At 34.9% G+C, this 144,179-nt stretch overlaps 1 protein-coding gene across 1 annotated transcript; it reads left to right on the forward strand.

Annotated features, from left to right (window-relative positions):
- The first annotated feature begins 1,012 nt into the window (after positions 1-1,012).
- LOC128989447 (uncharacterized protein K02A2.6-like) lies at positions 1,013-4,168 on the forward strand. Its single transcript, XM_054411340.1, has one exon. It carries the CDS (start codon positions 1,013-1,015, stop codon positions 4,166-4,168), a length of 3,156 nt encoding a protein of 1,051 aa, XP_054267315.1.
- The last annotated feature ends 140,011 nt before the right edge of the window (positions 4,169-144,179 follow it).

Genomic DNA, 144,179 nt, shown 5'->3' on the forward strand with positions numbered 1-144,179 from the left:
ATTGAAGTATATTTTCGATTCTGAAGTGTGATTTACTGTAAGTTATTTAATTTCTATGAGTAAATATGTCTTCCAAACAAGTAATTGGTAAGATAACAGAATTTAATGAAGAACTTGAAAGTTTTGAAAACCATTCTGAACGCTTGGATCATTTCTTCCAAATCAACAGTATCAAGCCTGAAAATAAGGTTTCTTTTTTTATTTCTATTATGGGTCCTACCCTTTATACAACTCTGAAAGATCTTATTCACCCAGTTAAGATAGGTGATGCAACAGCTACTTTTGATTTTATAATTAAGGCTTTGAAAGCTCACTTTGTGCCTAAGGTTAATACAACATATGAACGCTTTATTTTCAACAAAGCTTCTCAAAGAGAGGGGGAGAGTATATCTGAATACTCTGTTAGGCTTAAAAAGCTAGTTTCAACTTGCAACTTTGGAGATTTTCTGGATGAGGCTCTGCGAGATAGATTTTTATGTGGACTAAAATCATCTCAAATCCAAAGCAAACTTCTTGCCGAGGGTACTAAATTAGATTTTCCCAAAGCACTTGAGCTTTCTCTACTCATTGAAAATGCAGACAAAAATGTCAGGTCACTACATCCTGATTCTCATATAGGCCTTTGTGCTGAAGTAAACTTTGTCAAGAAATCAAACAAGATAGGCCTACGTAATTCACATCCAAGACCTCAAATGTCTAAAGACTCTTACAATCCAAAATGTTTCCGCTGTGGGAATCCCATGATCCCAAGAATTGTCATTTCATTGATGTAACCTGTTTTTATTGTAATAAAAAAGGGCATCTAGCTAGTGTATGCAAATCTAAAGGTAATAATAGGCAGAGGCCTAAGTTCAAATCACATGGTAAGGTAAACCTATGTGAGTCTGATAGTGCAGATGAAGAATTGTCCCAAGATCAGGGTCATGCATTGTATACCGTAGCCTATGCTGGTAATGACGGTAAAATAAATAGTTTTACTACTCAAATGATTTTGAATGACGTTCCAGTTGAAATGGTCATCGACACTGGTGCAGTGGTGACCGTAATGCCTGATTCTGTGTTTTATAAAAAATTTCAGGATAATTTGCCAATATTGGAATCTTCTGGTATTAAATTAAAAACCTATACTGGTGAAAAAATCAACGTTGTTGGTGAGTTTAAGGTTAACGTCACAACTGAACAAGGAGATCTACAGCTACCTGTGGTCGTTGTGAAAAATACGGGACCGCAACAGCCTACGCTCATGGGGCGTAATTGGATTGAGAAGATCAAATTGGACTGGAGTGGTGTGAAGCCTACACGCAGTGAAGACTTGACGGTGCACCAGCTTGGAAATGGTGAGTCCGTTCCAAATATTATTTCAGATTTTAAGAAGAGATATTCCGATGTTTTTGATGAATCAATCGGGGAAATTAAAAATATTTCTGTGGACATTGTTTTGAAAGAGGATGTCAAGCCTGTGTTTTGTAAAGCACGAAACGTGCCTTATGCACTCAGATCTGCAGTCGAGAATGAACTCGAAACCTTGCAGAAAAATGGGGTAATTTATCCTGTGCTACAATCGTTATGGGCAACACCTATAGTAGTTGTTCCAAAGCCGAACAACAAAGTAAGGCTTTGTGGGGATTTCAAGGTCACTCTAAATCCAAATATTAGGACGGACCACTATCCTCTTCCGAACCCCGAAGATATTTTTTCCAGTATAGCAGGTGCTAAGTTGTTCACTAAACTAGATTTGTCCGCTGCGTACAATCAACTTAGAATAAATAAACCTTCACAGGAATTACTGACAATTACCACACACAAGGGATTGTTTCGCTTTGCTCGCCTCCCGTTTGGTATCACGAGTGCAGGTGCACTTTTTCAACTAACAATGGACAAAATCCTACAAGGATTAGGGAATACCAAGGCGTATTTAGACGACATTTTGATCTACTCCCAAAATGTCAAGGAAATGACTCAAAGAGTCGATGCGGTTTTGCATCGTCTCCATGAATATGGCGTGAAAATTAACTCAAATAAAAGTGAGTTCTTCAAGGATCGTATCACGTTCCTAGGGCATTGCCTAGACCAACAAGGCATCCACCAAAGCAAGGCACTTACGGATGCAATCGTAAATGCACCTAAACCTGAAAATGTATCGCAACTAAAATCATACCTAGGTCTGCTCAACTACTACGGAAAATTCCTGCCTAATCTGTCCACTCTGTTACAACCTCTCTATAAACTGCTTCAAAATGATGTAAAATGGGAATGGTGTGATAAGTGCCAAAATGCTTTTGAAAATAGTAAAAAACTCTTACTTAAGAACAATGTACTCATGCCGTATGATCCTAAACTAGATATTGTCGTAACTTGTGACAGTTCGAGCTATGGAGTAGGATGTGTTTTAGCTCATCAATTACCAGATGGTAGGGAGCGCCCAATCGCTTTTGCGAGTCGCACTCTGACTAAGTGCGAGATCAAGTACAGCCAAATTGAGAAAGAGGCGCTCGCGCTCTTATTTGCTGTGAAGAAATTTCATAATTTTTTGTATGGACGCAGATTCACCTTAGTGACCGACCATCGACCACTAATCTTTCTTTTGGGTCCAACCAAAGCAGTACCAACCTTAGCTGCGGCCAGAGTTCAAAGGTGGGCCTTAACGCTCTCTGCGTATGACTACACCATCCGTTACAAAAGGGGAGTTGAAATATCCAATGCTGATTGCCTCTCACGCCTTCCGTGTGACAGCAGCACTAACAATGACTTAGGCCTAGAGGAAGGTGAAGTAAATTTTTTCAGCAATGTAGACCAGCTGCCTGTGACTCATAGGGAGATTGGATTGGCTACCAAGTTCGACCCAACACTATCAAGAGTCATGGAATACACAACTAATGGATGGCCTAATCATACAGAAGATCCGGCTCTGAAACCTTACATGGACAAAACCTTACAACTGTCTACTGAGAAAGACTGCCTTTTATGGGGGAGTAAGGTGGTGATTCCACCAACACATCGGAAGGAGGTTCTTTTAATGCTTCATGCTGAACACCCGGGAGAATCCAAGATGAAGGCACTTGCAAGAAGCTACGTCTGGTGGCCAAAAATCGACCAGGAAATAGAGGAAATGGTGAAAGAATGTAAGATTTGCCAAGTTACAAGAAAGTCAGCAACCGTAGCACCACTTCAACCGTGGTCCTGGCCGAAGCATAATTGGCAGAGGATTCACCTTGACTTTGCTCAGTATGAAGGCAAAGATTTTTTGTTGATAGTGGACAGTCACTCAAAATGGATCGAGGTATTCTTTATGTCATCGACAACCTCTAACAAGACAATCGAAAAACTACGTCATTGTTTCGCAGCCTATGGTTTACCTTGTACCGTGGTCACCGACGGAGGCCCTCAGTTCACATCAGCTGAGTTCAAGGAGTTTTTGAGGTCCAATGGGGTACACCATGTGTTTTCGCCTCCATACCATCCACCATCGAACGGATTGGCGGAAAGAGCTGTCCAGACGGTCAAAGATGCCTTTTTGAAACAAATGCTTCACGACTCGGCCCATAAGACAAATCGAACCTTGCAACATCGCATAGATTCATTCCTGTTTTCTTATCGGAACACTCCACATTCTACAACTGGAGTCACACCATCCGAAGCCTTTTTCAAATTTAAGCCAAGGACACATCTCAGCCTTTTAAAACCGCATCTGGCTAACGACATGAACTTAAAGCAAGATAAAATTGTAAGATCTGCTAATGCTCATAGAGGCAAACCACGCTCATTCAATGTTGACGATCATGTGTTAGTTCGAACCGTCCGAAATGAAAATATAAATTGGCACTCTGGTGTGATTACTAAAGTCATTAGCCCAATGACATATTTGGTTAGAGTTGATGGTAAAACCAGATTTGTTCATGTTGACCACCTGCGTACGGACGACACCAAAGAAGAACAACCAGATGATGACGACATAATTGTAAGTTTTCCAAGGGAAATCTTTCAACCGAGTCCAGACAGAAAAAAACCATCAGAAATAGAAACACCACAAATGAAACATAAATCACCAGTCAAGACTCCAGTTACGTCTCCCAAGAAAACAAACATAAACCCGGACAAGACTTATGACACTGAGGCTGTGCGTCGATCGCAGAGGGTTCGACGCTTACCTCACAGATTTAACTTGTAAATAAACATGAAGAGACCCCCCCACCTTGTATATATAAGAAGAAAGTTTTTTTAAGGGGGGAGGGATTGTTAAAAATGAAAAAGGAATATTTATTTTATTTAAATTAGCCTATAAGGAAATCCAGAAGAAATATATTTAGTTAGTATTTGCAAGAGGCAACATGATTTGGCGGAAGCAAAGTCTTACATTAGTCATTACAATAGAACAATAGAGTCCAGTGACCGATAAGAATCCCCACTACCCTTGACCACGCAGAAATCGTCAGTCTACAGTAGATGACAGGTACGTCTAGATGTCGTTTCCGCCTGTTCATTTTTCCAGTATAATTCCATTATATTTTAGTGCGGCCATAAGCCTAGTTTTCGTATTAAATATATGTTTAACTATTTCTCAAAGTATAACAGGTAGATTAGACGTCAAGTATTGATACCAGCCTCAGGTACTTGGTGGGTTGATTGTAATTTAACAAGATAATGTTTGGTGTATCACTGATGGTAGACTAGCTGCTGGCAGTCAGTAACTACACAAAGTATGAGTAACAAGGGGTAGATTAGACGTCGAGTATTCATACCAGCCTCAGATACTTGGTGGGTTGATTGTAACTTAACAAGATAATGTTTGGTGTATCACTGATGGTAAACTAGCTGCTGGCAGTCTGTAACTACACAAAGTATGAGTGACAAGGGGTAGATTATAGTCAAGTATTTATACCAGCCTCATATACTTGGTAAGTTGACTGTTACTTTACACGATAATGTTTGGTGTATGTTTGGTGTTTGATGGTAAACTAGCTGCTGGCAGTCAGTAACTACACAAAGTATGAGTGACAAGGGGTAGATTAGACGTCAAGTATTGATACCAACCTCAGGTACTTAGTGGGTTAATTGTACCTTAAAAAGATAACGTTTAGTATATCTAAATTAAACATTTTGTACTAGCCTAAAGCTTTTAATTAGTAAATTCAACTCCCCACATTGTAAACTATTATTGTGAATCCCTTCCTTTTTTACTATCAATTCTTGTACTTTTATTTAATAATATTACGTTTCTGTATTGTAAATACGGAGTTTCCATTGTAGGCTTAAGTTAAGAATGATAACAAGGTAAAACTATTTTGTCTATATTACAATTCCGGTGCTACTACAATAATGTTTACGTTATCTTGTGTTATTTCTGGATTAAAAGCTTCATTTAAGACTCTGTTATCCTGGAATATATCTGATTGGAGGAGACCTGTTCACCATATTTTTATTGAATAAGTAAGATCAGATTTCTACACTAAATATAAAAATAATCTCAGACTTTTACAAATGTAGTGTGTAAATTAAGTATTGAATACAAATCTATATTTTTAAAATCAAAGTAGATAGAAATATTCTGTCTGTGGCAATAATGTTTATAAAAGATTCCGCAATTGTTTACATCAAAAATATTTTTTAACCCCCTAACAGGGTAGGTGGTAAGGGGTGACTTATTTTTTCAAATTGCAACCCCTATTGAGTGACCACTCATTTTGAAGGGTTTGTCAAAAGAAACACAATGACGCAAATCCGAGGTGGATATCTCACCCCTAGCCAAAATTACCCTAGTATTCCAAAATGGGAGCTTTTTCATATTTCAATAAAATTTTTGAATACTCGCCACTTTGGCTAGGGATAAAATATCATTTTCAGGTTTGAGTCATTATTTTTCTTTTGACAAACCCTTCAAAATAAGGGGTCACTCAATAGGGGTTGTTATTAAAACATAAGACAACCCCAACCCCTACCCTGTTAAAGGGGTTAGAATACCGTTGATGTAAAAATTGCAGAACTTATCTTAACAATTAATTCTAAAAACAGAATATGTCTATCTATTTCTGTAAATACAGATTTGTTACCATATTTTTTGTGAATTTGGTGCTTTTACACATACAGTAGGCCTACAGTAAATCAAATTTTGAAACACCTGCCATTTTGCCTAGGGGTGAGATATCCACCTTGGGTTTACGTCATTGTGTTTCTTTTGACAAATCCTTATAAATGAGGGGTCACTCAATAGGGGTTGCTGTTTGAAAAAAATAAGTCACCCCCTACCCCCTACCCTGTTATGGAGGTTAAAAATGTTTTTTATCCAAAAATTACGGAATCTTGGTTAACAATCAACGCCACGAACAGAATATTTCTATCTATTTCGGTTCAAAAAATACAGATTTGTTTCAAGACTTAATTTACACACTGTATAAAAGCTGTTTACTACTGAGAGATCGAGGCTCCGCCAAGTTGTGTAACTCGATCAATGTTACAGACTTAGATATTGCATAGCTTCTTGGTTTGATTGCATTACAATGCTATTATAGTATATTGTAATACAGGAAGTTAAAATATAAGTACTTATACAGTGCGAACTACTTTAATAGTATTACAGAATACAGGACCATACGGTACTTATAATTTCATTATAGGAAACTAATAAATAACCAGAACAACGAATATGATTTTTTTTTATCATTAAAATATAAGTTGCACATAACTGACTAAATGTGATTTTTTTAGTCATCCAGTTGATGTTTTTTAGTCTAAAAAAATCACATACAATCAATTCAGCAGACAAATAATGAATTTGATTTAAATTTTTAATTTTATTTGATAATTTTATTTTTACCATACCATGAGTGTGTTTCCATTTTGCGTATCATACACACGTGAAAGGTTTAATTTCCTACATAATTTCCTAAACAAAACAAATTAGGTAATACATCTGAAGTGAAGTCGCATACATAAAATAATAAACTTTACCATTAGCCCATTAAGACTGACAATGGTTTGACTCAAATAACTACTGTAATTAAGGCTTGACCAGATGACGACAGCTGCAATGTTTTTGAAGGGATTTAAACCAGTTATCACTCATAACATTTCCAAACGTACGATCGATGTCTTCTCCCTATGGACCAAAAAATAATCAAATGCTGTTTTGAAAATGTACCATTCCCTTCATTTTTTATTCTAATGTAATTTCACTGTATACGAAATCCTTGGTGATGGAACTCTTTAATTTCGACTGAATAATATTATAACAGGTAATTTCTTTGTAAAATCTATTATTTTGTTAGTACTCGTGAGGTACTATGATTTTAGAAACAGAAAACTCTCTTATAATTTAACACATGACAATTTCGACGATTGTTTGTGTTAAACAAGTCTATGTCACTAATTTATTTGTAATATAAGTTACCAGAATGTAATATAATCACTATATTTTACTACTATAATTATTTTGTTGACCTGTAAAACACGATATTAATACGGTTTTAGATGTTTTCTAATGAGAACTAAAAACTAAAAGACTTTGTTCGTACCTTTATCTGGAAACGGACTTATGTTTAACACTACATTGGTACCGCAATAGTATACTACTTGAGATCAGCCAATTGTTTACAATTGAAAATTCTAGTTTATAGAGCTTTTAAGCCCTCTCCGTTATGAAACAAATACCTAATGTACGTTTACTACACCGATATAAACTCAAAATAGTTATTGTAAAGACCACTTTGAGCACACACCATTGTTGGTAAGTGGTATAAATATTATTTACCCCTTTGAGAGAGCAATTTCCTACTGAAGCGGTAATGAACAAAAAGATAAACAACTGAAACAACCTCCACGCTTCGCAGGAGATTTATTTAATTAAATCCAAAGATTTACAATCATCTCTCCTGTGGGTATAAATGATATTACAACTGAAAATCCTCTTGTTAACTGTTAATATTTCTATTTGTAGCAATTAAACAAGCATTGGATGTAACGCATTTAAATAAAAAAGATGAATGAATACAATTTCATTAGTATCCTCGACATATTACTAAAATCTTACAATTCATTAGACGTTATTGACTAGTCAGGATTTGATGATGCAAATTAGAAAAAAACCCAACTTTAACTGATTTGACGTTTTATCATGTAACTGTGTTGAAAACCACGATGGCCAAAGGACGATGACTACCACGTGCACCAAACTCATGAGATGGAGTGGTTAGACTCAGAGGTTCTATGAGACTGCCACCACTTTTTACCATTGTAATTTGATCATTTATATCACCGTGGCTAGACATTATTGGACAAATTATATTTTTCCTATGTATTGTGTTGAATTTTTATTTGGTTTTAACATTTAAATTTAAACAATGGATGATTGTTATGGATGATTAAACTAAAAACGAATTTTAACACCTTGCACATATTCCATTAAATGTCTTCATTCTATAAACTACAGTACTAAGACCGCTTTTCTTAACTACATTAAAATTCTAATATTTAAATTGCTCGTTTCTGTCAATAACTATCAAGCTGTAATCTGTCAAACTGATGAAAGACGTATCACCTTCACCCAAGCCGTTCCATTAGTGCATTTTGCCACCCACTCTTCTGCAAATAAAACGCTCTGTTCTGTAATGGTTTGCAGTAAAGTACATATATCAATTCTCATAAATTCTTAAAAATTCTTCTCAAATTTTTTAATTTTGCTCTCCAGAACTCTCTACACCAGTGACGTATTTAATAAATCAGTTCATAACTAATGGTAAGTTTCCACAATTATTAAATACCCCCACCACAGCAAACCTGCCGACTAAGCGAATTTCCATTTGTCTGAATTGATTTTCAGTTAAATATATTTTAATAACATTAGGTTTAACGAGTACCTAGGTTTGCTGCTACAAGGAAACTAATAAAGTGTGTTTTTGAGTAAAATATTGATAGCTTAGTACAAAATAAATAAATTTGCCAAGTTTGATCAAAATATATCCATAAACAAGCAAACTACAACATTTGACAATATTCTCCATAAGAATAACATGGGAATTTTAAATTTACAATTTTTTTAATTTTCTCCGTTACTAATAATCGAACAAAAATACTTTTATAAACTAAATTATTTTTTTTTTAAGCTCTTTAAAAAGGTCTAAAGAGAAATTGGGAAATTTTGTGTTTTGAGGGTCAAAAGTGAGAAAAACTAATTTTTACCCCATAAAACCCCCCGTAAAGCCCCGTTCCCATGGTCCGATCGTGCTGGTTCGCGAACTCATTCAAGTTTATCCCGCTTTACACCTTTAAACCAAATTTCATCAAAATCGGACAAAAATTACTCAAGTTATCGCGTTCACGGACGTATATATATATATATAAGTCTATATATATATATATATATAAGTCTATATATATATATATATAAGTCTATATATATATATATATATATACATATATAAAAATTTGAACGAATGGTGTTTTTGGTCTCTGGGGACATCAAAATGAAAAAGTAAATCGGTCCCGGGTCTAGGTCTTACCGTGCCACCTACGGTAATAGCTACTTCCCTATAGGGAAATTCGCTAATAAAAACTTCCAAAGTTACAATTTTTAAAGCTGACGAATCTCAAAACACAAGCAATTACAGACCAATATCTATCATCTCTTCAATCGGTAAAATGTTTGAAAAAATAATACTGAATATACTTTTATAATTTCTCAAAAGAAATAACATATTATCAAACAATAAATTTGAATTTCAAAAGAAAAAATCAACTACAAACGGTATATTTAAAGTAATTAAATATATTACCTTTCAACTTGATGGAAATAATAATGTAATGACACTATTTTTTGGATAAAAAAGCCTTCGATATGGTACTGTATGTTATAAAAGCTTTTTACTAAATTAACCAATATATGAATAAGAGGAATTGCACTACAATCTTACCTTAGTAACAAGGAACAGTCAGTCCAAATTCAATTTATTGATAATAACAATTCTGTAAAATATTATAGTTCAAAAAAACTTGAAACAAAATCAGGTGTCCCACAAGGCTCTGCACTAGGTCCAATTTTATTAACATAAATACCACGTTCATTTTATTTACCTAAATAAATAATAATTAAATAAATAATAAATAATCATTAATTTTATTTATATAAATTATGTGACATGTTTATTATTCAAGAAAATGATCTGAAGTGATATTATTTGTTGATGACACAACCTTATTGGCATGATATCATTCCTTTAATGAAAAGACCTTTTACGATGTGTTTATACAGTTATTATCGTATGAGTTATAAACCAAGACAATATAATATATTGCATCACTAGGGCTTAAAGTGACTCTTTTTGACCCGAGATCAAGTTCTACAATCGAGGCGAAACCAAGGTCGGAAAATGAGTGAGGGTTAAAAAGTCATTTTTTGCCCGTGTGGTGAACTATTTTTATCATCATTATGCATCAATAATTAACAAAAACAAGGCTATAAAACAAAATAATGTAAAGATAACCTCTCAAAACCTCTTCCAGTTTCAATTCTATTAGTGCAAATAAGCAGCTGTTTAGTAAGTGGTGAAAATATTACGATTGTGTTAATACCATCGACATTTCGAGTGATCGACAACAATAGGCTAAAACATTCTTTAATAAACTAATCGATAAATTTCGATCAATACGATTGCCTCAATTGAAATTTATAACAAACTGTTTACAACAGCTGATTTTTACTCCCTGGAGATTAACAAATTATCTTTAAACCCACAAAGCATGCATTAAAAACTACTGCTTTTGCTGCAGTATGAAACAGAGTATTTATTTATTAAAATTTAAATATTAAATAAGTATTATAATTTTAAATCCTTAGCTAAATTTAATTATTATTTTACCATTCATAAACCACGGCTGGAAACTCCAAAACTGAATTATTAATATCTTTAGGCATTTAAGCTTATAAAAATCCAGTCAATGTAGGTGAACCTCAGAGCGTTCAATGTTTTAGGTCGTAAACCAACCCAAGCTCAGTGAAGATTTATTCATCGGTTGTTTGTGTACAGCGACTCTGTGTCAGTGTAACAGTGAGGGGGTTTTAGATCAATTGTACTGCAGCATTTATGGTTATTTACTTAGAAGGACACACAACATACACTCAATGTAGTGCAGTTTGGTTCTTAAGACGAGGAAACACTAGTTGATTTGCGTATATTACCCGGTGCAACCACTTGGGCTCTGTAGCGTTGAATCAATGAAGTATTGAAGTATGCGCATTTTTATAGACGAAAAATGCTTTACATTTGTTTGCAATGCTTAAGGACAATCGTTGGAAGGTAAATGTATTAAAATTCAAAATAAGCCTGAATGTTGCCTTCGATGATGAATAGTAAATGTATTTTATGTATTTTCAACGGGCCTTGGGGCTAGACGGTGAAAAGTTCAACATTCTGGAAGTATCAAGCGATACAAATATTTTCGTAATGTTTGAATTTTTATCATCGTTTATTACTTTGGTATTTTTTTTATTTTAGCCTTTTTCAACAATTTATGTATCTATAACCATACACTTAGTACTAGAAGGATTTTCTCTGTACCATTCCTTTTACGTCCGTCCGATTTTTACCATCGAATTTTTTATTTAACGCTTATGAAACGAATGGATGAATGGCAACTAAAAAGCAATTTTCTTTAGGGCTTCATACTCCTAACATTAAATTTATTTCAAAAGCTTGCTTTCGGATATCCAGTGATGCTGACCATCTTTCTATATAACGGTAGTAAATGTGAATTGTAATTTAACACATATTACTTCAGTTGAATGTTTATGAAAAATTTGATTTAAATAAGCTGCAATAATGGAAACTTTTTCTGAATGAGGTAGGGAAATAAATGGTTATCAACGGTGTAGGTTATTACAACAAATTTAATTTATTGTAAATTATAAGTTTTATTCGTTTAATGGCTGTCTCGAACAAGCAGGTCCTTTAAAAGTTAAAAGAGTATTGAATATAGGTTTTCTCTCAAAAAAGTTTTTAAATTATTATTAAAAGTCACAATTTGACGCACGGGTCGCATCGTACAAAATATTTCATTCTATTACAATCTCCTTTTACAGTCAAGCGATGATGAAGTAGGCTGTGGAACAATCATACAGCTATCACACTTTACAAATGAGTGGGCAACCGCCCCTAGCTATAGAAACTGATATTGACCTCACACCATCCAATCTGTTACAAATCCCTAATACAGTCTTGATTCTATCAAACACTTAAATTGTGTTATATATTCTCAGATTAAACTGTATACAGAGTGAGACAATGAAGTTGCTTCAGTGTATAAACAGAGCAAATTCAATACTATATACCGCATACATATAAATAGCATATAAAACACAGATTATCTTATGAAATCCTAACTTGATGGAGTCATTTTCACATTTCTTGAAAACAACGTTCTTGTCCTAATAACATGGACAAGTCACTTGGAAATCCCATGTAACATTTGTTCCAGTGTTTATTCAGAAATTGTTTGTATTTCCTGGGAAATTCTTAGCTTCACTTCAAACAAATCACTACAGTGACTTTGTAAAACCTTAAACTGTACGTAGCTTACGGGGAGAACCTTCAAAGAAAGAAAAGAGACAAAGAAAAGCTACCAAAAATGAAGTCCATTCGGCAAACCTCTATGGACTTCGAGTGACTGCGACTTTCAAACTCCTCCCACATTTGCTGGTGTACGAAGAGTTTTGCTACTTTGCCGATTAGTTTTTGCGATTAAGCTGATATTCTAAATAATGTTATCCGTTACCCTATCGTTTAACAGCACCCTTATATCACTGATGAAGTGCGGTCCATACAACCTCTGATTGTATGCAAAAGAATCTTTATTCTCAAGCTAGGTTTCCACTCTTAAATCACAGTGTTAATGACCTTATAGCACCATTTTTTTCAAGATGACACAGTTTAATTGATGGTATAAGCGCAGCTTTTTATTCCTTGTTGTATTACTTTATTGTGACAGACTAATCTTATGATTTGACTATGTATCCGATGCGTTAAAAAATGTACAACTGAACCACTTAATAATTCTTTATTACCTTTCTTCTTATGAGTTAAAATCCAAGCTCTACTAAAAAATGAGACTTATACATTGACTCTCCCCTTATTAGTTTACCCTAATCAGTAGTCTTAAATCACTTACGTACATTTACCCCCAAAATTAGTTAGATTTAGCAACCTGGAATAATTCTAGATCACGAGATATTAGTTGAACGTATCGAATCAGTACCATATAAAATCTTGAAACTATATAGAGGATTTCCCAATAGGATGGAGTCCAGCTGTATATATTTTTTAAATCCTGGATCACGTACAGTTACCCCCAAAATTAGTTAGGTTTAGCAACCTCGAATAGTTGTAGATCACATTTAACGAGATTAGTTGAACGTATAAAATCAAAAAAACAAAAAAAAAACGAAAAAATCTTAAAATCTTGAAGAATCTTGAAAATCTTGAATCTTTGATCGTATATAAAATCTTGAAACTATATAGAAGATTTCCCAATAGGACGGAATCCAGCTGTATATATTTTTAATAGTCTGGATAAAACTTATCTCACAAAATATGTGTGTGACGACATTGTGTTTCTTACATTATAACCCTAGATAAGGGCGGCCATAGCTATCAGGTCCTCTGCTTCCGGCGTTCTACGACCATCTTCTTTTGTAAAACATTACCTTTAAGTAAACAAAGAAGTTATACTGTATTTATAAAACAAATATAATATAAACTGTGGTTTTAAACAGTTTCACACCACACTATACAAAGTTTTGACGAACTTCCCAAGCAAGGATTTAGTCCAGAAAACAACTGTTTGCCGTCAGCTTAATCAAATGGGGTTTCATTAAGTACTACTGTATTGTAATGAGTGTTACCGGACACCAATCAGCTGATTATACACTGTATTTGGCAATGAGTGAGAGTGGTTAATTTTTAAATAAAAACATGATCTCTTTTAGAGGTTATGACTCAGTAGTAATATATAATGATTTTTTACGGATTTAGTAGTATGGCGTAAAATATCGTACGTCACTCGTCCATCAGTAACTATCTATTTTCAGGACTAGTACCGTAATATACTATTTCGTCTTACTGCAGCAAAAACAGCCTGCGGGGCTTAAGTAGCATTTTTACTCTTTAGGGAGTGAAAATCAGCTGTTGTAAACAGTTGTAAATTTCGATCGTGACAATCGTATCGATCGAAATTCATTAGGGAAAGTTTTAGCCTATTGTTGTCGATCGCTCGACATATCGATCAGGGATCATACAATGTTCAACCGTAATAGACGAACTGATTGAATCATACTAAACAGCTGATTATTTACATTACCAGAATTGAAAACAAGTTGGAAGTCGTTTTGAGAGGTCATCTTTAGATAAATTTTTATTCGTTTTCCAGCTTAGTATGTTATAATAATGATGCAATATGACGAAAAATATAGTTCACCACATGGGCAAAAAGTGCCTTTTCAACCCTCGCTCATTTTCTTACCTCGGTTTCGCCTCGATCGTAAAACTTGACCTCGGGTCAAAAAAGTAAGTTTAGGTAGGTTCACCTAGTGATGAAATACCATTTCATCAACCACATGTGTAGGACCTATTAGTAAAAATGTGTAAAACACAGATCGTTTATACTCTTAAATGCTTTATTTAAAACCTTGATTTCCAAGGTTATACTTTGATGGTTAGTAGGTAAAAAAAAAAATCCTAGTGAATTAAATTATTTCTTTTCTTAGATAAAATATATAGCAACTACAAAGTAACAAAATATCACATGGTCTTTTAGGCCTAAGCGTTATTAGTGTCCTTGCTGCGAAAATTAGTTTTAATAAAATATAATATTTTTCCTGTCATAACAGTTTTGATTGCTAACATCTGAGGTATAATATATATTCCGTTACATTCTAAAACAAAGTATGGAAAGTAGCTTTAAGAACTGGGACAACGGATACGAAGATATATTACATGACCTTCCGCTGCGTAGACTACTCTATAATGTAACAATTATACGGCAGTATTTATTTAGATAAAAGTAAATATATTATTAATATATTTTTAATTGAGCTGTCCTGTCCTACAACAGGTGAAAATAACAGAGTATGCCAACAACTAATCCATCTAGTTAGTAGTAGTAGTTGTTAATGATGGATTGCCCAAGAATATAGTAATATAATATATATATTATATATAATATAAAAGTTAATATAGAATAATAATAATAATCAGAATGAATTCTACTTACATTAAACATTATTTCCTGAGATGGTGTTAGAACCCATTTGTAGAATGAGTCAAACCACGATGCACCAACTATGACAGATCATCTCTAAATGCAGACTTGTGTTTTGAGCTGAGGAGGCAATACGGCAATACATTTCATTCTCAAGGGTAGTACACATCAAGCAGGTGGCAGGTTTTAAAACATCAAACAGTACTAAGACAACCCACCCTTGTATAAATATTACTTTGCTAGTGGTTGGTGTATAAAAATACAGTTATTTTAGGATAGCATTTAAACATTGGAATATATATTTGTATTTTTAAAACCAGGTAAATTGGCAAATCCACACGAACGATGATAGTTACGTTAAGTTGATACATATAACTGTGGTTGTTACGTAGATAACTAACAGTTGAATGGTATTTATTGTTTAGTAATTTAAATTTCTGAGTAATATAACAGTAGGATTCCCCAAACACACAGAGCGTCTCAGACTGATAAAGTAAGACTAGACTTGCCACGACCATCAATATTCTCCTATGTCTGATCTGGTCTGATCTAGAACGTTGATGTTTTCACTTTTCAGACTTACCACCTGCACTATGCAGTTACAATGACTAACTTTGGGATTAAAGTGGGATTTATATATAGTGGCGAAGAAAATTAGTACAGAGTGACAACAGGAAAAGACAAACAACGCCAGCTTACGAAATGAAAACAGAAAGGATATCCCCAGTTACACATTTTTCCAGCCGACGTGACTGATAAATATTTTATCTTATCTCAACTGCGAATGGTAATTAACAGGTAATTTTCCTCGGGGATTCGCTCCCTCACGTTTAATTTATTTCTAGTCCATTTTCAAAGATCCAGTTATGCTGACCACCTTTCTTTATAATGGCTTGGATTGTGAATTGTCATTTAACAGCTATTTCCCACTTTTGAGCACACGCCATTGTTGGTAAGTGGTATAAATGTTATTTACCACTTTGAGAGAGCAATTTCCCACTGAAGCGGTAATGAACAAAAAGATAAACAACTGAAACAACCTCCACGCTTCGCAGGAGATTTATTTAATTACATCCAAAGATTTACAATCATCTCTCCTGTGGGTATGAATGATATTACAACTGAAAATCCTCTTGTTTGCTGTACATTTCGTCTACTTTATGAAACAATTATATATGAACCAGATGTAATGAAGAGGTAATTGAAGTAATTAAATCGAAATAAAAAATATTGATGCCTCGATGTTAGCATTGCTCCAGCATCGGCAATTTTTGATATAATGACTTAACAACATTTTCGTGAAGATAAACCAAACGAGAATGTTCCTTATATTTTTGTTCAGTAGACGTCTTCAAATCCCCAACTTTAACATAAAAACCAACATATTCACACACAATATATATTTATGTTACATGCCGTTCACCAAATGGCGTATTAGAAACTGATTCTGTCAATTTTTTTTTAAACTTTTACCACTTGTATTTAAATACTATATCTGATATCTTGACAGATGATTATTGTATAATACATTGGATTGGGTTATTGAATTGAGATTTTGATTAAGACAATATATCGGTCAGATATGATTGTTTTGCAAATACAGTACTCCATTGGCGATAATTCCCGGAAATGCTATATGGGATATAAAGATGAATTTCCTATTTATTAACTACTTAACCTATTTATACTTAAAAACCACAACTTGGTTATAGCTCAAATTTATAATTAAATGCTATATCGTATCAGTCTATCAAGCTGTAACCTGTCAAACTGTTGAAAGACGTATCACTTTCACCTTAGCAAAACTTTTCATTATGAATGTTGTCACTTACGAAATTATCACCCTTCAACAAGTAAAACATTCTGATCCATGATGTAATGCATTAAAGTAAACAAAATTGAATATTTTGTATTTACCTTGGAAAGGTTTAAGGAAAGTGTGGGAAAACCTGCAACAACATTTTGGCGCTCACTTCCTCTGTGTTGCTATATACTTACTAGACAAGGTTTTACTACTTGTATCGTTATTTTTCCAATCGATCATCTTCGATTCACGTTTTATTTCTGTTCTTTTGCTGATAATGTTTTTGCAAAGATATACTGACTCTATGAACGTGTGATTTCACAATTTTTTTTTGTTCTAAATCATGAAAAACTTGCATGAAACCGTGTTTTGCATTAACCTTGTGATGTTAATGTAGGAAAGTTTATGATTTCGTAATGGTCGTAAACAAATTGAGGCAGTGAAAATGTATTAAAGCGGCTATTAATTAATTGTTGGTGATACGGCGAGTTGTTGCCTGTGTAAAAACTCATGTGACTGTGTTTTAGATACGTTTGTCTGGCTAGAAGTTCTAAATTGTTTAGCTACTAGATCACAACTTCTACTTGTCGTAGACTTAATGCATCGAATCTTTTATAAATGGTCTTGTTATCAATGGTGTGTTTAATTGTTTTTGAAAGGGCTTTGCTCTTTGAAGATAATACTCATACAATAATCTTGAAATCCCAATAAAAAAATAGGCGATCATACTTTTAAATGGTTTAAATGAATAATTTAGCCCTATAAATAATACACATTTTGCACAGTGCTACCAATACAGTCGAGCGATGATGAAGTTTCAAGTTTCGTAGGCCGTGGAACAATCATGCAGCTATCAAACTTCATAAATGAGTGGACAACCGCCCCTAGCTATAGAAACTGATATTGATCTGGCAATATAATGTATCCAAACAGTCTGTTACAAGCCCCTAGTCTTGTAATCCTTCGGCTTCAAGCTTTGTACCAACAGTCGTACTATCAAAAGTAAAATGCATTGCTAAATTACAGACACGCAGAAAAAAACTATGTTTTGAACCAAGCTGATCTTATGTTGGCAATATGAATTCTTATTGGTATATTCACTTTTTATAGTAAAATATTTACATAAAATATATATATCGTTGGCTTATTTTTAAATATCTTTATTATCTGTTCATGGTAAAGAGAGCATTATAAACTGAAAAATGCATTTAAATATGAGGTAGAATTGCATAATCGTTGATTATACGCTAGGATTGCATAATGGTCGATTACGCTACAGGACCGGAAAGTAGTTTTTTACGGTACAAACATGATAATAACTAAGTGGAATTGTCAAGCACGAGTTTTCATATTACAGTAGTTATTCAAGGAGAGTCCTTAAACACCTCCGATGAGTCGTGTATGAGACTTTTCCGCACACTTTTACCAATAACCAATTTTCATTTAATTTAATTTTCATTTAAAATAAATACGTATGAAGAACCCAAACCCATGCGCATATTCACAAACTGTTTATTTTACACTATTTAGATGGAAAGTTAACCTTTTTTCTTAAAAGATGTAGTTTTTCATAATTTCTAATATTCATTGTGAAGGTGAGAAAGTACAATGTGTCTGTACAGAGCTACTCTAAACAGAAGTAAAACTTTAATCCCAGAAATATAAAAACCAAGATGACTTCAACCAACGAAAACAGTTGTAAATACTAACATTACAAACCCTTTAGCCTTTTGACTAATAATTAGCTTAAGTTTGCTAAAAACCCCTTTCCATAGGTATCAAGTCAAGACCAAGTCAAGATGTGATGTAACAACAATAACAGATTGTCCCAAGAGTACTCTTGTGTTCTAGGCTTAGTAGGAAGCAATACATTCTGTTCTCAAGAGGGCTGCACGTCAAACAGATTCATTTGGTAATATCCAACTTTACTTAGACAAACCGCACTGTTAACTATCTCTCTGTCAAGATATTTTTAAGCTTTGGACCCATCTAAAGGTCGATGGAAGAAGCCAAGTGATGAAGAATATATGACGCTTGGAAATTGTTAAATGGATTGAACTTATTTATAACTTCCAAACTGGACAAAACAAAACACACTGTTTGTGAAGATTGTTGTAAAAATAGACAAACGGGAGTTTTTAATTCGATTAATTTTTACTTTTAAATTATAATTTCAAACCGTAAAGGAATAAATTTTAAGGAGGGAAAGCGGTTGAAGATCGTTTATAAGAACGGAGAAAATACAAAACTTTACTTTTTACACTATAAGCTACTACGTACCTTAAGTTTTTTGTTTTTTTTTTACCAAGACGTTATACTTAGGGATTTCGGCATTATCACATTGATAAAATCCATTGGTGATTTGGCGGGATTTGAACCTGGGACCTCAGGAACCGAAGTGCTGCGCTTTAACCACTAGACCAGTTCGTTCCCCACCTTAGTTTCAGTAAGAATGGGATCAAGACCATTTAAAATATATAATACATACAATGGTTCAAAAGACTTCACGTTCGATTGAAGGGTGGGCTGTCAAAGATATTTGATTGACAGACGACACATAGATGAAGCTGATGTACACTGACAGAGCATTATATCTCTTTGCCATAAAGACAGGCTTCATGCCACAAGCTGGACCCAATCGACTAATGGAATGTCAAGTATACATATGCAATACGTTCACTGACTACCAATCTCTAGACATTGCTCTCTTGATTACGAATATAACTAATGCTTATGACTGTATAGAGAGAAACTACTGCTACAGTTTCAGATAAATATTAAATTGTGTGCTTTTGATATTGTTACCATTCTGTTTGAGCATTTTTGTTAAATTTCTATTTCCAATTATTCTAGCTTACCTCAACTTACTGCAATAGAAGTTGAGTCTGGTTAGGTTAGGATCATTTTCCTTTATGCTGCAGAAACGACAGCAGTTTTAAATGCATGCGTTTTGGGGTTAGAGTAGCATTTATATTTCGTACCTAGGGCCGAAAATGAGGTTTTGCCGGCTCGAGATAGTTTTAGAACTTAAAAAGGATCGAGAGCTGCAAAACCATTTCGGTCCGTAGCTGTTTTTCACCACACTATACCTTATTACTACTAATTCACCACAATAATAATGCACACTGATAGTCAACACAACTACAACTTTACGGTTATGTGAAATAAATTGGAGAAATCAGCAAAAGGTAATATTAAATAGTTGTTGGCAGCGGTGACAATAAAACAATTCTATTGCAATGCTATGGATACTGATTGTGTATTTAATATACACTCAAACATATATTTAATATACATTCAAGTAAGCGGGCAGCTGATTTTGCGGCCCTAGGGATTTAAAAACCTGCTCGGCCCCCAAATAACGATAACAGCTGGCATGGTCAGAAAAACGTAGCTTTCAGCCATCAATTAACGTATGTAAAACAGCTTAAAACATCATAGTGAGGTGAAAAGCATTTTTAGTCAATAGGGAGTAAAAATTAGTTGTCAACTCAGCTTTAAATTTTGATTGGAAACAAAATCCCATGTATCGAAAGTATGTATCGATTGTTTAATCGATTGTAGTTTGTTGTTGCCTTATTTTAAAAATGGTATAGACAAAAAGGTATTGTAAAAAGGTAGACATATCGATATACCTAAGGGTATATCGATGTCACTCTAACATCGAAAATGTTCACTAACACAATCGACTAACAAGACTACAAGATCGCGCCACTGATCCTATACTCATCCTTCACTCATATTTAGGTTAAAATATGCACATAGTAGCGTCACCATCTTAAATAATTTATATAATTGTAATAGACGAAAATATTGAATCACACCTGTTCGTTTCCATCAGCAAATTAAATTGAAAACAATTTAGAAGTAGTTTTGATGGATTATCTTTAGGTGAAATAGTTATTTGTGCAACTAGTGTGTGAAGTGGCACTTCCCTGTATATGAGAGAAATGTTTGCTCACGAGCCGCAGGTGAGTGTGGAAAGTTTCCTGAGTGTAGCAAAGGCACTTTGCACTCGCATTACACATTATATTTTTCCTACATTACTATAAAGCATTTCAAGCACTACACAACACGTTTTTAAGTTAGGTGAAATCCAAGCGTTGGATGAAATGGCAAACGATGGACCAGCTGATCGTAGTCTTAGTATCTTCAAGTGTTGCCAATTTATTTTCAAGCGTACACGTATTACGTGCCTAATAAAAGAACTATGTTTTGTGTTGTTTGCTTGGAATCCTGAAGTGCGGCAAAAAGATTTTGCTGCAAAAGTAAGTAAACGCACCAGTTAGCTACCTGGGGAGCAACTAAATTTATAATCAGTGTAAGAAAGACCACTTTGTCTGGTAACTGTACAAAAACTGTTTTGTAGCATAATTTCTTAAAATAATGGTGTAATATGGTGAAAAATATAGTTCATCATACGGACAAAAATAGTCCTTTCTACCCTCGCTCATTTTCAGACCTCAACTTCACCTCAATCATAAAACCTGAGCTCGGGTCAAATACAGTTACTTAAGGCCTTTTTGTCCTAGGACGCTAGGAGCGAGCCCGGAATTGTTTTCACATTACTTCAGGCTAGAACTAGGGTTTGCGGAATTATCACATGGATAAAATCCATTGGTGATTTGGCGGGATTTTAACCCGGGACCTCTGGAACCGAAGTCCCGCGCTTTAACCACTAGTCCAGCTCGCTCCTTCACTTTAGGCCATATTGATGAAATATACAATATACAGGGTGTCCATAAAAAACGTTTCAGGACTTTGGGAAATGAATCCCCATACTAAAAGGAAGAAAAAAGTTTATGGGAAGGTATGTCCGAAAATGCATATTAACCCAGATATCCGCCATTTTGTTTTTTATACAAAAATATTTTTATCTGTGAAGTTTTTTATTCGACGATTATGAAATTTGGTATACATGTTAACATACACAAGACCTATAATAGAAAAAATAATAAAGTTGTTCCGATTGTAAATTTCAAAATGGCGGCCGTTTTAATTTTTCTAACTTAAATAACTCAAAAACGGCTAATTCTACGAAAAAATGTCAAGAATACTTTTTTTTAGCATTTTTAATTCCCTATCAAACGAAACCAAGATCAAAAAGATCGAACAAATGATAACTGAAATATAACGTTTTTTGTGTCAAAATAAGGCAAAAATTAAGGGTTCCCCGACTAACTTTGCCTTATTTTTACACAAAAAACGTTATATTTCAGTTATCATTTGTCCGATCTTTTTGATCTTGGTTTCGTGTGATAGGGAATTAAAAATGCTAAAAAAAAGTATTCTTGACATTTTTTTGTAGAATTAGCCGTTTTTGAGTTATTTAAGTTAGAAAAATTAAAACGGCCGCCATTTTGAAATTTACAATCGGAACAACTTTATTATTTTTTCTATTATAGGTCTTGTGTATGTTAACATGTATACCAAATTTCATAATCGTCGAATAAAAAACTTCACAGATAAAAATATTTTTGTATAAAAAACAAAATGGCGGATATCTGGGTTAATATGCATTTTCGGACATACCTTCCCATAAACTTTTTTCTTCCTTTTAGTATGGGGATTCATTTCCCAAAGTCCTGAAACGTTTTTTATGGACACCCTGTATAATACCTCTTTATAACGGTATTATGCAACTGTCGTGCAGGCCATGGTTCAAATCTCGCTATGCACCGATTGCTTATAGCTATGTGATATTCGTCATTACCGAGCGCTCTGATTTAACAGTTGGTGGACCGTTCTAGAAATGATTATAGAAAATTTCTCTCAAACAAGGAAATATTATATACAACAACAGGTAATACTTTCCCCTCTTTAGTATTTAGTTACAGAAAATAAACATCGCAAACACATACACCCATATGCAACCCTCCGAGCTGCAAATGCATGCAAGTGGGGTAAATACATTATTACATTTAGGAAAATGAAAAACTTGTGTCGAGTCTTGAGGGAATTCAGTGATTCCTGAAACAAAAAGTTTGTTTTTGTTGAAAGTGTAATCTACGAAAACAAACATTGGGTTTTGTTCAAATCAAATCCACTTTGATTTTATAAGCTGTTTCGATAGGTATTGTTATCGTAAATTTACTAATCCCAGGTGTAAAGAGTTTACCCGATTTTACTAAGCTACCTTCCAAAAATACAATTCTCTAATGTTAATACAAAGTACCCAAGTTAATACAAGTACCCCAAACCACATGAAATATAGTCAAAACGGTATAATAATACAAGTATTATGACTCAGTATAAGTACTATTAAACTAATATGTACTTAATGAAAGATGTCTTACTATAGTTATTTTAGTATCCGTATAGTAGTAGTCTTTTAGTATCAGTAGTATTATTTTAGTAGTTATTTTAGTACTGTCGTGTATTCTGCCATTTTAAATTTTTAAATCAGCCTAGGTATCCTGCAAGTATATTTTTGTACTCAATTCATTATCCACAAACAAAATATCTTAATAGGTTATACCAGGTAAATAAAAGGATAACAAAATATTTAGCTATGAAAGTATTGCGTTTGCTTAAACAAGAGATATTTCAGTAGAAATATTATTTGTCGTCAGAAATGAAACTGTTGTAAATATTGAACTTAATTTGAAACGAAATCCACTTAGTGGCGTGAATACATTTTCTTGAAAATATTGTTTGCGAAAATAAATTATCTTTTTAAAAAAACTTGTGTAGTTAGACATTATTAAAAACGTCAATATCCAAAACTTGAAAATATCCTCCACAATATGTTCCAAATTGTACAGTAGTGCCTTATTATATTTCTTTATCTTTTCCTTATGTTTTTAATTGTATTTATTCAAATGTGTATTAAATATTTTCCTACTATTTTTTAGAGGCCTAATTGCGAAAAAAATTTTTGTTATTGATAGATAAAAATTAAATCTTCACTCATATTTTGACGAGCTTGCCAACATTCAAAATGATTTTGGACATTCACAATTTCGTAAGTAAGCCAACAATTTTAATCATACATTTAGTCTTTTCATTATTATATTTTAAATTATCTAATACATAAATTGTTGAATCAATAATCTATTTATATTTATTTATAGAATGAATAGATTTTTGATTCAAATAAGTAGTAATCTAAATATATTTAACCAGCCACTATAACCGTGCTTTGCAGCAGGGGGCCAGGTTTCGGTAGACACAATACTATATAATTTATTTTTGTAAAAAATTACAACCGACTTCAAACGCGCTCTAAAAAGAATGAAATAATTTCAATAAAGTAAACTTTTATATTAGGCAAACTCACGTATTTTAAGTCGGCGCGACTCTATGATGATTTTTGATACAAAATTGAAAGAGGGTGTCCATATTGCAGGTGACTATAACTAAAGGTGTTAATCTGCATGTCTTTTTCATAGTTATGCGTTAAGTGTTATTTTATTACCGTAATCAGAGATCGGCATTATAGTGGTATTAACGAGTATCTTTAAAAAGATTATAACGCATTTAAATGTTTCTAACTTGGAAAAGTAACGTTTTAATACTAAACTAGCTTCTTTTCCCTATCATAATATCAAACTAAATTATTTTCCTATTCATATAGAACATTTGTGTGTGTTATTTTCATAATGCATTTATTCAGAAGTAAACATAAAATAAAATAAAATATTTCCTTTAATATATAAACAAAACAGTTCAGTATGTTTTTTTATATATTTATGTTATCCAGCTACAATTTATTGATTTTCAAAATACACACACAATATTTAATTTCAATCATATTTGCGGTTTGAGCCGCGCCGACTTGAAATACGTGAGCTTGCCTAATACAAAAGTTTACTTTATTGAAATTATTCATTCTTTTTAGAGCGCGTTTGAAGTCGGTTGTATTTTTTTACAAAAATAAATTATTTTATGATTTTTAGTGACTGTATAATTTTTTATATATTAATTAGGCTACTTGAGGATTTTTTATAAGCAAAACTGTTTGACACAATCAAAAGTTCCACAGAACAATCATTATTTTAAGAGTCACCTGTTCAGGTTACATAATCAATGTTCTTATTCTTAAAATCAATGTAATATTCTTATTCTTATTCTTAATGGGTAAGAAAATAAACATTTTTAGATATTCCTTAAGAAAGAAAGAGTTGTCCATTACATTAGGCCTAATGAAAAACTAATTGTCTTTTCTAGATACATTGAAATGTCAGACATCATCGTTTCCTGCAATCGGTGTTCTTCTACATTATAAAAAGAAATACAGTAACGTCTCAAGCCTTTTGGAACAATATGAAAGTTACTCCTCAGCTACCAGCACTAAGAAAATCTCTCAAAAGTGGAAAATTGGTTGTTAACACGTATAGTACCTTTGGAAAATATTATATGAAAGATTGGTTCAGCTAAAAGTGGTGTAAGTCATGTAGGGGGTTTTGTTTGCTCAAGATATAGCCTAGTCGAAATTGCAAATCATCTTCCTCAAGGACTTTCCGAAGCAGGCATAATATTATTGATATGTTATAGTAACTGGGTAGAGAATATTATTAAACATTCCACATCTGCAAATGAAATATGTATATGAAAGAATGGTTCAGCTAAAAGTGGTGCAAGCCATGTAGGTGGTTTTGTTTGATCAAGATATAGCCTAGTCAAAATTGCAAATCATCTTCCTCTAGGACTTTCCGAAGCAGGCATAATAGTATTGATATGATATAGTAACTGGGTAGAGAATATCAATAAACATTCCACATCTGCAAATGCATGTTTAGTAATTAAAATATTTAACACTTTTAAGACAATTGACGATTAAGCACTGTCACACTTCTTAGGTCGTGTAAGGAATAATTGCATTTAATTTATATTCAGACCTGTTTTACGAATGCTTTGGTTTCCACAATACACCTTTATTTTCCAATATCATACAGCTATTCACTGAAACATATATGTTTTTGTAAGTCAGAATATTCAATACTAAAAACAGAATTACTGTATACACAAATCAGGATAAACGTTAAAATACATTTTTTATAGTAACCAAAACAAAATGCATTTTTCTCAATGTAATTCATTTAGGCTCCATGGCAAGAAATAGTTTATTGATCAATATGAAGCAACTGTTTCATGAAGAATTGTCTGTAGCTTCATTTAAATGGTTTCAACTAACAGCTGTAGGAATGTATTGCCTTCTCTGCACAAATGTAAACTAAATAAATGTTGATTTAAGGTTTTCAGAACTTTTCAACGAAACAAATATTATACTTAAACATAATATATAAGGTACCAAATAGAAACTCTCCTGGTTATTTTGGTGGTGGAACCACACTGATCGGTAAAAGAATCACAGAGAAATTGGTGAACATACATAGAAAAAAAAACATCGCCACAAACAAATTGAGAACCTCCTCCTTTTGTTGGTAGTGGGGAAGTCGGTTAGAAAATGGAAAATACCGTAAAGTATTATTATCTTAATTAAATCACATCTACCATTTAATTCAGAAACGGCATGCAACTATACCACTTTCTTGATAAAAATTTTATTTCTGTATGCTCATTGAACAATTATTTAGGCTACCTGGGATGATATACAGGGTGCGCCAAAATAACCTGACGATTTTTAACACTAAATAACTCAAGAACAAAATAAAATGTTATGTATTAAATAATGTTATATTGTTCACACTACTATGCCATTTTAATTTATGAAAAATTATATCACTTAGGTTGATGATCTTCTACGTAGTCGCAGGCTTTCCATCTTTTCTGCATATTCGTAGTCTCCTTCTTCAGTATCATCGTCTGAGGAATATAAGCAATCTCTTCCCGAATAATCTGCTTGAATTCGGGGATGGTTCTTGGTTTCGAAACAAACACTTTGAAACGAGTATTCCCACAGCCAAAAGCCAAACGAAGTTGTCTGGGGATAAGCTGACCACGGTACATCACCAAACCATGAGATCACTTTACCGGGAAACAGTTTACACAAAACTGTCATTGAATCATTTGCTGTGTGACAAGTTCCGCCGTCCTGTTGAAACCATGTGTTGGTCATGTCTAACCCTAACATTCGTAGTTGTGGAACCAAAACCCCCCTCAGCATTTCCACATAGAGTTCCGAGTTTACAGTGACGGTGTTTCCCCTTTCGTTCTTAAAAGCATATGGTCCGATGACTCCAAAGCGTGCCACACCACACCAGACATGTTACAACTCTCTTGTTTAGTTTTTCCTTGCTATTTTGTTCAAAAAACATGGCTACCTGGCAACCTAGAAGGCCAATTCTGAAAATATTTTTACAAACACGTTTTAAGGCCAGAAATAAATCATTTACAACGTCAGACCCGTTTTCGAGATCTTTGTGCAAGCTACATACATACATACAAACATACATACAAGCATATACAGTAAACATATTGCGCATATAAGAGTATAGGAATAGGATAGGATAATTTGTCAACGTCTTATTACCAATGTATGTACCGTAATATTATTACAGTTTTTAATATGTTTGAATCAGCTTCAGCTCCGTCAAATTGTGAAATCAAAATGCATTTGACATTTATACATTTCTACATTCCTAGATTACATTTTTTGGCATTGTAAGTTTGCTCCTTGTTACCATAGAGACTAATGAAGATTTACTTTTAAAAGCCTTACCAAAACTAAATAATCTTAGAATAAAATGTGACCTGTAATTCTCATACTAACCAAAACATTTACTATCCATCCTTTACTAACTTTATCGTTAGTTAAGGTACTAACACATACAATAACTAAATACTACAAGGAAACTAAGCCAACCCTCTGAACCTCACCGTGGTATCTCCTGGTAGTCTGCTGACTCTGTTGCATAATATATTTACACATCCGCCAACGCTTTTAGAAAACAAAATTCAACCAAATTACTTTGTTTGATAAGCGTGGATGCATTTTAAATGAAGGTAAAAGGGCTTTCTTGTCTATAAATAATACCTTGTAGGTTTTTACAACTAAAAATTAAAACCCAAATTGTAAACAGCAAAATTTATTCATTTCTATACACTTTATACAAAAGTTCTCCTAAGAGCTACACAGGTTGTAATTCGTATAATAATGATGACGTGAACTCTCGAAGGTGCGGATTGGCTAGCGTTGCTGATGTGGTCAGCTGAGCATCAGCAGCCATGACGTCATCAGCAGCATCAGCTGGGGCCAGCAGGCTGATAGCTGAGGAGAGGTCCCATGCTGCATCGCTGCCGGCGTCTCCCCTGACAAAAAAAACATTCGTATCTTGTCACTGAGTTTCAAGCTTTCCCTAAATCATATAGCTATATCATAGAAGCAAGCATAATTATAGTTCAATAAAATGTTTCCCTGTATCGTCCTTTTCTCACCCGTCCTACACGAATGTAGGATGGGTTAAAGCTAGATAGGGAACAATTGTAACAAAAAAAGTTAATTCCAATTTTATTTAAATTGCTATTTTTTTAATCTAATAATTTTCTTCAACCAACGTGACCTTTAAAAGATTAAAGGGTATTGGATTATTAGTTTTGCCTCAGAAACAAGCATTGACCCGTATTAAATTCGTGATTTGGACACGGGTCCCCTCGTTTAATTTATTAGCTTTTCAAGAAAAGATATTTGGTATTATAAGAGTAAATAACTTCCTACATTGTTTAAACTAAGATAACTTTTAAATACCCTTGCCGAACACCAGTAGTTTGAAATGACTTGGCTAAGTGGTCTACCTATTTTTGTTAATGAGGTGGAAAATGAACAAGATTAATAAATAAATACTGAATTCCCGTTTCTACTGTTTTCCAATGCAGAACCATCTTATTTAATATTAGTTTGCGATATTTAATTTGGGGTTTAGATTAAAACTTTCCCACTTCCACTGTGACTAATAACCAACTACCAAACTAAGAGGGATCGTTAATATCGTTCGAGTTTCAACCCATAGTCTCAGTAAATCCTAAAGCCACCTGAATTTCCAGTAGCTGCATTTACCTAAATTTCGTGCAAAAATGGCTTAAGACCAACTCTTTGCGGAACTGCATGTCATGCAACCGAAAATTAAATTTGAGATTCCCATACGGAGTTTGCATTTAAGTGGAACTAAAATACATAGCAGTGGAGCAAGGAAAATGGAAATTTATATTTTAATTGCTCCAAGTAAATATGTTTGAAAAGATATAAAAGCACATTATATGCGGTGATAAGGAGGCTCCTTACTTACCGTCAAGGACATGGACAGTTACGGAAGTTGTAGCCACATCAGACAGGGAACAGGAGTAGTTTCCGGTGTCACGTGGTGTAGCATGAGCCAGCAACAGTCTACTCCAGGCTCCGTCTTCGGTCACATCTGTCCGCACACTGAAAAAAAATAAATCTGACATTCAGTGACAATAAATAGTTAATAGATTCTATGATTGACAATAGGTTCTGACACTGCCGCGTAGTATTAGCGAATTTCCCATATAGGGAATAAGCTATTACCGTAGGTCTCATGGTAAGACCTAGACCCGGGACCGATTTTCTTTTTCGTTTTGACGTCCCCAGAGGCCAAAAACACCATCCGTTCAAATTCATATATATATATATTTATATATATATATATATATATATGTGTGTGTGTGTGTGTCCGTTAGCGCGATAACTCGAGCAAAATTGATCCGATTTTGATGAAATTTGGTACAAACGTGTAAACCTACATTTATTCGAACGAGTTCGCGAACCAGCATAATCTGACCATGGGATCAGGGGTTTATGGGGGGTTTTATGGGGTAAAAATGGGGTTTTCTCATTTTTGACCCTAAAAACTTAAAATTTCTAAATTTCTCTCTAGACCAATTTGAAGAGCTTAAAAAAACAAATAATTTGGTATATTGAAGTGTTTTTGAATGTTCATTGACTACGGAGAAAATTTAAAATTCCCATGTTATTCTTATGGAGAATAAATAAACTGTTCTAGTTTGCTTGAATATGGATATATTTTAATCAAATTTGGCAATTTGGTTTATTTCATACTAAGCTATCAATATTTCAATTGAAAAAAACACATCTCAACATCTTCCCTGTAGCAGCAAACCTAACTACTGTACTCACTAAAATTAATGTTATTTAAATAGGAAATAAATCTGAAAATTTATAGGGAATATTTTAGTAGAAATCAAGCCGGGTACATGGAAATTCGGTTAGTATGCAGGTTTGCTGTGACGGGGGTATCTTATATTAAGAGTGGTATCTGAATTTTTGGAAGTTCACCTAAAGAAAAACCTTTAACAACAATTGTGTATGTTTATTGCCCTGGTCAGTCTACACTTGAGTTGTATGGTGCTGCCTGTGTTGTATTACTCTATGGTGTGTAGGAAGTGTGAAGGACGAGGTACCCTGGTCAGTCTACACTTGAGTTGTATGGTACTACCTGTGTTCTATTACTCTATAGTATATCTACATTGTATGACTACAGACCTGATGCCCCCTCTAGTAGTGTCATAGTTGAGTATCTTGTCTCCGTGTCTCCAGTGTAGGAAGTGTGAAGGACGAGGTACCCTGGTCAGTCTACACTTGAGTTGTATGGTACTACCTGTGTTGTATTACTCTATGGTATATCTACATTGTATGTCTACAGACCTGATGCCCCCTCTAGTAGTGTCATAGTTGAGTATCTTGTCTCCGTGTCTCCAGTGTAGGAAGTGTGAAGGACGAGGTACCCTGGTCAGTCTACACTTGAGTTGTATGGTGCTGCCTGTGTTGTATTACTCTATGGTATATCTACATTGTATGTCTACAGACCTGATGCCCCCTCTAGTAGTGTCATAGTTGAGTATCTTGTCTCCGTGTCTCCAGTGTAGGAAGTGTGAAGGACGAGGTACCCTGGTCAGTCTACACTTGAGTTGTATGGTACTACCTGTGTTGTATTACTCTATGGTATATCTACATTGTATGTCTACAGACCTGATGCCCCCTCTAGTAGTGTCATAGTTGAGTATCTTGTCTCCGTGTCTCCAGTGTAGGAAGTGTGAAGGACGAGGTACCCTGGTCAGTCTACACTTGAGTTGTATGGTGCTGCCTGTGTTGTATTACTCTATGGTGTGTAGGAAGTGTGAAGGACGAGGTACCCTGGCCAGTCTACACTTGAGTTGTATGGTACTACCTGTGTTGTATTACTCTATGGTATATCTACATTGTATGTCTACAGACCTGATGCCCCCTCTAGTAGTGTCATAGTTGAGTATCTTGTCTCCATGTCTCCAGTGTAGGAAGTGTGAAGGACGAGGTACCCTGGTCAGTCTACACTTGAGTTGTATGGTACTACCTGTGTTGTATTACTCTATGGTATATCTACATTGTATGTCTACAGACCTGATGCCCCCTCTAGTAGTGTCATAGTTGAGTATCTTGTCTCCGTGTCTCCAGTGTAGGAAGTGTGAAGGACGAGGTACCCTGGTCAGTCTACACTTGAGTTGTATGGTGCTGCCTGTGTTGTATTACTCTATGGTGTGTAGGAAGTGTGAAGGACGAGGTACCCTGGTCAGTCTACACTTGAGTTGTATGGTGCTGCCTGTGTTGTATTACTCTATGGTATATCTACATTGTATGTCTACAGACCTGAAGCCACCTCTAGTAGTGTCATAGTTGAGTATCTTGTCTCCGTGTCTCCAGTGTAGGAAGTGTGAAGGACGAGGTACCCTGGTCAGTCTACACTTGAGTTGTATGGTACTACCTGTGTTGTATTACTCTATGGTATATCTACATTGTATGTCTACAGACCTGATGCCCCCTCTAGTAGTGTCATAGTTGAGTATCTTGTCTCCGTGTCTCCAGTGTAGGAAGTGTGAAGGACGAGGTACCCTGGTCAGTCTACACTTGAGTTGTATGGTGCTGCCTGTGTTGTATTACTCTATGGTGTGTAGGAAGTGTGAAGGACGAGGTACCCTGGCCAGTCTACACTTGAGTTGTATGGTACTACCTGTGTTGTATTACTCTATGGTATATCTACATTGTATGACTACAGACCTGATGCCCCCTCTAGTAGTGTCATAGTTGAGTATCTTGTCTCCGTGTCTCCAGTGTAGGAAGTGTGAAGGACGAGGTACCCTGGTCAGTCTACACTTGAGTTGTATGGTGCTGCCTGTGTTGTATTACTCTATGGTGTGTAGGAAGTGTGAAGGACGAGGTACCCTGGTCAGTCTACACTTGAGTTGTATGGTACTACCTGTGTTGTATTACTCTATGGTATATCTACATTGTATGACTACAGACCTGATGCCCCCTCTAGTAGTGTCATAGTTGAGTATCTTGTCTCCGTGTCTCCAGTGTAGGAAGTGTGAAGGACGAGGTACCCTGGTCAGTCTACACTTGCGTTGTATGGTACTACCTGTGTTGTATTACTCTATGGTGTGTAGGAAGTGTGAAGGACGAGGTACCCTGGCCAGTCTACACTTGAGTTGTATGGTACTACCTGTGTTGTATTACTCCATGGTATATCTACATTGTATGACTACAGACCTGATGCCCCCTCTAGTAGTGTCATAGTTGAGTATCTTGTCTCCGTGTCTCCAGTGTAGGAAGTGTGAAGGACGAGGTACCCTGGTCAGTCTACACTTGAGTTGTATGGTACTACCTGTGTTCTATTACTCTATAGTATATCTACATTGTATGACTACAGACCTGATGCCCCCTCTAGTAGTGTCATAGTTGAGTATCTTGTCTCCGTGTCTCCAGTGTAGGAAGTGTGAAGGACGAGGTACCCTGGTCAGTCTACACTTGAGTTGTATGGTACTACCTGTGTTCTATTACTCTATAGTATATCTACATTGTATGACTACAGACCTGATGCCCCCTCTAGTAGTGTCATAGTTGAGTATCTTGTCTCCGTGTCTCCAGTGTAGGAAGTGTGAAGGACGAGGTACCCTGGTCAGTCTACACTTGAGTTGTATGGTGCTGCCTGTGTTGTATTACTCTATGGTGTGTAGGAAGTGTGAAGGACGAGGTACCCTGGTCAGTCTACACTTGAGTTGTATGGTACTACCTGTGTTGTATTACTCTATAGTATATCTACATTGAATGACTACAGACCTGAAGCCACCTCTAGTAGTGTCATAGTTGAGTATCTTGTCTCCGTGTCTCCAGTGTAGGAAGTGTGAAGGACGAGGTACCCTGGTCAGTCTACACTTGAGTTGTATGGTACTACCTGTGTCGTATTACTCTGTGGTATATCTACAACGTATGACTACAGACCTGATGCCCCCTCTAGTAGTGTCATAGTTGAGTATCTTGTCTCCGTGTCTCCAGTGTAGGAAGTGTGAAGGACGAGGTACCCTGGTCAGTCTACACTTGAGTTGTATGGTGCTGCCTGTGTTGTATTACTCTATGGTATATCTACATTGTATGACTACAGACCTGATGCCCCCTCTAGTAGTGTCATAGTTGAGTATCTTGTCTCCGTGTCTCCAGTGTAGGAAGTGTGAAGGACGAGGTACCCTGGTCAGTCTACACTTGAGTTGTATGGTACTACCTGTGTTGTATTACTCTATAGTATATCTACATTGTATGACTACAGACCTGAAGCCACCTCTAGTAGTGTCATAGTTGAGTATCTTGTCTCCGTGTCTCCAGTGTAGGAAGTGTGAAGGACGAGGTACCCTGGTCAGTCTACACTTGAGTTGTATGGTACTACCTGTGTTGTATTACTCTATGGTATATCTACATTGTATGACTACAGACCAGATGCCCCCTCTAGTAGTGTCATAGTTGAGTATCTTGTCTCCGTGTCTCCAGTGTAGGAAGTGTGAAGGACGAGGTACCCTGGTCAGTCTACACTTGAGTTGTACGGTACTACCTGTGTTGTATTACTCTATGGTATATCTACATTGTATGTCTACAGACCTGATGCCCCCTCTAGTAGTGTCATAGTTGAGTATCTTGTCTCCGTGTCTCCAGTGTAGGAAGTGTAAAGGACGAGGTACCCTGATCAGTCTACACTTGAGTTGTATGGTGCTGCCTGTGTCGTATTACTCGATGGTATATCTACATTGTATGTGTACAGACCTGATGCCCCCTCTAGTAGTGTCATAGTTGAGTATCTTGTCTCCGTGTCTCCAGTGTAGGAAGTGTAAAGGACGAGGTACCCTGGTCAGTCTACACTTGAGTTGTATGGTACTACCTGTGTTGTATTACTCTATGGTATATCTACATTGTATGACTACAGACCTGATACCCCCTCTAGTAGTGTCATAGTTGAGTATCTTGTCTCCGTGTCTCCAGTGTAGGAAGTGTGAAGGACGAGGTACCCTGGTCAGTCTACACTTGAGTTGTATGGTACTACCTGTGTTGTATTACTCTATGGTATATCTACATTGTATGACTACAGACCTGATGCCCCCTCTAGTAGTGTCATAGTTGAGTATCTTGTCTCCGTGTCTCCAGTGTAGGAAGTGTGAAGGACGAGGTACCCTGGTCAGTCTACACTTGAGTTGTAAGGTACTACATGTGTTGTATTACTCTATGGTATATCTACATTGTAAGTCTACAGACCTGATGCCCCCTCTAGTAGTGTCATAGTTGAGTATCTTGTCTCCGTGTCTCCAGTGTAGGAAGTGTGAAGGACGAGGTACCCTGGTCAGTCCACACTTGAGTTGTAAGGTACTGCCTGTGTTGTATTACTCTATGGTATATCTACAACGTATGACTACAGACCAGATGCCCCCTCTAGTAGTGTCATAGTTGAGTATCTTGTCTCCGTGTCTCCAGTGTAGGAAGTGTGAAGGACGAGGTACCCTGGTCAGTCTACACTTGAGTTGTAAGGTACTGCCTGTGTTGTATTACTCTATGGTATATCTACAACGTATGACTACAGATCAGATGCCCCCTCTAGTAGTGTCATTGTTGAGTATCTTGTCTCCGTGTCTCCAGTGTAGGAAGTGTGAAGGACGAGGTACCCTGGTCAGTCTACACTTGAGTTGTATGGTGCTACCTGTGTTGTATTACCCTATGGTATATCTACAACGTATGACTACAGACCTGATGCCCCCTCTAGTAGTGTCATAGTTGAGTATCTTGTCTCCGTGTCTCCAGTGTAGGAAGTGTGAAGGACGAGGTACCCTGGTCAGTCTACACTTGAGTTGTATGGTGCTACCTGTGTTGTATTACTCTATGGTATATCTACAACGTATGACTACAGACCAGATGCCCCCTCTAGTAGTGTCATAGTTGAGTATCTTGTCTCCGTGTCTCCAGTGTAGGAAGTGTGAAGGACGAGGTACCCTGGTCAGTCTACACTTGAGTTGTATGGTGCTACCTGTGTTGTATTACTCTATGGTATATCTACAACGTATGACTACAGACCTGATGCCCCCTCTAGTAGTGTCATTGTTGAGTATCTTGTCTCCGTGTCTCCAGTGTAGGAAGTGTGAAAGACGAGGTACCCTGGTCAGTCTACACTTGAGTTGTATGGTACTACATGTGTTGTATTACTCTATGGTATATCTACAGACCTGATGCCCCCTCTAGTAGTGTCATAGTTGAGTATCTTGTCTCCGTGTCTCCAGTGTAGGAAGTGTGAAGGACGAGGTACCCTGGTTAGTCTACACTTGAGTTGTATGGTACTACCTGTGTTGTATTACTCTATGGTATATCTACATTGTATGTGTACAGACCTGATGCCCCCTCTAGTAGTGTCATAGTTGAGTATCTTGTCTCCGTGTCTCCAGTGTAGGAAGTGTGAAGGACGAGGTACCCTGGTCAGTCTACACTTGATTTGTATGGTGCTACCTGTGTTGTATTACTCTATGGTATATCTACATTGTATGTGTACAGACCTGATGCCCCCTCTAGTAGTGTCATAGTTGAGTATCTTGTCTCCGTGTCTCCAGTGTAGGAAGTGTGAAGGACGAGGTACCCTGGTCAGTCTACACTTGAGTTGTATGGTACTACATGTGTTGTATTACTCTATGGTATATCTACAGACCTGATGCCCCCTCTAGTAGTGTCATTGTTGAGTATCTTGTCTCCGTGTCTCCAGTGTAGGAAGTGTGAAGGACGAGGTACCCTGGTCAGTCTACACTTGAGTTGTATGGTACTACATGTGTTGTATTACTCTATGGTATATCTACAGACCTGATGACCCCTCTAGTAGTGTCATTGTTGAGTATCTTGTCTTCGTGTCTCCAGTGTAGGAAGTGTGAAGGATGAGGTACCCTGGTCAGTCTACACTTGAGTTGTATGGTGCTACCTGTGTTGTATTACTCTATGGTATATCTACAACGTATGACTACAGACCAGATGCCCCCTCTAGTAGTGTCATAGTTGAGTATCTTGTCTCCATGTCTCCAGTGTAGGAAGTGTGAAGGACGAGGTACCCTGGTCAGTCTACACTTGAGTTGTATGGTAATACCTGTGTTGTATTACTCTATGGTATATCTACAACGTATGACTACAGACCAGATGCCCCCTCTAGTAGTGTCATAGTTGAGTATCTTGTCTCCGTGTCTCCAGTGTAGGAAGTGTGAAGGACGAGGTACCCTGGTCAGTCTACACTTGAGTTGTATGGTGCTGCCTCTGTCGTATTACTCTATGGTATATCTACATTGTATGTCTACAGACCTGATGCCCCCTCTAGTAGTGTCATAGTTGAGTATCTTGTCTCCGTGTCTCCAGTGTAGGAAGTGTGAAGGACGAGGTACCCTGGTCAGTCTACACTTGAGTTGTATGGTGCTACCTGTGTTGTATTACTCTATGGTATATATACATTGTATGACTACAGACCTGATGCCCCCTCTAGTAGTGTCATAGTTGAGTATCTTGTCTCCGTGTCTCCAGTGTAGGAAGTGTGAAGGACGAGGTACCCTGGTCAGTCTACACTTGAGTTGTAAGGTACTACATGTGTTGTATTACTCTATGGTATATCTACAGACCTGATGCCCCCTCTAGTAGTGTCATTGTTGAGTATCTTGTCTCCGTGTCTCCAGTGTAGGAAGTGTGAAGGACGAGGTACCCTGGTCAGTCTACACTTGATTTGTAAGGTACTACATGTATTGTATTACTCTATGGTATATCTACAGACCTGATGCCCCCTCTAGTAGTGTCATTGTTGAGTATCTTGTCTCCGTGTCTCCAGTGTAGGAAGTGTGAAGGACGAGGTACCCTGGTCAGTCTACACTTGAGTTGTAAGGTACTACATGTGTTGTATTACTCTATGGTATATCTACAGACCTGATGCCCCCTCTAGTAGTGTCATTGTTGAGTATCTTGTCTCCGTGTCTCCAGTGTAGGAAGTGTGAAGGACGAGGTACCCTGGTCAGTCTAAACTTGAGTTGTAAGGTACTACATGTGTTGTATTACTCTATGGTATATCTACAGACCTGATGCCCCCTCTAGTAGTGTCATTGTTGAGTATCTTGTCTCCGTGTCTCCAGTGTAGGAAGTGTGAAGGACGAGGTACCCTGGTCAGTCTACACTTGAGTTGTAAGGTACTACATGTGTTGTATTACTCTATGGTATATCTACAGACCTGATGCCCCCTCTAGTAGTGTCATTGTTGAGTATCTTGTCTCCGTGTCTCCAGTGTAGGAAGTGTGAAGGACGAGGTACCCTGGTCAGTCTACACTTGAGTTGTATGGTGCTACCTGTGTTGTATTACTCTATGGTATATCTACATTGTATGACTACAGACCTGATGCCCCCTCTAGTAGTGTCATATAGTTGAGTATCTTGTCTCCGTGTCTCCAGTGTAGGAAGTGTGAAGGTACCCTGGTCAGTCTACACTTGAGTTGTATGGTGCTACCTGTGTTGTATCACTCTATGGTATATCTACAACGTATGACTACAGACCAGATGCCCCCTCTAGTAGTGTCATAGTTGAGTATCTTGTCTCCGTGTCTCCAGTGCAGGAAGTGTGAAGGACGAGGTACCCTGGTCAGTCTACACTTGAGTTGTATGGTGCTACCTGTGTTGTATTACTCTATGGTATATCTACATTGTATGACTACAGACCTGATGCCCCCTCTAGTAGTGTCATAGTTGAGTATCTTGTCTCCGTGTCTCCAGTGCAGGAAGTGTGAAGGACGAGGTACCCTGGTCAGTCTACACTTGAGTTGTATGGTGCTACCTGTGTTGTATTACTCTATGGTATATCTACATTGTATGACTACAGACCTGATGCCCCCTCTAGTAGTGTCATAGTTGAGTATCTTGTCTCCGTGTCTCCAGTGTAGGAAGTGTGAAGGATGAGGTACCCTGGTCAGTCTACACTTGAGTTGTATGGTACTACCTGTGTTGAATTACTCTATGGTATATCTACATTGTATGTGTACAGACCTGATGCCCCCTCTAGTAGTGTCATAGTTGAGTATCTTTTCTCCGTGTCTCCAGTGTAGGAAGTGTGAAGGACGAGGTACCCTGGTCAGTCTACACTTGAGTTGTATGGTACTACCTGTGTTGTATTACTCTATGGTATATCTACATTGTATGTGTACAGACCTGATGCCCCCTCTAGTAGTGTCATAGTTGAGTATCTTGTCTCCGTGTCTCCAGTGTAGGAAGTGTGAAGGACGAGGTACCCTGGTCAGTCTACACTTGAGTTGTATGGTGCTACCTGTGTTGTATTACTCTATGGTATATCTACAACGTATGACTACAGACCAGATGCCCCCTCTAGTAGTGTCATAGTTGAGTATCTTGTCTCCGTGTCTCCAGTGTAGGAAGTGTGAAGGACGAGGTACCCTGGTCAGTCTACACTTGAGTTGTAAGGTACTGCCTGTGTTGTATTACTCTATGGTATATCTACATTGTATGTGTACAGACCTGATGCCCCCTCTAGTAGTGTCATAGTTGAGTATCTTGTCTCCGTGTCTCCAGTGTAGGAAATGTGAAGGACGAGGTACCCTGGTCAGTCTACACTTGAGTTGTAAGGTACTACATGTGTTGTATTACTCTATGGTATATCTACATTGTAAGTCTACAGACCTGATGCCCCCTCTAGTAGTGTCATAGTTGAGTATCTTGTCTCCGTGTCTCCAGTGTAGGAAGTGTGAAGGACGAGGTACCCTGGTCAGTCCACACTTGAGTTGTAAGGTACTGCCTGTGTTGTATTACTCTATGGTATATCTACAACGTATGACTACAGACCAGATGCCCCCTCTAGTAGTGTCATAGTTGAGTATCTTGTCTCCGTGTCTCCAGTGTAGGAAGTGTGAAGGACGAGGTACCCTGGTCAGTCTACACTTGAGTTGTAAGGTACTGCCTGTGTTGTATTACTTTATGGTATATCTACAACGTATGACTACAGATCAGATGCCCCCTCTAGTAGTGTCATTGTTGAGTATCTTGTCTCCGTGTCTCCAGTGTAGGAAGTGTGAAGGACGAGGTACCCTGGTCAGTCTACACTTGAGTTGTATGGTGCTACCTGTGTTGTATTACCCTATGGTATATCTACAACGTATGACTACAGACCTGATGCCCCCTCTAGTAGTGTCATAGTTGAGTATCTTGTCTCCGTGTCTCCAGTGTAGGAAGTGTGAAGGACGAGGTACCCTGGTCAGTCTACACTTGAGTTGTATGGTGCTACCTGTGTTGTATTACTCTATGGTATATCTACAACGTATGACTACAGACCAGATGCCCCCTCTAGTAGTGTCATAGTTGAGTATCTTGTCTCCGTGTCTCCAGTGTAGGAAGTGTGAAGGACGAGGTACCCTGGTCAGTCTACACTTGAGTTGTATGGTGCTACCTGTGTTGTATTACTCTATGGTATATCTACAACGTATGACTACAGACCTGATGCCCCCTCTAGTAGTGTCATAGTTGAGTATCTTGTCTCCGTGTCTCCAGTGTAGGAAGTGTGAAGGACGAGGTACCCTGGTCAGTCTACACTTGAGTTGTATGGTACTACATGTGTTGTATTACTCTATGGTATATCTACAGACCTGATGCCCCCTCTAGTAGTGTCATAGTTGAGTATCTTGTCTCCGTGTCTCCAGTGTAGGAAGTGTGAAGGACGAGGTACCCTGGTTAGTCTACACTTGAGTTGTATGGTACTACCTGTGTTGTATTACTCTATGGTATATCTACATTGTATGTCTACAGACCTGATGCCCCCTCTAGTAGTGTCATAGTTGAGTATCTTGTCTCCGTGTCTCCAGTGTAGGAAGTGTGAAGGACGAGGTACCCTGGTCAGTCTACACTTGAGTTGTATGGTGCTACCTGTGTTGTATTACTCTATGGTATATCTACATTGTATGTGTACAGACCTGATGCCCCCTCTAGTAGTGTCATAGTTGAGTATCTTGTCTCCGTGTCTCCAGTGTAGGAAGTGTGAAGGACGAGGTACCCTGGTCAGTCTACACTTGAGTTGTATGGTACTACATGTGTTGTATTACTCTATGGTATATCTACAGACCTGATGCCCCCTCTAGTAGTGTCATTGTTGAGTATCTTGTCTCCGTGTCTCCAGTGTAGGAAGTGTGAAGGACGAGGTACCCTGGTCAGTCTACACTTGAGTTGTGTGGTACTACATGTGTTGTATTACTCTATGGTATATCTACAGACCTGATGACCCCTCTAGTAGTGTCATTGTTGAGTATCTTGTCTCCGTGTCTCCAGTGTAGGAAGTGTGAAGGATGAGGTACCCTGGTCAGTCTACACTTGAGTTGTATGGTGCTACCTGTGTTGTATTACTCTATGGTATATCTACAACGTATGACTACAGACCAGATGCCCCCTCTAGTAGTGTCATAGTTGAGTATCTTGTCTCCATGTCTCCAGTGTAGGAAGTGTGAAGGACGAGGTACCCTGGTCAGTCTACACTTGAGTTGTATGGTAATACCTGTGTTGTATTACTCTATGGTATATCTACAACGTATGACTACAGACCAGATGCCCCCTCTAGTAGTGTCATAGTTGAGTATCTTGTCTCCGTGTCTCCAGTGTAGGAAGTGTGAAGGACGAGGTACCCTGGTCAGTCTACACTTGAGTTGTATGGTGCTGCCTGTGTCGTATTACTCTATGGTATATCTACATTGTATGTCTACAGACCTGATGCCCCCTCTAGTAGTGTCATAGTTGAGTATCTTGTCTCCGTGTCTCCAGTGTAGGAAGTGTGAAGGACGAGGTACCCTGGTCAGTCTACACTTGAGTTGTATGGTGCTACCTGTGTTGTATTACTCTATGGTATATATACATTGTATGACTACAGACCTGATGCCCCCTCTAGTAGTGTCATAGTTGAGTATCTTGTCTCCGTGTCTCCAGTGTAGGAAGTGTGAAGGACGAGGTACCCTGGTCAGTCTACACTTGAGTTGTAAGGTACTACATGTGTTGTATTACTCTATGGTATATCTACAGACCTGATGCCCCCTCTAGTAGTGTCATTGTTGAGTATCTTGTCTCCGTGTCTCCAGTGTAGGAAGTGTGAAGGACGAGGTACCCTGGTCAGTCTACACTTGATTTGTAAGGTACTACATGTATTGTATTACTCTATGGTATATCTACAGACCTGATGCCCCCTCTAGTAGTGTCATTGTTGAGTATCTTGTCTCCGTGTCTCCAGTGTAGGAAGTGTGAAGGACGAGGTACCCTGGTCAGTCTACACTTGAGTTGTAAGGTACTACATGTGTTGTATTACTCTATGGTATATCTACAGACCTGATGCCCCCTCTAGTAGTGTCATTGTTGAGTATCTTGTCTCCGTGTCTCCAGTGTAGGAAGTGTGAAGGACGAGGTACCCTGGTCAGTCTAAACTTGAGTTGTAAGGTACTACATGTGTTGTATTACTCTATGGTATATCTACAGACCTGATGCCCCCTCTAGTAGTGTCATTGTTGAGTATCTTGTCTCCGTGTCTCCAGTGTAGGAAGTGTGAAGGACGAGGTACCCTGGTCAGTCTACACTTGAGTTGTAAGGTACTACATGTGTTGTATTACTCTATGGTATATCTACAGACCTGATGCCCCCTCTAGTAGTGTCATTGTTGAGTATCTTGTCTCCGTGTCTCCAGTGTAGGAAGTGTGAAGGACGAGGTACCCTGGTCAGTCTACACTTGAGTTGTATGGTGCTACCTGTGTTGTATTACTCTATGGTATATCTACATTGTATGACTACAGACCTGATGCCCCCTCTAGTAGTGTCATTTAGTTGAGTATCTTGTCTCCGTGTCTCCAGTGTAGGAAGTGTGAAGGTACCCTGGTCAGTCTACACTTGAGTTGTATGGTGCTACCTGTGTTGTATCACTCTATGGTATATCTACAACGTATGACTACAGACCAGATGCCCCCTCTAGTAGTGTCATAGTTGAGTATCTTGTCTCCGTGTCTCCAGTGCAGGAAGTGTGAAGGACGAGGTACCCTGGTCAGTCTACACTTGAGTTGTATGGTGCTACCTGTGTTGTATTACTCTATGGTATATCTACATTGTATGACTACAGACCTGATGCCCCCTCTAGTAGTGTCATAGTTGAGTATCTTGTCTCCGTGTCTCCAGTGCAGGAAGTGTGAAGGACGAGGTACCCTGGTCAGTCTACACTTGAGTTGTATGGTGCTACCTGTGTTGTATTACTCTATGGTATATCTACATTGTATGACTACAGACCTGATGCCCCCTCTAGTAGTGTCATAGTTGAGTATCTTGTCTCCGTGTCTCCAGTGTAGGAAGTGTGAATGACGAGGTACCCTGGTCAGTCTACACTTGAGTTGTATGGTACTACCTGTGTTGTATTACTCTATGGTATATCTACATTGTATGACTACAGACCTGATGCCCCCTCTAGTAGTGTCATAGTTGAGTATCTTGTCTCCGTGTCTCCAGTGTAGGAAGTGTGAAGGACGAGGTACCCTGGTCAGTCTACACTTGAGTTGTATGGTACTACCTGTGTTGTATTACTCTATGGTATATCTACATTGTATGACTACAGACCTGATGCCCCCTCTAGTAGTGTCATAGTTGAGTATCTTGTCACCGTGTCTCCAGTGTAGGAAGTGTGAAGGACGAGGTACCCTGGTCAGTCTACACTTAAGTTGTATGGTACTATCTGTGTCGTATTACTCTATGGTATATCTACATTGTATGACTACAGACCTGATGCCCCCTCTAGTAGTGTCATAGTTGAGTATCTTGTCTCCGTGTCTCCAGTGTAGGAAGTGTGAAGGACGAGGTACCCTGGTCAGTCTACACTTGAGTTGTATGGTGCTGCCTGTGTCGTATTACTCTATGGTATATCTACATTGTATGTCTACAGACCTGATGCCCCCTCTAGTAGTGTCATAGTTGAGTATCTTGTCTCCGTGTCTCCAGTGTAGGAAGTGTGAAGGACGAGGTACCCTGGTCAGTCTACACTTGAGTTGTATGGTGCTACCTGTGTTGTATTACTCTATGGTATATATACATTGTATGACTACAGACCTGATGCCCCCTCTAGTAGTGTCATAGTTGAGTATCTTGTCTCCGTGTCTCCAGTGTAGGAAGTGTGAAGGACGAGGTACCCTGGTCAGTCTACACTTGAGTTGTAAGGTACTACATGTGTTGTATTACTCTATGGTATATCTACAGACCTGATGCCCCCTCTAGTAGTGTCATTGTTGAGTATCTTGTCTCCGTGTCTCCAGTGTAGGAAGTGTGAAGGACGAGGTACCCTGGTCAGTCTACACTTGATTTGTAAGGTACTACATGTATTGTATTACTCTATGGTATATCTACAGACCTGATGCCCCCTCTAGTAGTGTCATTGTTGAGTATCTTGTCTCCGTGTCTCCAGTGTAGGAAGTGTGAAGGACGAGGTACCCTGGTCAGTCTACACTTGAGTTGTAAGGTACTACATGTGTTGTATTACTCTATGGTATATCTACAGACCTGATGCCCCCTCTAGTAGTGTCATTGTTGAGTATCTTGTCTCCGTGTCTCCAGTGTAGGAAGTGTGAAGGACGAGGTACCCTGGTCAGTCTAAACTTGAGTTGTAAGGTACTACATGTGTTGTATTACTCTATGGTATATCTACAGACCTGATGCCCCCTCTAGTAGTGTCATTGTTGAGTATCTTGTCTCCGTGTCTCCAGTGTAGGAAGTGTGAAGGACGAGGTACCCTGGTCAGTCTACACTTGAGTTGTAAGGTACTACATGTGTTGTATTACTCTATGGTATATCTACAGACCTGATGCCCCCTCTAGTAGTGTCATTGTTGAGTATCTTGTCTCCGTGTCTCCAGTGTAGGAAGTGTGAAGGACGAGGTACCCTGGTCAGTCTACACTTGAGTTGTATGGTGCTACCTGTGTTGTATTACTCTATGGTATATCTACATTGTATGACTACAGACCTGATGCCCCCTCTAGTAGTGTCATTTAGTTGAGTATCTTGTCTCCGTGTCTCCAGTGTAGGAAGTGTGAAGGTACCCTGGTCAGTCTACACTTGAGTTGTATGGTGCTACCTGTGTTGTATCACTCTATGGTATATCTACAACGTATGACTACAGACCAGATGCCCCCTCTAGTAGTGTCATAGTTGAGTATCTTGTCTCCGTGTCTCCAGTGCAGGAAGTGTGAAGGACGAGGTACCCTGGTCAGTCTACACTTGAGTTGTATGGTGCTACCTGTGTTGTATTACTCTATGGTATATCTACATTGTATGACTACAGACCTGATGCCCCCTCTAGTAGTGTCATAGTTGAGTATCTTGTCTCCGTGTCTCCAGTGCAGGAAGTGTGAAGGACGAGGTACCCTGGTCAGTCTACACTTGAGTTGTATGGTGCTACCTGTGTTGTATTACTCTATGGTATATCTACATTGTATGACTACAGACCTGATGCCCCCTCTAGTAGTGTCATAGTTGAGTATCTTGTCTCCGTGTCTCCAGTGTAGGAAGTGTGAATGACGAGGTACCCTGGTCAGTCTACACTTGAGTTGTATGGTACTACCTGTGTTGTATTACTCTATGGTATATCTACATTGTATGACTACAGACCTGATGCCCCCTCTAGTAGTGTCATAGTTGAGTATCTTGTCTCCGTGTCTCCAGTGTAGGAAGTGTGAAGGACGAGGTACCCTGGTCAGTCTACACTTGAGTTGTATGGTACTACCTGTGTTGTATTACTCTATGGTATATCTACATTGTATGACTACAGACCTGATGCCCCCTCTAGTAGTGTCATAGTTGAGTATCTTGTCACCGTGTCTCCAGTGTAGGAAGTGTGAAGGACGAGGTACCCTGGTCAGTCTACACTTAAGTTGTATGGTACTATCTGTGTCGTATTACTCTATGGTATATCTACATTGTATGACTACAGACCTGATGCCCCCTCTAGTAGTGTCATAGTTGAGTATCTTGTCTCCGTGTCTCCAGTGTAGGAAGTGTGAAGGACGAGGTACCCTGGTCAGTCTACACTTGAGTTGTATGGTACTACCTGTGTCGTATTACTCTATGGTATATCTACATTGTATGACTACAGACCTGATGCCCCCTCTAGTAGTGTCATAGTTGAGTATCTTGTCTCCGTGTCTCCAGTGTAGGAAGTGTGAAGGACGAGGTACCCTGGTCAGTCTACATTTGAGTTGTATGGTAATACCTGTGTTGTATTACTCTATGGTATATCTACATTGTATGACTACAGACCTGATGCCCCCTCTAGTAGTGTCATAGTTGAGTATCTTGTCTCCGTGTCTCCAGTGTAGGAAGTGTGAAGGACGAGGTACCCTGGTCAGTCTACATTTGAGTTGTATGGTACTACCTGTGTTGTATTACTCTATGGTATATCTACATTGTATGACTACAGACCTGATGCCCCCTCTAGTAGTGTCATAGTTGAGTATCTTGTCTCCATGTCTCCAGTGTAGGAAGTGTGAAGGACGAGGTACCCTGGTCAGTCTACATTTGAGTTGTATGGTACTACCTGTGTTGTATTACTCTATGGTATATCTACATTGTATGACTACAGACCTGATGCCCCCTCTAGTGGTGTCATAGTTGAGTATCTTGTCTCCGTGTCTCCAGTGTAGGAAGTGTGAAGGACGAGGTACCCTGGTCAGTCTACATTTGAGTTGTATGGTGCTACCTGTGTTGTATTACTCTATGGTATGTCTATATTGTATGACTACAGACCTGATGCCACCTCTAGTAGTGTCATAGTTGAGTATCTTGTCTCCGTGTCTCCAGTGTAGGAAGTGTGAAGGACGAGGTACCCTGGTCAGTCTACATTTGAGTTGTATGGTACTACCTGTGTTGTATTACTCTATGGTATATCTACATTGTATGACTACAGACCTGATGCCCCCTCTAGTAGTGTCATAGTTGAGTATCTTGTCTCCGTGTCTCCAGTGTAGGAAGTGTGAAGGACGAGGTACCCTGGTCAGTCTACACTTGAGTTGTGTGGTACTACCTGCGTTGTATTACTCTATGGTATGTCTATATTGTATGACTACAGACCTGATGCCCCCTCTAGTAGTGTCATAGTTGAGTATCTTGTCTCCGTGTCTCCAGTGTAGGAAGTGTGAAGTACGAGGTACCCTGGTCAGTCTACACTTGAGTTGTATGGTACTACCTGTGTTGTATTACTCTATGGTATATCTACATTGTATGACTACAGACCTGATGCCCCCTCTAGTAGTGTCATAGTTGAGTATCTTGTCTCCGTGTCTCCAGTGTAGGAAGTGTGAAGTACGAGGTACCCTGGTCAGTCTACACTTGAGTTGTATGGTACTACCTGTGTTGTATTACTCTATGGTATATCTACATTGTATGACTACAGACCTGATGCCCCCTCTAGTAGTGTCATAGTTGAGTATCTTGTCTCCGTGTCTCCAGTGTAGGAAGTGTGAAGGACGAGGTACCCTGGTCAGTCTACACTTGAGTTGTATGGTACTACCTGTGTTGTATTACTCTATGGTATATCTACATTGTATGACTACAGACCTGATGCCCCCTCTAGTAGTGTCATAGTTGAGTATCTTGTCTCCGTGTCTCCAGTGTAGGAAGTGTGAAGGAAGAGGTACCCTGGTCAGTCTACATTTGAGTTGTATGGTACTACCTGTGTTGTATTACTCTATGGTATATCTACATTGTATGACTACAGACCTGATGCCCCCTCTAGTGGTGTCATAGTTGAGTATCTTAACTCCGTGTCTCCAGTGTAGGAAGTGTGAAGGACGAGGTACTCTGGTCAGTCTACATTTGAGTTGTATGGTACTACCTGTGTTGTATTACTCTATAGTATATCTACATTGTATGACTACAGACCTGATGCCCCCTCTAGTAGTGTCATAGTTGAGTATCTTGTCTCCGTGTCTCCAGTGTAGGAAGTGTGAAGGACGAGGTACCCTGGTCAGTCTACATTTGAGTTGTATGGTACTACCTGTGTTGTATTACTCTATGGTATATCTACATTGTATGACTACAGACCTGATGCCCCCTCTAGTAGTGTCATAGTTGAGTATCTTGTCTCCGTGTCTCCAGTGTAGGAAGTGTGAAGGACGAGGTACCCTGGTCAGTCTACATTTGAGTTGTATGGTACTACCTGTGTTGTATTACTCTATGGTATATCTACATTGTATGACTACAGACCTGATGCCCCCTCTAGTAGTGTCATAGTTGAGTATCTTGTCTACGTGTCTCCAGTGTAGGAAGTGTGAAGGACGAGGTACCCTGGTCAGTCTACATTTGAGTTGTATGGTACTACCTGTGTTGTATTACTCTATGGTATATCTACATTGTATGACTACAGACCTGATGCCCCCTCTAGTAGTGTCATAGTTGAGTATCTTGTCTCCGTGTCTCCAGTGTAGGAAGTGTGAAGGACGAGGTACCCTGGTCAGTCTACATTTGAGTTGTATGGTACTACCTGTGTTGTATTACTCTATGGTATATCTACATTGTATGACTACAGACCTGATGCCCCCTCTAGTGGTGTCATAGTTGAGTATCTTAACTCCGTGTCTCCAGTGTAGGAAGTGTGAAGGACGAGGTAATCTGGTCAGTCTACATTTGAGTTGTATGGTACTACCTGTGTTGTATTACTCTATGGTATATCTACATTGTATGACTACAGACCTGATGCCCCCTCTAGTAGTGTCATAGTTGAGTATCTTGTCTCCGTGTCTCCAGTGTAGGAAGTGTGAAGGACGAGGTACCCTGGTCAGTCTACATTTGAGTTGTATGGTACTACCTGTGTTGTATTACTCTATGGTATATCTACATTGTATGACTACAGACCTGATGCCCCCTCTAGTAGTGTCATAGTTGAGTATCTTGTCTCCGTGTCTCCAGTGTAGGAAGTGTGAAGGACGAGGTACCCTGGTCAGTCTACATTTGAGTTGTATGGTACTACCTGTGTTGTATTACTCTATGGTATATCTACATTGTATGACTACAGACCTGATGCCCCCTCTAGTAGTGTCATAGTTGAGTATCTTGTCTCCGTGTCTCCAGTGTAGGAAGTGTGAAGGACGAGGTACCCTGGTCAGTCTACACTTGAGTTGTTTGGTACTACCTGTGTTGTATTACTCTATAGTATATCTACATTGTATGACTACAGACCTGATGCCTCCTCTAGTAGTGTCATAGTTGAGTATCTTGTCTCCGTGTCTCCAGTGTAGGAAGTGTGAAGGACGAGGTACCCTGGTCAGTCTACACTTGAGTTGTTTGGTACTACCTGTGTTGTATTACTCTATAGTATATCTACATTGTATGACTACAGACCTGATGCCACCTCTAGTAGTGTCATAGTTGAGTATCTTGTCTCCGTGTCTCCAGTGTAGGAAGTGTGAAGGACGAGGTACCCTGGTCAGTCTACACTTGAGTTGTATGGTACTACCTGTGTTGTATTACTCTATGGTATATCTACATTGTATGACTACAGACCTGATGCCCCCTCTAGTAGTGTCATAGTTGAGTATCTTGTCTCCGTGTCTCCAGTGTAGGAAGTGTGAAGGACGAGGTACCCTGGTCAGTCTACACTTGAGTTGTATGGTGCTGCCTGCGTTGTAGAATTTGTCTCTTATTGGAACGTCCCTCTCGTCTGTGATGTCCAATTCTGGAACTATAACAGGGATGATACAGACGAAAGCCATAGTATGTATTAAGAGTCAAGGGGTAGAATCCTAATTTGCCTTTTACATCACTCCTTTTTCGACGTGGTTAATCAAAGAGTCTGCCTGAATTATTCCAATTAATCTGTGCAATTTTGTTACTTTAAGAAGGCGCAAATGTTAATAGGTAGCAATATTCAGAACTTTTTTAAGATGGGAATCACTGGGAACTGGCCAACCTCAAACGGCTTTATTAGAGGTGTATACTCTATCTAAATTGTGAAAAATGGGAAACTAAAATTATTATTTTTATTTCTTCACATATTACAATCCTACTTCCTACTTATTCTTGCTAGTATTTGCAGCATTTAGTATATATGATGTATAAAAAGGCTATAGGTTGATTCTGGATAGAACTAGGAAGATGAAGAAACTCAGGTATGCAGTGATTAATGTCAAATTTTAATTATTATTTCTTATTAATGCCAACTGTAAACATAATACCAATTTAACCTATAACTATTTTAATCAGTAGGTACTACATGAATTACATAGGACTTTCAATCATAGTAACATGTTAATTAAATACTAGTGTGTGGTCTAATTAATTTATATTCAACTCCATAAATTTACTCTAACTCCAAAATTAATTTAAACGTTTTTTTATGGAAGGTTTTCAGGGACCATAAAGATACAGTTCAAAACCCAGTGCCAATTGCTTTGCCCTTTGCTGTAATCTTGTGTTAAATTCTACTCAGTGCAAAATCACATAAACGTTAAAGACAGTCATTGAAATATATCCGCTAGGCCAGATAAGGTAGATATTATTAAAGGGAAAATCCACTCAAAACAATCTACACTTCATATAACTACTTAATTCATTGTGGATTAAATCCTACTGTAGTTTAACAAGTTTTCTGAACCCCAAAGATGAAAACAACAAACTATTGTTTTTTTTATATCCTTTCTTTTCATTGAATCAGACCAACGTTTACACGGATTAAAAACTAAAACTTTTCAAGAAGCGTTTGAATTTAACTCAAGAGTCCCGACTAAAGTCGTAAATTTCCTTTTGGCTTCCTTTTTATGTCCTGGTGATAGATAACCTTCCACTTGAAGTTAATGTTCTTGGCTTCATAAGCTCTTATTTTCGGATTCATAAAACAAGGTTATTCTACTTTAGTGGAAGAAAATCTTCGTCCTGTTTAAGCAATAAAAAACTAAAAATATAAATTAACGACCTTTTTGTATAACTTTACTGAATCAATCAAACTCCTTGAAATAATAAGTCTGTGAATGGAAATTTGACATTAATTAATATCTTACTAATGTTATAAATGTGAAAGTTTGTGTGTTTGTTTGTTTGTTTGTTTGTTTGTTTGTTTGTTTGAAGTTCAATCACGCATAAACCACTGGACGGATTGGGCTGAAATTTGGCATGATGATAGCTTACATTCCCGATTAACATATAGGCATATTCTTATTTCAAAAATCCTTTCGGGCTCCGCCCCAGTGGCTCTGTAATTCCCCATGTGAACCTTATAAGTATTCATATTTAAAGGGAATTAAAGAATTTAGTCAGCTGTTTCAACTAAAAAAGTTGGTTCTATGATATGGAAAAGCATTAAAAAGTTATAAGATTTACCAACAGGGTGCAGCACTATATTTTTTTTGCATTTATGAAAACAGCTAATTTGAACTAAGCAGCAACAAAAAACTGTGATTCGCAATGAGAACTGTCAAAGTAGGATTGTTTACAGTTATGTTTATGTTTTTCATTTCATGAATAATTTGTGATATTTTGCGAATTGATAATTTATTTTTCTCTATTGTTTGGTGAAATGGTAGAACATTATGGCTATGGTAGATGTGTAATACTATAGAATACTGTAAATTTAAAAAAAGCAAATTTTATCAAACCGTGTCCTCCACCCATTGCAATCGCAAAGCTTAAGTATAACTGCAATAAGCATTTTATACTTATATTCCAACCCCGTACGAAGGACGGGTACTCTGCTAGTAAATTATAATTTAATGATACAATGCAGGGTATAAAATAAATAACACGATATACTCAAATTTGTAAAAGTATTTTGGTAAACCACTAATGTATTAATTTATTTTAGAATTAGCTGAATGCAAAAACGTGCTTTTAGGAAACACATTGACTGTTTAATCCTTGTGGAATTATGCTTCGGTTAGGCCTATATTATTAACTCTTTCTTATCTGTCCAGAACATTCACTTCACTAGGCTACTTAATGTATGTAGTACTATTTTATTGGTAACCAAAGGCGATTGCCTTACAAATAAGAATTCAGATATACTATAGCTTAATGATCGCATCACTCGAAGAGTATAGCTACATGTTAAGACCATTGAAGACTGGTTATAGCTAATAGCTCCATAAATATATCTATCGCTACCAGATGTAACTAGACCACATCATTGATTTAATCACGCATCATTACGTTGAAATACGCAACTCTATATAAGTCGGCATAATACAGATCTATCAATCACTTGAACATCAAGGGATACAGCATACTCAATAAATGTTTAAATAAATGCTAAAAGATTACTTGGATTATATTCACTTGTTTGGAAAACACCGTCTCTAAAACAACAGTTGAGCTGCTTGAATCTGTTACATTTATTTATATTTGCTATAATAATATTTTAAGGAGATTTACTGGTTAATGATAACAACAATGAGGAAAACCAATGTTTACCTCGTCCAAACATTTTAGGAAGCTTCTGACTCTGGGTTTTCATTTGTCGAGAGAGATTGTTTTGTCAGTTCCAATTATGTGAACTCAACATGTGTGGATAAGCTTTTTGCACGCTTCAAAAGAAAATATTTCAAACACAAAGGCTCTACGTATTTTTTTCTTTACGTATTTTATAAAAAAGGATTGTTTTTTTAGTTTAATAGTAGTATTTCATGGACTCTGACCAAAATAAATAGTAAAATTCGTTATCCACTATTAACACTCACTACCAGGTCGTGTTAGCACCTACAGTGAAGTAACGGATGGGAGGGGAGTGTTCCCTTTGGAATCCCAACTAATGTTTCTATCGTGGTTGAGAACTCACCAACGACATGGAGGTGAATGGAGTGTACTCTTGGAGGATGCGACGGTACTTGACACTCGTACTGTCCCTGGTCAGCCTCCTGGAGCACCCTCAACCTGAGACTCCAGTCCCCGGGGTCTGAGAGCCTCACGGTGTACCGAGGGTCCGTGGAGTAGATCTCCAGACCTACAGCTAGCAGTCTCAGCTGACCGTCCTGCCGTCTCAGCCAAGACACCTGGGAATCATGGTCGATCATTGCTATCCACACGATTGTTAATATTTATTGGCAATCCGGAGGCAGTAACCAGGGGGCTGTAACACTATCATGAAGAGTTGTAATCTGGGCCTCAGAGATTACAACTCTTTTCTAGATAAATGGACCCAACATGGTGGCGAATCACCGCCTCACAGAATTTCCAAATCTATTGTCGAATAAATTCATGTTGGCCTATTAAATATATAGATTTTATACTTGGTTATTTACATTATTATAATATGTTGGATGTAAACATTGAAACTTGCTGTGTCCGTCCACGGAAAGGAGCCCAAGAGAATTTAAGAATAAATAGACCGAAGTTTTGATTTACCTTTGTATAAAACGTCTGCACGGTTGGTTTGGTAGCTTTTGCGTCCACTCAAGATAAACAGACACCAAAACCTCCTCTTTATTATATATTCTTTTACTTATACTGGCTAGTTATTCTAACCATGTTTCGGGGTGCTATAGTGTGAGAATATAGAAGAATAATGCATTGTTTTCAAGACTTACTATAAGAAACAGTTATAATACACTTACCATGGGTCATAGAGGCAAAGCTCAATTGAACTTATTGTTTATTTAAATCAAGATCTCTTTTGTATACAAAGCTAACTAATGAGCTGTATAGCATAATCAAAACTCATAATTTGTTTGTTTTATGTACATAGACGATCTATAAGCTTAACTGATATGAAAGTAAATCAACCAAATATAAAAAATCCAATACTGTACACGGGTGACTTAAATTCAATATTAAAAAAAATAAAAATAAAACTGTACGGATATTTCAAAATACTTTTGACCTGACAAAATGTAAATAATAACTTGTATTGTTTATCTGTGAATCCAATCTGACGTTTGTAATCCAAGGTATTTTTCGAGTACAATAAAAAAATATTATTATTGTTTAAATGTGATAATAACAATCCTTTAATTAAGGTTTGTACCAATTAATTAAGGGTTTATCAAAAACTAATATTTTTCGAGGAAGTTTTAGATCAAGACCTTTCATTCAGGTATGCGATTTATAGGTGTTCAAAAATTCAGACCCTTCTCAGCTTTATATTTAAATTATAATCAAGGTAAATTCATACCAAACGATGTATGTTAAGGTATTAGAAGTAGGTTTTTCTCTACAAGGTGCAAGCTATGTTATTGAGAACAGATATAAATAAACGTGAAACCGACAATAACCATGTTCTTTTGTATTTGCGGAACCTTCAATAAAAACCTTGTCGTCGTGTTCGGTTCGACAGCTATCTGCATTTAAATTGAACATTTTCCAAATGAAATTGTTTTCTCCACTGTGTTGACGGGTTCTGATTCAACAATCAATCCGCAATAAATACAGACCGTAGCTGAGTGTGCACAATTTATCGTTGATAAAAATTCTGCTCGTCATCGTTTTGTCAATGTAGCCCATCACTAATCTTTACTACTCTGGTTTTTAATCACTCGATTTAGTATTTGCGTAATTGAGAATTATAGCCTAATTATTCTTGATGGTCTAATTATTCAATTTGTTGTGTTAGTTGTAGATTTTAACCGTTTGAGGTTTATCCTTCAGTTACTTATTATTTTTTAGTCTTAACACCGCCAATTATAGTAATTTTTTAACATCTTGAAAGTATTTAAGCTTATTACTTTCGCTGCAACTAAGAGTTTTGTTCAAAATAATGGCGTATTAATTAAAAAAATAAAATAATAGAAGTCGGCAAATTTGAAGGTAAATATTAGATATGCTTTAAATGCTCAAACTTTTATAAGTTAGGGATTTGGTTTATTCCTTAGTTCAAATGCCATTTCATAATTACTACATTTTTTATTATTTCTTCCGGTCTCCAAAAACTATCTTTGATTTGAGAAGGTTAACATACTATCTTAGAGTGATTTTTTTTATGAATTCATCGGAATGTTTATCGTGCGACATAAATGTTGATGTAGTGATCACAGTGTATAAGCTCATATAATTAAATCTGTACAATCTCCTTTTTTCCTATCTTTATTTAACCTTAGGTTTAAACACCTTACACTATTGTTCCTATTTAAACTCATAAAATCATTCAAGCTTATTTTTCTTTCAACTTATGTTGTATGAAAAATGTTCACCACTACAAATTATTGAATACAATCTTCTAAACAATATTCCCTGTAGTACCCTAGATGTCTTTTTAAAGGGCTCGTGGTATGCAATATACACAGCGCACTTACAAATGCAATACAATATCGTTAACTAGCTTAATAGGTTTTCAATTATGTTTTCGGGTGCAGGGTGGGAAGAGCAGCCTCACCAAATGTCTTAGCTAAAATAAACTTAAATTATCCAGACCCAAAATATGTATTTGACCTAAAATATGCTATTTCAGTCTAAAGACTCCCACAAAACTGAATAATCTTAATAAAATGTGACCTGTAATTCTCATACTAACCAAAATATTTACTACCCATCCTTTACTAACCTCATCGTTAGTTAAGGTACTAACACATACAATTACTAAATACTACAAGGAAACTAAGCCAACCCTATGAACCTCACCGTGGTATCTCCTGGCAGTCTGCTGACTCTACAATGAAGGTCGACGGCAGCCCCTAGTTGGCCGGTGACGTTCAAGGAACTCTCAGGGTCCAGGAAGTACAGAGGGGTGGAGGGTGCACTGGAGGTCACTAGGTCCTCGCCCCAAGCAGTCGTCTTCAGCACGGACATGCCGGAGTAGCTCTGGCCACCTTGGAAGATAAAAACAACTTTGATTATGCAACAACTTTTGTTGCACTAATCACAATTTTCCATATCCGTTTTTTTCTGTAATTCTACTCATATATGCCATGTGTTCATACATTGCCAATGAGTTAATTTTGTTGACACACCTTACAGCACATTTTTTTGTTTTTTGTTTTGATCTAGGCAAACAACTGACCTACATTGTACTCTGGACAGGAGTAGTCCATTTTGAAAGAAGCTGATTAAATAAATATTTTTCCTTAGTATTTGTAAACAAGAGAAAGGAGAAGTTTTTTTATACATCCTTTATATATCCATACATATTTATATTTAATATGTATATATATGTGAAAGATTTTTGCCATTCCAATACCTCCTGCCTTAAAAATGTTAATGTTATGTTTTTTTTAAATACGTATGGCCTAAAGATATGTTTTGACACGAGCCTTTAATTTACTGAAAGGAACCAAATATTTCAGGTCAGAAAATAATCGAGTGTTAAAAAAACTCTTTTTGCGCATACTATGTGCACGTATGATTTACTTACATTCTTACTTAATGCTACTATTAAAACCATGATTCTGTAGTGTGCGTGGTATAAAATGAAGTAAATGTAAATTACCTGGTATGTATGACGAGGAGTCAGTTGTAGCCCAAAGACCGCCCAAGAGTATCAAAATTAGCATGTCGTGCACTCATTATCAACGTTCTGAAACAGAATAAATTAGATAATTCTTTCATATTGTGGGAGAATATTAAAAGTAAGTTAAAACTTAAACTAAAGAAATTATTGTCAGATGAAACGCCAAGCTCTGCTGTTGTATAATCGAATATACTAATTATATAGTTTTTAATTCATATTAATTTTTTAGTTAATCATAAGAAAGTTTTAATGTGGATATTACACGTAATGCAGGTCCGTGAAGTCGGCGTACCCATATTAGCGTATCCACTTTTGTTCATACCAATCGTTAGTTCATCGTTAGTTCTCGATATTTCCCAATTTTTTTCGTTAGTTCTCAAAAAATAAAAAGTTATAGCCGATAATAAGTGTAAGCTAACTTCACACTTCCGGTGTCTAGCGTGCATCGTTTTCTGATGAGAAATGTTTACATCTATATATTAAACGTTATTTCTTCGTTAGTCCTCGATAGTTCTCCAATATTTACGTTAGTTATAAAAAAATAAAACAAATTACGAGGCATACAAAGTGGCTACGCTAACTTCACAATTATACAATTTCCAGCGGGCACTGTTTTCGGACTAAAAATGCTTACAACTATATACCAATCGTTAGTTCTCGATTGTTCTCCAATATTTACGTTAGATAATAACGCTAGATATAAGCATTTTTAGTCAGAAAACGGTGCCCGCTGGAAATTGTATAATTGTGAAATTAGCTTACCCACTTATTATCGGCTATAACTTTAAAATTTTTTGAGAAAAGATTTTTTGATAGTACAGTACTGGAGATTAGTGGATGCAGATACACTATTCAAAACCCGGACACGTGGTTTTGTAGGTAGATGGTAAGCAGGCCCGGACTGGTACCATTTGGGATTGATAAGTCAGCACTGGAGAAAATATGACTGAAAATAACTAATACAACTCTGTATCTTTGCTGGAAAATAAATATTTAGAGTTAAATCACAGGCTGGCGTAGTAGAAAAAACGGAAATATAACCAGGTTTTTCAACCCTGATAAGGCGACTAAATTTGTTTAAAACTTATAAATCCACTAACTCATTCACGGATTCACTTTCATTATGAATCCTACAGCGGTGAATCCCTGTCCTTTATTAAACAACTGAATCAACTTGGACTTAGTGATTCGTCAAAAAAGACTGTAAAAGAATTCTCTCTATCAACCTAGATCAGATGAGATTCCGAGGGTTTAATCAAAGTTTCGAATTTAAGTTCATTCCCGGATGGTGAAATAACACTAACGAGAGAAGTAACCACATCATTTTCTTTACTCGTTTCTTTACCAACGATGTTTTCAACCATCTAAATCAAAATTGTGTAAAAACATTGAATTTACTTTTGACGAATATATGGTTGCCAAACATAAAATCTAATCAAAAGTATTTCAGAATTACGATGTTTTACTTTTAAATCAGCACAATTTTAATTTCTAATATTCTATTTCTATATTCCTATATTTCTATATTTCTATATTCTATTCCATTTCTCTTTCTTATTCTGGGATAAAATGATCTAGCCTCTTTCTCTAGTTTTTTTTTCAACCAGTCCAAAACTATTTAAATAAAAACAGATTATGTAGTGTAATATATTCAGTAATATTCTGTATTTATTCTGTAATATATTACAGATCATGTAGGGCTTTGAATATTATTTATTCAAGTTGTTACAAAGTAAGGGAAACATAATAAATAACTTATTACAATTCAATAATGGCCACAGTATCTAATTAAACTGTATTTTGTTTTAGTTATTATTTTTGCCAAAGTTTTACACTGGATGGAATGAATAAATGATTGTTTGATTTATTGATTCTCCTTCATGAAAATTACTGAATAATCCCTAATAGAAGTTTAGGTGGATTATCTATTTATTGGGAACTAGCTGTAACCCGCGGGCTTTGCCCCGTTTAACTTCTTAATTTTCAAGATTATCTCGTTCGCATGGCTCAATCACGTCCTGGTTGAAGTTTGTTCGCTACGCTCACTCACCTTTAGGTTGGAGCTCGTTCGCTACGCTCACTCACCTTTAGGTTGGAGCTCGTTCGCTGCGCTCACTTGCCTTCAGGTTAGCTCGTTCGCTACGCTAACTCGCCTCCAGGTTGAAGTTCGTTCGCTACGCTCACTCACCTTTTGGTTGCAAATTAGCTGTTGTCATAAATGTAAAAGAAATAATAGTGCTGCACCCTGTTGGTAATCCTTGTAACTTTAATGCTATTGAACATCATAGAACAGAACCAACTTGTTTAATTGAAACAGCTGTTAAGATTCAATAATTCCATTTCTCATAAGGTTAACATGGGATACTCCAGAGCCACTGGGGCGGAGCCCGAAAGGATTTTTGAAATAAGAATATGCCTATATGTTAATCGGGAATGTGAGCTATCATCATGCCAAATTTCAGCCCAATCCGACCAGTATTTTTCGAGTTTACTTTATAATAGTATAGATAACAAAATTTACAACAATGTCTTGCTTCGTTGTAAAATTATTTGATAGAAAGGTAAAAGTATTCTCATTCTGCGAAATTCTGATTATTTTAACATTTCCAAACTTAAAGTTTAAGTGAAGTCGAGCAAAGTCACCGAGGATAAGGCTAAACCTCATCTTATCATAAAGCTGTAAACATAAAACTTTTGCATTTATGTTTTATAAAGTCGCTGTAAAGTTTTAAGAATGAATCCTGCATTTCAATGAAGATGTGCAGACGTTTATGGATATTTCTTAGTTTTAGCCAATCCTTTGATCAGGTAAGTTATTCTGCTTCATTTTTGGTTTTATTAAAATATCGTTAAAAATAAATGTATTCAACCTCATACGTGAGGGCTAATGTATACGTCTTACACTTTTTTCCAATACGTTAAATATATTTTGTAAACTACTGATCGATTTCAAAGCCGAACATCATCAGACCCAGTACGAATGGGGTTTGTCCTTCCTCCAAGGGAGGAATAATAGTCCGGAGACCCTTCCTTGGCCCTAACAGACTCGTGGTCATGCAACTACCACTACCTCTGCTTCGTCTATTATTCTTAAGGGAGTTTACCCGGTATCCCATTCTCATTGCGATCCTATTTTAAAACGTTTTTATTAGCTCACTTTCGTGTCCGGTACAAATTTTGCAATCGATTTTATACTAACTTCCCGATGAGCTAGAGACTTGAAACTTGTAACATAGCTCACAAAAATGGAAGACAATGCAATATTGTATAATTTAATTTTTATTTCCCTTTGGCTACGCCCCATGGGCTTGTTTTTATTAGCTCGCTTTCCTACAAATTTTGATATCAATTTTAAACGAAGTCCCCGATGAGCTAGAGACTTGAAATTTGAGATATAGCTCACAGATGGATGACAATGTAATATTATATCATTTAATTTTCATATTTCCCTTGGGCTACGCCCCATGGGCTTGTTTTTATTAGCTCGCTCTCCTACAAATTTTGATATCAATTTTAAACGAAGTCCCCGATTAGCTAGAGACTTGAAATTTGAAACGTAGCTCACAAATGGTTGACAATGCAATATTATCTTTTAATTTTCATATTTCCTTTGGGCTACGCCCCATGGGCTTCCAAATTTGTTATGTTTACATTTTGTAAGAATGTAAATATATCAATTAATTTAGTCAGCTCTAAATACTTAAATTTGACAGTTCGAAGAGCAGAGGTTAAGAGGTACAGGTTATGCTCCCAAGAAATTCTTTATACAAACAAACATTTCAAAATAAAGATTAACAATCTGATTGCAGATATAAAGGTGTTTGTTAATAATATCAATTGTTATTTATTTAGTATCCTATAAAGTAAACAATAAATTAAATAGATTGATATATTTATAGTTAGTTGGTAGGCCATACATTCATTCTAATACACAATTATATGAAAAGAAACTCAAATACACCTTATATTTCCCACATGCCTCTGTCTTAATCTGATACAGATGCTTGAAATGATTAAACATCCACACAAATTAAAAACTAAAAAGTAGAAAATGATTTATAAATATGTGGAGAGTATAAATACTTGTAAGATTTAAAACGAAAAACGTGGGGTGCAAGCAATTAATAAAAACACATTAGTTCAATAGGTGAAGGTAAATTGTAAATCATCTATTGCTTGCACCCCACGTTTTTCGTTTTAAATCTTACAAGTATTTATACTCTCCACATATTTATAAATTATTTTCTACTTTTTAGTGAGTTTAAAAACGTTTTGTTTTAAAAAGTTTTTTATTTATAAATTATTTTTTCACTTTTCACCAACCTTTCGTTATTTATGTCTAAAAAAATTCAAATGTAGATGTTTTTTTAGCATACCGACGATATCTTACTTTGGGTTTCGGCCAGAAATGGATATCATCTAAGGGCCTTGGCATTTGAGGGTCGAAACAGAGCGTTTTGCAATGCTTTAATTGCAATGAGCTTCTTTAACTATAAAAATATCATTTTGAAGTTCAAATCAGATTCAGAAAAGCCAGCTCCATAGATTTATTTGCTTTGCAATTAAGAGCTCACTTCTAGTAATAAGGCTACCAAATGTCTTGGCTTGGTTTTGGGCAGCTAGATACTCTTTTAGGGCAGTAGGCTGGACCACAGGGACAGTGCAGTGACGGCTTTTTTAACAAGAGCTACCAGCCGCCTGTGGGTCCCGGGGCGGGTACTATGGAAGGTAGTGGCTGTGAATGTATGTTTGTGGTGAGTGTGGTTCGTTTGTGAGTTTGTGCAGGTATGAGTGGTCTGTGTGAATGTGTAGGGCTTTGTGTGTGGAATGTATGTGCCAAGTCTCAGGCATTTCAGGCATTTCAAATTATGTGTTATTTCTAATGGTAATCTATATATATATATACGGCATTTCCTATATTTTAACGTGCAAACTGAACGCGTGATATATGCGTGCATTCATTTTTCATACACTGTATCGTTTTGTATATATTTATCTCGTAAACTAGTTTTTTTATTATTTATCTTTTCTTGTAAACAAAATTCTGTGTACAATGTATATTATTTTCCCTTTTTAAAAGTAGCCTAAATTTATTGTTGTATTGGACTCAATCCCCAACCACAGGCATTAGCCCATTTGGGGATTACATTTCAGTAATTGTTGTTTGTACCATTGTAACTGATGTACTGTAATGAAATAAAAAGGATTCATTCATTCATTCAGTATAAATCACATATAGTAAAATAAAATATTATCAAGGATTAATGGCTGGAAGAGTCTTTAAAGGTTTTTCAATATCCATGTAACTGTGAGTGCGAATAGTGGACTCATTTATCCCGATATTTAACTTACTTAGTGGCAGACTGGGGATGTGAGAGTGTGCGAACAAAATTTGTCTTCCGTCTCCATAAAACAAAAATTTCAGAGCGGTCTTCAGAATACCCTACCGTACTGTAAATCTTGTCACTTCATGAAAACCTCTCTTCAAGGAGCACCAAACTCGTATATTTCCATCCATCCTACATACTGAAGTGATTGAACTTTTTTAGAAAGAAATCTTTGTCTTTTTCAACTGAGGTGCCATCAAATGTAATTTTCTCAGACAGACACATTTTTTATCTACCCAAATACATTGAAAATTCTTTAATACGTAGCGGTATTTTTAAACAGTACTAGGCTTTACATTGCCTAAGCCACTTAGAGATAGGGTTGCACCGAGCAATGTAGGATATCGGTGAAACACTTAACAAAAAGAGCTCTCAATAGAAATAAAGATAAGTTACTGAGCAAATCTAGTATAATTGAGTTAAAATTTGAGCTTGAATTTATTTACTTTTAAATCACTTTCCTGGCACTTCCATACCGATTTACTCTGGCTATAGTAAAAACTATTTGATTCCAAGAATGCTTTATGTTTCCTTCCTTAATGTTCTCTTCTACGTCTGCTAACGTATACTTGATAATATACATTGTTTGAAATCAATTGCCAATTCAAATGCTAGCAACAGAGCCCGTTGAGGTTAAATACAACGGTCTCTAGAAAATAGTACATAATAATTTGCTTTAACTACAAAGAAACTAGTTTACCTGTTGCTCGAATTCGAGCAATTTCGAAGTATTACAGGCGTTATTTTAAAACGAATATCAATCATAATTTCCGATGACTTTAAAAGAGTCCACTCAAAGATTATGGAAATACTCAGTTCGATATAATCCAAGTTTTTTGTAAATATCTTATTATTTTTCCAAAATCTGATCTAGTTTTTTAGTATTTTCTACAAATGTTTCCCACTCATAGCCGCATTATGTTGTCCATAATAACGATTATAAATTCAAAAAGATTTCTATTTTTTCTACTTGGTGGTGCTCTATGACTTTCCTGGGTTTCCATAATTTCCAAATCTTATCTAATGATTGCTCAAGAAATGCAGCTCAGTGTTAATTCAGATTTCTTTCTAGTAGGATATAAAATTGAACACTATTTTTCACCACACTATACAAAATTGAGAAAATGCATTGTATACAATATAAACACTAACAGTCAACACAACTGTAATTTTAAGGTTATGTGAAGAAATATTTAGAGGAATCAGTAAAAATAATAATAAATAGTTGTTAAGCAGTGGTGACAATAAAACAAGAAAATAATAATAAATAGTTGTTAAGCAGTGGTGACAATAAAACAAGTCTGTTGTAATGCTTATGGGTATCTTATGGGTAGGTTATGTAATTCAAAATACAGGGTTCAGAAAAAGTAAGGACAGCGCCTATTAAATTTTAATGGGTTACACCAGGAAAACCAAACTCTGGACACCCCTATCTTGCATAAAAGTGTACTTTTCTGTTGGTATTCAAATCTTGCTCAAAACCCCAAAATGGGGTTTTTTGGGAACAACTCAAAAATTTTAAATGTTAAATTTGAGGATTCAGCCAAACATAATAATAAATAACTGCTAGGCAGCGGTGACAAACAATTCTATTGCAATGCTATGGATACTGATTGTGTATTTAAATTTTCATTCATTTTGAAGAAAGTAAGCGGGCGGCTGATTTTGCGGCCCTAGGGATTTAAAAACCTGCTCGGTCCCCAAATGACAATGACAGCTGGCATGGCCAGCAAAACGTGACTTTCAGCCACCAATTAACGTAATTATACAGCTAAAAACATCATAGTGTGGTGAAAAAGTATTAACATAAGTTCAACATGATCAGGAAATGCACACAATCAAATACATTGTATGCTATCCAAATCCATTAAATGTTTAAAAACTCTAGCTTTCATAATTATTTGCAAATCTACATGAATTAAGCTTTCCAACGACACATTAATTAGCCAAATTGATCCAGTAGAACTGTAGATTAAGTTGTACAAAGTTTAACATATCTCTAACTCGGTATTTCCTCACCACTATAAATTCGTAGGTTGCTTAGTATTTTTGCAAATAACTTTTAAGTGGTGAAAAATCAACCAAATTGGAAGGTGATATTCTGAAAAGAATACAATTTCCTTCATATTACCTTTGTGCATTTCTTTTAATACTCAATAAAGACAACCAAAATTGTCTCCAAATGAAAAGTTTGAAAGCCTCCGGTTTCAATGTATTTCTTATGGGATACATGTTTTTTTTTAGATTTTTCACCATAAAACCTAACAAAAACAAACATTCGTAACTATTTTCAAATCTAAAGAGTGTACGCTTTCTAACAACCCATTATGTTAATTCATAAAATTGGCTCAGTAGAAATATAGACTTAGTTGTACAACAAATTATTAAACTGAATTATTATAAGAGTAGATAAATTGTTAATGTCTTTTTGAAATAGGTGTAAATATAAATATCCTTAGTAGTGTTGTATTGTTTGTGTTAAATAATTCTATCTACATATGATAGTATCAATGGTTTGAAAATGAATATGAGGTTCGGATGCTTCATGTGATTTAGTTATAAATTATGCATCAAATAAAGCAAAGAGAAACTGAAAGGGTTTTTCTAAAAGCCAACAAGTAAGACAAAAAGACCAAAGCTTTGTAAGAATTTTCTCTAGAATACTTTATGCAAACGCCACATGGATTCTGTTTTCCGATTCAGGGAGGTCGAATATTTTTTAAATTAAATACCTCACTTAGTTGGCGACTACCACAACAATCATTGATTTCCCGAGGAAATGTGTTGTACCAAATTGTGCATTGTAAATATCTCGGGTTTGTAATAAATATTTATAAATTGTCTTAGTTAGAGCCAGCTCAATAATATCGAGTACAAGTGTACAGATTTGGTCGTCATTGGTCCAAATGTCCACTCAAAATGTGTGTATAACGGGTGTATAATGACGAAATAATGCCAAGCCAATACGTAGAAAATCCCATGAAGGACTCTATTATGTAATCATGTATACCATATACAGGGTGGTAAAAAGTCCCAGGACAGTTAAATATTTTAAAAAATAATGTAGATAGAGCTACAATACTTGGTACAAAGCTACAGGGCATAAAACTCTATTTTAACACATATTCAGTGATCCAAAAATCTTCAGGGGGATGGCCCACAAAGAGTCGGATGAAAATCTTAAATAGAAACATAGGTCGATATGCACATCAAATTGAAGGTCTTTTTTAGTAGAATACAATGCCGCAAACCGCACTTCAAAAGGTTGATCCTGCGCAAAATGGCAGATGTTCAAAGATTTCTTGAATCCGCCATTTTGAATCTTTGAACGACTGCCATTCTTTACTCAGACATTCTTTTGAGCTTGAATTTACGGCATTGTAATCTACTAGTGAAGACCTTTAATTTAATGTGCATATCGACCTATGCTTACGTTAACAATTTTCTTCCGAGGGGGGCTGTGCCCCCTGAGGAGTAAGCGTATAATAGCAATGTAAACTAAATGAATCTTTGAATAACTGTCATTTTGCGCAGGATCAACCTTTTGAAGTGCGGTTTGCGGCATTGTATTCTACTAAAAAAGACCTTTAATTTGATGTGCATATTGACCTATGCTTCCATTTAAGATTTTCTTCCGACTCCTTGTGGGCCGTCCCCTGAAGAGTTATTGGATCACTGAATATAAGTTAAAATAGAGTTTTATGCCCTTGTAACTTTGTACCAAGTATTGTAGCTCTATCTGCATTATTTTTTTTTAATATTTAACTGTCCTGGGACTTTTTTACCACCCTGTATATATTGTGTACTATAATTTTAGTAAATCATTTGAAATGTTTTATTTTTCACATTATTCAAATACATCATCCGTTGAAATTGTATAAACGTTGCGGTGTGCTTTACATTTATTTACCGATCCAGTGGACAAACAGTAGTTTGCAAACATAACTTAAACATAACTCCTTTTTGTTGTATAATGTTTATAGTTTATAAATAAATCTATTAAAATGCACTTCCACGCATTTAAGCTATACAAAACGTAAAACATGACTTAATCAGTCTTGTGCTTATCCAAAAGTGTGAAACCTCTTCATAAATGTATATTATCCATAATTAAATTCAGACACACTTGTGTCCGATTTCTTGTTTCTATTTTATAGAAAGTGTGTTTCTTGCACAAATTACAGTAATTTAACAGCTACTAAATATTTTTCATTATTCATAAAAAAATAAACAAATTTAAACGTTACGGGAGTTCCCAAAACTTTAATCAGATATAATACTTTACTGCACAAAATAGCATACTGCTTGATAAAACTTTTGACATAAACGTTAAATTCCGAGAAGATACCATTGTGTTTTTGCAAAAGGTACGATTCAAAAGCAGGATTATTAGTATTTTTACTCATTATTTCAGATATTGATTATTTTATTAGTGGAAAACAGAATAGTTAATTGATAGAATAGTATTTCAAGAAGTACTATACTTCTGTTTACTACTCTGATTCATCAAATGCATTTAGCAATCCTTCTAATCAAGATAAGAATAATTTTCAATACAAAACATATCTCGTCCAAATATACGATCATTAGTAAAACAACATTTACTAAGATTGATTCGCTCATGAAACATGGATGAACGCTTTTCTCAGCTTGGAAATCATTCTTCGCTTTAAGTAAACCACATTAACTAGTTAGAGAATTTAACTTTAACAAACACAATTTTACTTGTTCAACCGAAAATGTTGAAAGTTTCCTTTTACTACTGAACCTGAAAGACCACGGGATTATGTCTGGAGGCAGCAAAGACGTAAGAATTGAAGAGAAGCTTACTTTCCTCTAGGGACTTATTGATCTCTTCAGCGAGTTATTGGTAACTAATAATTAGAGATTTTTCTGCAAAATGCAGGGCCAAATTAAAATTGTATATCTTTTTAGCGAATTTCCCATATAGGGAATAAGCTATTACCGTAGTACCAAGGCCGCACTAGATATACGTAGTACTCATGGTAAGACCTGGACCCGGGACGGATTTACTTTTTCGTTTTGAGGTCCCTAGAGACCAAAAACGCCATCCAATCAAATTGATATACAGTATACATGTGTGTGTGTGTGTGTGTGTGTGTGTGTGTGTGTGTGTGTGTGCGTGTGTGCGTGTGTGTGTGTGTGTGTGTCCGTTAGCACGATAACTCGAGAAAAAATAATCCTATTTTGATGAAATTTTGTATAAACTTGTAAACCTACAATTATTCGAACGAGTTTGCGATCCAGCATGATCAGACTATAGGAACGGGGGTTTATGGGGGGTTTTATGGGAGTAAAAATGGGTGTTTCTCATTTTCAACCCTAAGAACATAAAAACCAGCAATTTCTTTCCAAACCATTTTGTAGAGCTTAAAAAAATAATTTAGTATATAAAACATTATTTTGCACCTAATGGTTACAGAAAAAATTTAAAAAAAATTTAAATTTAATTCCCACGTTATTTATATGAAGAATAAGTAAACTGTTGTTGTTTGCTTGTTTATGAGCATGTTTTGATCACATTTGGAAAATGCATTTATTTCATACGAATGATATTTAAATAGGGAAAGAATGTGATATTTTTAATGAGATATGTACATCCAATTAGGCAAATGTAAATTCGCTTGGTCTGCAGGTATGCTGCGGTGGGGGTGTTTTTAATTTCAACGCAATTATCAAAGCTTTTAGTTTCGACAATAGTGGTAAGAAGTGCAGACGTATTGTGAAAAATACGAAGGATGAATAGTTGTTCGTTGTTAGTCTAGTTGTGAATAAAAGCATCGCTTAATAGATTATGTTCGTCAATTACGACAATCGAAAAAAAATATCCAACCTTATTCATCAAATAACGTAAATTATGCCTTCTTTTGATAAGAAAATGCTGTATTCAATTCAATATTTTCACTGATATTTTGCCATAGAATAATTTAATTTTCACCATATGTTTTTCATTTTATCTAAATGCCAATCCACCTCTTTTATTATACCATGCATAATAATTGTCCAAACAGACTAATAGGTAATTCGTTCAATATAATGTAATATAGAACATTTTTAAATAACCTAATTATATGTAAATATGTGATGGCCTATAACCTTTTGTAACAAAATTGCTTCAAATTTAATATCATTTTATTTAGAAATTTTTACAAATTCAAATGTAGCTCTTTAGCAAATGAAAGTTGTTATAATATATGTGTGAACAGTGGTCTAAAATTTTACTGTGAAGTCAGCATTGGCATGTGATTGAGTGCAACAATGTCTAAACTTTCCTCACATCCAAGAGAGCTGAACTAGTGTGAAGATGTGAATTGTTAACTGGCATATTTCAGTATCAAAATTTATCAAAAAAGTATATTTTGAACAAAATTAGTGAAATTTAATGAAAGAAGATTCGTCCTTGTTTTACAAACATTAATTACAAACCTCAGGAATTATTTCATTACCTGTGAAGAAGACTTCGAAATTGGTGAGATCACTCCTGTAGAACCTTTTTCTTGGAAGCCATTAACATATTTTAGTGAAATCAAGAAACTATTAGAAGCTTATTCCAGAACGTTAATTCAACCAATCAAAAAAAAAATTATATTTCAAAAACAAATTTAATATAAAATTTAAAAGATTGAATTCTAACGCCGCCCGATCACCCCAACTTGAGAGAAAGATCCATGTAACAAAACCTCTGAGCCTAATTTAAAATATTGTACTAGCCCAACGCTTTTAGTTAGTAAATTCAACTCCTAACATTGTAAACTCTTATTGTGAATCCTTTTTTTCTACTATAAATCTTTTTGTACTGTTATTTAATAAAGTTAAGTTTCTGTATTGCAAATATGGAGTTTCCATTGTAGGCTTAAGTTAAGAATGATTACACGACAAAGGCGTTCGCGCCGAAGTGCGCTAGAGTAGGATACTATTGGGGATTTTTCTACCGACACAATCAGTATTTTAAACTAGGCCAACCATTTCAGAAAAACTTAAACCCCCCTAAAACCTTAATGACAAGCGTTTCTTTTCCATTGGAAATTATTTACTGATTAAGTATAATATTTGTTCTCTCAAATTAACTAAAACATTATTTTACTGAGAGATTTGTGCTATAAAATAACTAAATGGGGAATTCAGACATTACTGCACTTTTATAATTTTATTCTATAAGTGTTAACGTTATTTTAAAATAAAAAATAAAACAACTTTTTCGGTAACTTTTCAAAATAGTTTACTTCAATAATTTAGCTACTGGTTGAATGGATTTAGACTTTTTCTTAATTCTGTTTTTCAAAATAGTCCATTACTATATAATTGATGCTATTTATTCTGGTCCAATGCGTGTTTAATATATCACTCTTCAAACGCATTCTTCTGTTAATTAATACAGATTTTCATAGAAAGTTGATCTCTTAGGATATGGAGAGTATTTTGCTTTTATCTTGTATTTTAGACATTTTTATATAAGTTCACTGACGTAACTAGAAATAATTTACGTGAAATTAGGATTTATTCGTTTTCTGTATATGAATGAAGAATTCTTCCCGAATTAATTGACATTTCATAATAGAAAATAGCTTAATGTAAAACTAATAAAACCCCCAAATAATTTAGAAGCATTTTTTTATGATAAGCATTGGAAAATATTTTTAGTACATTCCGTTTCTCCGGTGACACTATCATTAGGCCTATGTAGAGTCTACTTGTTAACATTGTGACAATAGAGAAACCATAAACCCCGGAGCAAATGTGTTGAAACAACCAAATGCCTTTGTGCAGCCGGTAATTAGGCATTTGTTTGTGGTGAAGGTAACAAAAGTCCCGATATCCACATTTGTGGTGTTGTTGACACGTCATTAACCGCGGTGTGTCAATTATCTCCATACTTGTGGTTGAAAATTATCAGTAATTAAATATTCAGGTATCAGTATTACACTATCCATATTATATTATCCATTTTGAAATCTGTAACATATTCCGAATTCACTCAGCAAACGTGTAACTATTTATTATTTATGTTATTAGAGCTCGACGGTAACCATACGTTGTACTATTCAATGGAATGTTTGGTGTACTAACAATTCAGCCCTACTTAAATTTGGGGATGCGGAATACTATCCCCCGGAAAATTAACCCCCCAGGTGTAACGTGACGTCACAAAATCTGCCAGTTAACCAATATGGAAGCCGTGTCCGCGACTGGAATACTACCCCCCCCCCCCCCCCTAGACAAATCATGCTATTTAATTTTAATTTTAATTCGAGTAATTCCATTGGATAATAGAAAAGTCATGTGGTACCGGTAAATATAAAACAGAATTTCGAAATGTTACAGCAGGTTTGGTTGGTTAGGTTAGGTTAGATTAGGACTGTTTGACAACTAAATTTGAGTGTCCGTGACTGGAAAACTACCCCCACGGTCTCTGACGTCAATATGACGTAGGAACCTGTTTGGGGGGTAGTTTTCCGGGGGGCAGTCTTCCGGCGACCCTTAAATTTCTTAGAAAAACAGGCCCACTCGCTTTTATAGTTGATTAAATAAAGCTAATGGAATAACATTTCGCCCCGAAAAAAAATTGACAGGATTTTTGAAAATTGAGAAACGCAGTTTAGGTAGTTAGAGACCAGTGGGCTGTATACTTTGCAACCTAATAGTAACCTGGCCTAACCTAACCTAACTTAACCTTACCTAACCTAACGCAGTTTATGGTGAGTCTTTTGTTAGTTTTAAAGTGTTAGTTTTTTACCATCCTCCCAGATAGATAGAGAAGACCTGTAAAGTATTTTTGGGACGAAGTGTTAATAGTGAGCAGGCAGAGAGTTGGATCACAGGCTACATCAGAGGATTTCGGGCCGAAGTGTAGAGAATGTATGTAAGGACAGGTGGACAAGGAATATTTTGCCAGAATCTTTTTTATATTTCATTTTATGTACTATAGTTTATAATTATATTCCCTTAATTTCCTGTGGAATTTTATTAATTTTGTAAGGGCACAGTTAAAGCCCTAGTCATGTTATTATGTGACTTTAATCCGCCACTTCGTCGCCTTTTACCTCCCAATGACGATTGGCCACTGGGTGGTTGGATGTAGTGTCATGTTTATCCTTAAATTTGCAATTGACTTCAATGAATTAAGTGTGGCTCAGTGGGTGAACATGTTTTTAGAAATATTTATATCTCAGTCTAACGTTCAATTTATCCAATTATTCAATTTATCTAACAGATTTATCTTGTAAATTATGGTTTAAGAACAATTCAATCCAAGCCCATCTTATTGATTGTGTTACTTAAAATACTTAATTGACTCGAAAACTACCATGCATTTCATAACAAAAACTTGAGCTACTAAAATGTGAAAATAAGATCCCTCTAATCATATATGGAAAAGGGTCGTCGTTAATTAATTAATACTCGTTAGTATAAATACATGTATGATGTTTTTGTTTCACTAAAACTCCGGCAATACGTCTTTTAACGAAGGGGAGTCCTCAAACGCAAAGAAGTTTCTCCTCCACTCAGAGGCAACCACTTTATTATTGAATAGCTTGATCAATACATTAAAGCAAGCTCCAAACCGTTAGGTCTTAGCATTGGCTCAAAGCTAAAAGCTATTAGTAGTAGGAAGGATTAAACCAAAGTCTTCAGGACAAAAATCCTGCGTTTAAACTCAACCAACTGCAGCTTGTAATTCAATAAAGTGATAGTTAAACCCTATTTAATCAAAATTCCTTAAACGTTATAGCTATTTATATAAAACAGTTACTATACAAACTATAGTAGTTATAAAGTTAACATAAAATATTTCTATGCATAAATTTAAGATCAATTTGAGCAGCAAACAGTAAGTAAATGTGTAATAATCAATAATCATTACACCCATTGTGTTTAATATAAGTTTCCCAAAAGTGCTAGTTCCTCAAGTCCTCTACAATGCGGTTTACTTGAGTTCTCTCTGTCTGTGATAAGAAGCATATTCTTATACGTTCTCGTAGTTCTGTTCATTAACTACCGAGCACAAACTTTCTGCAAGTTAATGCATAAACAAGTGAGTCAAACTTGGAATAGATGAGTTATAAAAGGGATTGAGTTAAGTGATGGTAAACTTATCACAGAGAACATCTGAAAAAGATGTTTGACTGTTATCGCAAGGAGTTCTCTTTAGCGCAAAGAAGGCGAGATGAGATGCCAACTTTTAATTGAATCTTCATAAGTATCTGACTGGGTTTTATGTACCAAGTCTGAACGGTTTCTTGGCAAAATCTTCTTTCTTTGAATTCGTGATATTACTGGTATACTAAGATCAAATAAAGTAATAGGAAAATAAGTTAGTTTGATGTTTGTTTCATTGTATTTAATATGTGTTTGCTTCTTGTCATCAATACAACATATAATGTTGTGTTCCTCACATGGTTTAATTGTAGAGCCTAGTCTGGAGATGTATTTCATTACTTGGTGTTTCCACTTCATCCAAGACCTACGGTAATAGCTTATTCCCTATATGGAAAATTCGCTAGAAGTAAACAACAGTGTGTTGGAAGAGATTTTTTTAAGATTTTTCTCACCATAAACCTGGTATTCACGCCAAACTTGATTAAACACAAGCGTTTGGGATGCATAGTTTAAAAAGACACATTTCCTGAAAATGCAACCCGATTACGGTAGGAAAAAAATAAAATTCACGAATATTAGGTAAAATTACACAACATTTGTAATATCGACGATCGGTATTTTTGTACATATCTTGTAACGTAAACATATCAATTACAGCTTACACAAGAATCTTTCCCGTAACTGCTGATCCATTAAAGTATTAAATACAAGAGATCAAAACAAATTAACACAATCTATGTGTGGATTATTAAACTATGCTAAAACGAAGCCAAACTATTTTTCATTAAAACAAACTTAAAATGTTAGCCGCTGCTGCTAACATTTTGAAAATGTTTAACTAAATTTCTAAAACAATAAAAAGCAAAATAAAAATAGTGGCTTTGGCATTTCCGTTCCTCTCAAAACTATTTTATTCCCACAGGAGAGTTGTAAACATCCATCAAGGGGTTGATTCGGAAAAAGATTTAAGTGCAAACTGTTACAACGTGCAATAATAAATTTAAAAGGCTTTGATTTGTATATTTTGGATATGATGTCCAATATAAATGCAACTCTGGTCATACAAATACGTCTTGTATACCTCGTAAAAAGTTATTTTTAAAAACCTCTAGCTTTTAGATGACTTATTAATAATATTACAAAATCCCTGGTCAATGTTGAAAAAGCAATTTCAAAAGATTAGATGTCAATTTCAGGAGCCTATAATGTAAGTAATCTTCTTAAAAGGCAGACAGCTCAGACGCATAAGTTCATGGAAAGCTTGTCCTGAATATTTGATCTAATAACTAAAATTGAATTGAATTTAAGTTCAAAAAAATTAATCACCAATGTTGATTTTTAACCAATTATTTTTCAGAAGTTATAGTTTTAATACTTAACAAGTTTCCTTTTGAGGGTTCTACTTTTATGAATTTTCAGGTTTATTGAATGCATGTGAAACCTTTGTAATTAAAAGATTGCATCGCAATAGTATTGTTTGAACAACAAGAACAAATGTATTAACAATATTTGTAAACAACATTCAATGTAAACATATCAGTGACAGCTAGAAGAAAATAATCTTGATTTGAACAGCTGTTCGTTATTTCATAGAAGAATATGTGCTAAACATTGGGAGAAAACTTTACAAAAAATCGCACAAAATTGGGTTTTTAAACGTCCGTCATTTTATTTACAAAGTGGTGACGCCATATTTTAATGTCTAAAGACAATCTCGCCAATCCAGTGAATACATTAAAATGATTTGGAACTTGATAGGTACTCTCGTTTTTGAGGAGTAGGCCGCGTAAAATGGCTCTTGGGTCGTAACAGACAGGAAGACAGACAGAAATTTAGATGAGACTTGTTTCGGTTTCTCCAATGTATAAAACGTAAAAATAACCTAAAAGTTTATGATTCTGAGCAATGTACAGACAAAATTCTAATTTTATTTATATAGATAGATGTACTGTATTAACAATGCACCAAATGTAAAGTTAATTATATTACTATCAGTGCGTATTCTAATCCTCAATGTCAATTACCTATTTAAAAACCTATGTAAAAAAGGATATGTAAAAACCCTTCGGCCCGGCAGAAGCCCATCTTTAGGTTATTATATTACGCTACAGGTCTATATTTTAAGCAAAACTAGTGCTTGATTAGGAAAAAGGACTGTCTCTGTATTAAAGATCTCCTTAAACGAAAATCCATAGAATGGTTAAGGATTTACTGATAAACCTACTTTTAATTTTTGTTTGAATTAATCAGCCTTGACACCTTTTATATTTTTACCATCGGTAAGATTTTCTTACTTTTGCCTGAATATGTCAAATGCAGTTAGTTCATGTCACATGTTTCGAGCTACTAACAGCTCATCTTCAGCATCATTCTTGTATTAAAAATATCACATTGAACGATGTTTGTTGACTATTTACAGTTTATGGATTATTTACACACACACACACACACACACACACACACACACACACACACACACACACGCACAGAAATAAACATAGAAATTTCTTGAAATTGCAAGTATTACACATGTTTCAGTACGCATGATTAGATTAATATCGACTCGACCGGTCGACATATGATGACATTTGTAGGCATACAAACTTTAAGTTTTATTTCAATTCCCTCTTTGTACACTGTTACTGTTAGATTCTACTGTGGGTAATTTCTCATTCAATTGAGATTTAATTTATTTGTAACGATTGATAATTATCATCAATCTACGATAACTTAATTATCTTGTAAAAAAATTTCCCCATTATCATAATCAGGTTGCATTAATTGCTGGATAAACTAAATGTGTTACAAAATGCTTAGTAACTGCTAGAGTAAAAAATATGAACATTCCGTTAAGGGTTTGTAGACCACAAATCAGGAGTGGTATTGGTGATGCAAAGCCGTACAGCAGGATTGATATGGTAATGCATATCCTTCCAAAGGATTATGTGGCTTGATGAGGTAGTCAACTACTGTACGTTTGGTCCAAAGCGGGCCTTGACTTTAGTCTCCTCACAGAGTAACCACATTCGTAAGCATTAGTTTCGAAAGCAAGGCATTCGCAATGTCTATGTGTTGCAATATGTCAATACTTCTATATATTTGCGAACAAACGTTTCTTTAGGGACAAAATTGAAAACATTAAATTAAAATATTTTAGTTTTTATATCAGCAAATATTTAATTTTTATATCGCAATTCTTATAAAAATCTAAAATGCTTGAGAACGTAAAACATTGACTTTGGTATACAAAATGATACATCCCATGTATATGGACCAGCTGCGCCAATATATATATAATGTTGGGTTTTTCTCTTCCGAGTCCGTTCGGCTTTTCTACCCAAACAATTTTCATAATTTTGGTCTTAAATTAAAGGTGTTCACTGTCAGATTTGCCATCAAGCATTCGCATTATTTTATCTGACGAATATTTCGAGTTATGCACAAAAGCAACTTCCTCCCTGTACTTTCTTATGAGACTTAAATTTGTTTCTTTGGTACTTACGTATTAAACGGAGGCCACCTAACCTACAGATCCAATTCGATTAGTAAACCTTCATGCGATTTTTTCACCATCAGCAAGTTTGGTTGGTTAGATTAGGTTAAGATAGTTTAATTTGATAAAAAAAAAAAACATATATTTATGATAACCCAACCTAACATAGCCGCTGCAGCGCGCTGTAAAATATGTGGCCTCCGTATAATACGTAAGTACCGTTTCTTTTTCTTTTTAAGATTGTTTGGCTCTTCTATCCAACCTATTTTCATAATTATCAACTGTATTACACGACCAAAAAAACTAAATTAGATTTTTTCGAATTCTTCAATTCATTTTTTTTTACTATTGATACAACTGGACATCCCATCCCCATGTTGAAGTTTTCGCCAGTTTTTGAATCAAAATCGTCGTAGTTAATGTAAGCCACCGACAGATTGTGCTTATCTAAAATTAAATAATGTGTATATATCGATATTTTTCATTTTAATGGGTGTAGGACGTAAACTAAAGTGCAGCCGATGCTATAACTTACAATTATATCGGGGATTATTAACAAAACTTAAACCGTCTACTCTTACCGTCTTAACTGTCTTTGAAACCGATCACAAATAACATAAGAACACCTAAGTATTTCACAGAACAAGCGAACCTAACGACCAATCAGATTAATCATAATTAGTTCTGGCAAACTTCTAGATGATCGAGTTTAACAAGATGAAATTAGATTCTCTGGTCAATCTCTATATTTGGTCTTATCAACTCATAAATGATTAACAATTTTGTATTTATTTTAACATTATTATACCATACACAAATAATACAAATAGATGTACTTTATACCCTCTACCACCAAAACAGGGGCTGCTTACTTGCTACTTTGACTATAATAGAAGTAGTTCACGTACCTCTGACAAATTGCGCTGAGAAAATTGCAGATTTTTGACTAATATGTCGGGGTTTCAACCATGTCTTACTTTTGTCGCAAAGTTGTTGCATTGTCGTACGGGTTTTCTTTGTCGCACAACAGTATTCCAACCAAACAACACAAAAAAGTATGCTTTCATTATGCACGTAATCCGTGTACGCTTGGAAATAGGTTGGCAACACTTAAATATATTACAATTACAATCAGCTGTTGTAGTGTTTCCCATTTCGTTCAACGCTTGGATTTAACCTAACCTAAAAAGGTGTTGTATAGTGTTTAAAAGACTTATTATTTATATGATTTATAGTAACTGTATAATGTGTAACGCGAGTGCAAAGTGCATTTGCTACACTCGATAAACCTTCCACACTCGCCTGCGGCTCGTGCGTAAGCATTTCTCTCGTGTGCAGCAAAGGTGCCACTTCGCTCACTAGTTACACAAATAACTATTTACAGTACATATTCATTTATATTTTTTACTATCGGACCAGTAAGGAATATACAATACGTAAGATATTTACTGATAAATGTATATAGAAAATGTACCTTTGCAGAACGTTTTAGTAATACAGTTTTTAACTTCAACGGACCTGTGACTAAATGTGTAAATCCATTTGAAGCACTTAAATAGTAAAAAAACTGCATGAGAATGCATACCAAAGCAAAACAACGTCTGTGTGGGGTTTATGGAAAAGACCAGAAAAACAAAAATTTTAAGGACATTCCTTTGGTAGGCAATGCTTTAGCAAATTCTTTTCAGTGCTTCAGCAAATGCCCTACGTTGTTACAAGAGTCACAACATGCATTAAGGTAAAAACCAATTGAGTTTATAACAAAAGATGCATGTAATGTTTGTATAATTTTAGGAATTCATTAAGTCAACCTATTTGAAATGGGACTAAAGCCTATTAATGAAAAGCAATTTAATCTTACTATATGTAAGATTAAATTGCTTGTAATTGCTTTTTAGGCCTTCTATACGAATGCCTACTGTACTGCTCTGGTTATTTATTCCCAAATAGAATAGAAATGTAAGAGCACCTGTTATAACTGTGATGCAAAACGAATGGTGTAGCGATATTGCATGGTACAGATGTAACGGCGCGCGCATCGTTACAGCTTTTACTGATCCATTTTGGTGGAATTTGTAAACGTATACACATACAATAGTACAATAGTATACTAGCAGCTACCCAGCGCGCGTTGCTGCGCTTAATAACTATTATTTTGAAATGGTCATTTGTTGTTAACGATAAAAAATCTATATACTTATTTAATACGCAAGCAGGATCTTTGTGACAATTACTCCTCCGAAACTACTGAACCGATTGACATGTTTTTGGTCTCATTGGAAAGAGCGTAACGTGAAGTTGCGCAGGAAACTTTCTTTTTAGGGAAATAATTAGAGAGTGCGGCCCTGGAGCCCTTTAAAGTTTCGTATTTCTCCATAAGATTAACATGGGAAACAAAAACTTTTATGAAACTCCAACTGTTGTCAGAAATTAAAAGTGAGAAGAAGAACATATGTTGTAAACTGTTAATAAGTTTGCTAATTTAACAGTTTGCTACAAACATTTACTGACTTGGTTGAAATGAAATGTTTACTACTTGAATTTGGGTTGGTAAATATTACAACAGAAAGAAGTGAGAGAGCCTGGATAAATTGATATATTAAAAAGAAAACTGAATTAACACTGTACTGAATTTCTTATTAATCATTGAAAGAGCCCATTTGCAAAATATGGAACCATAGGAAAGTCATAGAACACTACCAAGGAGAAGAAATACAAATGTTTTTTTTTAATTTGTAATGTTATTATGGGTAACCTAATGCGGCTACGAGTAAGGCTATTTGTAGAAAACGCTAAAAAAACAGGTCAAAAAATAAATCAGCTTTTAAAAAAATTATAATATATTTACAAGAAATTGTGATTATATCGATCTGTTATGTACCTCATGAGTATTTCCAAAATCTTTGAGTTGAATCTTTTAAAGTCATCAGAAATTATGACTGTTATTCGTTTTAAAATAACGCCTTTATACTAGCAATTGCTCGAATTCGAGCAACAGGGACACTAGTAAAAATTAATACCAAAAACAAAAGTAGAATATTAGTTTTACTTTAATGCCAGTGGATAAACAATGTTTTTTGTTTTTTTCATTTGGTGTATACAAAATTTGTGTACAACGTGTTGGTACGCCTAAAAACTTATATTTTGTATATAAGTTTTTAGGCGTACCAACACATGAGCACCCAAAATACAGCTGTCTATGTGAAAAGCATGCATTTTCTAAATTTAAACCGGCGATAGTCAGGGATTGACCTTGTGACTTATTTATTGTTGCGAAAGCAAGACACAAAGGAAATAATTGTAGTAGCTTGAATTTAAAGGGTAATTCAGATGAAATCATCGGTGTTCTTGGGATTAAGACTAAATTCTCCTATGAACTCTGTTGCTACGATCAAGTTTGGTGTAATTTGATAAATCGTCAGTCTGGTTCCGTTGCACAGCTTGGGTGGATTTAAGTTTCGCATTACTATTATTGGAGTTCCTTCTTTTAATGACAGTAATTGTGGTGGGTTAGTTAAAAATGGGAGGCATTTGCATATATGATACAGCAAGAACGATTATTATTAACTTAATAATTTATGTAAGATGTGTGGGTATAGAAAAAAATATAAAAATCAAAAGTTTCAAATATATTAGTAACATTTAAATGGACTTAGAACTTGCCTATCAAAACTAAGTGTCAGTTTATGATTCGTATGACTTCTTTAGCAAATAAAAAAGATTATTAAAATTTGAAAATACTTTAGTAGGGTCTACAATTCTGCTTTAGTTTGTTGGAAAATAAAATTGTACCTTCAATTGATTAAAGTTATGGCCTTAAACAACTGAAGATATATATTTGGTTGTATCGCTAAAAAAATGAAGCCTGTAAAGTCCGACAGAAAAGCCACCGAAGGCCAATAATTTACTAGGTAACCTCAGAATTAGATAAACATCTTTAACTAAATTCCCCAGTCCAACACACCAGCACCATCAATAATTTACAGTTTAAACCTCTAATAATTTCAACTCCCTATGTTTCACTGAAAGTGATTTAAGAGCGTTTACTGTTTGCGTAGGATATTTATTTCATCTAACCGCAACTCCTGGTTGGGTATCCAGGACGCTGGTTCGAAAAGGCTCGCTTTCTTTCAAAGACTCAACATATCGTTTTGAGAGGAAGCTTCGGTCTCCAGAGGGTCCGGCCGTTATCAAAGGAGAATCCGGGACGTCAAAATACTTTCCCCTGAAGGTAATTTTGAATAGATTTTTACGGCTTGTTATGCTATCCCAATACATATTTTGTCAGGCATCAGTGGGAGATGTAGCACTTCCAGTATTATACCGGAATAGCAATCACTTGTTGTGCTTTTAATCTATGTTTAGGCAATCATCCATTATTTGTGACGTGTATTCTTATGACAGATGGTGATTGGAAACAGATGTGATTTTTTGTAACATATGAGGTTGAATAAGCTACAGTGTTTATATAATAAACTGACTAACTTAGGGGTAAGGCAGTGTAGGGTCAATTCCCCGCCCAATAGGTATCTTCGTCTACAATAAGCTAATAAAATATTCTCTTAACCAAGCATAAAAGTATTTCAAATACTTTTATTTTTTAACTGTATGAAGATAAATATCCTAAACACCCTTTATTGTTAGTACAAACCCTAAACAACGTACGCCATAGACAATTTTGCTACGTAAAAATCAATATTTCTACTAGACAGTTATGTAAAAGAATTATTGAACCAAACCAAACCTTTATTAACGTTTTACCTGTGCTGAAGTGTCATTTAATCTATACTAATATATAAAAATGAGATGGTGTGTGTTGGTGTGTGTGTGTGTGTGTGTGTGTCTGTCTGTCTGTTACTTAATAACGCATGAACCACTAAACCGATTGGGCTGAAATTTGGCATGACGATAGCTACCATTCCCGACTAACATATAGACATATTCTTATCTCAAGAATCCTTTCGGGCTCCGCCCCAGTGGCTCTGTAGTTCCCCATGTTAACCTTATGAGTATTCATATTTAAGGGAATTAAAGAATTTAGTCAGCGTTTTCAACTAAAAAGTTGGTTCTATGATATACAAAAGCATTAAAAAGTTATAAGATTTGCCAACAGGGTGCAGCACTATATTTTTTTTGCATTTAGGTAAACAGCTAATTTGAACTAAGCAGCAACAAAAAACTGTGATACGCAATGAGAACTGTCAAAGTAGGATTGTTATGTTTATGTTTTTAATGTCATGAATAATTTGTGATTTTTTGCCAATTTTTAAAAAAATGTTGTATTGTTTAGGTAAAGTGGTAGAACATTATGGCTATGGTAGATGTGTAATACCGTAGTATACTGTCAATTTAAAGAAGCAAATTTTATCAAACTTTGTCCTCCCCTATTGCAAACGCAAAGCTTGATTATAACTGCAATAAGCATTTTAATCTTATATGCCAACCCCGTACGAAGGACGGGTACTCTGCTAGTGTGGTTATAAATACCTACACGTTTTTGATTCTAGTCATTACAATAAAACGCATACGACATCGTTTGATCAAGATTGTAGTACCATCAATGATTCTCTAAAAAAATTATGAAACATTCATGAAGATTGGACCTTGTATCCACGTTCCAAATAGGAAATTAAGGGATATAGTCAAACAAAAATGTTTTATCTCACCCAATAAGTCGCACCTAATGTAACAAAGTCCTATCTAACAATAAATGTTATTTTAAGATAGGTAAGAGTTTCCCCAAAAACGCAATAAATTGTCTAAAATGTACACATCTCCTTCATCAATCAAGCACAGTGACGTAATCAACTACAGTTGACACAGGTGATAGTCGGGCGGTGATTGGCTGGATTTAACCATTACCCATTAGGCTAGCCGAGCCTTAATTGACTAATTGACTATCGATTCGAAAAGCAGACTTTCTCATCGATGTTGCGGCGTTTGAATCCGGTTTTAAGCGTTTTTAACGCCACAGAGTGATGTGTATACATTTATCTCACATTTAGGATTTATTTATTTTATCGTTTGTGATGATTAAATTCTTAGAGTTAAATTACTCAGTAACGTGTTAGAGGTGCAGAAGAAAAGCTTTATAGTGAATACCAGCACACTTTACATTTGTTGTAAAGCTACATTGACAAGACCCGAGCAAAGATTATAAGTTGCCTTAGATATTTTTCCAAGGTTTGATTGAGAAGTATTCGTATAGAAGTTTTTTTACTAGTATTACCTAGAGAGAATTAGAGTCAATGGGTTGGAAGAACATATGTTTTCACCACACTATGATGTTTTTAGCTGTTTTACATACGCTAATTGGTGGCTGAAAGTTACGTTTTGCTGGCCATGCCGTAATTTGGGGACAGAGCAGGTTTTTACATCCCTAGGGCCGCAAAATTAGCTGTCTGCTTAACTTTCTTAAAACCTTAATGCATATTAAATACACAATCAGTATCTATAGCATTGCAATATAATTGTTTTATTGTCACCGTTGCCTGGCAACTATTTATTATTATTTTTGCTGATTTCTCAATTTTTTTCTTCACATAACCTTAAAGTTGTAGTTGTGTTGACTATCAATGTGCATTATTATTGTGGTTAATAGTGGTAATAGGTTATAGTGTGGTGAAAAATAGAGTTCGTACCACGGACCGAAATGGCCCTAGGTACGAAATATACTATTATTGTACTGTTTCCCTCTTATGGATGTGTCTGTCGATTATTAAACGGTCAATTTTTCATAACTCGATTTTATCCGTCCTATGAGTGTGCATTATACATGGTGACTATTAAGTCTTAGGACGGCTTTATAAATTTAAAAGTATATAAATTTAACAGTGATATCACAATCAAATTTAGCATATCATTACTGGTAAAAGTATGCTACTTTTTGTGTACATGGTGATCGGATGTCAGCTTTGGGGTAAAGCTTAAGGGGAGTAATATTTAAATGTTAAAGGTTTAAGGCTATAGGTTGATTGTACATTACGTTAAAGGTCTTGTTTAACTAAAAACAATGAAGCAACCCGGACCTCAAAAGGACAATCGAGTCAAAAATGACAGCTGTTCAAGTATTAATTAAATTTGCAATGCGTAGGGGTAGGAGCTCGCTATAAGATGGGGAAAACAATTAACGTAAGCATAGGTCGATATATACACACAATTAAAGTTCTTTATTAGTAGAATAAAATGCCGAAAATTTGAGCCCAAAATAACGATAAAAGGTGGCAGCCGTTTAAAGATTAAAAATGGCAGATTCAAGAAATCTTTGAACGGCTGACATTTTTGACTCAGTTGTCCATTTGAGGTCCGGTTTGCGGCATTGATAATAAGACCTTAATTTGATGTACATTTCAACATATGTACTTATCTTCAAAATTTTGAAACTATTCCCTATGGGCCGCTCCCATATGTGACATCTGATCACCATGTACACAAAAAAAGCTTACTATTACCACTATGCCAAATTTTGTTATGATATCTCTTTTTGTTTAAAATTCATAAAGTTGTTCTAAGACTTAACTGTCACCCTGTATATTGCTAGTCACGTAGCTCAAGTAAAACGGAATTTTGGTCACCGAGAGTAAATTGATGCTGACATTTTTGGTAGATAAGTAGTAATACCAATGAGATCTAAAGCGACGAAATAAATCTTGGTATTTTATCCCTTATTTTTGTTTCTACATTATTATAATTTGTCTTTTTAAGGGAACGGTCAAAATTCTGATCTAGTTACTATCTAACGTTCTTTTGTTAGATAACATCATTAATTAATCACCTATGTCTTACGGAAACAACAAAATATATGGTTTGATTGTTTAAGGTTTTCCAGATGTGTTAGTCGAGTCTAATGAGCATCCAATAACTCCAGTAATTTGAGTGCAAATAATGATCAAAGAACAACCAAACTATTACGACAAACGCATAAAATATTTATCGATTTAGAAAAGTTTTAAAAACATGTGCACTGCATTAATGTCTGAGCATTTGACTGAGCTTAATGTCAATTATTTTTCTGTAGGAAATAATATAAAATAAATTAATGGTAATTGAAATTATTTTAGTTTAACAAATAATTAATAGCCCTGCAGCAAATAGTTATCACTTCAAACTATATTAATTATATTACCGTTATATTACCTCTACAGCTCTGTTATGTCCACACCTACCCACATGTCATTCCTTGAATCGAGGTGCCTGATTATATATTATTTTTTTGAAAGATATATTGCATGATGCTAGTAATGTATTTATTTTTAACCGCAAATAAAAATTAGTCAATCTTAATTTCAAATTAACTTTAAAATTGTAAACGAATACCTAAGAACTTTTTTTCGGTAAAATTGGTGGGATTTTAACTTTCATAATAATTACCAACAACCTACAATATATTCACTTTCGATTAGCATCATCAATAACAGTGTGTTGCCAATCATGAATAATCAATAAGCCACACTTAATATTTTTATTGATTAGTATTTAACACAGTCTTAGTGCATTGCAGTTTCTCTTAAAGGAATAAACTATGTACATTCAACATAACTACAACTAGTTCTTACCTACATAGTAAGATCGTGATAAGTTTTGTGACGAGTGTTTAAACCCCACACACAACATGGATGTTGCTTGAACGCGAGCTGAGACACAACTAAAGCCGTCTGAACCTCGGGGGGCCTCGGATAACATCGGTTAACTTCGTCAGGTCTCGGAACCATCCATAATAACAAGTTGTATAGTATCTTTGACCATGTACTAGAATTAAAAATTAAACATAATCCCTTGTATATTTATCAGCCTCATATAGCTGGAGATAAGTTTAAGGTTTGCTCTGTTCGTATTTGTGCTTTTATTCATTACAAAATATTTTAACGTAATACTATATTTCTAAACCATTGTTTGTCCTGTGGTTTTGCAACCAAAGATTAAAATACAAATAGGAAAATCTGTTCTAGAATTTAAGTGTATAATTCAGAATAATTACTCAAACGCCACAAATATAAAACACATATCAAAACAGGTTCCAGATTTTATAATTACAAGAAATATACTTGCACTATTCAAAGACAATTTTGCTCTACTGGAATATAGACAATACATCGCCACTGGACCAATTTTTGGGCCGTCCTCTGACAAAAACTTGAAAATGCCTCAGTCATAGATATACATGGTGACAAGTCTGGAACCTCTTTTTTTAATTAAGATTTTTATTCGAAACAAAAAAGATTAGTACATTTAAAAAAATCCATACATCGCATCTCAGTTAAATGGGATGAGACTATTGCATACCAAATAGGTCTAACATAACATTGTCAGTAAACAAGTAGTGCAAGGAAACGTTTTATTTTGATCGTGTGTAATGACCTAACTACTGGGGAGCAAACTAGTCTAGTGGTAGAGCGCGGGACTGTGGTCCGTGAGGTCTCGGGTTCAAATCCCGCCAAATCCACAATGGATTTTGTCTATGATAATGCTACAACCCCTAGGTCTATCCTGGAGCAATTTGAAAAACAATTCCGGACTCGTGCCTAGCTTTCTAGGAAATAGTTGAATCCTAACTGTAATTATGTTTGAATGCATTTCTAGTTACTTGCATACACGTGAATCAATTTCATCATTCTGTTTGGTCATTAAGTTACAAAAATATGATCAGAATAAGAGGAGTAACATCTTGTTATGCTGTAAATGAAGGCATAAAACCAATAGAAAATTAACAATCCGCAGAGTCGTCTTTATGTCCATGAGGTAAGTTGCTAGGTTCTATTATACACATACTAGTAAAATTATTATAAAATGGACAATATTTTGTCCAAGATTTTAAGCCGGTTACTCATATAGGCTTAAAACTAAGATTATGCTTGACTGTCACCATATTTTATTACTTTCTCCCCCTATACCATAGTATGCGGAGAAAGTATTGTTTTCGTCAAAATTTTCGAGTTTGAGTTTTGAGTGGATATATTAGTTTTGGGTCCCCCTGGACCCAAAAAAGTGGTTTTCGAAGTGATGTCTGTGTGTGTGTGTGCGTGTGTGTGTGTGTATGTGTGTGTCTGTGTGTCTGTGTCTGTGTGTCTAGATGTGTACAAAACACCTGTGGTCCGATTTCGATGAAATTTGGTATGTAGGTTCTAATCCATGGTATCTCTAGGCATTTTTTCATTTTTTTGAAATTTGGATTTTTAATTGGGATTTTCCATAAAACCCCATAAAATAACGGAAAACTAGGATTTTTCCAAAAATGGCCGGAACGATTTTGATAAAAATTTAGTATGTTATAGTCCTTTATATTCTGAACAAAATGGTACAAATCCAATTCCTGTAAAAATTACAGTTTAAAAGTTATTGTAAATTATGTTATTTTCCCCATAAAACCCCCATAAGATAACGCAAAATCGGATTTTCCCAAAAATGGCCCGAAAAATATTGATAAAAATTTAGTATGTTATAGTCCTTAAATTCTGAACAAAATTGTACAAATCCCATTTCCGTATATTTACTCTCACCGCTTACACATGATAAAGGTTTTTGACAAACTTATGGGAGAAAGTATGTGTCAGAATGCTGATACCTTTATCATTATGTCTAAAATTGTCTATTGATAATAATATTGAAGTAAACTATTATATAACAACGTATCACAACAAAATGTATATGGAGGATGACCATACATCATAGCAGCTTAAACATTCGCACTGCTGACTTTAGTTAAGCCTTTCCAAGCTGCACACATGGCCCATGGTAAATATATATTCTATACAATCTAAGTTATCCACCAAAACTTTGTTGTATGTAGTAGTGTTAATTGATTTTTTTTAAATATTTAAATATTTAAACATTGATTATATGTTTATAAAAACATACATTTTAGAAACAAAGAATTTTTAAATTCATTTATTAAATACACCCAACAAAACAAATCCAAGCTCAATTACACTGTTGTTGAAGTTCTTGAAGCTTATTAGGCAACTAATTAACGGGTTATAATCAAAACTGTTATTGTTTTATGTCAAACTAATAACACAATACGCTTTCAACTCTACAATGGACATGTTATTGTGTAATTATATAATTAGCTTAGTCCTATGAACTTTAACTTTTTACTTAATTCCATTCAGGGGTTGTCTAGTTGTCTATTTTTGAGAAACTGATATTAGTTTTCTTACATCTACAAGCTTCCATAAATTGTTAGTTAAGTGAAATAAACAATTAGCTTACTTTAACATGACCTGGCTAAAAGGGGCAATGAAACTGATACGTAAGGGTCCATAAAATAATTCACGAATTACTATGTAACGTATTCTTAAAAAAAACATGTTCATTGTACATTTGAAAACATAAGTTATGTAAAATCAATTTAATATACAATGAGACATACTTGTAATAATGCTATATCACCTTTAACATCAAGATTTCTCACAACTTACGATGTTTTTTAGTGCATGCATCGTCTGCAAAAGACCTTTCTGTCCCCTAGTAGCTTCTTCTTACATCGACATGAGATTCGATGTTGTTATTTTATTATGTTTTACTATGTTATTTTAAGCATCCGAAAAGTTTTTTTATATTTTAAACACAGCACCTAGTAGTGTGTTGAATGTCAATTTTCCTAAATATAGAACAATACAATACAAAAACTGTACAAAAAAAATTGTTTTATAAGCAACACAATGATGAGTACAAAATTTAAATGGCATTTCGAGGTATTGCATTGTTTTAGAGATTCACAACTTGGTACTTCCAATAAAATGAACGCAAAGCACATAATTTATACTCGGTGAGTTGAAAGCAGAAACTGTAACATTATCTTAAGTACTTTCTAAGCCATCTTGAGGCAGGCACAATCACGGCAAATGGTGTTCTAGTTGCCGCAAAATCTCTTTTTGAGCGTAGGATTCCTTTAAGATGTTAAGCCCCCAGTATTATTATTTGATTGATTTGTAAGTAAAAAACAATAGTTTTCTTATCAACAGAAATTCTAATTTTTATACAAAGCCGGTAGGTATTCCATATGGCGAACAAACCAAGCAATGTTTTTATTCTTTTTGTTTATATTGAATCAATAATAACAAATTTTATTATTTTACCTGTATGAAGAATATAGTTCACTACAAAAAGGTATGGTAAACTAAAAAAATACTCTGTAATAACAAACAAACAGCACTTCTTATCACGCCTTTAACACCCATGTGTAAGTTAGAGGTTTGCTATCATACGTATGTTGTTCGATATCAGTGTTGAGGTTACCTCTATAATATTATAATAATTTTATGATTACTGCAACATAGTTAAAAGTATATGAAATGTTGCTCAATATTATACTATAACATTTGAATAACAAAAGGTAGTTTCTCTTTATTTCTTCTCGTTCTTTAAGTTTCCGTGATAATGTTTCGATAAAACTAGTGTTACTTATTTTACTCTAATAATTACTTGTAATTATTAGTATACTCCCTTATGTACTCTAAGGGAGTATGCTTAATCTATGGTATTACCCTTCGTTTTTAACCCTAAATGTTAGTTTTTGTATTCGTGTACGTGTGCGTGTTAAATGTATTTATTTATTATGAATTGACGACCATCAAATGAAGCAAGAAGCTGTACTGGCCCAACGATGACTCCTATATTAGTCGAAACCGGTTGCAATATAGTAACACATTTATCGCATAAATGCAGGAATTTAAACTAATTCTTAAGTATTTAAATGCGATTAGGGGGCTAATATTCAATATGATGAAGTACAACAGTTTATCTATTCTCCATAAAATAACATAGAGATTTTAACTTTACGATTTGCTAAATTTCTCCCTAACCGTTGGCACACAACAACGATTCAATATACGAATATTTTTAAGTTATACTAAACGGTTTAGTTGTGAAATTTTATGATTAGGTAAAAAATTGGAAAACCCAATTTTTACCCATATAACCCCCATAAACCCCTGTTCCCATAGTTCAATCATGCTAATTCGTGAACTAGTTCGAAAAAATTTAGGTTTACACGATTGAACCAAATTGCATTAAAATCGGATGATTTTTTTCTCGAGTTATGGTGCTAACGGATATATCTATCTACTAGCTGTACCCGCGGGCTTCGCCCCGTTTAACTTCATAAGCATTCGCATGGCTCATTCACGTCCTGGTTGAGGTTCGTTCGCTACGCTCACTCACCTTTAGGTTGGAGCTCGTTCGCTGCGCTCACTTGCCTTCAGGTTAGCTCGTTCGCTACGCTAACTCGCCTCCAGGTTGAAGTTCGTTCGCTACGCTCACTCACCTTTTGGTTGGAAATTAGCTGTTGTCATAAATAAAAAAAAATAATAATAGTGCTGCATCCTGTTGGTAATCCTTGTAACTTTTATGCTATTGAACATCATAGAACAGAACCAACTTGTTTAATTGAAACAGCTGTTAAGATTCATTAATTACTTTTAAATATGAAAAATCATAAGATTAACATGAGGAACTACAGAGCCACTGGGGCGGAGCCCGAAAGAGTTTTTGAGATAAGAATATGCTTTAATGTTAATCGGGAATGTGAGCTATCATCATGCCAAATTTCAGCCCAATCCGTCCAGTAGTTTATGCGTGATTGAGCAACACACACACACACAAACATACACACAAACTCACAAACTTTCAGATTTATAATATTAGGCCTAGTAAGATATTTACAGCTATCATTATTGGTATATATAAATGTGTGAGTTTAAATTTGAATGGATTATGTTTTTAGCTTATGGAGGCATCAAAACGAAAGAGTAAATCTGCCCCGGGTCTAAGTCCTATCATGAGGACTTCTGTAATATCTCATTCCTTATGGGAAATTCGCTAAAACAATGTGATAGCGAATTCACGGTAAAAGTCTAATTTGTTATGTGTTATGACTGTTAAAGAGAGCCAAAAAGAAAATTATCGCTAAATTCAGCAGAAGTCTTTAACTTTAACAGGGGTGCCTCGTTGTTTGAAACTTAGTAAGAGAATTTTCACGGATTTCATTCATAACTTTCAGACCTCGGGCGAATAAATTTATTCTTGAAGAACAATTTTTTTCATATTTCATCAACGAATCAATTTCAGCTCAGACATCTTAAACTGTAAAATCGGTTGTTAATACAGTATTTGCGGAGATCGCATGGTGAACTGATTACTGAAAGTGTACATGACTGTATTCCAATGCCTCTTTATAATAAGTTCAATCAGTATTTCAAGTTAAAAAGGCATTTTTCTTAAAGGAATTTATTCAAGAAATTGTAGCATAAACATCTACCATAGAACTTCGAGAAAATAAAATACAAACCAATAAATATAACGAACGAAAGCAATTACAGCTACGCTTGGTATTTTTGTAGAAGTGAACAAATTATAACTTTTAAATCTTACGTTTTCATGATAATGATTTTTTTCAGTCGTTTTTTTTGTATCGAAAGTCATAACTGTTCTACGTCTACACGTTTTATACTCTGGGATCACATCTCGTTGTCGACATTGATCAAACTACTTTACACTAAAGATGAACAAATTTCAGTTCTGGTTCTCTATTCTAATAAGTGCCAGATCATCTTGGACTGATGAATAAGAAGAAGAAGTTGTACATCTCCGTAACAAACCACTGAATGTTAAATGGACTGGATAACTCTCGGAGCCGTACAGTTGGCATAGTTAGAGTTGCATCACTTCCAAGCCTTCAGATACAACTGTAATATGGCCTGATTGATTCGTGTATAGTTAAAACGTTAAACTTTCTTACTATTCTTCTTTTTATGGTACAAACAACTTTTGATGGAAAACAATTCTAGAGTGGTTATTTTTTCAGTAGAACTGCAACAATATGAAAAGTCTATCAGGTAACGCATATACCAAACCCATCAAGTGACACCAAAAATATTTGCTGACCCAATACGATATTTCAATCAGGGAAGCCTTTTTATCATCATTAATCAAAAGACCAAAGCTACCATAGTAAACCAATATTTATTCCCAAACATGTTTTCTGTCTTTAGAAGGGTTAAAATAAACCTGGAGTCATTCAAATTATGTATAGAAAATAACATCAACAAAAGCAAATAAAGACAAACAACAAACTGATTTTTACACAAAAGATGCTGTACTGAGATATCTATCCTAACTCATATATTATAATTTGATATTGAGTTTTAAATATAACAATATCTTTTTGTACATTTGAGCATTTTAGGGGCTTATGTCCCTACAAGCTACTAGTTTGTTTTTTACCCTTACAGTTCATGGTAAAATCAATTAGACAATGCTCTTGAAACATGCCTAGAATACGCTCATAATGTGAAGTAAATTTAACACAATCTATTCACTAATTCACAATATAATTTACCATTCAGACAACAGAATAAGTCAATTGAAACGACGGTTTCCATAACCTCTAGTAAATTTTATAATGATTTTTTCCTGTAATTTGGTATGATTATCATTCAATGTTTAATGTATATAAAAGTGTTCTCCTAACAAGAATCAAGAATATTTTTTGTCATGAACACAAAATTCAGGGTCAGTCGTCACAACTTAAATGTAAAACAAAAAATATACAAAGACGTCAGTCAGATGATATACATATACATCTATCTATATATTTAATACACAGTTGTAACACTGTTTTCTCAGTAATTACTGGACCGATCTACAAGATTTATGTTTCAAATTAAAGGGGATAGTGTGTAGATTTGCCGAACTGCCTTCGAATTTACGTTTTTTCTAAGGGCTAAGACCTGCAGCCCTTTAAAGGTCGAGTCAATACAATTCTTATTGAAGAATATAATACGGGGGAGTATGTTTTATCTATGACTAGCTGTAACCCGCGGACTTTGCCCCGTCCCGCATTGGCTCAATCACGTCCTGGTTGAAGTTCGTTCGCTACGCTCACTCACCTTTAGGTTGGAGCTCGTTCGCTGCGCTCACTTGCCTTCGGGTTAGCTCGTTCGCTACGCTCACTTGCCTTCAGGTTAGCTCGTTCGCTACACTAACTCGCCTCCAGGTTGAAGTTCGTTCGCTACGCTCACTCACCTTTTGGTTGCAAATTAGCTGTTGTCATGAATGTAAAAGAAATAATAGTGCTGCACCCTGTTGGTAATCCTTTTAACTTTAATGCTATTGAACATCATAGAACAGAACCAACTTGTTTAATTGAAACAGCTGTTAAGATTCATTAATTCCATTTCTCATAAGGTTAACATGGGAAACTCCAGAGCCACTGGGGCGGAGCCGATTGGACGGATCACGAAATTGATGGTGTATAAACCTATTCCATGACATTCTACACGTATGTAGCAAGTTTCGTGGCAATCGGTTCAGCGGTGTCTGAGTTTATCACTGCCAAACAAACAAATATATATATATATATATATACAAACATCCTCTTTTATACTTATAGATAATACACAGTTTATAAATTATTCGTCAGCCGTTTAATGTTTGTCAGACATTTGTTATTATTTTTATAACCTCACTTTCAGTATGCAGTTATTAAACTTGGAGTTTCTGTTTATAAACACACGATTTTGATCAAGGAAAGTGTATTTGTTAACTTATTTTTGAAATGTTTTAGTTTTCCTGCAAAGTGATCTGAAGGAAAGTGGTAATTGAGTTTAAGTTTGAGTATGGAATGTGAAATAATACCCATAGTAGGGAACGGAAACTTATTGTTTTGATCAATATAATTTATTCTCTACGACCACCAGAATAATCATGGGGAAATCCGCTTGCAAGTTGTACATATAATTGCTAATGAGTGGGAAACATACAAACATTTTATAGTAGGTGACGAATCTTACTCAAGATCAGTGTTAGACGTTCAGTGGTACCAAACTTTACCTTCTCGGCTTCTCGAGATGGCGAGTACGCTGGGATACGTGGAACTACAATATATCAGTGAATTTTTTTTCAAGTACACAGGGAAGCTGCTTGAGAAACTGTGACTTACGATTTGGGTTCTGGCGAGGAAGTATATGACTTGATGTTTAATGGCAATGTTGACTCGGGTCATTATAGCGTTATAAAACTTTATCATTAACCCCAGGATGTGAAAAGTACAAAAAGAAAAAGAAAAGGTAATCATTAACCGGGCGTAAAGAGACATACAGAACGAAAAAACATGTAGAGAACCGTCGAACTAAAAAGGGAAAGAGCAGTGATGGTGTTAAATGTGCTCTGGAAGTTCCTTCTAAAAAATACCAATTTTTTGAATTGGGGTCGTTAGATTGGATTTGTCAGTACTGAAAATCTATGAATTTTGAGTCAGAACAGACTAACTGGGACACAAATATTTTTTCCTTATGTTGTGACAAGGGGAAGGTAAAATTAACTCCTTATCAACATTTTGAGTTTATGGAAAATCTTATCATCAGCGACTATAAAAAAAGTATTAAGGGTCAAAAGAGACAAAAAACTATTTGAGTAAAATATAATACAAATCTGCATTTGAAATGGCCAAGTTCTAAGTCTCACTTGAATAAACATCTTTCTGGTAGTGGTAGTCTACATAGTTTTAAAATCCACGACTCCTTTTCCATCAAATTGGACCGTTAATACCCTCTAACATTGAACAATACGTCCAACTTTATATATACAACGTAAACACAGCTTTTACTCACAGTATCGGTCAAAGATTCGTGAAATGCGACCAACTGCTGATGCGTGATTTACATGTAGGCTAAGTGACTATCTTTATTCCATACAACAAATGTAATGAAAAAAAACGACGAATATAGGAATATACTTGAGCAAATTATCTAAATATCATAAATAGCTGCTTATTAGGTTATCAGCATTGCCCAGTTCGTATACTATTTATTTTTCAAATGAAACTCGAATTAATATAAAACATTCATTTGGTTAAAATAATATATCGGTTTAATTAACATAAAATAGTTTATACAGGCAAACTATCAGTTCTATTTCATGTAAAAAATCAAACAACCCCTAAATAAAATATTAAGATAAACAGTATTTGTTAATTATTATTTCTTTTATTGCTGACAATATTCCCGTGGCGGAGCACGGGCGGTTAACTAGTCTATCTATATTATACTTATTTAATATGCAAGCAGGATTTTTGTGACAATTACTCCTCCGAAACTACTGAACCGATTGTCATGTTTTTGGTGTCATTGGAAAGAGCGTAGCGTGAAGTTGTGCAGGAAACTTTCTTTTTAGGGAAATAATGAGAGAGTGAGGCCCTGGAGCCCTTTAAAGTTTCGTATTTCTCCATAAGATTAACATTGGAAACAAAAATTGTTATGAAACTCCAGCTGTTGTCAGAAATCAAAAGTGAGAAGAAGAGTATAGGTTAATCCTAAACAGTCAATAAGTTTGCTAATATAGTATTATAACAGTTTGCTACAAATATTTACTTAGCAATTGCTCGAATTCGAGCAACAGGGACACTAGTACTTATTTAATACGCAAGCATGTTTTTTGTGACAATTACTCCTCCTAAACTGCTGAACCGATTGACATGTTTTTGGTGTCATTGGAAAGAGCGTAACGTGGAGTTGTGCAGGAAACATTCTTTTTAGGGAAATAATCAGAGAGTGAGGCCCTGGGGCCCTTTAAAGTTTCGTATTTCTCCATAAGATTTACATGGGAAACAAACATTGTTATGAAACTCCAGCTGTTGTCAGAAATTAAGTGAGAAGAAGAACATATATTAATTGTAAACAGACAATAAGTTTGCTAATTTAACAGTTTGCAACAAATATTTACTGACTTGGTTGAAATGAAATATTTACTATTTGAATTTGGGTTGGCGTAGATATTACAATGGAAAAAAGCAAGAGAGCCTGGATAAATTGATATACTAAAAAGAAAACTGAATTAACACAGTGCTGCATTTCTTAGTAATCATTGAAAGAGCCGATTTGTAAACTATGGAAACATTAGAAAGTCATGATGGAACACAACCAAGGAGAAGAAATAGAAATATGTTTTTTAGAATTTATAATCGTTATTATGGACAACCTAAAGTGGAATAGTAAACATTTTATTGAACTTTTTTAAGAAGCCTATCTTAATTTATTTATAATCTCAACTAAGTAAACATGTGTCACTGTTTAATTTTGATATTCAAGTTTCGGGATGTAACTTTGGGGCCATCGTTAACATGTATGTAAACAAACTGAGTAGCCAATTTAAATAATTGGTTGTATATTTCTATAAATATTATATTTTACGACCATGGAAAAACAATTTATTTAAGAATAATGTTAAATATTCTCACCAATTTCTATATCTGGCCAGGGGGTAAAATTCCGGGAGTCGAAATCCGGGCCGTACATTTTGAGCTGACCTCATAAAAAGGGTAAAAGTCCGGGGGTAAAATTACGACCCGTACACTCTAGGTTTTATAATTTTATGTGTTCTAATATTTTGTAGAAACTCTTGTCAAAAGATGCTATAACTTTCAGCAATGGAGGGGTTGTACTATTTTTTTACAAGGGCCATAACATATTAGTTAATCAAAACCGGGGTTTATCCTAAAATCCCATTTTTATAGGGTTTTTTTTATGGGAAAATAAACTAAGTTTCAATAACATTTGAACCGTAATCTTTACGAAAACAGGATTTATACCGTTTTGTTCGGAACTCAAAGGACTACTGTATAACATACTAAAATTTTATAAATCTTGATCGGGTCATTTTTTTTTATCAGATTTTCCGTTATTTTATGCGTTTTATGGGTAAATCACCTTGAAAATCGAAATTTAAAAAAAAATGAAAAAAGTCCTAGAGACATCATAAATTGGTACCTACAAACTAAATCTCATCAAAATCTGACAACAGGTGTAGTATGTGGATCTGTACGCACCCACACATACATACATCATCTTTGGAAACGACTTTTTTCGGCTCAGAGACCCAAAACGGATACGTCCAATCAAAATCAAACTCGAAAATTCAGATTTTCAACGTCAGAATTTGCTCAGGGGATATAGTTAGCTACCCCGTACAGATGATTCAAACACCATTGAATCACTGATCATCCCTGATTAAATTGTAATTATAAGATTTGTAAGCCAATCATTGGTCTCCGGTAAGAGACACAACTCTCGGCTTTGAAAAGAATTGTTATTTATAATTGATAAATTAATATGGTATGAGACTTGTGAGTCCAGATGAGGTAGTCTTATACCAGCCACCCAACAATCACTGCGAGAAGCAACGAATGAAAAGGTTTCATAGTTGATTAGTATGGCTTTAAATCGAAGTGTGTACTTAAATTAATATGTAAAGCTAATTGTGCTTTTAGTTTGCGCTAAATTTGTTACGAAATCTTTTAACGGTTTTAATTTATCTATAGTAAATGAATAAACAAATGTATGGATTAGAAAAGTCGATTTTAGTGACACCTAGCGGTAAATGGGAGAACTGTTTCGAGCCTGTACGGTAGCGACACCTAGCGGTGACTGCGAGAACTAACTGTTGTGAATCCGTACGGCAGCGCCACCAAAAAGTTGTTAAACAGGCTAAAATAAACAAAATTGTCATCATTTTTTTCTAACCACTTACTAATAACTATATAATAAGGAAATGAATTGACCTTAAACATTATATGTCAAATGTACTGTATTTCTTTACATTTCAATTACTCTGCAATAACTGAATACATTCATATCAAATTAATACACATAAAAAATTATTTTAATACTTTAGCTGTTATTTTAAAGCGACATCTTTAGAATTTTGTCAAAACACGAATTTCTTTCACTGATCTTATGGATTGTTGATATTCTAATTATACATTGGGGTTTTTATAAAATGCAACCCAAATTTCAAGTGTAGAAAATGACTATTTAGGGAAAACAAGCTCTTTAAGGTGGAAGCCCTGTTACCTTCACTTCATTACCAATCAGCTGATATAAGGGTTACCTCCCGCCACCTCCGAATTTCAGAGTGACTCCTATAATCCTCGGTTACTACCTGCGTTAAAACTTTCCGTCCTAACCTAACCTAACCTTACCTAACCTAACCTAGCCTAACATAACATAACCTAACCTAACCTAACTCAACCTAACCTAACCTAACCCACGGGTTAAATTTTCATTAAATCTTCCATCCACGGGGCTTTGCAGCCTAATAATAAATATTACAATGGAAAGAACGAGAGAGCCTGGATAAATTGGTATACTAAAACTAAAACTGAATTAACACTGTGCTGCATTTTCTTAGTAATAATTGAACGAGCCGATTTGCAAACAATAGAAACATAGGAAAGTCATAGAACACCACCAAGGAGAAGAAATAGAAATCATGTGTTTTTTTTATTATGATGGACAACCTAATGCGTAAGTAAGGCTATTTGTAGAAAACGCTAAAAAACAAGATCAGCTTTTGAAAAATGATAAGATATTTACAAGAAATGTTGATTATATTGATATGTTATGTACCTCTTGAGTATTCCATAATCTTTGAGTCGAATCTTTTAAAGTCATTAAAAATTATGACTGTTATTCTTTTTAAAATAATGCATGTAATACTTAGCAATTGCTCAATTTCGAGCAACAGGGACACTAGTATATATAAATAGATATAAACAACAATACTTTGACAGGTGTTGTTAACAGATATAACGCAGGTCATATAGATTGATATTCGTTTCCATCAGTCGTAAAAAACCCTCAAACTATTCAAGCAGAAAAGAACATGTTTCAGAAACTAGTTTGGTTATTTCTGTTACAAAGTTGATGATTCTTATTAAAAAGATTGTTTATGTTGCATCAGACAGGTTTTTTATGTGCATAATGTATTTTAACCCCCCCTCTTCTGAAGTAAATTATCTTCATGATATATGAGTAATAATCAGTCATCTTTACGATAAAAAGTATTATGTTTTAGCTGTTTGCAATTTAATAAAAAAATATATCCCTAGAGTAGATTATTAAGAATTAATGTCGTATGAATTTACAATTTACAATAACAGTTAATTACTGTTACGAGTAATGTTGTTTTGTTATTTTAAAGATTTACAAAAATCATTAGGTAAAACTTTTACTAGCCTCTCATTAGAAAAATGCATAAAACTGCGTCCTTATTATACAGGGTGTCCCGGAACGCTCTACCAATATTTTAGGGCATTGCTCCTGGGTAAGAAACATACGTAAATATCATATTTAAATTGTCCAGAGTCCTTATTTACTCACACAGCCATTTTGTTTTTTTCAGTTATTAATTTTTTTCTAAAGAATGGTTAAACATACGAAATGGAAACTTTGCACAAACATTTATGACAACTAGACAAAGCTACAAAAAAAATTATGACGATTTTTCAAATTCACAAAACAAAATGCCGGCCATTTAAAATTTTTATAAAATCAACGGTTTTAGAGTTAATTAAGAAACAAAATTTTAAATAGCCGCCATTTTGTTTTATGAATTTGAAAAATCGTCACAATTTTTTTGTAGCTTTGTCTAGTTGTCTATAATGTTTGTGCAAAGTTTCCATTTCGTATGTTTAACCATTCTTTAGAAAAAAATAATAACTGAAAAAACAAAATGGCGGCTGTGTGAGTAACTAAGGACTTCCGGACAATTTAAATATGATATTTAGGTATGTTTCTTACCCAGGAGCAATGACCTAAAATATTGGTAGAGAGTTCTGGGACACCCTGTATATAAAATAATATAATAATCATTATATAAATATTTTTATTATTTAAATATGTATTATTATAATATAAATACTATCCTATATATTAATAAGCAAGGGTGTTTCTTGAAAACCTTGTTTCTCAGCTCCTGTGTATCGCAAAGAAAATCTACGCATACTGTTAGAAAGATATTTTTCTGTAGATGTGCCGAATCCCTTTATAAATTAAAATAGGCTAAAAAAAAACACAAAAATGAATTTAAATTTTTTTTTAATTAACATGTGCCTTATGGTTTGCCATGCTGGTTGACAAAATAACAACGAAATATAAACGGAAAATTAAACCAATGGAAGACATTATTCCCATTACACGTTCGATTTAAAGCGTGGGGTTCAAATAGAGAAGTTTGCACAATACATATTTTTGTTCGAGTTGTCGACCACGGGGCGACCTCCAGTATTTATCACTATTATTTATTAGTACAGAAGACCGAGCGTTGCTAGCTAGGCTTTCCAACCAAATAAAATCAACTGTGCCGCCGGTTTACGATTACGCGCTAACTTTAGTTACATAATAGCTTCAGAAGAACCTAGATAAAAACTCACTGGTCTCATTAAAATATAGAAACTACTTACCCTCCAAGACTATTGTTAATATTCAAAGGAATACGTTTGCCCTTTCTTAAGGACTAACAACTTTTAATTGGGTGCTTTACCTCATATCTTGTAAGAAAGTTTCTGTTTCTGGTTGTTTGCGGTTTCTTTGAGAAAACTTGTAGCTTTAAAAATTTCAGAGAAGATCAGATTAGCCTTTTTTTCTAAAGAAAGAGCCATGGAGTTCCATTTCACAATAAAATCAAAATATTTAGTTGAATTGTACGGAAATATATATTTTGTTTGTACAGTACTATTGTATACTGTGGAATGTTCAATACAGATAAACGTAAGGGATTGGTTGCTAAACAATTCTGATATCTGCCACACCTATTAGTTTAGCTCTAGCCCAGGATGGTCTCTGAGTGGGGCTCTTATACTACACATCTGCTTTTGTTTTACAAATACTCCTCCTAAACGGCTGAAGTGATCAGCAAGAAATTTAGCACGGTCATATTAACCAACAACTTGGGGAAGGTACAAAATCGCACAACAGGCATTTTACCTTGTACGTAAATTCAGACTTTTAGAAATTTAACGTATGGCATTATGGGTTAATTGGTAGTAATGACAGTATTTGCAAGATAATAATATAAAGGTAAACAAGAGAGACGTAATATAATGTTTATCATCATATCATCTAAACTATCAAATCTTATATCTAAACATTTTGGGTTTTCTTTTCCGACTTCGTTTAACTCATCCACCCGACCGATTTTCATGATTGAGGTCTCAAATTGAAGGTATGCACGTGCATCAAGCATCGGAAGATAGTTATCTACTGCATTGTTCGACCAAAAAACATAAATTATATATTTTAAATTCTTACTTAAAATTAAGATGTATTTCACCAGTTATTATAATCCTATATAATTTGGTCTAAGAACCTTAAGTGAAATACCGGCTTTCATTTAAGCTATCAGTTATTCAAATTGGACGATTTTCAAGCAATCGCAAGGTGAACGACATACAAATTATTTTTTATATGGTTTTTCTATGAAGTCAATAGCTCCAGTGTTGTTTATGTTGTTTTACTGTCTACCATAACCTAAACTAAGTAGAACTACGTTCTAACCTAGCCTAACCTAACCTAACCGACGCAGCAAAGTGTCATGAAAATCATCGATATTTATTGCGCGTGAAAAGTATATCTGAGTAGATATAATATCAAACTAATATATCATCCGATAATAGGTTCTCTTTGGAATCTAGAACCAATTATTCTAGGGTTGTAAATAAGGCAATAATATGTCAACATGTTTTTATTTAGTTGATTCATCTTTTTCATCAGAAGAGCAAATCCGAGAAACCCAGTAAATCTTGTGTAAGCTACTAAGGCGCTTCCAATTCAGCTTCACTAGTCCATTCATTTGGACAATTGTCTCCACGAGGAGCATACCGACGAATAGTAGCTTTGTCTTTGCGAATCACATTGTAACAAAACCGAATGTCCATTTTAAAGCAGTTCCCATCTTTCTTTTTAAACACGAGTGTAAATTCTTTGGTTGCATCTTCATAAGTCTTTTTTTTCTTTGTGTTGATGTATATTCCTTCACCTCCGGACGTACAAGTGTCTAGGGACAACTTTTCCAAGATTATATCTTCATACATTATAAATCCTACTGCTATTGTAGAATCTTCGGCCGGGATCTTGTTGTATTGTTGGCACTTGAGCTTGAGGTTAGGATCAGTTTTAAAATCGGTTGAGACAGGGTTTCCAACAGGATCACCATGAAGGTGAAATTCGATGATTTCGTAGACGTCCGGTGGTAATAGCTCTATTATAAAACATAGTAAAATTATTTTAATAAATTTAATCAATATATCTTTTTACATTTATTTTAAACGTTCCCAATTATAATATAATATCTATAGAACCGAGAAGTTTACTAGAAATATAATAAATTAAACAAATAAAGAGTAAAATTTCTTAAATATATTTTAACAACAATTGTTGATAATAAATCTAGATTGAAGGTTGTTATATTTTTGTGTGAAGTTCCAGTCCAGGGCTCTGAAACCCTACAGGATTGAGGCTTTTTCAGGACTACGTCCTCTTCAGCCAGGGAAAGGATTGCGGCCACGGCAGATACATGTAAATAACGATAAAGTTTAATAACAATTCTGCCGCAGCCGCTGATTAGGGCAAGGTAGGTTGGGTGTTGTTTTTGAGAGAGACAACCATGTTTTGGGCGTGGTTAGAGATTCGTCGGTCGGGTTGTTGTGGTTGGGTTTAGTGGTGTGTGTTTATTTTCATGATTGGGGGAGGGAGTAGCTGGATTTCTTACTACTCATACCATTCTAACTTACGAAATACAGGGTGATACAATACATAAATAAACAAGTAAACTGTAAATATTTTATTTGACTTTTTGGCTAAAATGGTGTTTCAATCGTAAATACTTACCGCTTTCATAATCTGCATCTTCCTGAAAATAAAAAAGGAAATAACAATTTTTGGTAAGAATTAGGCTGCTGTAATTTGTTTTATGTTTAACAAAACCTGTCTAAGCATGATCAATTATAGGAAGTTACCCAAAGATAAATATTGTAAACGTAGATTATTAGACCCATCCTCTTTGACGGGGGTAGCGGATTTTTATCCCCCTGGAATTTTACCCCCTGGGCGAACGTGACGTCACAAACCAGGGGGTAAAATTCCGACCGCGAACTTTTGAGTTTCGCGACATCAGTTCGATGGATTAAACGCGGAATAAACGTATATTTTTACGGTTGTGAATTTAATCAGAACACGTCAAATTATAAAAAAACCTAGAGTTTACGGGCCGGAATTTTACCCCCGGACTTCTACCCACGGAATTTTACCCCCCGGATTTTTACCCCCTGGTCAGATATATGAAGGGGTCAGCTCAAAATGTACGGCCCGGATTTTTACCCCCGGAATTTTATATGGCCTAAAATATCCACTAGATCAACGCTAGAAAGGTTACAGCATGAATGGCTACTAAAAAAAAATCTTATTTTTTATCTATTTTTTTCGGATCAAGTATTGGTTTTCAAAAGATTTTTTTTTACCACAGTCAATATTTCTGCACAAAGTAGTAATGGTATCTTATTCCATCTAATCCCAAACACTTTTTCGAAATATTATATCAATTTTAGGTCAAAACGTCAAAAAAAGTTGGAAAAACGAATTTTCTTTTCCTAAAAGATGGGAGTAAGCAGGCTTCTTGCAACAGAAATGTAAAAATAGAGATTTTAGGCCATAATCATGTAGTACTCAACTAAAAGAAAGGATATACCAAGTTTTAATAAGATGTGTTCAGAAATATGCAAGTTATCGTATTTTATTTTTTCCCATAAGGTTGACACAGGAAAGTGGGTATTCTTGTTTTTTTTATCATTAAAAATGAAAAAGAAGGACATTTTAGGCCATTATGCAATACTTCTCAACTAGGATAACACATATACCAACTTTTATTAGGATGTGTTTAAAATAAGCCAAATATACAATTTTGATCATTTCGCTCAATTTAATTAATTTTTTATTTTTTACAATATTTTAGATTTTGACAAAAATAATCCCGATAAAAGGTATACATAAATTTACATTTCCTTGTTCTCCATTAAACTCTACATTTTTTGGTAAAGTTGCAAGCTAAAATCTTGAATGGTTACTACTTGAAGAGCTGTCAAAAACAAAAAATAATTTTTAATATAGATTTTTGTGAAAATATTTTGTTTTTAAACTTATTCTTTATCAGTCATAACCAACATGTTTGCCCAAAACAGTAATGATATCTCTTTATAATTTAATATTATATCTATCAATGCAAGTTTTATAAAAATATCCTGTCAAATTTTCAATATGGAGGTCAAAAAGTTCAACATTTTCACTAAAACCCGAAAAAAAACTAATTTTACGTATAACTAGACAACCAGTGAGTATAGGACTTATGCTTTTGGGAAATTTTTTTCAGTTTTGAAACAGCCTGTATATATATATACAAAGCTGAAATGCTACTATAAATTACCGTTGAAGCCTCATGGATGTATTTTAATATTAAATTATTTTAACTATAAAACTACAACCATATTCAAGACATTCCTGATTTTGATTAAACCTAAGATATATTTTGTCACATAACTTATCAGTTTAAACTTACAATCTTTATACCCCGGCTATTCGTATATTTAGCGGCCAATCGGTCCAATGTGTGATAGTGAAAAAAGGAGGTAATCTTGTAAAATCTGCTGAGATACCGAACAGAAGTCCTAGACAGAGGTTTCCATATGTTGAATTTTGCAATCTTCACGTTAAACTTGTAGATTATGCTGAACGTAAACTCATCATCTTCAGCTCCAAAAGTCGAATATTTCTTTACAGAAATGTTATTAAACAATTGAGCGCAAACCATATTACTTTTTTCTAGCTTCAATCTATCTATGAAGTAACCTTCTGAGCCGAATACAAACGCATTAACTTCATTGTCACCTTCTACGCATTTAACAAGCAAACTTTTGCCTTGTACGAGTTTGAAGCTTTTTTCAGTTATTTTACCACCTTGTAGTTTATTTTCTGGGTCGATGCACTTCGGCAAGACTGGCCATGATTAAAAAAACTGGGACACACCTCGTTGTATAGGAAAGTCCAGAACTGAAAGATACATTATACAGCTTTATTAAAAATAAATAGCATTATCTAACTGTACTGGTTTTAATCTTGATACAAAAACCCTGGAAACCCCTTTCTCATCCAGTTAAATAGACTTGTTCTTAGGGGTTTTTACCTATTAAATTTGGTGGAAGATTTTAAAGTTTGTTAGTTGTTTCCACTTTTGGATGACCTTTAAAAAGGAAAGATTGAATTTACATCGTAATATTTTGAATGGATGTTTTAAAAGTCGTGATCACGTAACTTAAATCCGTACAAAACTAGATTTTATGTGGGGTTTGTAATTAAATCAACAAGTACTGACAAAATAAGAAGAAATTACCAATGTCAATGAGTTTCAATTAACCAGGATTCTAAATTGTTCAAATTATAAACCGATAATTGTTGCTTAATAGTTAGAAATTATATTACATTATAATAGCGTTTGTTTTAACTCAAATAAGGTTTAAAGGATCCTAATTAACTGTTAGTAAAAAAATTATTTTTATAAAAGACAAGAATTATAATAGTTATATTAGTCTACCAGATAACTAAAAATAACAATTCTTGTAGTTCTAGTTAAAAGAAAAACTTATTTATGAAATGACAGTTCGAGATATGTTTTTACAGCTTGTTGATGCATTTACAAATACTAGGACTGTTCCCAGCAACATCATTTTTGGCTAAATTTTAAACGATAGCTAAAAAGCTTAAGATTATTTTTGAACACCTAACCTGGAAACTGAAATCGAAGTAAAATCAGAATCAGGATTATTAAAAAAACGATACATAGAGGATGAGATTCACTTAGACTAAACATAGGCTAAGTAAAATAAAGACCATTAAGATACAAATGCAGACACACACGCTAGAGGTACATACTATTTATACTGTATTTTTTTAATCAGTCACAGTACCACATTCCTCATCATCAAAAACTCCCTTTACTGGTGCATAAATTAAAATAAATCTTTTTCCCCTTTTATATAACCAGTAAGTAAGAGACTTAGAAGTGACGGATACGCTTAACAAATGGCTGGACAGTGGAAATGTCCCTTCTAAGATTGATTTGGTGGCTGTATGTGGTTTTAAGTTGGAGCAGACTTACACTCAAACAAAAAAAAACACACGCTCACATGTTGTTAAATAAGTTTTGAAATAACTGCCTAAATTAAAGAATATTGATTAAATGAATATCGGATTTACCATGGCCTTTGATTTCCATCCCCTTCGAAAAGGATCCCATATCAGATAAGCTTTGACCAATCTGCAACAGAATAATCCTATTTCAGATTGAACAAAATCCTTTTTATCCTGATTATTATGTGAATGATAAACATTAACATATTGATCACAAAAATTTCAACCAGCAAGATGGGGTCATGAAAATTTCGTGTTATGGGGCTTTAAATTAACTGACTGTGTAAAGTTGTAGTGTACTTGGCTGTTTGAAGTTGTAGATCACATTATATATGAAATAGTATACAGCCAATATTTTGAAAAAAAATTTCAGAATTAGCGTTTTCTTATTCTTTTAAAACATAACAATGCCAAATTGTCTACTTATCATAAATCCCATATAGGCTTGTATGGAATCTCTTATGCAAAAAGTTGTGCTAATGTTATTGAACAGATGATTTTAATGCTTTTGATGTTTGACTAGCATTTGAGGACAGCACTGTACATTTAAATTGAAATTTAATAAGATGGTGTTATAAATATCTATATATTAATAGGCAAACATGTTTCTTTAAAACATTTTTTCTCAGCTCATGTGCATCGCAGGGAAAATCTACGCATACTCTTAGAAAGATATTTTTCTTTAGGTGAGCAGAATCCCTTCCTAAATTATAATAGGCTCAAAAATAAGCCCAAAAAATGAATTTAAAGTTAAACAAAATTAACATGGACATTATGTGTTGCCATTCTGGTGACGAAATAACAACGAATCCAGAAAATCAAAACAAATGTAATAAATTCCAATCACATGTTTTATTTACAGCTTGGGGTGAAAATAGAGAAGTCTGTACATTACATAAATTTGGTCGAGTTTTCGACCACTGGACGACCTCTAGTTTAAATAATTGTAAACAAAATGAAAGTTGATTTATCGGCCGGTGTAATACATAAGTACTGTACCGGAGTGTCCTTTAGGGCTTCGCACTACGGTTTGACTATTTTCTAGACTTCACATCCATATGTCCAGCAACAACTGTTTTTCCTCTTAAAGCAGCAAATACATGCGGTGTGGGTATAAAGCAGTTCTTTTACTCCCTTACTTGTAAAAAGCATTTTTCTTTTTAGTCGCTAGGGAGTAAACGTAAGCTTTTCGTTGTTTGGTGACGTGACTAGTGACGTGACTGGTGACGTGGCAGGTGACGTGGTTGGTGACGTGGTTGGTGACGTGGCAGGTTATGTGACTAGTGACGTGGCTGGAGACGTGACTAGAGACGTGGTTGTTGACGTAGCTGGTGACGTGACTAGTGACGTAGCTGGTGACGTGGTTGGGGACGTGACTGGTGACGTGACTAGTGACGTAGCTGGCGACGTGGTTGGGGACGTGACTGGTGACGTGGATGGTGACATGACTAGTGCCAAGGCAGGTGACGTGGTTGGGAACTTGACTGGTGACGTTGCTGGTGACATGACTAGTGATGTAGCTGGTGACGTGATTGGGGACTTGACTGGTGACGTGGCAGGTGACGTGGTTGGGGACTTGACTGGTGACGTGGCTGGTGACGTGACTAGTGACGTAGCTGGCGACGTGGTTGGTGACGTGGCTGGCGACGTGGATGGTGATGTGACTGGTGACAAGGCAGGTGACGTGGTTGGGAACTTGACTGGTGACGTGGCAGGTGACATGACTAGTGATGTAGCTGGTGACGTGATTGGGGACTTGACTGGTGACGTGGCAGGTGACGTGGTTGGGGACTTGACTGGTGACGTGACTGGTGACGTGACTAGTGACGTAGCTGGTGACGTGGTTGGGGACGTGACTGGTGACGTGACTAGTGACGTAGCTGGCGACATGGTTGGGGACGTGACTGGTGACGTGACAGGTGACGTGGTTGGGGACATGACTAGTGACAAGGCAGGTGACGTGGTTGGGAACTTGACTGGTAACGTGACTGGTGACGCGGATGGTGACATGACTAGTGACGTGGCAGGTGACGTGGTTGGGAACTTGACTGGTGACGTGGCTGGTGACGTGACTAGTTACGTAGCTGGCGACGTGGTTGGTGACGTGGCTGGCGACGTGGATGGTGATGTGACTGGTGACATGGTTGACAAAATGACTGGTGACGTGCTTTTTAATGTTTTTTTAATAAGGCAGGAAAGTGTATTTCGGTTAAAGATTTAGACCTTAACTAGTGAAATTAGGTTATGAAACTCGATTCAGACATGTAATTTATGATATTTAATAAACAATAAAAACAACACATGAAAACCCTAATTCGTATTTAATCAATTTTTTAATCAATTTGTTACACATCTAATGTTAGAAATTGTGAAAAGAGTAATTAGTGCAAAAGACTTAATACGGATGAAATCTTACCAGTAATGATCCAAAAACCACAGTCAATATTAGATTCATTTTACAGGTATACGGGTCGAACTAGACGCGCACATACATTTGGAGCTCTGGATGTACAGTACGTAGTTTAGTTGTCAAATTAAATAGTGACAAATTACCACAGGCATCGTTTATCTAACAAAATTATGGCGCGAATCAATAATCGTAATATTTTTTAGCGAATTTCCCTATAGTGAAGTAGCTATTGCCGTAGGTTGGATGGTAGTACCTAAGCCCCAGAACCGATTTACTATTCCATTTTGATGTCCCCAGAGGCCAAAAACACTATTCGTTCAAATATATATATATGTCCATGAACACGATAACTTGAGTAAATTTTGCCCAATTTTGATGGTATTTGGTTTGAAGGTGTAAGGCGGCATTGAAACAATTGATCCGTTTGTTTTACTCCAGATAATAAAGTCATAGAAAGAGTTATGAACAGTAAACAAAGCGTACATCACTTGGCTTTTTTAGTATCTAAATAATATTTTCACATCTAGTCACGATACATTATAATGATCAGGGACAATTAAGTTTCTACCCAATCAGATCTTAAAAAGTGACAAAAACCTTAACGTAAAATTGCACTAATTAGCTCTAGGCAGTCATAAATATTCACACGCAGATTTGCACCTTTAAAAGCAGCGTGATAAGTCTTTTTAGTTTTCTCGTTCACTAACCAAAATCCAAAACTCTCCTTTGAGAGAGCTTTTATAAGACCTTTCAAGCGATAATTCCAGAGGTAATTAGAATCAAATACAGTAGCCTCAACCAATTTAATCTTTAATTAGATGTGAAAATTGTGGTTAAGTCTACAACTTTATTTTCGTTTATTTATGCTTAAATTATTATGTTTAAAAGATTTCAAAATATTAGTTTACGGTAGTAATTGCTTTTGTTGGTAGTATATTTCGATATTAGCGCCAATCCAATACCTTTCCATTTATTTTTAAATTGATTGGGGCACTGATACAAACATGTTGCCAAAAATATGCTAAGATGAAAAGCCGCTTCATGCTGTATGAAGAAGGATTGTATAATCTGTAGTAGTCAAACTCCCAAAAACCATTTAACTTGTTACTTTAAACGGTTTTTAATTTGTTTCCGACTCTATCTTGACTTTTATTGGTATTCTAACGTTTTCGTTTAAGTACCTAAAGAAAGTTTTAGAAAATGTATTGCCTTAGTATAAGAAGCCTTACAAAGTACAAATTCAAGTATAGTAACTCATAAACTATGATCTTTCAATATGGTGATTAGTTTTTACCTAATTCTAAAGGTCACAGTAACAGTAATCCAGCCACGTCCAGTATTTAATATCAATTCATGCAAACTAATCACTGGTTTAATCTGGTTCAGAATGGTGCAATTTATGCAGGTCTCGTATGTAGTATTTCTGTATCAACATCTACGCTTATCGTATTTACGTTCTTCGCTGATTCCGTTGATTGTAACTGTGTTTTTCAGCTTTAGTATGATGACCAACACTCCAGAAATAATAAATTGTAGAACTGAAGTAAAAACCACTATTAAACTAACCCCAATAATAAGTTAAGTTTGGCTTCTCAATTATATTTTGTTAACAATTCACCTCGTAAGATCTGTATGATTTTATCATAAATTTCATTGATTGTGAGTTTTGTTTTATTTGAAGTCTTTTTTGTAGTATTTGATATTGTATAATCGATCGTTCTGCGAAGTTTATGTATTCTTAAAAACAACACATTCGCATAAAAGGAAATCGATGTATCAAGTTACAGTGAATGTCATTAATTCAAGTAAATCATTAGATACCGTATTCTAGCCTATCTGCGATACATTTCATGACATTGGTGGTGACAAATAAACTATGGATAATGTTTACCAATTAACTGATTTAGTTGCAAATGTTTCATATTGTGTTATGTAATCACATTCAGTGGTACATATGTTTATGAAGTGTATGTTCTGTCTAACTGATTCTATGATGTTTCCAGAGGATCATTCAATAGACAGATAAACTTTTACACCTCTTGACAAGTTGGTATAGTTAGACAAGCACTATTAACCTGGTTGGTTTTTAACGTTGAGTCTACAAATAATTGATTTAAACAACCTAAGATCTTGAATTTTTTTCTCATAGGCTTATTATATTTATATTTTACACAGAGTTAGACTAGGTACTCATTATATTCACATAAGCAGTATGTATGTGTAACTTGTATTTTATTATCAACTACTTACTGCCATGACATCTTATGTTGTTAATCTAAGGAGTATATTATTATATACAAAAATGTTAAACGATAATTCAAGGTAGGTTAAACCCATTAGGCTAATTAGTTTGTACAAAATAATTACTAGAATATGGGCTATTGCCCCTACAAGCCACTAGTCGATTCAATTTGTGCAATATCTTATTATTTGTTAAAGCTTTTCCGCAAGTTAAGATTCTTGTAAGTAAATAATATGTGTTAGAACTCGTGTAAAATAAAGAACTTTTACAATTATTAATTAATAAAGAACTGATTTTATTCTGATAAATAACAATATTTAAAACATTTTCTCTGTTCAAATACTGTTTCGTGTAATGAACAATAATATCTCATATAAAAAAGTCATATTTAATGTTGTACACAAACATACATTATTTTCTGTTGATAGTAAGACCCAGAGAATAAATTTATTGGATTGCTTAAAATGTATTGTTAAAAACGCTTTTTGAAAATTAAACATATTAAATAGTTTATAGTTTAAATAGTTTATTTACTCAACATCTTCATAGATTTTACTCAATTCCAGGAAGTATGGCAAGTATGTTACAAGAAATGTTGATACAATGAAACAATCATTGATTCTGGGGTTTTAAACATACTTCCTGTCAACAATAATTACACACCAGTGTAATGATAACCAAACCTAATCAAGTTTGTGTTTCACCAGCAAAATGTGAATGTCAACTTGTTGTCGCTATAAACAGAGGTCCATCGACAACTCATTGTGACATACAAACAAACTAGGTCCTGGGTATCAATTGTATTTACTATACTTAACCGGACTTTTGTACTATGTTAACTTTGACAAAACTCTTTTTAACACTGTTTCATACCTTTAATGCAGTTAAATGAAGCTCAAAATAAATATTTTGGAGATTGGATGTTTGTTTTTAGATTATTATAAGAAATGCCTAGATGTGAATTAGGTGGAAATGTTGGATATATATATACAGCAATGACAGTATTCAAAGATTGCATTTTCATCCTGTGTAAGTTGTGCAGCCTGGCCACCTTACCTTTCAAATTGATGCAGCCTGTTACCTGTTATTTAGTGCAGATTTAACAGAACGGGCATAGCCTGGATAGATTTTCCCCGTGCTCTGACTATCCTAAGTCTCACGCCTTATATTATGAATAACTTTTTGATTAGCATACTATGCTAAGTCATTAAACGGACAGAAAGTCAAAGAATGTGTCTAATAACAATTTACATCTTATTAGGGTTGTTTGACCTTATGTAAATAAAGGTCTTTTGTACCTTCCTATTATAAATACGATAACATAACAACAATAGGATAATAGTGCAGAATATTTGCTAATCCTATTAATGTTATAAATAAGAAAGTTTTGATGTATTAATGGATGTTTATGACAAGTAAACGCGAAAAATACTGGTCGGATTGGGATGAAATTTGGGGTGATGATAGCTCACATTCCCGATTAACATCTAGGTATATTCTTATCTCAAAACTCCTTTCAGGCTCCGCCCCAGTGACTCTGGAGTTTCCCATGTTAACCTTATGGGTATTCGCATTAAAAGGAATTAAATAATTTTGTCAGTTGATTCGACCAAACAGGTTCTATGATATTCAATAGCATTAAAAGGTTATAAGGTTTACCAACTGGATGCAGCACTATTCTATTTTTTGCAATTATGATAACAGCTAATTTGAAGTAAGCAGTATCAAAAAGCTGTGATACACAATGAGAACTGTCAAAGTAGGATTGTTTACAGTAATGTTTATGTTTTAAATTTAATACATAATTTTTGATATTGTGTGAATGTTTGATAAATTTTCTTTTTATATTGTTTAGGTGCAGTGGTATAGCATACTGGCTATGGTAGATGTGTAATACTATACTGTATATACTATACTATATATGTATACTATAGCATACCGTAAATATAAAGAACCAAATTCTCTCAAGCGTTATCCTCCCCCATTGCAAACTCAAAGCTAGACTATAACTGCAATAAGCATTTTATACTTATACGCTAACCCCGTACGAAGAACAGGTACTCTGCTAGTAGACCATTATTATGTGTATGTATTTTTATAGTTTTTTATTGCTAAGTAAACGAGAATCTCCATTTTAAGTCTCGTGTAACTTGGCTTATTACACACTAAAGATTTATAAACATGATTAATAGTTTCAATAACTTGAACAGCTCTGGTTGGTAAAAGCATGGATTAAAGTAGTAGACAAAAGAAACCTAGAGGTAGATTCAGTGCCACAACTTGAAATGCTACAACTTGCAATCAGATAATGCTTTATCAAAGACTACTTACATCTTTGATCATAATACCAGTGTGGTACAGTAGTTGTAGTTCCTACAATAAAGCTAAGCTAAAGTAGTTTTAAAATCATTTTGTGAGGCGATTAATGAGAGAGAGTTAAGACATTCGTGAAGATTTTTTCCACTTTTCAACAGAACGATTTAACTACATAACCAACCAATAAAACTTAATCTTCCTTCCTAGCATTTTCACTCCTCTATGTCAGCTATCAATATAGCAACTATCTATGAGTACTTTGTAAGACACCAAGTGTTGATATTTATCGTTGCTATACAAAAATTAAATAACATTTGCTATATTCCTGGACGCACCTCTCAGAATGATCTAGAAAATGTAAGCTAGAACTGAGTGGGATTCCATTTATTGAGTTCTTAAATCGCCAATACAAAAGGCCAACTGCTACTGTGAGATATTGGTCCAGTAACAATGGTAAGGATTTCTTCTTTCGGAGGACTTGCAATACATTGGACAACATTGGTATTCCTTATTGTATTCTATTGTAGAAAATGTTCCATTAATCATGTTACACATAGTAAATAAATATTGTTACTTAAATTACAATGTTCTATCAGATATCATATTTTTATCATATTTATGATAGTCAATCTTTTGTCCATCCTCACCGATTTAATAATGTATTTAAATTAAAGGTAATTTTCAAGCTTGAGGAATGGATGTGAAAGCTTCCATAAGCTATGATATCTTTCATAAATAGGAAAAATACAATCACTATGTACTGCAGATCGAAATCCCATAGCCAAAAGTTTGTTCTAGATGTTACCACTTTTGAGTCAAAAGTGTACATTGTTAATTGAGCGGAGCGAAACGAAGCTCTTTGGGATCGGCTTCAATACAAACTAACCTAATACAATCACTCAATAACGATAAACATGTTTTAATCGAACTTACCAAGCAGTTATGCTAGGGTTGTAAATAAGGTAATAATATGTCAACATGCTTTTATTTAGTTGATTCATCTTTTCTATCAGAAGAGCCAATCCTACAAACCCAATAAATCTTGTGTACTAAGGGGCTTCCAAGACAGCGTCACTAGTCCAATCATTTGGACAATTGACTCCACGAGGAGCATACCGATGAATAGGAACTTGCTCTTTGCGAATCAAAATATTGTAATAAAACCAAATGTCCATTTTAAAGCAGTTCCCGTCTTTCTTTTTAAACACGAGTGTAAATTCTTTGTCTGCATCTCTGTAAGTCTTTATTTTCTTTGTGTTGATGTATATTCCTTCAACTCCGGACGTACAAGTGTCAAGAGATAACTTTTCCAAGATTATATCTTCATACATTATAAATCCAGCTGCTATTGTAGAATCGTCGGTCGGGATCTTGTTGTATTGTTGGCACTTGAGCTTGAGGTTATGATCAGTTTTAAAATCGGTTGAGACAGGGGTTCCAACAGGATCACCATATTGGTGAAATTCGATGATTTCGTAGACGTCCGTTGGTAATAGCTCTAATATAAAACACAGAAAATGTATTTAATAAATTTAATCAATATATCTTTTTACATTTATTTTAAACGTTCCCAATTATAATATACTATCTATAGAACCGAGAAGTTTACTAGAAATATAATAAATTAAACAAATAAAGAGTAAAATTTCTCATCCTAACAACAATTGTTGATAATAAATCTAGATTGAAGGTTGTTATATTTTTGTGTGAAGTTCCAGTCCAGGGCTCTGAAACCCTAATGGACTGAGGCTTTTTCAGGACTACGTCCTCTTCAGCCAGGGAAAAGATTGGGGCCACGGCAGATACGTGTAAATAACGAAAAAGTTTAATAACTATTCTGCCGCAGCCGCTGATTAGGGCAAGGTAGGTTGGGTGTTGTTTTTGAGAGAGAGAACCATGTTGTGGTTGTGGTTCGAGGTTCGTCGGTCGGGTTGTTGTGGTTGGGTTTAGTGGTGTGTGTTTATTTTCATGATTGGGGGAGGGAGTAGCTGGATTTCTTACTACTCATACCATTCTAACTTACGAAATACAGGGTGATACAATACATAAATAAACAAGTAAACTGTAAATGTTATATTTGACTTGTTGGCTAAAATGGTGTTTCAATCGTAAATACTTACCGCTTTCATAATCTGCATCTTCCTGAAAATAAAAAAGGAAATAACAATTTTTGGTAAGAATTAGGCTGCTGTAATTTGTTTTATGTTTAACAAAACATGTCTAAGCATGATAAATTATAGGAAGTTACCCTAAGATAAATATTGTAAACGTAGATTATTAGACCCATCCTCTTTGACGGGGGTAGCGGATTTTTACCCCCCTGGAAATTTACCCCCTGGGCGAACGTGACGTCACAAACCAGGGGGTAAAATTCCGACCGCGAACTTTTGAGTTTTTTAGAATAGAATAGAATAGAAAAATTCTTTAGTTTCTTTAGAGTTTGCGACATCAGTTCGATGGATTAAACGCGGAATAAACGTATATTTTTACGGTTGTGAATTTAATCAGAACACGTCAAATTATAAAAAAACCTAGAGTTTACGGGCCGGAATTTTACCCCCGGACTTCTACCCACGGAATTTTACCCCCCGGATTTTTACCCCCTGGCCAGATATATGAAGAGGTCAGCTCAAAATGTACGGCCCGGATTTTTACCCCCGGAATTTTATATGATGTATCATATATCATATATATCATATAACTTATGATATATATGGTGTCTGCTTAGATGAGCACCGTGGGTACGGGGTTAATCCCCTTTCTTACAGCGTATTAAAATGTACACCAAACGGTAAAATCGTAGTATATTCCAATTTAATTGTAAAGTTTGACTTGTTAGCTGTGATCTATTAATTGATATTATAGGTGATATCTTAAGATATAGTATTTTATGTAAAAACACTCAGTTGTGAAGTTTTACTCAGTGCGTTTCTCCTAGTTGAGAAGTATTGCATAATGGCCTAAAATCTGCATCTTTTTTATTTTTTATTATAGAAACCAAGCATATCCACTTTCCTATGATAACCTTATGGGGAAAATAAAATATGATAGCTCGCATATTTCTGAACAGATCTTATTAAAACTTGGTATATCTCTTCTTTTCGTTGAGTACTACATGATTATGACCTAAAATATCCACTAGATCAACGCTAGAAAGGTTAAAGTATGAATGGCTACTAAAATAAAATCATATTTTTTATCAATTTTTTTCGGATCAAGTATTGGTTTTCAAAAGATTTTTTTTACCACAGTCAATATTTCTGCACAAAGTAGTAATGGTATCTCTAAAAAATTGTATATTCCATCTAATCACAAACACTTTTTCGAAATATTATATCAATTTTAGTTCAAAACGTCAAAAAAAGTTGGAAAAACTAATTTTCTTTTCCTAAAAGAAGGATGTAAGCAGGCTTCTTGCAACAGAAATCTAAAAATAGAGATTTTAGGCCATACTCATGTAGTACTCAACTAAAAGATAGGATATACCAAGTTTTAATAAGATGTGTTCAGAAATATGCAAGTTATCGTATTTTATTTTTTCCCCATAAGGTTGACACAGGAAAGTGGGTATTCTTGCTTTTTTATCATTAAAAATCAAAAAGAAGGACATTTTAGGCCATTATGCAATACTTCTCAACAAGGATAACCCATATACCAACTTTTATTAGGATGTGTTTAAAATAAGCCAAATATGCAATTTTGTTCATTTCGCTCAATATAATTAATTTTTGATTTTTTACAATATTTTAGATTTTGACAAAAATAATCCCGATAAAAGGTATACATAAATGTACATTTCCTTGTTCTCCATTAATTTCTACATTTTTTTGGTAAAGTTGCAAGCTAAAATCTTGAATGGTTACTACATGAAGAGCTGTCAAAAACAAAAAATAATTTTTAATATAAATTTTTGTGAAAATATTTTATTTTTAAACTTATTCTTTATCAGTCATAACCAACATGTTTGCCCAAAACAGTAATGATATCTCTTTATAATTTAATATTCTATCTATCAATGCAAGTTTTATAAAAATATCTTGTCAATATGGAGGCCAAAAAGTTCAACATATACACTAAAACCCGAAAAAAAACTAATTTTACGTATAACTAGACAACCAGTGAGTATAGGACTTATGCTTTTGGGAAATTTTTTTCAGTTTTGACCACAGGAACCATTTCCCAAAGTTTGTCACAGTTCCCGTGAAACAGCCTGTATATATATACAAAGCTGAAATGCTATACTACAAATTACCGTTGAAGCCTCGTGGATGTATTTTAATATTAAATTATTTTTACTATAAAACTACAACCATATTCAAGACATTCCTGATTTTGATTAAACCTAAGATATATTTTGTCACATAACGTATCAGTTTAAACTTACAATCTTTATACCCTGGCTATTCGTATATTTAGCGGCCAATCTGTCCAATGTGTGATAGTGAAAAAATGAGGTAATCTTGTAAAATCTGCTGAGATACCGAACAGAAGTCCTAGACAGAGGTTTCCAGATGTTGAATTTTGCAATTGAGCGCAAACCATATTACTTTTTTCTAGCTTCAATCTATCTATGAAGTAACCTTCTGAGCCGAATACAAACGCATTAACTTCATTGTCACCTTCTACGCATTTAACAAGCAAACTTTTGCCTGGTACGAGTTTGAAGCTTTTTTCAGTTATTTCACCACCTTGTAGTTTATTTTCTGGGTCGATGCGCTTCGGCAAGACTGGCCATGATTCAAAAAACTGGGACACACCCCGTTGTATAGGAAAGTCCAGAACTGAAAGATACATTATACAGCTTTATTAAAAATAAATAGCATTATCTAACTGGACTGGTTTTAATCTTGATACAAAAAACCTGGAAACCCCTTTCTCATCCAGTTAAATAGACTTGTTCTTAGGGGGTTTTACCTATTAAATTTGGTGGAAGATTTTAAAGTTTGTTAGTTGTTTCCACTTTTGGATGACCTTTAAAAAGGAAAGATCGAATTTACATCATAATATTTTGAATGGATGTTTTAAAAGTCGTGATCACGTAACGTAAATCCGTACAAAACTAGATTTTATTTGGGGTTTGTAATTAAATCAACAAGTACTGACAAAATAAGAAGAAATTACCAATGTCAATGAGTTTCAATTAACCAGGATTCTAAATTGTTCAAATTATAAACCGATAATTGTTGCTTAATAGTTAGAAATTATATTACATTATAATAGCGTTTGTTTAAACTCAAATAAGGTTTAAAGGATCCTAATTAACTGTTAGTAAAAAAATTATTTTTATAAAAGACAAGAATTATAATAGTTATATTAATCTACTTGATAACTAAAAAAAACAATTCTTGTAGTTCTAGTTAAAAGAAAAACTTATTTATGAAATGACAGTTCGAGATATGTTTTACAGCTTGTTGATGTATTTACAAATACTAGGACTGTTCCCAGCAACATCATTTTTGGCTAAATTTTAAACGATAGCTAAAAAGCTTAAGAATATTATTGAACACCTAACCTGGAAACTGATATCAAAGTAAAATCAGAATCAGGATTATTAAAAAAACGATACATAGAGGATGAGATTCACTTAGACTAAACATAAGTAAAATAAAGACCATTAAGATACAAATACAGACACACACGCTAGAGGTACATACTATTTATACTGTATTTTTTTAATAAGTCACAGTACCACATTCCTCATCATCAAAAAACTCCCTCGGCTGGTGCATAAATTAAAATAAATCTTTTTCCCCTTTTATATAACCAGTAAGTAAGAGACTTAGAAGTGACGGATACGCATAAAAAATGGCTGGACAGTGGAAATGTCCCTTCTAAGATTGATTTTGTGGCTGTATGTGGTTTTAAGTTTTAGCAGACTTACACTCAAACAAAAAAAAACACACGCACACATGTTGTTAAATAAGTTTTGAAATAACTGTCTAAATTACAGAATATTGATTAAATGAATATCGGATTTACCATGGCCTTTGATTTCCATCCCCTTCGAAAAGGATCCCATATCAGATAAGCTTTGACCAAACTGCAACAGAATAATCCCATTTCAGATTGAACAAAATCTTTTTTATCCTGATTATTATGTGAATGATAAACATTAACATATTGATCACAAAAATTTCAACCAGCAAGATGGGGTCATGGAAATTTCGTGTTATGGGCTTTAAATTAACTGAATGTGTAAAGTTGTAGTGTACTTGGCTGTTTGAAGATGTAGATCACATTATATATGAAATAGTATACAGCCAATATTTTGAAAAAATATTTCAGAATTAGCGTTTTCTTATTCTTTTAAAACATAACAATGCCAAATTTTCGTTGAAACCAGTTGGGCCCAAACATAGTGTACAAGGATCCGATGTCGGAGAAATAAATATAACGGAGAAAATAAAAATGTACATTCTAAATTGCCATGCTATTTTGAAAGAGAAAAAGTAAATTGAAAAAAGAAAAGAATGAGTAGGCCTAATAGTTTACTTGTTTATGGTCATATTTTGATTCAATTTGGTAAATTTATTTATTCAATACCAAGCTACATTTCACTGAAAACACCATTTTACCTGCTATTTAAAAGCAAACCTAAGTAACCTTTGGATCTAATGTTGTTTGAAAGGAGAATAAATCTGACCAGGTGAAGGAAAAATAATCCAACCAGACAAATTGGAATTCGCCTAGTGTGCAGGTTTGCTGTGGCAGGGCTGTTTGTTACATGGTGCAGCGTCAGTGTTTAACTCAAAATAAAATATCTTTCTGTTCTACTTATCATAAATCCCATATAGGCTTGTATGGAATCTTTTATGCAAAAAGCTGTGTTAACATTATTGAACACATGACTTTTTAATGCTTTTGATTTTTGACTAGCATTTGAGGATAGCACTGTACATTTAAATTGAAATGTAATAAGATGGGTGTTCTAAATCTTCTAATATATAAAATTCTCGTGTCACAGTGTTTGTCTGCAAACTCCTCCGGAACGACTTCACCGATCGTTATGAAATTTGGTGTGTAAATTCTGTAGGTATGCGAATCGGACGTAAACTATTTCCCGTTTCGAAATTCTTAAAAGGGCTCCGCCCCAGTGGCTCTGGAGTTTCCCATGTTAACCTTATGAGAAATGGAATTAATGAATCTTAACAGCTGTTTCAATTAAACAAGTTGGTTCTGTTCTATGATGTTCAATAGCATTAAAGTTACAAGGATTACCAACAGGGTGCAGCACTATTATTTCTTTTACATTTATGACAACAGCTAATTTGCAACCAAAAGGTGAGTGAGCGTAGCGAACGAACTTCAACCTGGAGGCGAGTTAGCGTAGCGAACGAGCTAACCTGAAGGCAAGTGAGCGCAGCGAACGAGCTCCAACCTAAAGGTGAGTGAGCGTAGCGAACGAGCTCCAACCCAAAGGTGAGTGAGCGTAGCGAACGAACTTCAACCTGGAGGCGAGTTAGCGTAGCGAACGAGCTAACCTGAAGGCAAGTGAGCGCAGCGAACGAGCTCCAACCTAAAGGTGAGTGAGCGTAGCGAACGAGCTCCAACCCAAAGGTGAGTGAGCGTAGCGAACGAACTTCAACCTGGAGGCGAGTTAGCGTAGCGAACGAGCTAACCTGAAGGCAAGTGAGGGCAGCGAACGAGCTCCAACCTAAAGGTGAGTGAGCGTAGCGAACGAGCTCCAACCCAAAGGTGAGTGAGCGTAGCGAACGAACTTCAACCTGGAGGCGAGTTAGCGTAGCGAACGAGCTAACCTGAAGGCAAGTGAGGGCAGCGAACGAGCTCCAACCTAAAGGTGAGTGAGCGTAGCGAACGAGCTCCAACCCAAAGGTGAGTGAGCGTAGCGAACGAACTTCAACCAGGACGTGATTGAGCGATGCGAACGAGATCATCTTGAAAATTAAACGTAACGGTACTTTCTTTCCATCGGTCTGTCTTAGGGGAAACCTATAACTTAGGCGATACGAAGTTCGCCGGGTCAGCTAGTATCTATATATTAATAGCCAAGCGTGTTTCTTTAAAAACTTTTTTCTCAGATCGCGTGCATCGCATAGAAAATCTACGCACACTCTTAGAAAGATATTTTTCTGTAGGTGTGCAGAATCCCTTTATAAATTATAATGGGCTCAAAAATAAGCCAAAAAATATGAATTTAAAGTTAAACAAAATTAACATGGACCTTATGTGTTGCCATTCTGGTGACGAAATAACAACGAAATCAGTAAATCAAAACAAATGTAATAAATTCCAATCACATGTTTTATTTACAGCTTGGGGTGAAAAAAGAGAAGTCTGTACATTACATAAATTTGGTCGAGTTTTCGACCACTGGATGACCTCTAGTTTAAATAAATGTAAAATTAAATGGAAGTTGTATTATCGGCTGGTGTAATACATAAGTACTGTACCGGAGTGTCCTTTAGGGCTTCGCACTACGGTTTAACTATTTTCTAGACTTCACATCCAAATGTCCAGCGATGCTAAGCAACTGTTTTTCCTCTTAAAGCAGCAAATACATGCGGTGTGGGTATAAAGCAGTTCTTTTACTCCCTTACTTGTAAAAATTATTTTTCTTTTTAGTCGCTAGGGAGTAAACGTAAGCTTTTCGTTGTTGGTGACGTGACTAGTGACGTGACTGGTGACCTGGCAGGTGACGTGGGTGACATGACTAGTGACAAGGCAGGTGACGTGGTTGGTGACGTGGCTGGTGACGTGGATGGTGACATGACTAGTGACAAGGCAGGTGACGTGGTTGGTGACGTGGCTGGTGACGTGGATGGTGACATGACTAGTGACAAGGCAGGTGACGTGGTTGGGAACTTGACTGGTGACGTGGCTGGTGACATGACAAGTGATGTAGCTGGTGACGTGGTTGGGGACTTGACTGGTGACGTGGCTGGTGACATGACTAGTGATGTAGCTGGCGACGTGGTTGGGGACTTGACTGGTGACGTGGTTGGTGACATGACTAGTGATGTAGCTGGCGACGTGATTGGGGACTTGACTGGTGACGTGGCTGGTGACATGACTAGTGATGTAGCTGGCGACGTGGTTGGGGACGTGACTGGTGACGTGGCTGGTGACATGACTAGTGATGTAGCTGGCGACGTGGTTGGGGACGTGACTGGTGACGTGGCTGGTGACATGACTAGTGATGTAGCTGGCGACGTGGTTGGGGACTTGACTGGTGACGTGGCTGGTGACATGACTAGTGATGTAGCTGGTGACGTGATTGGGGACTTGACTGGTGACGTGGCTGGTGACATGACTAGTGATGTAGCTGGCGACGTGGTTGGGGACTTGACTGGTGACGTGGCTGGTGACATGACTAGTGATGTAGCTGGTGACGTGATTGGGGACTTGACTGGTGACGTGGCTGGTGACATGACTAGTGATGTAGCTGGTGACGTGGTTGGGGACGTGACTGGTGACGTGGCAGGTGACGTGGTTGGGGACTTGACTGGTGACGTGGCTGGTGACATGACTAGTGATGTAGCTGGTGACGTGATTGGGGACTTGACTGGTGACGTGGCTGGTGACGTGACTAGTGACGTAGCTGGCGACGTGGTTGGTGACGTGGCTGGCGACGTGGATGGTGATGTGACTGGTGACATGGTTGACAAAGTGACTGGTGACGTGCTTTTTAATGTTTTTTTTTAATAAGGCAGGAAAGAAACTCGATTCAGACATGTAATTTATGATATTTAATAAACAATAAAAACAACACATGAAAACCCTAATTCGTATTTAATCAATGTTTTAATCAATTTGTTACACATCTAATGTTAGAAATTGTGAAAAGAGTAATTAGTGCAAAAGAGTTAATACGGATGAAATCTTACCAGTAATGATCCAAAAACCACAGTCAATATTAGTTTCATTTTACAGGTATACGGGTCGAACTAGACGCGCACATACATTCGGAGCTCTGGATGTACAGTACGTAGTTTAGTTGTCAAATTAAATACAGCAGTGACAAATTACCACAGGCATCGTCTATCTATCAAAATTATGGCGCGAATCAATAATCGTAATATTTTTTAGCGAATTTCCCTATAGTGAAGTAGCTATTGCCGTAGGTTGGATGGTAGTACCTAAGCCCCGGAACCGATTTACTTTTCCATTTTGATGTCCCCAGAGGCGAAAAACACCATTCGTTTAAATATATATATATTTATATGTCCATGAACACGATAACTTGAGTAAATTTTGTTTGTCCAATTTTGATGGAATTCAGTTTGAAGGTTTAAGGCGGGATTAAATCAGCAATTGATCCATTTGTTTTAGTCCAGATAATAAAGTCATAGAAAGAGTTATGAACAGGAAACAAAGCTTACATCACTTGGCTTTTTTAGTATCTAAATAATATTTTCACATCTAGTCACGATACATTATAATGATCTGGGGCAATTAAGTTTCTAGATATTAAAAAGTGACAAAAACCTTAACGTAAAATTGCACTAATTAGCTCTAGGTAGTCATAAATATTCAAACCCAGATTTGCACCTTTAACAGCAGCGTGATAAGTCTTTTTAGTTTTCTCGTTCACTAACCAAAACCCAAAACTCTCCTTTGAGAGAGCTTTTACAAGACCTTTCAAGCGATAACTCCAGAGGTAATTATAATCAAATACAGTAGCCTCAGCCAATTTAATCTTTAATTAGATGTTGAAATTGTGGTTAAGTCTACAACTTTATTTTCGTTTATTTATGCTTAAATTATTATGTTTAAAAGATTTCAAAATATTAGTTTACGGTTTGAGTTGCTTTTGTTGGTAGTATATTTCGATATTAGTGCCAATAGACTTTCCCATTCATGTTTAAATTGATTGGGGCACTTATACAAACATGTTGCCGAAAATATGGTAAGATATGAAGAAGGATTGTATTCTTTGTAGTAGTCAAACTCTCAAAAACCATTTAGCTTGTTACTTTAAACGGTTTTTTTAATTTGTTTCCGACTCTATCTTGGCTTTTATTGTTATTCTAACGTTTTCGTTTAAGCACCTAAAGAAAGTTTTAGAAAATGTATTGCCTTAGTATAAGAAGCCTTACAAAGTACAAATTCAAGTAAACTCATAAACTATGATCTTTCAATATGGTGATTAATTTTTTACCTAATTCTAAAGGTCACAGTAACAGTAATCCAGCCACGTCCAGTATTTAATATCAATTCATGCAAACTAATCACTGGTTTAATCTAGTTCAGAATGGTGCAATTTATGCAGGTCTCGTATGTAGTATTTCTGTATCAACATCTACGCTTATCGTATTTACGTTCTTTGCTGATTCCGTTGATTGTGACTGTGTTGTTCAGCTTTAGTATGATGACCAACACTCCAGAAATAATTAATTGTAGAACTGAAGTAAAAACCACTAATAAACTAATCCCAATGATAAGTTAAGTTTGGCTTCTCAATTATATTTTGTTAACAATTCACCTCGTAAGATCTGTATGATTTTATCATAAATTTCATTGATTGTGAGTTTTGTTTTATTTGAAGTCTTTTTTGTAGTATTTGATATTGTATAATCGATCGTTTTGCGAAGTTTTTGTATTCTTTAATACACATTCACATAAAAGTGAATCGATGTATCAAGTTACAGTGAATGTCATTAATTCAAGTAAATCATTAGAAACTGTATTCTAGCCTATCTGCGTTACCTTTCACGACATTGGTGGTAACAAATAAACTACAGATAATTTTACCAATTAACTGATTTAGTTTGAAATGTTTCATATTGTTGTTTTTTGTTTTTTTTTTAGAAGTTGGCGGCCTCTTTTAATCTTGCATTTGCCCGTCCACATAGACTACAGATCTGTGCGTGGAACGTATCCAGCAAAGCAAGGGGTGAGCCGGTACACAGTACAAAGGTGAACTGTACTGATAAAAGTTTGTGGCAGTGACCAGGATCCGAACCCACGACACTGCTGCCTTAGGCCCGAAATCCGCGACGCTACCAACTGAGCCACCGACTCACCAAACGCCAAAACCAAAGAAAAACCAAACATTGTGTTATGTAATCACATTATTCAGTGGTACATATGTACATGAAGTGTATGTTCTGTCTGACTGATTCTGTGATGTTTCCAGAGGCAGAGGATCATTCAATAGACAGATAAACTGTCACACCTCTCGTCAAGTTGGTATAGTTAGACCAACGATATAAACAACTCATGGATCGCTGGCTCAGTGTTGGCCGCGCGGTCGAGCTTCCCCCACCATCTACTGGCAGAAGCCGACGCATCCCATACATTCACCATTATAAAACACGCTTTTTATTTGCTGCTCTGTTGAAATTTATAGGGATAAAATATTGCTAACGCTTGTCAAACTCTTTTTACTAGTTAAACCTTTTATGTCTGTTTTGTTTCTTGCAGAAAATAGCTCATTTAAATTCTTTAAAACTACAAATTCACTAAAACCGTTTTGTATATGTTTTTAGACAACTGATATTGCTAGTTCCAAATTGTAAATGGTAAAATAATAAGTGGATTACAAAGGAGAAATAGAAAGTCAATATTTTTGTTTGAAATTCTATTTTATCAATAGAAAAAATAGTTCATAAACATTTAGAATAATTTTGCTAAGTTTTTGTCGCAGTGGTAACGTAAATGTTTGACGTAAACGCGATATTTTTTTATTTCAATGTTTAATGACAATGTATCTTACAAAATAGGTCATAAAAAGTATGCCCATCACGTTAATGTCAAGCATAGATTTGCTGTAAAAACTGGACAAATGTAGTAGGGTTTTTAAGAGTTCAAATGTGTTATTTTCTGCAAGAAAAGAAGAAAACATAAAGTTTAGAATAGTAAAAGTTTTTGGCATGCATTAGCAATATTTTATATCTATATATTTAAACAAAGCAGCAACTTTAAAAGGCACGTTTTACCATGGTGAGTGTATGGGCTGCGTCGGCTACTGCCAGTAGATGGTGGGGGGAGCTAGACCGAAAACAGCGCCCGCAGTGCTACTGAGAGCGCAATCCAGTAGTTTTTTACATCGTTGGTTTAACCTACCTTGAATTATCGTTTAACATTTTTGTATATTATAATATACTCCTTAGATTAACAACACAAGATGTCATGGCAGTAAGTAGTTGATAATAAGTTCCACATACATACTGCACATGTGAATATAATGAGTACCTAGTCTAAAAAAAAAATACCGACTCTCTGTGTAAAATATAAATATAATAAGCCTATGAGAAAAAAATTCAAGATCTTAGGTTGTTTAAATCAATTACTAGTGTCCCTGTTGCTCAAATTCGAGCAATTGATAAGTATTACAGGCGTTATTTTAAAACGAATTTCAACCAAGTCAGCAAATATTTTTAGCAAACTGTTAAGTTAGCAAACTTATTCACTGTTACAATGAACATATGCTCTTCTTCTCACTTTTGATTTCTGACAACAGCTGGAGTTTCATAACAATTTTTGTTTCCCATGTTAATCTTATGGAGAAATACGAAACTTTAAAGGGCCTTAGGGCCTCACTCTCTAATTATTTTCCTAAAAAGAAAGTTTCCTGCACAATTTCACGTTACGCTATTTCCAATTACACCAAAAACATTTCAATCGGTTCAGTAGTTTCGGAGGAGTAATTGTCACAAAAAATCTGCTTGCGTATTAAATAAGTACTAGAGGTCGTCCAGTGGTCGAAACTCGACCAAAAATATTTGATGTACATACTTCTTTATTTTCATCCCTCACTGTGAATTAAACATGTGATTGGAGTTTCTTCCATTTGTTTAGATTTTCTGTTTATATTTCGTTGTTATTTCGTCACCAGCATAGCAACCCATTAAATACATGTTAATTTTTCAACATTTTAAATTCATTTTTCGTGCTTATTTTTGAGCCTATTTTAATTTATAAAGGGATTCTGCACATCTACAGGTAAATATCTTTCCAACAGTATGCGTAGATTTTCCCTACAATGCACACGAGCTGAGAAAAAAGGTTTTAAAGAAACATGCTTGCCTATTAATATATAGATAGATATATAGATTTATGGGCTCAGCGTTAAAAACCAACCAGGTTGAACTTAGTGCTTGTCTAACTCAACGATGTAAAAAACTACTGGATTGCGCTCTCAGTAGCACTGCGGGCGCTGTTTTCGGTCTAGCTCCCCCCACCATCTACTGGCAGTAGCCGACGCAGCCCATACACTCACCATGGTAAAACGTGCCTTTTAAAGTTGCTGCTTTGTTTAAATATATAGATATAAAATATTGCTAATGCATGCCAAAAACTTTTACTATTCTAAACTTTATGTTTTCTTCTTTTCTTGCAGAAAATAACACATTTGAACTCTTAAAAACCCTACTACATTTGTCCAGTTTTTACAGCAAATCTATGCTTGACATTAACGTGATGGGCATACTTTTTATGACCTATTTTGTAAGATACATTGTCATTAAACATTGAAATAAAAAAATATCGCGTTTACGTCAAACATTTACGTTACCACTGCGACAAAAACTTAGCAAAATTATTCTAAATGTTTATGAACTATTTTTTCTATTGATAAAATAGAATTTCAAACAACAATATTGACTTTCTATTTCTCCTTTGTAATCCACTTATTATTTTACCATTTACAATTTGGAACTAGCAATATCAGTTGTCTAAAAACATATACAAAACGGTTTTAGTGAATTTGTAGTTTTAAAGAATTTAAATGAGCTATTTTCTGCAAGAAACAAAACAGACATAAAAGGTTTAACTAGTAAAAAGAGTTTGACAAGCGTTAGCAATATTTTATCCCTATAAATTTCAACAGAGCAGCAAATAAAAAGCGTGTTTTATAATGGTGAATGTATGGGATGCGTCGGCTTCTGCCAGTAGATGGTGGGGGAAGCTCGACCGCGCGGCCAACACTGAGCCAGCGATCCATGAGTTGTTTATATCGTTGGGTTAAACCCATGAGGCTAATTAGTTTGTACAAAATAATTACTAGAATATGGGCTATTGCCCCTACAAGCCACTAGTCGATTCAATTTGTGCAATATCTTATTATTTGTTAAAGCTTTTCCGTAAGTTAAGAGTCTTGTAAGTAATATGCTATCATAAAAACGAACGTGTGTTATTATAGTTATTTATAAAGAGGATTGTTGAAGTATTCTATGTCGAGGGTAAACTATCGTGGCAATCTTTTCTAATACTGTTTGGTGTAATTACAAATAATTTCTCATAAAAAATTCATATTTAATGTTGTATACAAACATACATTATTTTCTATTGGTAGTAAGACCTAGAGAATAAATTTATTGGATTGCTTAAAATTTATTATTAAGAAACGCTTTTTGAAAAATTAACATATTAAATAGTTTATAGTTTATTTACTTAACATTTTTAATAGATTTTACTCCATTCCAGGAAGTAAGGCAAGTATGTGACGAGAAATGTTGACACAATGAAACAATCATTGATTCTGGGGTTTTAAACATACTTCCTGTCAACAATAATTACACACCAGTGTAATGATAACCAAACCTAATCAAGTTTGTGTTTCACCAGCAAAATGTGAATGTCAACTTGTTGTCGCTGTAAACAGAGTTCCATCGACAACTCATTGTGACATACAAACAAACTAGGTCCTGGGTATCAATTGTATTTACTATACTTAACCGGACTTTTGTACTATGTTAACTTTGACAAAACTCTTTTTAATACTGTTGCATACCCTTAATGCAGTTAAATGAAGCTTAAAATAAATATTTTGGAAAATGGATGTTTGTTCTTAGATTATTATAAGAAATGCCTAGATGTGAATTAGGTGGAAATCTCGGATATATATATACAGGGTGACAAAAAAGTCTGGAAACGGCTTGATATCTTTTAAACTAAATTCGTTAGAAAATTCTAACCTTTTTACATCAACTTATATGAATGAAAACTACTTTTTGCAAGCATTACCATTTTTTTGACTTCATCAGGGGACGGCCCATGAGGAGTAGGTACATAATCTTTAATGTAATCATAGGTTGATATGCATATTATTTTAAAAGTCTGGTCAAGTGGAGTTCATTGCCGGAAACCGCATCAAAAAAGGTTCATTCGGTACAAAATGGCGGCAGTCCAATGTTCTTGGGTAATATACCTGCACAGGTAATATACTCATAGTCAACATAAGCCGGGAAATCTGAAAACCGGTTAAATTAGTTTTGAAGATTGAATAAGCTTAGTCTGTGAGCTAGTTGACTTTAAAATACAATTTCAGCTCTCAAGGTAATGTTTAATACGAGTATTTACCAATACTAAGGCCTGTAAAGGTATTTTCCGCAAGAACTTTGGACTGCCGCCAATTTGTAACGGATGAACCTTTTTTGACGCGGTTTACGGCAATGAACTCCACTTGACCAGACCTTTAAAATGATGTGCATATCAACCTATGCTTATTTTAAATATTATGTACCTACTCCTCATGGGCCGTCCCCTGGTGAAGGTAAAAAAATGGTAATGCTTGCAAACAGTAGTTTTCATATATGAAATTTTATGTAAAAGTTTTGAATTTTCTGACGGATTTATTTAAAAAGATATTAAACCGTTTCCAGACTTTTGTGTCACCTTGTATATATACAGCAATGACAGTATTCAAAGCTTGCATTTTTATCCTGTGTAAGTTGTGCAGCCTGGCCACCTTACCTTTCAAATTGATCAAGCCTGTTACCTGTTATTTAGTGCAGATTTAACAGAACGGGCATAGATAGATTTTCCCCGTGCTCTGACTATCCTAAGTCTCACACCTTATATTATGAATAACTTTTTGATCAGCATACTATGCTAAGTCATTAAACGGACGGAAAGTCAAAGAATGTGTCTAATGACAATTTAAATCTTATTAGGGTTGTTAGACCTTATGTAAATAAAGGTCTGAAGCACCTTCCTATTAGAAATACGATAACACAACAACAATATGATATTAAAATAGTACAGAATATTTTTAAATAGATCATAATTGTGTTTCTGTATTTTTTATAGAGTTTTATTGCTAAGTAAACGAGAGTCTCCATTTTAAGTCTCGTGTAACTTGGCTTATTACACACTAAAGATGTATAAACATGATTAATAGTTTCAATAATTTGAACAGCTCTGATTGGTAAAAGCATGGATTAAAGTAGTAGACAAAAGAAACCTATAAGATTAAGTGCCACAACTTGAAATGCAACAACTTGCAATCAGATGATGCTTTATCAAACACTACATGTGATTTACCAGTACAGTACAGTTAGTTGTAGTTCCTACAAAAAGGAAAGCTAGAGTAGGTAGTTTTAAAATCATTTTACTAGGTGATTGAAGAGTGAAACATTTGTGAAGATTTTTTAAATGAAGTGTTAAACGTTAATACTGTTGAATTACATTGCATAATGTGTTTGTGTTCGACTTAAAACAGAACGATTTAACTGTATAACCAACCAATAAAACTCAATCTTCCTTCCTAGCATTTTCACTCCTCTATGTCAACTATATGAGTATTTTGTAAGACGCCAAGTGTTGATATTTATCGTTACTATACAAAAATTAAATAACATTTGCTATATTCCTGGATGCACATCTCAGAATGATCTAGAAAATGTAAGCTAGAACTGAGTGGGATTCCATTTATTGAGTTCTTAAATCGCCAATACAAAAGACCATCTGCTACTGTGAGATATTGGTCCAGTAACAATGGTAAGGATTTCTTCTTTCGGAGGACTTGCAATACATTGGACAACATTGGTATTCCTTATTGTATTCTATTGTAGAAAATGTTCCATTAATCATGTTACACATAAATACATATTGTAACTTAACATTAAATTACGATTTTCTATCAATTATCATTTTTTATCATATTTATGATAGTCAATCTTTTGTCCATCCTCACCGATTTAATAATGTATTGAAATTGTAGTTAATTTTCAAGCTTAAGGAATAGATGTGAAAGCCTCCATAAGCTATGATATCTTTCATAAATAGAAAAAATACAATCAATATGTACTGCAGATCGAAATCCCATAGTCATAAGTTATATAAATAAATAACGCTAAACATGTTTTAATCGAACTTACCAAGCAATTATGCTAGGGTTGTAAATAAGGTAATAATATGTCAACATTCTTTTATTTAGTTGATTCATCTTTTCTATCAGAAGAGCCAATCCTACAAACCCAATAAATCTTGTGTACTAAGGGGCTTCCAAGGCAGCGTCACTAGTCCAATTATTTGGACAATTGACTCCACGAGGAGCATACCGATGAATAGGAACTTGCTCTTTGCGAATCAAAATATTGTAATAAAACCAAATGTCCATTTTAAAGCAGTTCCCATCTTTCTTTTTAAACACGAGTGTAAATCCTTTGTCTGCATCTCTGTAAGTCTTTATTTTCTTTGTGTTGATGTATATTCCTTCAACTCCGGTCGTACAAGTGTCAAGAGATAACTTTTCCAAGATTATATCTTCATACATTATAAATCCAACTGCTATTGTAGAATCGTCGGTCGGGATCTTGTTGTATTGTTGGCACTTGAGCTTGAGGTTTTGATCAGTTTTAAAATCGGTTGAGACAGGGTTTCCAACAGGATCACCATATTGGTGAAATTCGATGATTTCGTAGACGTCCGTTGGTAATAGCTCTAATATAAAACACAGAAAATGTATTTAATAAATTTAATCAATATATCTTTTTACATTTATTTTAAACGTTCCCAATTATAATATAATATCTATAGAACCGAGAAGTTTACTAGAAATATAATAAATTAAACAAATAAAGTGTAAAATTTCTCAAATATATCCTAACAACAATTGTTGATAATAAATCTAGATTGAAGGTTGTTATATTTTTGTGTGAAGTTCCAGTCCAGGGCTCTGAAACCCTACAGGATTGAGGCTTTTTCAGGACTACGTCCTCTTCAGCCAGGGAAAGGATTGCGGCCACGGCAGATACATGTAAATAACGATAAAGTTTAATAACTATTCTGCCGCAGCCGCTGATTAGGGCAAGGTATGTTGGGTGTTGTTTTTGAGAGAGACAACCATGTTTTGGGCGTGGTTAGAGATTCGTCGGTCGGGTTGTTGTGGTTGGGTTTAGTGGTGTGTGTTTATTTTCATGATTGGGGGAGGGGTTAGCTGAATTTCTTACTATTCATACCATTCTAACCTACGAAATACAGGGTGATACAATACATAAATAAACAAGTAAACTGTACATGTTATATTTGACTTGTTGGCCAAAATGGTGTTATAAATTTAATCGTAAATACTTACCGCTTTCATAATCTGCATCTTCCTGAAAAATAAAAAAAGAAATAACAATTTTTAGTAAGAATTAGGCTGCTGTAATTTGTTTTATGTTTAACAAAACATGTCTAACCATGATAAATTATAGGCAGTTACCCAAAGATAAGTATTGTAAACGTAGATTATTAGACCCATCCTCTTTGACGGAGGTAGCGGATTTTTATCCCCCTGGAATTTTACCCCCTGGGCGAACGTGATGTCACAAACCAGGGGGTAAAATTGCGGACGCTAACTTTTGAGTTTCGCGACATCAGTTCGATGGATTAAACGCGGAATACGCGGAATAAACGTATATTTTTAAGGTTGTGAATTTAATCAGAACACATCAAATTATAAAAAACCTAGAGTTTACGGGCGGAAATTTTACCCCCAGACTTTTGCCCCCGGAATTTTACTCCCCGGATTCTTACCTCCGGAATTCTACCCCCTGGCCAGATATATGAATAAGAGGTTAGCTCAAAATGTACGGCCCGTATTTTTACTCCCGGAATTTTCTATGATGCATCATATATCACATATCATCGTATCATATAACTTATTATATATCTGGTGTCTGCTTAGATGAGCACCGTGGGTACGGGGTTAATCCCCTTTCTTACAACGTATTAAAATGTACACCAAACGGTAAAATCGTAGTATATTCCAATTTAATTGTAAAGTTTAACTTGTTAGCTGTAAACTATTAATTGAGATTATAGGTGATATCTTAAGATATAGTATTTTATGTAAAAACACTCAGTTGTGAAGTTTTACTCAGTGCGTTTCTCCTAGTTGAGAAGTATTGCATAATGGCCTAAAATCTGCATTTTTTATTATTTTTTATTATAGAAACCAAGCATATCCACTTTCCTATGTTAACCTCATGGGGAAAATAAAATATGATAGCTCGCACATTTCTGAACAGATCTTATTAAAACTTGGTATATCTCTTCTTTTCGTTGAGTACTACATGATTATGGCCTAAAATATCCACTAGATCAACGCTAGAAAGGTTACAGCATGAATGGCTACTAAAATAAAATCATATTTTTTATCTATTTTTTTCGGATCAAGTATTGGTTTTCAAAAGATTTTTTTTACCACAGTCAATATTTCTGCACAAAGTAGTAATGGTATCTCTTAAAAATTGAATATTCTATCCAATCACAAACACTTTTTCGAAATATTATATCAATTTTAGGTCAAAACGTCAAAAAAAGTTGGAAAAACGAATTTTCTTTTCCTAAAAGATGGGATGGGAGTAAGCAGGCTTCTTGCAACAGAAATGTAAAAATAGAGATTTTAGGCCATAATCATGTAGTACTCAACTAAAAGAAAGGATATACCAAGTTTTAATAAGATGTGTTCAGAAATATGCAAGTTATCGTATTTTATTTTAGGTTGACACAGGAAAGTGGGTTTTCTTGTTTTTTTATCATTAAAAATCAAAAAGAAGGACATTTTAGGCCATTATGCAATACTTCTCAACTAGGATAACCCATATACCAACTTTTATTAGGATGCGTTTAAAATAAGCCAAATAAACAATTTTGTTCATTTCGCTCAATTTAATTAATTTTTTATTTTTTACAATATTTTAGATTTTGACAAAAATAATCCCGATAAAAGGTATACATAAATTTACATTTCCTTGTTCTCCATTAAACTCTACATTTTTTGGTAAAGTTGCAAGCTAAAATCTTGAATGGTTACTACATGAAGAGCTGTCAAAAACAAAATATAATTTTTAATATAGATTTTTGTGAAAATATTTAATTTTTAAACTTATTCGTTATCAGTCATAACCAACATGTTTGCCCAAAACAGTAATGATATCTCTTTATAATTTAATATTCTATCTATCAATGCAAGTTTTATAAACATATCTTGTCAATATGGAGGTCAAAAAGTTCAACATATACACTAAAACCCGAAAAAAAAACTAATTTTACGTATAACTAGACAACCAGTGAGTATAGGACTTATGCTTTTGGGACATTTTTTTCAGTTTTGACCACAGGAACCATTTCCCAAAGTTTGTCACAGTTCCCGTGAAACAGCCTGTATATATATACAAAGCTGAAATGCTATACTATAAATTACCGTTGAAGCCTCGTGGATGTATTTTAATATTAAATTATTTTAACTATAAAACTACAACCATATTCAAGATATTCCTGATTTTGATTAAACCTAAGATATATTTTGTCACATAACGTATCAGTTTAAACTTACAATCTTTATACCCTGGCTATTCGTATATTTAGCGGCCAATCTGTCCAATGTGTGATAGTGAAAAAATGAGGTAATCTTGTAAAATCTGCTGATATACCGAACAGAAGTCCTTCCAGACAGAGGTTTCCAGATGTTGAATTTTGCAATCTTCACTTTAAACTTGTAGATTATGCTGAACGTAAACTCATCATCTTCAGCTCCAAAAGTCGAATATTTCCTTACAGAAATGTTATCAAACAATTGTGCGCAAACCATATTACTTTTTTCTAGCTTCAATCTATCTATGAAGTAACCTTCTGAGCCGAATACAAACGCATTAACTTCATTGTCACCTTCTACGCATTTAACAAGCAAACTTTTGCCTGGTACGAGTTTCAAGCTTTTTTCAGTTATTTCACCACCTTTTAGTTTATTTTCTGGGTCGATGCCCTTCGGCAAGACTGGCCATGATTCAAAAAACTGGGACACACCTCGTTGTATAGGAAAGTCCAGAACTGAAAGATCCACAACACACAAGATACATTATACAGCTTTATTAAAAATAAATAACATTATCTAACTGTGCTGGTTTTAATCTTGATACAACAAACCTGGAAACCCCTTTCTCATCCAGTTAAATAGACTTGTTCTTAGGGGTTTTTACCTATTAAATTTGGTGGAAGATTTTAAAGTTTGTTAGTTGTTTCCACTTTTGGATGACCTTTAAAAAGGAAAGATTGAATTTACATCGTAATATTTTGAATGGATGTTTTAAAAGTCTTGATAACGTAATGTAAATCCGTACAAAACTAGATTTTATGTGGGTTTTATAATTAAGTCAACAAGTACCGACAAAATAAGAAGAAATTACCAATGTCAATGAGTTTCAATTAACCAGGATTCTAAATTGTTCAAATTATAGACCGATAAGTGTTGCTTTATAGTTAGATATTACATTATAATAGCGATCCTAATTAACTGTTAGTAAAACAATGATTTTTATAAAAGACAAGAATTATAATAGTTATATTAATCTACTTGATAACTAAAAAAAACAATTCTTGTAGTTCTAGTTAAAAGAAAAAACTTATTTATGAAATAACAGTTCGAGATATGTTTTTACAGCTTGTTGATGTATTTACAAGTACTAGGACTGTTCCCAGCAACATCATTTTTGGCTAAATTTTAAACGATAGCTAAAAAGCTTAAGAATATTATTGAACACCTAACCTGGAAACTGAAATCAAAGTAAAATCAGAATCAGGATTATAAAAAAAACGATACATAGAGGATGAGATTCACTTAGACTAAACATAAGTAAAATAAAGACCATTAAGATACAAATACAGACACACACGCTAGAGGTCCATACTATTTATACTGTATTTTTAAGTCACAGTACCACATTCCTCATCATCAAAAAACTCCCTTGACTGAGGGAATTAATATAAAATAAATCATTTTCCCCTTTTATATAACCAGTAAGAGACTTATAAGTGACGGATACGCATAAAAAATGGCTGGACAATGGAAATGTCCCTTCTAAGATTGATTTGGTGGCTGTATGTGGTTTTAAGTTGGAGCAGACTTACACCCAAACAAAAAAAAAACAAAAAAAAAAAAAACAAAAAACACGCGCACACATGTTGTTAACTGAAATAACTGCCTAAATTAAAGAATATTGATTAAATGAATATCGGATTTACCATGGCCTTTGATTTCCATCAACTTCGAAAAGGATCCCATATCAGATAAGCTTTGACCAATCTGCAACAGAATAATCCTATTACAGATTGAACAAAATCTTTTTTATCCTGATTATTATGTGAATGATAAAAAATAACATATTGATCACAAAAATTTCAACCAGCAAGATGGGGTCATGGAAATTTCGTGTTATGGGGCTTTAAATTAACTGACTGTGTAAAGTTGTAGTGTACTTGGCTGTTTGAATTTGTATATCACATTATATATGAAATAGTATACAGCCAATATTTTGAAAAAATATTTCAGAATTAGCGTTTTCTTATTCTTTTAAAACATAACAATGCCAAATTTTCTACTTATCATAAATCCCATATAGGCTTGTATGGAATCTCTTATGCAAAAAGCTGTGCTAATGTTATTGAACAGATGACTTTTAATGCTTTTGATGTTTGACTAGCATTTGAGGATATCACTGTACATTTAAATTGAAATTTAATAAGATGGGTGTTATAAATATCTATATATTAATAGGCAAACATGTTTCTTTAAAACATCTTTTCTCAGCTCATGTGCATCGCACGGAAAATCTACGCATACTCTTAGAAAGATATTTTTCTTTAGGTGAGCAGAATCCCTTCCTAAATTATAATAGGCTCAAAAATAAGCCCAAAAAATGAATTTAAAGTTAAACAAAATTAACATGGACCTTATGTGTTGCCATTCTGGCGACGAAATAACAACGAATCCAGAAAATCAAAACAAATGTAATAAATTCCAATCACATGTTTTATTTACAGCTTGGGGTGAAAATAGAGAAGTTTGTACATTACATAAATTTGGTAGAGTTTTCGACCACTGGACGACCTCTAGTTTAAATAATTGTAAACAAAATGAAAGTTGATTTATCGGCTGGTGTAATACATAAGTACTGTGCCGGAGTGTCCTTTAGGGCTTCGCACTACGGTTTGACTATTTTCTGTATTTCACTTCCAAATGTCCAGTGATGCTAAACAACTTTTTTTCCCTCTTAAAGCAGCAAATGCATGCGGTATGGGTCTAAAGCAGTTCTTTTACTCCCTTTCTAGTAAAAAGCATTTTTCTTTTTAGTCGCTAGGGAGTAAACGTAAGATTTTCGTGGTGACGTGACTAGTGACGTGACTGGTGACGTGGCAGGTGACGTTACTAGAGACGTAGCTGGCGACGTGTTGGTGACGTGACTGGTGACGTGGTTGGTGACGTGGATGGTGACGTGACTAGTGATGTGGCTGGTGACGTGGTTGTGACGTGACTGGAGACGTGGATGGTGAAGTGACTGGTGATGTGGTTGGTGACGTGGCTTGCGACGTGACTGGTGACGTGTTGGTGACGTGACTGGTGACGTGACTTGCGACGTGACTGGTGACGTGACTTGCGACGTGACTGGTGACGTGGTTGGTGACGTGGATGGTGACGTGACTAGTGATGTGGCTGGTGACGTGGTTGGTGACGTGGCTGGAGACGTGGATGGTGAAGTGACTGGTGATGTGGTTGGTGACGTGGCTTGCGACGTGACTGGTGACGTGGTTGGTGACGTGACTGGTGACGTGGCTGATTACGTGGTTGACAAAGTGACTGGTGACGTGTTTTAATGTTTTTTGAATGAAGTAGGAAAGTGTATATCGGTTAAAGATTTAGACGTTAACTCATAAAAATAGATTATGAAACTCGATACCGACATGTAATTCATATTTAATAAACAATAAAAACAACACCTGAAAAACCTAATTCGTATTTAATCAATGTTTTAATCAATTTGTTACACATCTAATGTTAGAAATTGTGAAAAGAGTAATTAGTGCAAAAGAGTTAATACGGATGAAATCTTACCAGTAATGATCCAAAAACCACAGTCAATATTAGTTTCATTTTACAGGTATACGGGTTGAACTAGACGCGCACATACATTTGGAGCTCTGGATGTACAGTACGTAGTTTAGTTGTCAAATTAAATAGTGACAAATTACCACAGGCATCGTCTATCTATCAAAATTATGGCGCGAATCAATAATCGTAATACTTTTTAGCGAATTTCCCTATAGTGAAGTAGCTATACTAGACTGTGTAAAAATAAATCCGTATTCTATAGATACCGTAGGTTGGATAGTAGTACCTAAGCCCCGGAACCGATTTACTTTTCCATTTTGATGTCCCCAGAGGCCAAAAACACTATTCGTTCAAATATATATATATGTCCATGAACACGATAACTTGAGTAAATTTTGCCCAATTTTGATGGTATTTGGTTTGAAGGTGTAAGGCGGCATTGAAACAATTGATCCGTTTGTTTTAGTCCAGATAATAAAGTCATAGAAAGAGTTATGAACAGTAAACAAAGCGTACATCACTTGGCTTTTTTAGTATCTAAATAATATTTTCACATCTAGTCACGATACATTATAATGATCAGGGACAATTAAGTTTCTACCCAATCAGATCTTAAAAAGTGACAAAAACCTTAACGTAAAATTGCACTAATTAGCTCTAGGCAGTCATAAATATTCAAACGCAGATTTGCACCTTTAAAAGCAGCGTGATAAGTCTTTTTAGTTTTCTCGTTCACTAACCAAAATCCAAAACTCTCCTTTGAGAGAGCTTTTATAAGACCTTTCAAGCGATAATTCCAGAGGTAATTAGAATCAAATACAGTAGCCTCAACCAATTTAATCTTTAATTAGATGTGAAAATTGTGGTTAAGTCTACAACTTTATTTTCGTTTATTTATGCTTAAATTATTATGTTTAAAAGATTTCAAAATATTAGTTTACGGTAGTAATTGCTTTTGTTGGTAGTATATTTCGATATTAGCGCCAATCCAATACCTTTCCATTTATTTTTAAATTGATTGGGGCACTGATACAAACATGTTGCCAAAAATATGCTAAGATGAAAAGCCGCTTCATGCTGTATGAATAAGGATTGTATTATCTGTAGTAGTCAAACTCCCAAAAGCCATTTAGCTTGTTACTTTAAACGGTTTTTAATTTTTTTCAGACTCTATCTTGGCTTTTATTGATATTCTAACGTTTTCGTTTAAGCACCTAAAGAAAGTTTTAGAAAATGTATTGCCTTAGTATAAGAAGCCTTACAAAGTACAAATTCAAGTATAGTAACTCATTAACTATGATCTTTAAATATGGTGATTAATTTTAATTTTTACCTAATTCTAAAGGTCCCAGTAACAGTAATCCAGCCACGTCCAGTATTTAATATCAATTCATGCAAACTAATCACGGGTTTAATCTGGTTCAGAATGGTTCAATTTATGCAGGTCTCGTATGTAGTATTTCTGTATCAACATCTACGCTTATCGTATTTACGTTCTTCGCTGATTCCGTTGATTGTAACTGTGTTGTTCAGCTTTAGTATGATGACCAACACTCCAGAAATAATTAATTGTAGAACTGAAGTAAAAACCACTACTAAACCCCAATGATGAGTTATGTTTGGCTTCAATTTATATTTTGTTAACAATTCCCCTCGTAAGATCTGTATGATTTTATCATAAATTTCATTGATTGTGAGTTTTTTAATTTGATGTCATATTATATAATCGACCGTTCTGCGAAGTTTTTGTATTTTTTTAAACAAAACATTCGCATAAAAGGGAATCCATGTATCAAGTTACAGTGAATGTCATTAATTCAAGTAACTCATTGTTACTCCATATGTAAGGCTTGCAAAAACCCGGCATTGTCATGTTTACCATCAACTCGCTCTTTATAATAAACTCCCAATAGCTATTAGAAATTTGCCACTCAATAGATTTAAGAAAACTGTAACTCTATTTCTAAAGGACCAATTCTACTACTCTGTTGCAGACTACATGGACGATCGCCTCACATCATGACCTGTTTATCTGATGTAAATATTTTTATCCAAATCTTTGTCGCTGCTCTTATCTTGTTTTTAAGTTATATGTCTCAACTATATGTATTTTACCATGTACAATTCTTGACTTGTCCTATTGCATTATCTGTATGCTTAAAGGAATAAATATATATTGTCTATTGTCTATTGAAACTGTATTCTAGCCTATCTGCGATACATTTCATGACATTGGTGGTAACAAATAAACTACAGATAATTTTACCAATTAACTGATTTAGTTGGAAATGTTTCATATTGTGTTATGTAATCACATTATTCAGTGGTACATATGTTCATGAAGTGTATGTTCTGTCTGACTGATTCTGTGATGTTTCCAGAGGCAGAGGATCATTCAATAGACAGATAAAATGTTACACCTCTCGTCAAGTTGGTATAGTTAGACAAGCACTACTAACCTGGTTGGTTTTTAACGCTGAGCTTATAAATAATTGATTTAAACAACCTAAGATCTTGAAATTTTTTCTCATAGGCTTATTATATTTATATTTTACACAGAGTTAGACTAGGTACTCATTATATTCACGTGTGCAGTATGTATGTGGAACTTATTATCAACTACTTACTGCCATGACATCTTGTGTTGTTAATCTAAGGAGTATATTATAATATCCAAAAATGTTATACGATAATTCAAGGTAGGTTAAACCCATGAGGCTAATTAGCTTGTACAAAATAATTACTAGAATAGGGTCTATTGCCCCTACAAGCCACTAGTCGATTCAATTTGTGCAATATCTTATTATTTGTTAAAGCTTTTCCGCAAGTTAAGATTCTTGTAAGTAATATGCTATCATAAAAACGAACGTGTGTTATTATAGTTATTTATAAAGAGGATTGTTGAAGTATTTTATGATGAGGGTAAACTAACGTGGCAATCATTTCAAATACTGTTTCGTGTAATGAACAATAATATCTCATACAAAAAAGTCATATTTAATGTTGTATACAAACATACATTATTTTCTATTGGTAGTAAGACCTAGAGAATAAATTTATTGGATTGCTTAAAATGTATTATTAAGAAACGCTTTTTGAAAATTTAACATATTAAATCCTACTATAATATTATAAATGAGAAAGTTTGGATGTATGGATATATGGATGTATGGATGTATGTTTGTGACAAGTGAACGCGAAAAATACTGGTCGGATTGGGCTGAAATTTGGCATGATGATAGCTGACATTCCCGATTAACATACAGGCATATTCTTATTTCAAAAATCCTTTCGGGCTCCGCCCCAGTGGCTCTGGAGTTTCCCATGTTAACCTAATGAGAAATGGAATTATTGAATCTTAACAGCTGTTTCAATTAAACAAGTTGGTCCTGTTCTATGATGTTCAATAGCATTAAAGTTACAAGGATTACCAACAGGGTGCAGCACTATTATTTCTTTTACATTTATGACAACAGCTAATTTGCAACCAAAAGGTGAGTGAGCGTAGCGAACGAACTTCAACCTGGAGGCGAGTTAGCGAAGCGAACGAGCTAAACTGAAGGCAAGTGAGCGCAGCGAACGAGCTCCAACCTAAAGGTGAGTGAGCGTAGCGAACAAACTTCAACAAGGACGTGATTGAGCCATGCGAACGAGATAATCTTGAAAATTAAGAAGTTAAACGGGGCAAAGCCCGTGGGTTACAGCTAGTAGTTTATAGTTTTAATAGTTTATTTACTCAACAATTTCATAGATTTTACTCCAATCCAGGAAGTAAGGCAAGTATGTTACAAGAAATGTTGATACAATGAAATTGCGTCTGGGGTTTTAAACATACTTCCTGTCAACAATAATTACACACCAGTGTAATGATAACCAAACCTAATCAAGTTTGTGTTTCACCAGCAAAATGTGAATGTCAACTTGTTGTCGCTGTAAACAGAGGTCCATCGACAACTCATTGTGACATACAAACAAACTAGGTCCTGGGTATCAATTGTATTCACTATACTTAACCGGACTTTTGTACTATGTTAACTTTGACAAAACTCTTTTTAATACTGTTGCATACCTTTAATGCAGTTAAATGAAGCTTAAAATAAATATTTTGGAAAATGGATGTTTGTTCTTCGGTTATTATAAGAAATGCCTAGATTTGAATTAGGTGGAGATCTCTGATATGTATATACAGAAATTACAGTATTAAAAGCCTGCATTTTTATACTGTGTAAGTTGTGCAGCCTTGCCACCTTGCCAGTCACCTTTCAAATTTATCATGCCTGTTACCTGTTATTTAGTGCAGATTTAACAGAACGTGCATAGATAGATTTTCCCCGTGCTCTGCTATCCTAAGTCTCACGCCTTATATTATGAATAACTTTTTGATCAGCATACTATGCCAAGTCGTTTAACGGACAGAAAGTCAAAAAATGTGTCTAATAACAATTTAAATCTTATTAGGGTTGTTAGACCTTATGTAAATAAAGGTCTTTTGTACCTTCCTATTATAAATATGATAACACAACAACAATATGATAATAGTGCAGAATATTTGTTAATCCTATTAATGTTATAAATAAGAAAGTTTGGATGTATTAATGGATGTTTATGACAAGTAAACGCGAAAAATAACTGGTCGGATTGGGATGAAATTTGGGGTGATGATAACTCACATTCCCGATTAACATATAGGTATATTCTTATCTCAAAACTCCTTTCAGGCTCCGCCCCAGTGGCTCTGGAGTAACCCATGTTAACCGTATGGGTATTCGCATTTAAAAGGAATTAAATAATTTTCACAGATGATTCGACCAAACAAGTTCTATGATATTGAATAGCATTAAAAAGTTATAAGGTTGCAGCAACTGGATGCAGCACTATTATGTTTTTGCAATTATGATAACAGCTAATTTGAAGTAAGCAGCATCAAAAAGCTGTGATACACAATGAGAACTGTCAAAGTAGGATTGTTTACAGTACAGTAATTAGTGATATTGTGTGAATATTTGATAAATTTACTTTTTATATTGTTTAGGTGCAGTGTTAGAACAGACTGGCTATGATAGATGTGTAATACTATTCTATATATGTATACTATAGCATATCGTAAATATAAAGAACCGAATTCTCTCAAGCGTTATCCTCCCCCATTGCAAACGTAAAGCTAGATTATAACTGCAATAAGCATTTTATACTTATACGCCAACCCCGTGCGAAGAACGGGTACTCTGCTAGTAGATCAAAATTATTTATGTGTATGTATTTTTATAGATTTTTATTGATGAGAATCTCCATATTAAGTCTCGTGTAACTTGGCTTATTACACACTCAAGATTTATAAACATGATTAATAGTTTCAATAACTTGAACAGCTCTGGTTGGTAAATAGCCCAGTAACTTTAGTTAAAAATCAAGGCCAACAAAGACATGAAAGATGTAAAGCTGATTTTTTGCATGGTGATAGTGTATGATAGGAAGGGTGTTTTCTGAAAGTTCCCCGAATTTCCCCCCCTTGCTTTCCCTTAAACCCCCCCCCCCTCCCCCCAAACACCAGGTTGAACGTGTAGTGTTTTACTAAATCACCTATATCTTTTGATATAAACAAGCTATCAGCATAATTGTTTTTTCTTTGAACTCCCCGTTAAATTTACTTTAACAAAACGACCTTACATGAAGCATTATCTCTATTGGGTGGGTTTATATCTGTGATATTACAAAATATATATATTTATTTTTTGATGAAATTGTAGATTAGGTCAAACTCTGGTTTTGCAGTTGATCGTACGTCAATGTGTTTCAAACATAACTTTTTACCTATTTAATAAGCTTTCCAAAAATGTATAACAATATATATTTTTATTTAAGCTGTTGTCGAATGTAGCCATTTAAATCCACGCTTCAAACAGCCACATACCTCACTTAGCGCATCATTCCAAATTGTCCAGTAAATATTACTAATTGATTACTTTTTGTTCATTTATTGTGTACACACCCTGTGAGTGTGTTTAACAAGCAAATTAAGAACATTGAATTTAAAAATAGTAAGAAAATAAGTACTCACAAGGATTGAAAATGAAGTAATCGGTAGTTATAAGAAAAGGCAAATACAGGGTTATTGGTACTCAGTGTGACAAAAATTCTTTGGTGTAAGTACAAAGTAAATGCAGTGTGATGATGCACATAAAAGGTTCCAAGTCTAAAAATTAGCTTCCCAAAGAATTATTTTTGTGTTTTTCAGAAATAACTTTGTTTTAAACTTAATACAGCTATTTCTCAACTTGTAAATGGATTTAAGTAGATAATATCTAATGTCATTTTCGTGTTCTACATTAAATGTTGAATAAGAATAATATAAAATTACGGGGGATCAGTTGTAAAAACTCCATTGTAAATAGATTCATAGATAAAAACTAAGATGTTTGATAAAAATGTAAAAAACATTGGTCTATTGCATTTGTTCACACCCTGTATACAAGAAAGTGTCCGAATATGGTAAAAACTGCGCCATTTTATAATTTTTCCAACCATATGCTACACCATTGAGCTTTATGTCTGCTTATGTACGCTTTAGTGGTTTGAAGACTACAAAACATGGTGCCTTTAACATTTCAAACATAGAAAGTTGGTATGTATTAAGCAAAACTTGTATTATTGTTTCAGCTTGAACAGTAAAAGCAGTAAAAAAGTCCCCTCTTTTCTGGTATTCAAACCACTAAAACAAACAAAAGAATATCTAAACCTCAATAGTAGAGCATATGGTTGGAAATCTTATAAAATGGCCCAGCTTTTAACATATTCGGACACTTTCTTGTATACAGGGTGTGAAAAATTAAAATGCAACAGACCCATGTTTATTTTTATTTTTATTCAAATCATAATTTTTATCTTTGAATCTATTTACAATGGGGGTTTTACAACTGATTCTCCGTAATTTTCTATTATTCTTATTCAAAATTTAATGTAGAACACGAAAATGACATCATCTACTAAAATCTATATACAGGTAATTGAGAAATAGCTGAATTAAGTTTAAAAACATAGTTATTTTTTAAAAACATAGTTATTTTTTAAAAACATAGAATCATTTTTTGAAAATCTAATTTTTAGACTTGGAACCTTTTATATGCATCATCACACTTCATTGACTTTGTACTTACATCAAAAATGTTTGTCACACTGAGTACCAATCACCATAGTATATGCTCAACAAGTTTATTTAATTACAGTAAAAAAAAAACACTTAAAGTAAGGCATAACCTATCAGATACAGTACATATCAACTTTCCTTTCCCTCATCATCGTCAGTTCCTTCGTCAATGAAGGGTGGGAGTGAATTTATACAATCGATGCTTTATACAATCAATTTAGTTGTACAAAGTTTAAAAAAATATATCTAATTTAGAATTTTCTCACCGCTTAAAATTTGGAGATCACTTAGCTTATTGCTAATAACTTTTAAATAAAGGGAAAATCGACCAAAGTGGATGTGATATTCTGTAAGAGGATAAAATTGCCTACAAATTCGTACCATGCACTTCTTGAATATACTCAAAATAAGCAGCCAAAAGTCGCACCCGAACAAAAAATGTGTGAAAAACACAGTTTTCAATGTATTTCTTATGGAAAGATTTTTTTATTTTTCACCATAAATCATAACATAAACAAACTTTCATAATTATTTGCAAATCTACACGAGTTAAGCTTTTTCCAACGACACAATAATTAATAAAATCGGTCCAGTAGAACTCTAGATTTACAAATATTTTTTAAACTGAATTATATATAGAAATAGATAGTAATATTTACTGGACAAGTTTGAATGATGGACTAAGTGTGCTTTGTGGCTGTTTGAAGCATGGATTTAAATGGCTTCATTCGGTAACAATTAAAATTAAAATATATATCATTATACATTTTTGGAAAGTTCATAAAATAGGTAAAAATTGTTTTTACAATGACATACTACATGCTGCAAAACCGACGTTTGGCCTAATCTACAACTTCATGTTTTAAATAAAATAATATTTATTTTGTATCACATATAAAACCCCACCCAATAGAGATAATACTACGTGTAAGGTTATTTTATTAAAGTAAATTTAACGGGGAGTTCAAAGAAAAAACAATTATGCTGATAGCTCTTTTACATAAAAAGATATAGGTGAATTATTAAAACACTACACTTTCAAACTGGTGTTTGGGGGGGAGGGGGGGTTTAAGGGGAAGCAAGGGGGGGAAATTCGGGGAACTTTCAGAAAACACCCTTCCTTTTATATACTATCACCACGCAAAAAATCAGCTTTACATCTTTCATGTCTAGGTTCTTACCTAAACTGACTGGGCTAAAAAGCATGGATTAAAGTAGTAGACAAAAGAAACCTAGAGGTAGATTGAGTGCCACAACTTGAAATGCTACAACTTTTAATCAGCTGATGGTTTATCAAAGACTACTTACAT

Source organism: Macrosteles quadrilineatus, unplaced genomic scaffold, assembly GCF_028750875.1.
Source record: "Macrosteles quadrilineatus isolate MER2022 unplaced genomic scaffold, UCM_ALF_1.0 Scaffold_3__2_contigs__length_128488019, whole genome shotgun sequence".
Taxonomy (NCBI): Eukaryota; Metazoa; Arthropoda; class Insecta; order Hemiptera; family Cicadellidae; genus Macrosteles; species Macrosteles quadrilineatus.

Bases quoted from the DNA above. Each gene is read 5' to 3' on its own strand.
- LOC128989447 (XM_054411340.1), top strand. From the start codon at position 1,013: ATGGTCATCGACACTGGTGCAGTGGTGACCGTAATGCCTGATTCTGTG.